The sequence below is a fragment of the Pseudoliparis swirei genome, chromosome 7, assembly GCF_029220125.1.
Source record: "Pseudoliparis swirei isolate HS2019 ecotype Mariana Trench chromosome 7, NWPU_hadal_v1, whole genome shotgun sequence".
In the NCBI taxonomy this organism is placed as follows: Eukaryota; Metazoa; Chordata; class Actinopteri; order Perciformes; family Liparidae; genus Pseudoliparis; species Pseudoliparis swirei.
In genome coordinates, this window is record NC_079394.1 from 4,629,470 (window position 1) to 4,772,542 (window position 143,073).

At 43.4% G+C, this 143,073-nt stretch overlaps 8 protein-coding genes and 3 long non-coding RNA genes across 15 annotated transcripts; 7 read left to right on the forward strand and 4 right to left on the reverse strand.

The window, feature by feature from the left end:
* Positions 1-1,131: 1,131 nt before the first annotated feature.
* LOC130196162 (guanine deaminase-like) lies at positions 1,132-15,551 on the forward strand. The gene is made up of 14 exons (XM_056418048.1): positions 1,132-1,254; positions 2,260-2,348; positions 2,480-2,651; positions 2,922-3,009; positions 9,017-9,122; positions 12,271-12,298; positions 12,429-12,536; positions 12,810-12,917; positions 13,011-13,108; positions 13,282-13,349; positions 13,674-13,820; positions 14,569-14,687; positions 14,793-14,820; positions 14,921-15,551. The coding sequence occupies exons 1-14, from the start codon at positions 1,132-1,134 to the stop codon at positions 14,995-14,997; spliced, it is 1,359 nt and encodes a 452-aa protein (XP_056274023.1). The 3' UTR covers positions 14,998-15,551.
* A 6,753-nt stretch (positions 15,552-22,304) lies between these two features.
* On the forward strand, positions 22,305-24,529 carry LOC130196179 (uncharacterized). Its single transcript, XR_008832200.1, has 2 exons — positions 22,305-22,447; positions 23,150-24,529. It is a non-coding gene; the product is annotated as an uncharacterized LOC130196179 (long non-coding RNA).
* Positions 24,530-27,440: 2,911 nt separating this feature from the next.
* Positions 27,441-31,491, forward strand: LOC130196177 (uncharacterized). Its single transcript, XR_008832198.1, has 3 exons — positions 27,441-27,527; positions 27,922-28,050; positions 31,323-31,491. It is a non-coding gene; the product is annotated as an uncharacterized LOC130196177 (long non-coding RNA).
* A 10,074-nt stretch (positions 31,492-41,565) lies between these two features.
* Positions 41,566-44,725, forward strand: LOC130196167 (ectonucleoside triphosphate diphosphohydrolase 4-like). 2 transcript variants are annotated; one of them, XM_056418056.1, is made up of 9 exons: positions 41,568-41,653; positions 42,050-42,178; positions 42,298-42,495; positions 42,579-42,784; positions 42,980-43,130; positions 43,303-43,406; positions 43,696-43,755; positions 43,866-43,996; positions 44,153-44,725. In XM_056418056.1, exons 2-9 carry the CDS (start codon positions 42,171-42,173, stop codon positions 44,192-44,194), a joined length of 900 nt encoding a protein of 299 aa, XP_056274031.1. In that variant the 5' UTR covers positions 41,568-41,653; positions 42,050-42,170; the 3' UTR covers positions 44,195-44,725. The 2 variants fall into 2 exon arrangements, with proteins under 2 accessions (XP_056274029.1, XP_056274031.1); XM_056418054.1 differs by having other exon boundaries at positions 41,566-41,653; positions 43,866-44,725.
* Positions 44,726-44,957: 232 nt separating this feature from the next.
* On the forward strand, positions 44,958-52,034 carry LOC130196163 (dnaJ homolog subfamily C member 13-like). 3 transcript variants are annotated; one of them, XM_056418050.1, is made up of 11 exons: positions 44,958-45,988; positions 46,021-46,177; positions 47,278-47,373; positions 47,611-47,671; positions 48,585-48,664; positions 48,766-48,935; positions 49,038-49,070; positions 49,807-49,903; positions 50,003-50,110; positions 50,224-50,379; positions 51,049-52,001. In XM_056418050.1, coding segments are annotated over exons 1-11 (1,275 nt in total). In that variant the 5' UTR covers positions 44,958-45,986; the 3' UTR covers positions 51,364-52,001. The 3 variants fall into 3 exon arrangements, with proteins under 3 accessions (XP_056274025.1, XP_056274024.1, XP_056274026.1); XM_056418051.1 differs by lacking the exons at positions 44,958-45,988; positions 46,021-46,177 and adding an exon at positions 46,641-46,862 and having other exon boundaries at positions 51,049-51,066; positions 51,945-52,034; XM_056418049.1 differs by lacking the exons at positions 44,958-45,988; positions 46,021-46,177 and adding an exon at positions 46,433-46,862 and having other exon boundaries at positions 51,049-52,027.
* A 15,905-nt stretch (positions 52,035-67,939) lies between these two features.
* On the reverse strand, positions 67,940-69,281 carry LOC130196178 (uncharacterized). The gene is made up of 2 exons (XR_008832199.1): positions 69,200-69,281; positions 67,940-68,280 (listed from the first exon to the last, which is right to left on the reverse strand). It is a non-coding gene; the product is annotated as an uncharacterized LOC130196178 (long non-coding RNA).
* Positions 69,282-77,309: 8,028 nt separating this feature from the next.
* entpd4 (ectonucleoside triphosphate diphosphohydrolase 4) lies at positions 77,310-84,607 on the forward strand. 2 transcript variants are annotated; one of them, XM_056418046.1, is made up of 13 exons: positions 77,310-77,426; positions 77,823-77,952; positions 78,072-78,269; positions 78,353-78,558; positions 78,754-78,904; positions 79,077-79,180; positions 79,468-79,527; positions 79,638-79,792; positions 80,983-81,149; positions 81,245-81,569; positions 82,122-82,207; positions 82,301-82,462; positions 83,446-84,607. In XM_056418046.1, exons 2-13 carry the CDS (start codon positions 77,945-77,947, stop codon positions 83,666-83,668), a joined length of 1,845 nt encoding a protein of 614 aa, XP_056274021.1. In that variant the 5' UTR covers positions 77,310-77,426; positions 77,823-77,944; the 3' UTR covers positions 83,669-84,607. The 2 variants fall into 2 exon arrangements, with proteins under 2 accessions (XP_056274021.1, XP_056274022.1); XM_056418047.1 differs by having other exon boundaries at positions 79,638-79,768.
* A 2,665-nt stretch (positions 84,608-87,272) lies between these two features.
* slc25a37 (solute carrier family 25 member 37) lies at positions 87,273-94,951 on the forward strand. Its single transcript, XM_056418057.1, has 4 exons — positions 87,273-88,124; positions 90,578-90,806; positions 91,074-91,130; positions 92,216-94,951. Exons 1-4 carry the CDS (start codon positions 87,942-87,944, stop codon positions 92,743-92,745), a joined length of 999 nt encoding a protein of 332 aa, XP_056274032.1. The 5' UTR covers positions 87,273-87,941; the 3' UTR covers positions 92,746-94,951.
* A 6,191-nt stretch (positions 94,952-101,142) lies between these two features.
* nkx3-1 (NK3 homeobox 1) lies at positions 101,143-102,617 on the reverse strand. The gene is made up of 2 exons (XM_056418067.1): positions 102,425-102,617; positions 101,143-101,626 (listed from the first exon to the last, which is right to left on the reverse strand). Exons 1-2 carry the CDS (start codon positions 102,615-102,617, stop codon positions 101,223-101,225), a joined length of 597 nt encoding a protein of 198 aa, XP_056274042.1. The 3' UTR covers positions 101,143-101,222.
* Positions 102,618-108,442: 5,825 nt separating this feature from the next.
* Positions 108,443-110,025, reverse strand: nkx2.7 (NK2 transcription factor related 7). The gene is made up of 2 exons (XM_056418063.1): positions 109,818-110,025; positions 108,443-108,993 (listed from the first exon to the last, which is right to left on the reverse strand). Exons 1-2 carry the CDS (start codon positions 110,023-110,025, stop codon positions 108,443-108,445), a joined length of 759 nt encoding a protein of 252 aa, XP_056274038.1.
* Positions 110,026-124,190: 14,165 nt separating this feature from the next.
* stc1 (stanniocalcin 1) lies at positions 124,191-132,396 on the reverse strand. The gene is made up of 4 exons (XM_056418061.1): positions 132,162-132,396; positions 130,310-130,452; positions 129,956-130,167; positions 124,191-128,420 (listed from the first exon to the last, which is right to left on the reverse strand). Exons 1-4 carry the CDS (start codon positions 132,340-132,342, stop codon positions 128,120-128,122), a joined length of 837 nt encoding a protein of 278 aa, XP_056274036.1. The 5' UTR covers positions 132,343-132,396; the 3' UTR covers positions 124,191-128,119.
* Between the last annotated feature and the right edge of the window lie 10,677 nt (positions 132,397-143,073).

Here is a 143,073-nt window from a genome sequence, read left to right on the forward strand (position 1 = left end):
GATTTAAAGTAATCAGCTACTTCATTTTCAACAGAGACATAGGCATCCTCCTCACTCTCATCAAAGCTAAAGAATTCAATCACAGTGTGGCACGGTGCATGCTGGTCAAGGGGGCGTGCCTGTGATTGGCGGAGTAGAGGGGAGGCGGGGTTAACCTGTCGGAAAACGGGAGTTAAGGTTGGTTGACGGGAACCGTTGTTGTTGACGTTCGAGCTGCTGAGCTGAGAGGAGCACGCTGTCTGTGTTGGTGGATGCCCAATAAAGTGAGGATTAATAACGTCGTCCCGTCTCCGTGTCATCAGTGCCATAACGTCCGAGACGTTACAATATCATTGCGCCACCTAGTGAGAGTGTGTTCACCTGTGTGCGCGGATGTGTCGGCGCGCATCACGGCAGAGCGATGCGACCGAGAAGTGTTAACGGGGGTGCTGAGCGATTAAATATATCTCTTGTTCTGCCTGTTTTGTGATATACATGCCTAAAAGGCGCCTAATATTTCTAGACTGAAATAATATCGGCATTATAATTCTTATAACTATGAGGATTTTTTTAGTTGCCTATTTTGTGGTGCCCCCTCAGGACTCGGTGCCCTACGCGCAGCGGGTAGTGCGCGTTATGGGAACGGCGGCGCTGATCACAACTCTGATCAAAACATAAACTAGGGATGATTAAATGACCTTCAGAATTTAACCGATTAAAAATGTATTAACCGACAATGTATGTTTTGTATACCATTTTCTCCGGAGCTCATATATATTTACTTTAATACTACAAGAGGGCGCCCCATTTGACATTGTTTTGTTTGGCGGTCAGAAAAATAGGTCAGATAAAAGAATAACACGTAATTTAAATCATAAATATTTTTATATTCATTTCAAACTTTTCAAAATTGAAAATTAAAAACATTTTATTCATTTATTGTAAATGACCTCTCGCGGCCCACCTGCAGTACCTTCACGCGGCCCACACTTTGGGAATCGCTGCCGTAGGGAACACGCGTAGACACGCCCCCCTCTCTTCTCATTGGTTGCAGGATGTCTTCGCAGTCAAACGAAGTGGGGCTGTCAGTCTCGTGGTGGAGGTCTGAGCTGCTGCAGGTGTCCGAGCTGGAGCGTCCGGCTGAGAGGAAGGATGGACAACTCGAAGAGACCCACAATTGCAAACGTCTACAGGGGGACGTTTATCCACTCGACCCAGCAGACAGCGCTGCAGATCCTAGAAGACGAGCTCCTGGGAGTGGATACAGACGGAAAGGTTTGTCAGACTCACCTGTTGGCCTGATTTAGAATGATTGTATTATTGTTTATTTTTTTATTTCTTTTACTTTACTATTTATGTTTTTCAAAACATGAACTAGGCTGATTTTGTATCTATTTATAGCTATATATAATACAAACCGTCCGTTTTTTGACAAAATGCACAGTACAATTGTGTCAATTTAACACTTAAAGAGTATATTTTAACACTCAGCGAGTGAATTTTTGAGTGTTAAAGTAACACTGAACATAGTGTTAACATTTCAGAATAAAAGTAAATCTGGTAAAAGTTATTATTTTACTCTACACTACACTGAGAAGTGTTCATTTTGATTAACACTAGTCCGAGTGTTATTTACATTTGACACTTCTCAGTGTAGAATAATAACTCTTACCAGAGTTGCGATTACTCTGATATGTGTACACTATGTTCAGTGTTACTTTATATTACGTTTCATTTAGCTGACACTTTTATGTTACATTCATAAACTGTAGACACAGCTACAGGGAGCAAGTCAGGGTTAAGTGTCGAGCTCAAGGACATATCGACTAGGGTGGGGAAGCTCCTGATTATAAAAAAGTCTTGAATTATAACACGCATAATGAAACTCAATTTTAAAGGAGGGGTGGAGTTTTTCAGAATAACTGAACTCGTCATGAACACTTGGGGGTTTACTCTTGCTCTAGTTTTATTGACTGACAGAGTCAATTCACTTTACCACTGTATATTTAACACAACCTAAATATTTACACCAACACTATAGGGTACTCCTGGAATTTACTTTGTGAAACCTCATTTTCTCTTACAGTGAGCTTTTGCTGAGCAACACAAAAACATACCTTGCCTCTTATAATATAACAGGTTAAACTTATGGTGTCCATTTACTTGTTCTGGAAAAACAAAATATTTATGATGTTTTCAGCTCTCCTAACTTACTTTATTGCTAAATTGTACTACGTTGGCTAATCATCAACTTTTCGCTGATTTCCATACTGCCATCAGATCGCTTTTACTGGGAGAGGCGTGGAGCTTGACAGACTTTCTCAGACCTTTGGTTTCAGTCCCAATGAAGTCATTCAGCTGGCACAACAGTAAGTCGTATACCTATAAAGAAATGACTGAATACATACAAATTGCACACGATAGTAAATCAGTTCTTTGATACAACAAACAGAAACTATACTGTATGTTTTGACGATGTCCATGTCTTGCTGCATTGCAGTGAGTTCTTCATGCCAGGACTGGTGGACACCCACATCCACGCCTGCCAGTACAGCTACGCAGGCACAGCTCTGGACATGCCCTTACTGCAGTGGCTCGAGACCTACACCTTTCCGGTGGAGTCCCACTTCAAGGACTTGCAGTTTGCCCACAAGGTCTACTCTCAAGTCGTGGTGAGTTATCTGGCATTGGCTATGAAAATGGGTACAATTGCTGAGCATCAATCACAGGGAGCCACGACTGAGCTTTGTGGCACTCTGCAAGTTTGACAGGTGTGATGTGTTGTTGTTCATGGCATTGCAATTTGACGATTGAGAGTGGGACATTCTTGAAGGTTTGCTCTTTTGTTCCGCAGCTTACGGTTTGAGAAAGGTGTGGACAGAAATGACGCAGAACGTTTAAATGTGATCTTAATCCTGTAATATGACCCCTGTGCCTCACAGAAAAGGACCCTGAGAAACGGAACAACCACGGCATGTTACTTTGCCTCCCTACATACAGACGCCTCTCTTTTGTTGGGGCAGATTGCAAGTAAGATGTCCTACACGCAAACACACACACACACACACACACACACACACACACACACACACACACACACACACACACACACACACACACACACACACACACACACACACACACACACACACTTGCATATTAGGAGTCTAGGCCAGAATACTAGACTTATTATAAAGAATGATTATCAAGACCTTAGTTTAGAATAATTAAGTCATAGCAGGTGACCTGTGGCTGGTCGGGAGGTTGCCCGTTCATATGGCTCTGTCCTGTTGAGAAACAATGGAGGCCACTGCTGATAAGATGAAAAAGGAAAACGGAAAATAGTTGTAGTGTAAGTCTGTTAACACAGCCAGGTTATATTCAAGGGGGCAGAGTGCATACATATGGGAGCTGGTTAGCATGTCGGACATCCACAAGCTATCTAGTCCTTATAAGCAGAGCAGCAGCTCACAATGTGATAATGGATCCACATGCTTTGTTCAACTGTAGTGAAGAATACATCTGCTTTAGCCCAGTAATTCTAATTTATAACATTCATTATAGTCAAACAGACAGTGCAGCAATCAGCTGATATGTTTCCTAAACTGCTTAAAGTCAGAATGTCCCTGTTTTCCTTGGTAGTTTCAACTGGATTAAAACACTTATTTTGTTTTGCAATAGTGAACACACACAGCCACACGCACACACTTATTGTGCTTATTGACTGCTTTGGTAGCCCTGGTCATTGTGTGTTATCAGGGTCTTTGAACCCTCACCTTTGTCCGGTCCATTTAGTAGGAAACGTGTTGTTGTTCAGCATAAGCATATGTGGGCATATCTGTGTTTGAGAATTTCCAACACATATGTGACATTCATACAGAATGCCTCCTTTTGCTTTTTGAATTTATTAGTTTAATAGTTATTTATATTACAAAACATACACTGCCGTTCAAAAGTTTGGGGTCATCCAGACAATTTTGTGTCTTCCATGAAAACTCACTTTTATTTATCAAATGAATTGAAAATTGAATAGAAAATATAGTCAAGACATTGACAAGGTTAGAAATAATGATTAATATTTGAAGTATTAATTTTGTTCTTCAAACTTCAAGCTCAAAGGAAGGCCAGTTGTATAGCTTATATCACCAGCATAACTGTTTTCAGCTGTGCTAACATAATTGCACAAGCGTTTTCTAATCAGACATTAGTCTTCTAAGGCGATTATCAAACACAATGTACCATTAGAACACTGGAGTGATCGTTGATGGAAATGGGCCTCTATACACCTCTGGAGATATTTCATTAGAAACCAGACACTTCCACCTAGAATAGTCATTTACCACATTAACAATGTATAGTGGGTATTTTTGATTAATGTTATCTTTATTGAAAAAACAGTGCTTTTCTTTGAAAAATAAAGACATTTCTAAGTGACCCCAAACTTTTGAACGGTAGTGTACATATGGTGTGTGTGTGTGTGTGTGTGTGTGTGTGTCTGTGTGCATTCATATAGAAGACTAGGATTAGGGGTTGTGCGTGACAGAGGGATTTGACTGTGGTGGAATTATTTGTAACTCCTATTCACAAGCTTCGGATGAGATGTTTAAAATAATGATGCTGGATGATGAACGTTCAGCAGAGTGCACCTTAGTCAAGGTCCAGGTAGCACACGGACATGCACAGTTAGTGAGTATATAAGGGGGAGGGAGAGGTGACTTCCTCGTATTATAACAAGAAGGGAGATAGAGTGCTGTCTTAGCGAGGGTACGAGTTTAAAGGTCTTCAAAGGCCGATTCACGAGTTGAAGGTTATAACAGACATATAAGAGAAAGTTGTAAATTATTGGCTAGCATATGGGGGGGGGAAAAGAATGTGTAAATAGGGGGATACCCATAACTCATGCGATTTCTCAGGAAGTTTTGCTGAGGAGTTTCACAAAATAAGGGCCCTTAAAGGTTCTTGCCAGCCCCAGACATAACATGATTATATTGAATATAGCATGATATGATATTCAAACCTGCAACAATTATAAGTGCAGTATTTTTTCCATTACATGGCAAAAGATCGGGAATGCTGTGATATGCTGCAGGTGGAATTACATTAATAATCAGATGTAACAATTGGACAAATAATGCAAATTCAATATGGATTAATAATTATGTTTTTACCCCATACAGAGAAAACTTTATGAAATACTCAATTATCACCTGTATATCAATGGGAGCTGTAGAAATGTGCCTAGACACCTTTCATTCAAGATTCAAGATTCAAGATTCAAGATGTTTTATTTGTCACATACACACACAGGGTGTGCAGTGAAATGAAAGTGGCAATGCTCAGCAGGAATGTGCAAGGGCAACAAGTACACACTATTTACAAATAAAAAACAACACAATATTTACAGTAAGTGTGTGTGTGTGTGTGTGTGTGTGTGTGTGTGTGTGTGTGTGCCTAAGAGGGGCAGTTGTGTGGGTCTATGTGGGGGTCCTGGTGAGGTCGGAGTTCACAATCCTGATGGCCTGAGGAAAGAAACTCCGTCTCAGTCTCTCTGTTCTTGCAGCGTGACTACGGAGGCGCCTGCCTGACCGCAGCAGCTGAAACAGTCTGTTGTTGGGGTGGTGAGGATCCTTCATGATCCTGCCGGCTCTGGTTCTGCACCTCCTGGTGTACAAGTCCTGCAGGGTGGGAAGTGTAGTTCCAATAGTGCGCTCAGCCGAACGCACTACTCTCTGCAGAGCCTTCCTGTCCTGAGCGGAGCAGTTGCCAAACCAGGCTGTGATGCTTCCTGTCAGGACGCTCTCTACAGCTCCAGAGTAGAAGGACTGAAGGATCCTCTGGGAAACTTTAAATTTCCTCAGCTGCCTGAGGTGGTAGAGGCGCTGCCTTGCCTTTCTCACCAGAGTGTCTGTGTTTGTTGACCATGTCAGATCCTCGGTGATGTGGACTCCCAGGTATTTATACCCGCTCACCCTCTCCACAGTAGTCCCGTTAATCCCCAGTGGTGAGTACGTCCTCTGTTGTTGTACCCTCCTAAAGTCCACAATCAGCTCCTTAGTTTTGGTGACATTCATGATGAGGCTGTTGTCCTGGCACCAGAGTGACAGATCAGCAACTTCCTCCAGGTAGGCCTTCTCGCCGTTGTCGGAGATCAGGCCCACCACCACTGTGTCATCCGCAAACTTGATGATGGTGTTGAGTTGAACCTGGCCACACAGTCATGTGTGTACAGGAGTACAGTAGGGGCTGAGGACGCAACCCTGGGGGATCCTGTGTTCAGGGTGAGGGATTTGGAGGTGTGTCTGCCCACCCTGACCACCTGTGGCCTGGCGGTCAGGAAGTCCAGGATCCAAGCACACAGTGGGGTGTTCAGTCCCAGCTCAATCAGCTTGCCGGCCAGTCTGGAGGGACTATAGTGTTGAAACCTGAACTAGAATCAAAGAACAGTAGTCTCACATAGCCCCTCTGGCTGTCCAGATGAGAGAGTGTGGTGTGCAGTACCTGGGAGACAGCATCATCCGTGGATCTGTTTGGGCGATAAGCAAACTGCAGCGGGTCCATGGAGGAAGGGAGGAAGGCGCAGATGTAGTCCTTTATCAGCCTCTCAGCATTTCATGACCACCGAGGTGAGGGCCACCGGTCGGTAGTCATTCATACATGCTGGAGAAGCATTCTTGGGCACAGGGACAATAGTGGATCTCTTGAAGCAGGCGGGGACCACGGACTCAGCCAGGAGAGGTTGAATATTGTGGTGAACACTGGAGCTAGCTGGTTAGCACAGGTCTTCAGTACTCGCCCAGATATGCCATCTGGACCTGCAGCTTTCCTGGTGTTCACCTCAACAGAGCCCTCCTCACACTGTGCTCGGTCACAGAGAGTGTGTGTTCATCCCCAGCGGTAGAACTCACCTCGCTACGCTTAACGGTGTTGTTGTTAGCGGCGAGCTAGCGCTGTTGTTGCTAGCCTCAAACCGTGCATAAAATGAGTTCAGGTCGTCCGCTAGGGATGCGTCGGCACTCACCATTGCGCGGCGTCTGCTCTGGTAGTTTGTGATAGTCCGTAGCCCCTGCCATAGGCGCCTGGTGTCGCGCTGCTCCATCTGTGATTCCACTCTGTCTCGGTACCTCCTCTTGGCCTCCTTCACCGCTCTCCTCAGTCCATAGACCGCTGCCTTGTACTCGTCCATGTTGCCGGATACAAGACCGGAGTTATAGGCAGCAGTACGGGCGTTCACAGCTTCACGGATGGATCTATCAACCCACGGCTTTTGATTAGGAAAGACCCTAACTTTTACCGTGGGGACGATGGTGTCCGTTAAGCGTTGCTATGAGGCTCATTGCTACTCAAGAACTCCCCGACGTCACTGGAACTGGATTGAATCATGACCCAGGCTACGATACTCAGAGCGATCTGTAGCTCAGCCTCTGATTGATCAGACCACCACATTACGTTCCTCGTCACTACCGCTTCCGCGATCCTTTGTTTATACTCCGGAAGCAGAAAAATGGCGGCATGGTCTGATTTCCCTAACGGAGGGAGAGAGACAGCCTTGTAGCCTCTCTTGAATGGCGTATAGCAGTGGTCCAACGTTCTTTCCTCTGGTAGCACACGTAATGTGCTGGTGAAAGTTCGGCATGACTTTTTTTAGGTTTGCCTTGTTAAAGTCCCCAGCCACCACCACAGCCGCGTCGGGATACTTGTTCTGATGCCGACATAACACATCGTGTAGGTCCGATAGTGCTACGTCGGTGTCCGCTTGTGGTGGAATGTGAGCGGCTGTGGTGATGACCGAGCTGAACTCCCGGGAAGGTAGAATGGACGGCATGAGATCGTCAGATGTTCCAGGTTCGGCGAGCAGGAACGAAAGAGTCTTAATGTTCTTGGGGTCGCACCACATGTTGTTAGTTATGAAGCAGACCCCTCCACCCTTAGATTTACCAGACTCTTCCGTTCTGTCTGCACGGAATACAGAGGAGTACTCGGTTGGACATATGACTCGATCCGCACCAGCGGGTCAGCCAAGTTTCCGTCAGACAAAAGATGTTACAATCCCGCATGTCCCGTTGGAATCTGATCCTTGCCCTAAAATCATCCATCTTATTTTCCAGAGACTGGACGTTAGCAAGAAGGATGCTGGGCAAAGGTGGACGGTGGGCTTGAACTCTCAGTCTGTTCAATTCCGCTCCGTTTCCCTCGATGTTTTCGCTGTCTCCCGTAGTAGCGGCTCCACTGCTGTTGTTGTGGTTCGCTCGACGATCTCTGCCGGCCACGCTGGATCGATGGAAAAAGTGGACAAAAACCCTTGTTTTGCGCAAAAGTTTATGTCCAAAAGTGTGCTGCGGTCGTATGTTGTTAGTGCCGATGTGTTTGTGGCAAAGAAAATATTAAAAATAAACACAAAAACTAAAAGAGCGCACAATCTCCGCGGAGCTGCCGCGACGGCGACTGGACATAGCCGCGCCATCTAGAGAGATGGCGTTCATATATTATCATGTTATCATGGTCATGGTGCATGTGCCATATTAAAAAAGTAACAATGCCCACACATATGATGTGAGCTCAAATCCTAGTTTACTGACGAGGCTACAACAAAATGTCACTAATAAGTAAAGCTTCTTTTTGAAAAAAAAAGGGAGCACTCTGATTCAACCCTCCTGTTACCTTAGGGTCAATTTGACCCCATTCAATGTTTAAAGTCGGTGTTCTTTCGGGTCAATTTGACCCCAGGCTGCTTTTCACTGTGTCAAACATATAAGAAATATCAACTTTTTTATATATTTAAAGGGCTATTTAGGTAGTCAACAAACAAACATAAAGTACCTCACACTTAAACTTGGAAAACACTATTAATTCTAATAATTTTCTGGAGGTTTTAATTGCTGGGGTCAAATTGACCCCAAGGGTAAAATATGTCAGTAAATATAAAGGTAACAGGAGGGTTAAACATTGAATGGGGTCAAATTGACCCTAAGGTAACAGGAGGGTTAAGAGAATTATGTTGTTTCACGTTCTTGTTACAGCATCCATCTCTTTCTTGCAGATAACTTTGGACAGCGTGCCTTGGTGGGCAAGGTCTGCATGGACAGGAACGATTCTGTGAAACATTACAAAGAGACCAATCAGGAGTCTCAAGAAGAAACCTGCCGGTGGGTAATGACAGTTTTTAGGAAGCTTAACAGTGTACTAATTATTTAGTCAAGAAAACATATATTTTGTGTCAAACAGCATGTGATCTTAAGTTTGTGAGCTCTTTCCAAGCATTATGTAACATTATTAATAACTCAGTCAATAGTTTTTACTCTTTTCATCTACCCCGACAGGTTGATGAGTGAACAATGCACAGCAAACTTTTAACTCAACTTGAGTTATTTTTTTAACCCTCCCGATATGTTGCGGGTCAAATTTTCCCATTTCAAAGTTTGAAAATCTATAATAAATATTTGTACAATATTTCTGTATAAAACTTCTTCTGCTTACCTTATTTAGTGTAATCAATGTAAAAAAAATACAACAAAAATATCATGTATTTGCAACCCCCCCCCCCCCTGCAGGTTTATAACAATTCAGTTTTCAATTCAGTTTATTTGAATAGCCCAATTTCACAAATAACAAATTTGTCTCGGAGTGCTTTACAATCTGTACACATAGACATCCCTGCCCCAAAACCTCGCATCGGATCAGGAAAAACTCCCAAATAACCCTTCAGGGGGAAAAAAAGGGAAGAAACCTTCAGGAGAGCAACAGAGGAGGATCCCTCTCCAGGATGGACAGATGCAATAGATGTAATGTGGACAGAAGGACAGATTTAGAGTTAAAATACATTCAATGAATATGACAGAGTGTATGAATAGTTCATAGTAGGCATATTCCACGATGGAGACCTCCACGATCCATCAGGCAGATGGCGGTAGAGAGGCGGAGTGGGCGGAGTCTCAACAGTGGGCGGAGTCTCAACAGGACAGTGGCGTAGTCAGGAGCAGGAATTCCACGACCCAGACCTCGATGATCCATCAGGCAGATAGGATCTATGCCGTCTCATAGGGTCCGATGACCCTATGAGACGTGAAGTCAAAAAGGACTCCGGGGAGAAAGCAGAGTTAGTAACGTGTGATTGAGAGATGAAAATTCATCCCTAAGGAGAGAAAAAAGAGGAGATAGGTACTCAGTGCATCCTAAAACGTCCCCCGGCAGCTATAAGCCTATAGCAGCATATCAAGGGGCTGGACCAGGGCAAACCTGATTCAGCCCGAACTATAAGCTCTGTCAAAGAGGAAAGTCTTAAGTCTACTCTTAAACGAGGTGACTGTGTCTGCCTCCCGGACTGAAGGTGGAAGCTGGTTCCATAAAAGAGGAGCTTGATAACTAAAGGCTCTGGCTCCCATTCTACTTTTTAAAACTCTAGGAACTACAAGTAGTCCCGCATTTAGTGAGCGTAGCTCTCTAGTGGGGCAATATGGTACTACAAGCTCCTTAAGATATGATGGTGCATCACCAATCAAGGCTTTGTACGTTAAGAGAAGAATTTAAAAAGTGATTCTTGATTTTACTGGGAGCCAGTGCAGAGCAGCTAGTGCAGGAGTGATGTGATCTCTTTTCTTAGTTTTAGTGAGAATACGAGCTGCAGCATTCTGGATCAACTGGAGGGACCTAAGAGACTTATTAGAGCAGCCTGATAATAAGGAGTTGCAGTAATCCAGTCTCGAAGTAACGAACGCGTGAACCAATTTGTCTGCATCTTTTTGAGACAAGATGTGCCTGATTTTTGAAATATTACGGAGATGAAAGAATGCAGTCCTTGAGATTTGCTTTACGTGGGAGTTAAAGGACAAGTCCCGATCAAAGATAAAGCCAAGATTCTTTACAGTGGTGTTGGATGCCAGGGCAATGCCGTCTACAGAAACCACATCACCAGATAATTGATCTCTGACAGAGATGATGTTCGGGTCAATTTGACCCGGCTGTGAAAGTGAAGGCTAAAAGTCATCAGAAGTGTTAAGTTTAGACTTTTTTTTTCTTTGTAAATGTGGAACAGTCTTTCTTACTCCCTCTATCTCTATCCTGCTGTGTGCCCATCACCCTACATGAGAAGCACACTTTACAAACTAAACAATGTTTCTCATCTTCTAACTTTTTCCCTTTAATACAACTTTATTGGACATGGGACACTAATGTAAGGGTGTCTTTCATGTCTCAACTAATGAATATGGTACTATAGTACTTCCCAATAGACTGTCTGTCTGTCTGACTGAGAGAGACACACCCTCTTCCATCCCAATCTCAGACCCACACACATTCTCTTTCTAACGACCCCACCTGTGAGAGACATACAGATACTATTCTGACGGGAACCTTTATTTTTCCCTGCGGGAAAACTCCACCCACACTTATCAGGGGAGGGCGAAATATACAAAATGGTTGCTTAGAAGTCCTACGACATTACACTCTGCAGATACATACGACTGCACCAAGAGGATGACTGTGTGCTGGCCTTTGGTATCTTTTATAACATAATGTATGCATCTTAACAGTAAGAATAAACATAACTAAAGTTTACTTTCAATACAAATCCTTTATGACTCATTTGGCTTGATTTTGAGTCGGTGGGTCATTATGACAGGTGTCTCATCTCTATTTATCTACATCACCCCATGAAGAGAAAATACATGTTATGGTAGACTAATTTAATTTAGAAATATGTTTTCTTTTCAATGTACCTAAAAAATAGTTTGAACATGTACTTTTTATTAAAACGAGTGAGTTCTCCTGATTGAACTCTGATCTATAAAGGGTTGAATAACTCAATTACACTAAAAACTGATTGAATTGTTCGTAATGGTGTTGGTGATGAGGTACAAACTATAGTTCTTATGATTTTGGGGTTTCTGACCACTTCTGGGTGATTCAACATCAACCGGGTAAAATTGACCGTCACGGCTGTATGTAAGAAACAAACATAACAGGAGGGTTAAAGAGCCACGGTACATTTGGGTCAACCAACAACACTCATTGCTACAGAGTCAGCTACTTGGGAATGAGTTACTAAACTAAACTAAACAAACGAAACACTCGTGGTGTTACGGATGGCTTCTTGTCACTGTGTTTTCTTTGAATGCACCTAAAACGATTGGCTGTGATTTTTTTATTATTACATATTTCCATGGAAAGATAGACTTATTATTGTATTGTAACTCCACAAATTTAAACTATCCTTAGTTTACACTTGCTCAGATTCAAAAGATTTGGGGAAATGTGGCTGCGCCCAATGAGTTACAGTCGTTGTTTTGTTTCCTGTAGGTTCATTGCAGAGCTCTTGAAGAAAAAGGTACGATTCTATGATATAACAGACAACAACGTTAGGATCTAAGAGAAAATCCAGGTGTGCCGGGATTTTGAAGAGAAGATTTCTTAAATCGTCTGTCACTCCCTTGTCTCCTCTGGTGTCTTGTGGGTAGTACCCTCTGGTGAGACCGGTGGTGACTCCCCGCTTCGCTGTATCCTGCACAGAAGCTTTGCTCGGGCAGCTGGGAGCAATCGCTAAGAATAACAACCTGCACATCCAGGTGAGCTCTATGGAGGTCTCTATGGAAACAACTGTTTCCATAGAGACCTTTTAATGACACCTGTTTGTGCAATGAAATAAACACACACATGGAGTTTTCAAAGGCATTATGCTGACAAGGAAGAATGAAAAAACTAATATTTTAAAATAACGTTTGGTGTTATTCTGTGCCCCCCCCCACCCCCCCAACACCTCAGGCTCTATCTGAATTATACGGTTTAGATCAAAGATAACACAGTGGTTTAACGTCTGACATATGTGTGTTTATTTCCAGAGTCATATCAGTGAAAACTTAGAGGAAATTAAGCTTGTAAAGGAGATGTTTCCGGACTCAGAGTCGTACACAGACGTCTATCTCAAACATAACCTGCTCACGGACAAGGTGAGTCACAGTCATCTCCGCTGACACACTCACAGGTCGACAGACCTCTGGTGGAAAAATACAAATGCTGATGATGACGATGATGATTCACAGACAGTGATGGCTCACGGCTGCTACCTCAGTGATGAAGAATTGGTTGTGTTCAGAGAGACAGGAGCCTCTTTGGCTCACTGTCCCAATTCCAATATTTCGTAAGTCACTGACCAAATGCCATGAAGTCTCATTAAGATTTACATGACATAGATTTTACAATAAGACAGCATTTTCATAATACAGTATAACATAACATTGTAAATGCCTGAATGCAAGGATGCGCAACAACTGATCCTTTACTATCTCTCTCTCGCTCCTCCTCTGTTCTCAGGATGTGCAGTGGTATGTTGAATGTCCGCAACGTCCTTAATCACAACGTGAAGTTGGGGCTGGGAACAGGTAGGAGCGCAGCAGCTGTGTGCGCATTTTCACGTTGTTTTGGTGATTTGTCTTTGTTCCAGAAGCTTTAAGGTGCTAAGACTGTTTTCTAGTGTTTTTAAGTGCAGATTTTTTGGAAGATTTGGCCATCCAGGTCGGCTGACAATCAGCAGATTACTTTTCTCTTATTTGTCTGTTTCAGGTTTTAATTTCAAGCCTCGTCAAATCACCATAAATCTGAAAATATGATGCTTTTTCATGACCTAAATGCGGGTTTGTGAATGCTTGTGTCTGCATGCATGCTTGTATGAATTTGAGTCATCCGGTCTGTGATTGTGGTGTCAGATGTGGCGGGGGGCTACTCGGCCTCGATGCTGGATGCTGTGAGGAGAGCTCTGGACACATCCAAAGTCTTGACCATCCAGAACCCAGAATATGAAACGCTCTCCTTTCAGGAGGTGTTCAGACTGGCCACACTGGGAGGCAGCCAAGGTACAACACCCAGAGAAATTGTGCCACTGTGTCGAAGCGTTTTTCTCTTTTTTGGGGGGTCATATTCTCCACCAACGGTCTTGCTGAAGTGTCTTTGCCTCACCGAAGTCACTCGGCAGCAGAAATGCCTGATTCAACACACATGTACACTACTGTTCAAAAGTTTGGGGTCACTTAGAAATGTCTTTATTTTTCAAAGAAAAGCACTGTTTTTTTAATAAAGATAACATTAATCAAAAATATACACTCTACATTGTTAATGTGGTAAATGACTATTCTAGGTGGAAACGTCTGGTTTCTAATGAAATGTCTCCAGAGGTGTATAGAGGCCCATTTCCATCAACTATCACTCCAGTGTTCTAATGGTACATTGTGTTTGCTAATCGCCTTAGAAGACTAATATCTGATTAGAAAACCCTTGTGCAATTATGTTAGCACAGCTGAAAACAGTTATGCTGGTGATATAAGCTATACAACTGGCCTTCCTTTGAGCTTGAAGTTTGAAGAACAAAATTAATACTTCAAATATTAATCATTATTTTTAACCTTGTCAATGTATTGACTCTATTTTCTATTCAATTTTCAATTCATTTGATAAATAAAAGTGAGTTTTCATGGAAGACACGAAATTGTCTGGATGACCCCAAACTTTTGAACGGTAGTGTATATATGAGAATGAGATATTGTTGCAGTTTCACAGTCGGGTAAAGAACACAAGAGTTCATTTTGTGATGCGTTTTGTTCGTAGCCTTGTCCCTGGATGACCAGACAGGGAACTTTGAAGTGGGCAAAGACTTTGACGCCCTGAGGGTAAATGTGGCCGCTCCTGGCGGACCCATCGACCTGCTCCAGGGCGAGGACCCAAAGGTCGGTAGCGGGAGCTTCATTTATTCACACAGATTTACACACAAATTAATAAAGCAGAACATTTGAGTTTATTGTAACGCTCATTTATTATCACTTCAATTTCAGACTATTCTGGAAAAGTTCTTAAATTTGGGTGAGTGTCAATTTCAGTTTGATTTGAGCAAACTTTTCAGATTCTAATGTGCCACTCACTATTTACTTCATGTTTGAATCCGTTGCTTCCTGTTTGACAGGTGACGATCGTAACATAGCAGAGGTGTTTGTGGCCGGGAGGAAGGTGGTACCATTCACTGAGCCAGCCACAGAATAAACGATTTGCACTCGTCTCAAAGCCTAAACACCCTGGAAAGTTAGCTTGAAGAGGACGTTAACTAACACAATATACAAGATATGTAGCTTAAGAAGGATCAGTGGGAAATGCACTAACGCACAATTGTCTTTTAATACTAAAACATATAAGTAGGACATTAATCAATACCGTTACCTTTTCACTCTTAGATACGGAGGACTTAAGAGGAAATATGATTTGAATGAGTTTCAGTGAGTGTCATCATTATGTCTCTTTAATCCCTTATGGATTATTACTGGGCTTTAATACCGGAAATAAGGGATTTATTAACATTGCACTTGCTGTTTGGCATTTTTGCGTATTAAAACATATTCATGCACCAGCCTTTTGCTTATTAAGATCACTCTTAATGAGAAATTCCACAATGTAGAGTTTTTGTTAAATGTACCTAAAATTCTCACTAACTAATATATAAGTACTGGTGATCATCGTGTAACAACGATAACATATTTTCTATTGCACGTTGATATCACATTATGTTGCCTCAAGACATTTAAACTACACAATTATCTGTCAAGTTCATACATATTTCCTCTTACATGTAGTGCTATTTATCGATCTAGACTGTTTTGGTGGGAGCTGCCTAGTTGTGTAAGTATCGCTCAGAGGGATATCTGCCTTCTCTCCAATGTAATGGAACTCCAAAGAATTACTTGTTGTTTTGTTCAAGCCGAGTGCCACAAAATCACCGTATATGGGATTAGCCGCAAACTATCTGACTGTTGGCGAATTAAGGGACAATTGTGGCCGGTTTGCTGAATATGTGGTTTTCTTGAGAATGTATACATGTTTAAAACTTGTATCACAGCAGATCACTCTCGACCAAAATGTATATGTTTGAGGAATTCTTTGATATGTCGCTCAATGGAAGATTGAAATAAAGAATACCACCAAGTCTGTCTTGATATATTTAATAATTAAAATTAAAATGTAATAATTAAAATCAAAATTAAAATGTAATAATTAAAATTAAAATCAGATTTTAGATTGTTGAATATTAAGTTCCTAGATTTCTGATCGTTGAATATTAAGTTCCTAGATTTCTAGATATTTAATTATGATATTTTATTTTAATTATTACATTTTAATTCATATCAAGACAGACTTGGTGGTATTCTTTATTTCAATCTTCCATTGAAATAAAGAATACCACCAAGTCTGTCTTGATATTTGTGAGCTGAAATAAAGAATACCACCAAGTCTGTTTTGATATTTGTGAGCAGCTATTGTTCAGGGATCATTACCCAGCATGTTAGTAAAAAATTTGGATTCACAAATATCCCACTGACCCTTCCAGCTTCTTTAATGGTCTTCTCGTCACCATCTGGGCCTGACAGCTGAGAGGGCTAGATATCAGAAGAGACACATGAGAATGGCTTGTGTCATGTCCTCCTGACATCAAGGTCTCTGCTCCACTTCAAATAGACCATTACAATATGTGAACTGTTCATTGAGAAAACTCCCACTCATATGCTGTTGCTAATGCAGGTTTTGCTTTACCTCCCATATAGCCTCAAAAAGCCAAGGCACTGGCACTGGTACTCCTGGTTTACTGGGACAGGGTTTGATTCCCTGCAGTGTCCTGCTACTTTTTTGGCATAAATGTGGAAGGCTATATTGTTATTGTCACTGTTTCTGAAAATAGTGTTTAATGCATGCTACATGCACTAATAATATGTACATAGATTTTGTTTTAACAATAATTCAGATGGCCAAAACACATGTATGAGATGATATTTTCTGACTGCCCACATCTTTATGGATGGACTCCATGTTTGTTTGTTTTTAAATCAGAATCAGAAACAGTTTTATTGCCAGGAATGTTTACACAAACGAGGAATTTTTTTTGGCGGAAGGTGCAACATTTGGACATGACAAACAAACAACAATCAACACGACAGAAAGACAACAAATAATGTGAAAGTGTTTGGGTGTGTGCTTCAAGTGGTGTGTTTTAGTTAAAAGTGTATGTTACACGTGGCGTGTGTTTAAGTGTTTAATTAAAATGCATGTAATTAAAGTGGCATGTGTGTGGAGGAGGCCTCAAGTTAAAGTGCATGTTAAAGTGACGTGTGGAGGAGGCCTCCAGGAGGGAAGAAGAAGGAGGAGGGAGGAGGAAGAAGGAAGAAGGAGGAGGAGGAAGAGGAAGGAGCGGGAAGAAGGAGGAGAGGAAGGTGGAAGAAGAGGTGGTAGTCCTGGGGTGACAGTCAGTCAGTCCCGGGTCCATTGATGAGCCCGACTGCCGACGGGAAAAAACTTTTGGTGTGGCGGGTGGTCTTTGTCCTGATGGACCGCAGCCTCCTCCCAGAGGGGAGGGACTCGAACAGGGAGTGTCCAGGGTGGGAGGGGTCAGCGACAATCTTTCTGGCCCGCTTCAGTGACCTGGAAGTGAACAGGACCTGGAGGGAAGGCAGATTGCAGCCGATAACCCTCTCGGCCGAGCGGATGATGCTCTGCAGCCTGCACTTGTCTTTGGCTGTGGCTGCAGGGTGCCAGACGGTGATGGAGGAGCAGATGATGGACTCAACGATGGCCGTGTAGAATTGTACCATCATTCTCCCTGGCAGGTTGAATTTCCTCAGCTGCCTCAGGAAGAACATCCTCTGCTGGGCCTTCTTGGTGATGGAGCCGATGTTCAGCTCCCACTTGAGGTCCTGGGTGATGATGGAGCCCAGGAAGCAGAAGGACTCCACAGCGTCGACGGGGGAGTCACACAGGATGAGAGGGGCGGGTGGGGCTGCATTCCTCCTGAAATCCACAACCATCTCCACTGTCTTTAGAGCGTTGAGCTCCAGGTTGTTCTGGCTGCACCAGGTCACCAGGTGGTCAGTCTCCCACCTGTAGGCGGTCTCGTCCCCACCAGAGATGAGTCCAATGAACCATAATTTTATGGTTGGACCACAAAACAGAGTGCAAGTGGGACAAGAGTAGGTTGACTTTCAATTTGTCTGTGCTCAGTTGTCCACTATATCAAATTGAGGGATTGATTGCAGTGACCCCTAATGATCAAATATTCTGAAAAAAATAAGGTACGTTTCGGGACGCCATGTAGTCACAGGCTAGCAATTTGGTGAGGACAGGTCAAGTGAGTTGGAAGTTAGGACCCTTTACATATTAGGCCACACCTCTTAGATGTTAATTGGCCCATATCCTCTGAACGCAATAAAATATCAACGATCTGTTAAAGATTTCTGATGAGATTGAAGCAATTATGAACTAAAAAAACTTGAATACAACTTTTGATATCAAAAGAATGACATTAACCTATTGTACATCTTCTCAAACAGTTGTTTTTGCTTGGAGCTTACAGTGTTCATGTTACAGGCTGTTATTTTGGTAAATGTCCAGGCGTTTTAGAGATGTGTTTAGCTCCCTGAAGCAGTTCTTGTCCAGCTGAAGACAGAACCCAACCTTGCACCCCTCACCAGGCCCGGGGTGGGTAATCGGGAGAATCGGGAGAGTTCCCGGTGGGCCGCTTCACTTCTGGGCCGGTCGAGAATTTTATTTGTTGACACTTCGATAGGTTGATCGCGGTCGCTGCAGAGCTCCGACGCCGGTCTGCGCGCATCGGGACGGAGCAAAAAAATAGTCACTTGCACCCCCCCCCCCGTCAACAACTCTTCTCGGCTCGATGCCGGCGCGCGCAAGTATTTGCATTGCATTATCCAATTTCCACTACCATAAAAAAAGTGGGCTGGTCTTGAGCCTGAAATTCCCGGGCTGAAAAGTGGCCCCACTCCAACCCTGCCCCTCACACATCCAGGGAGAGAATACACTGTTTCTGTCCCAGGCTGGCCTTCTGTCTGTTACCAGTGTCCTTTTTGACAAGTGGCCTTGAGTGGGGGGTTTATGTGGGACATTGAGAATAAAACACTACGAATAGTATTATTTACAACATCAAAGTATTATCTCCAAAGAAAACGCCACTAAAAGGCGACTCAAACACTTTCCTGCTCTCCTGCTCTGCTCGTGTCCACCCCCAGAGGCAATGCCACTGTTTGCTTGACCATTACCGTAATGTACCAAATACAACTGGAAAGCTCTGCTTCTTGGCGTTCAGGCGTTCAGAATCCGTCGAGGAGTTACGGTAATCTGAATGCGCCAGACACCGCTCGAGAAGAGTCCGGAAGTATCACATCGAGCAAAGGTTGACAAACGTACTTCTTCACGTCCTTCACGTATTAATTTCATTATTTAAAGTCCAACACCTAAGTTCTTTGTCAGGTAAGTCTTAATGCGATATGAATGATGGGATAATACTCCGTCCACACTGACTCATACAACTCATAGTCCTACTGTAAACAGATATAACGTGAACTCACTCTTAATGGATGCTGAGCATGAACTGAAACCAATATTTTAATTTCTTCTTGTTTTAACTTGCCTTAGCGTCATAATATGTTAAGTGGGGTGTTCAGAAGTATTGGGTTAATTGAAATTTTTTTTTAAACAGCAGCAGATACAGAAATACTCGTTGTAATATGTGGGTTCACCAATAAATGCCTGTAATGTCAAACGTTGAACTGCTTTGTTGTGCAGTGCACTTTTGTATTATGGGACATGTTGTTTTGGTTTAAATACAGAGAAACAGAATGAAAACCACACATTTATTATTGTTTGGCCAGTGATTTTTATTGACAGTTCCCAGTCAAAAGAGTTTAGCCACCACTGTCCTACACGATATGTACACAGCACACTGTTTGTGATAATTAACTTTAACTAACTTTTAATATTTGTTATTGTCGATTTTCTCTTTCTATCACCTCTCCATCACACAGAGCCCCGCTTCCTGTTTGGCGAATGCCTCTGTTTCGGGTTTTGGGTGAATGTGACGGTGCGAGGGCTCGGCCCAGGCGGAGGAGGAAGAGGAATTTGGAGAGGATGGGGAGCTGCGGGGAGACGGATGAAAATGTCCTTTCACTGACACGTCTTTGTCTGCTAAGCCTGGCAGACAACATGAAGGAAGTGTGGGCGAAGGACTATGCTGATAACTACCTGGATCATTATTCATTCAGATACATCATGGGGCCGTTCAACATACTGCGTGAGTGTGTCAGCGCGTATTTAACAGACAACTATACACTGTTTGTTTCACAAGTAATGTGTCCATGAAACACGTGGACTTTAGCACCATAAGATTCACTGTATCAGCTAAATTCCTGAAATACATATGTCAGGGAATAACTTAAATTATTTCTTGTATCCTGTGCCGAGTCAGAGGTTGAATGAGGGGCTGAGGATGTTTAGCTCGAGTGCCTTTTACAACTCTACTGTCTCTACGGATGAAGTGATTTACAGCGGGATCAATCACTTTTAATCCACTTCTGTTTTTCTCTTTATCGTTTACTTTCCGTAGCGGGTGACCTCGTTGAGGAGCTGACGGGGCTTCTGTGCACCAGGAAGCAGATGTCCCGTGCGGCCCTCCACCTCCTGCTGGTCCCCCAACTCCGAAGCCTGTCTCTGGAAAGGTGTCCCGGTCTGCTCACCTCCGCCCTCTGTGCACACATTGCTGCACGCTGCCAGGTCAGATAACATCAGCTGCATGAGAAAAAGGTGGAGCAGTTATTTCCACCTTTTATATTGTTCACTCGCTGGTTTGAATCGTATCCGTTTTTCTCACCGTCTGGCAGATTGTTATTACACCTGAAGAAATGCTAAATATGAGATGGATATTTAAAACATTTTCCACACCATTTAGTATATTGTTTGTGTATTTACTTAGACAATATTTCCTGGCTTTAAAATAATACTTTTCTTTTAGTTTTTCTTGGGGAAAACAGTAGGTTACACATAATATAAAAGTAGAGATGAAACTGTTTTCTAGCCTGGATGTGTCCCCCGTTGTTATTTTAATACATTTTATCCAGTCCTTTAATTACCTTTGCATTGAAAATGCGGAAGGTTATGTTTTGATCGCCGTGTATTTATTTATTTAATTATTTGTATGCGTGTTACTCGCATAACTCAAAAAGTATTAAACCGAATCGCATGAAATTTGGTGGGATGATTGGTTATTATCCGGGGACCATTTGATTAGATTTTGGGATCGATCGGGTCAAAGGTCAAGGTCATGAAAAGGTCAAAATCTACTTTCTACCATAGTGCGGTCAATTTATATCCAATTGGCATGCAACTAATGCCAAAATGTTCATTATTCAATGCCCAATCTTGTGATATGCGAAGCTATGCTCTCTACCGAGTGCCCGTTCGAGTTCCTTAATGTCTTTATACAGTATTCCCTCCTTTTTGTCTCAGGGTCTGTGGAGCTTGGACCTATCTGGAGGCCAGCAGCTGTCCTCAAAGGTCCTGTCTGAAACCCTCGGCTGTCTTCCAGCCCTGCGCTCGCTCTCTTTGGCCGGTACACCTTGTGACAGGTGTGTCATCAAGGCGATTGCCCATCGCTGCCGTTTGCTGCGCCATCTGGACGTATCCCGCTGTCATTCCCTTTCCCCCGCTGCTCTTCTTCCTCTTGGAGGTGGGGGTTCCTTCTTGTCCTCCCAGACTTGTATTTCCTCTTCTTGCCCTGCAACCCTGTCTCCTCTCCCCCTCAGCAGCCTGCTGGCTTTGGATATTGGATTTAGGGAACAAGAGGGAGACTCTCTGGCAGCCGCAGCCTACCTCCTTCTCTCCCTGCCCAGCCTGGAGAGAGTGGCCTTGGAGGACCTTGCACAGGCCTGCCGTCTCGTCCAGCACCGACAGTTCAACCAGACGGATGAGTTCACTGTCAGAGAAGGAGTTCCCAGGCTGGGGGAGGTGTGGAGGGAGTGGAGACTCAGGCAAGGCATGGACAAGAAAAAGAGAGAAGGAGCAACAGCAGGTGAAAAAGAGGAGGGGGGAAATGTATTATTGGATGGGTATGGTAGTGAGAGTGAGGAAGATGCAGTCAGAGATGAAGGGCCAAACTGCTCCCAGAACCAAACAGAGGACATCAAGAAAGGACGGAGTTTGTCATGTGATGAACGCCTGCTCCTGCGCCTGAAGGATGTCAAGGTGTTATCATGTGACTCTTTAGACAGTTTAAGCAATGCATGTCCAAACATTTACTCCATATCTGTGAACGTCGATCCTTTTGGAAATGCTGGAGGAAGCAGCCAGGGCTCTCTGTTAGCCGCAGGCCTCCAGTCGTGGGCAGGCCAGCTGCGTCGCCTCTCAGTCCACCACCCCGGTCCTCTGGTGGACCTCCTCCCTGCCTTGCGAGTTGCAGGCTCCTCATTGGTCTCGCTCACCCTGGAGGGGGTGAAACCAGCCCGCACACCCCTCTGCTGGAGGTCATCGAGGTCTGTCCCAGACTCCGAGATCTGCTCATCTCTGCCGAACCTCCCACTGCCCCACAGGGAGCAGAAGACGAGGAGGATCAGGGGGACGACCCAGATCTTCCGCAGCTGCCTAACCTCTGCTCTCTCACACTCAAGTAAGGCCACTATAAATACGCTACGTAGTACACGAGGAACTAATGACCCGTGTTTGTGAGATGGTGGATTTACAGTTTGCTCCCGATGCGGACTACACAAGCATTCATGTCTTTGACATGGCTATGCTGTGCCATGCATGGAAAATCCTGTTATTTCACATAAACCTATCTCTTAACTTATCTATGATATGTATCTAAGTAAAACTAAAAGGGAAGTGGTCTAGATCCATGCATCTACCTTACTGAACAAGTGCCACAGACTCTGACCTCTGAACTTGCTGTGTAAGTTTAAAAGGGAAGTGGAATTTCCCATAAATTATTTATGTTTGTTGTTAGAATAATATGCATGAAGAAAACTATTGCTTTTTACAAGAGTCAACCAAATTGATTGTTAGGAAGGCAGATGAGAAATGCTGTATACACTTTGGTTTTCTTTTAAGATATGTGTAGGAATTTCTGCATTATTTTATTCCAGCACATCTGTATACTAAGAGGAACACGGACATTAATCCAGTTAGTTTTAGTTAGTTATCTTCACTAAAACTCAATAGTTCCTATTGTTGAGCTTTTATCAAGACTGTCTTTGTGTCATTTACCAAATTTTTTTATTTTATTTCCTAGCAGGTATAATTACATCGAACCATGACCAATAACTACTACTTCGTAATAATCCATCTTTCTTGTCTATCTCTTTGTCTCAAGCTTCTCCTATGAGCACAGCCAAATGAAGCCCGTCATGTCCTGGATGTCCCTGAGAAGGGTGCTCAAGTGTCTCCTGGCTGGTTCTCCTTTACTGGAGAAGCTCTCACTGGTCTCCCTGCCCTGCCCTCTGAACTGCGTTTTAAAGGATGTACTACACGTAATGGACTTGGACCAGTATCTCTTTGCAAATTCCACAAACTCACCTCCCATGCCACTTGGACGGATACAGCGTATTGACCTGCCGCGCACTGATGTGAAGATGATAAGTGAGAAGTTTAATGCAACGGAGCAAGAGACTCAATCATGTAGATGTGAGTCACTGCTGGCGGATCAGTCAGCTCGAGTGGTTGAACTGCGAGACGTCCAGTAAAGTCCAAGTTGTCTGGTTGTGAAGAGATGAGCGGCTTCCCATACGGGAGCAACACTGTTAAAGGTGGACGTGAAGGAGGATAAATCAATTATTCAGATAAAAATACAATGCATACCTTTTACCATGTCAATTACATTCGTATCTCAACTCGTATGACTACAACTCTATAACTTGTCTTACTTCCTATTCAATGCTAAACATTGATTTTACAGACTGTTTTTTTTCACTGACAAACTGCAATTTGTTCTTAATACCTGTCTCAAATCCAACCATGTTATTCCGATAGGACCTTAAATACATTGTATGATATCAATATGTGTGAGGTTGTCCTTTCAGGACACCATACAAGTAAAAAAATCACGAGATGTTTCAAGTTGTTCTTTGATTTTTTTCAATGTTGAATATTTGATATAGACTTAGCAAAGGATACCCATATTACTCCCTATGTTTATGGTATTTTGAAACAACCCAGACTGATAAAGTTGTTTTCTCCTATATTCCTATAGTACCTTACATTGTATCAATATGTGTGAGGTGGTCCTTTCAGGACACCATACAAGTAAAAGAATCACAAGATGATTTTTAAAAATGTTAAATATTTGATATAGACCTAGCAAAGGGTACTGTCGTGTTGTAATGGTTTGTATATATATTTGCACATGAAAATAAGAAAGTCTATGGTTTTAAATTAATACATAAGAAAGCTAGGATAAACGATAAAGGATATTATGAAGGATATTCCAAAGAATGTATTATGAAAACATAGAAAGTCCCTGTCACTGAAAATATGATTATTGTATTATTCTTGCAACTGTACTACTGACTGTAAGATGTGTTGTGCTTATTATAATTATGGCAAGACGTGAGGATGAATGAAATGTATTGATTTTGGGAGGCGTAGTCAGAATGGGAGTTTCTACTAGATCTCGTCATAACAGCTGTTTTAACCGGAACCGGAAGTATATATGATTTGTGATCCTTATTCTTTTATTAAATACCTTATATTATAACTTTCTGAATCCGGAACTTTTTCCAGCACTATGACCTGGCAGATCTTTTTTTTTACTTAACAGTACCCAGATTACTCCCTATGTTCATGGTATTATGAAACAACCCAGACTTATAAAGTTCGGGGCGATCAGCGAGCAGGAGTCGGCACACCCCGAGGCTGCTTTCATTGTGGCGGGGGACTTCAACAAAGCGAACCTGAAGAAAGTTCTCCCGAAGTTCTACCAACACATAAAAGGCAACACGAGGGGGGAGCGGATTCTTGACCACTGCTACACTCCTTCCGGATGGATACAAAGCCCTCCTCCGCCCACCGTTCGCAAATCGGACCACCGCCCATCCAACTACTCCCGCCTACAGGCAGAGGCTTAAGCAGCAACCAATCGCTGTGAAGGAAGTGCAACGCTGGTCGGACCAATCGAGTCTATGCTACAGGACTGTTTTGAACGTGCGGACTGGGATATGTTCAGGGTCGTCGGACAACAACGCCAGTGAGTACGCGTCCTCAGTCACCGGGTTCATCAAGAAATGCATAGATGACGTTGTTCCTACCAAGTCGGTTCGGATTTATCCCAACCAGAAACCGTGGATAAATGGCGATGTTCGCGCTGCACTCGACGCGTAACACCGCCTTTGACTCGGAATATGGCGGAATACAAACGAGCCCGCTACGACCTCCGTAAGACCATCGGCTCTGCCAAGCGGGAGTTCAGGAACAAGGTGGAGGAGAAGCTCAAGAGCCATGACGTGAGAGGTGTGTGGAAGGGTCTACAGACAATCACGGACTTCAGAGGGAGAACCAGCGGTGAAGAGAACTCCTCTACCTCCCTCCCAGGCGAGCTAAATACATTCTTCGCTCGGTTCGACGTGAACGGCAGCCCGCCAAGGCAGCGCCGCCGAGGAGACCAGCCTGCTGATCATCTCAGAGGCCGACGTGCGCAGAGCCTTCAAGCGGGTGGACATCCGGAAGGCAGCAGGTCCCGACCACATCCCGGGCGCGCCTCAGAGCATGTGCAGACCAGTTGGCAGGAGTCTTCGCAGACATCTTCAACCTCTCCCTGTCCCAGGCTGTTGTTCCTGAGAGCTTCAAGATGTCCACCATTGTGCCTGTCCCCAAACACCCCAAGGTAACCTGCCTGAATGACTGGAGACCCGTAGCCCTCACCTCGATTGTCAGTAAATGCTTGAGAGGTTGGTCAAGGACTTCATTTGTTCCATGTTGCCTGCCACGCTGGACCCATGGCAATTTGCATATCGTCAAAACAGATCCACCGACGACGCATTGCCATGGCACTTCACACCGCCCTTTCCCACCTGGAGGAGGAACTGTTGTGTGCGAATGCTGGTTGTGGACTACAGCTCAGCGTTCAACACTATTGTTCCCGCCAAGCTCGACACCAAGCTCAGAGGTCTAGGCCTGCACTCTACCATGTGCAGCTGGATACTGGACTTCCTGTCGGGCCGCCGCCAGGTGGTGAGGATGGGCGGTACCACCTCAGAGCCGCTGACCCTCAACACGAGAGCCCCTCAGGGATGCGTGTTGAGCCCTCTCCTCTACTCCCTGTACACCCACGACTGCACGGCCATGCACAGCTCCAACGTCATCATCAAGTTTGCTGACGACACAACAGTGTTGGGGCTGATCACCGACGACGGCGAGACAGCCTACAGGGAGGAGGTTGGATCACTGGTACAGTGGGGCCAGGAGAACAGCCTCGCCCTCAACGCCAAGAAGACCAGGGAGCTGATCGTGGACTACAGGAAGCGGAGAGGAGAGCACACCCCATCTCCATAGACGGAGTTGCAGTAGAGAGGTCAGCAGCTTCAAGTTCCTCGGCGTGCACATCTCCGAGGACCTCACATGGACCACGCACACCACTCACGTGGTGAAAAGGGCCCAACAACGCCTGTATTTCCTTAGGCGACTGAGGAAATTCAACATGGCCCCCGCATCCTCAGAACATTCTACACCAGTACCATCGAGAGTGTTCTGACAGGTTGCATCACCGTCTGGTACGGGAACTGCACCGCCCTGGAGCGTAGGGCACTACAGAGGGTGGTGCGGTCGGCACAGTACATCGTTGGAGGTGAGCTTCCTCCATCCTGGACATATACACCAAGCGGTGCGTGGCCAGGGCCAAACGGATGCAAGACAATAACCACTCCCGCCACAAACTGTTCACCCTTCTACCGTCAGGCAGGCGATACCGCAGTATCAAGTGCCGCACAAACAGACTGAGGGACAGCTTCTTCAGTCAGGCCATCAGGCTGCTGAACAAGGACTGAGACCCTCATTAACACTACACACCAGAACATATTCTGTGAATATCTATGGCCATGGTGTATATTTTATTACATTGTTTATATATATATATATTGTATATATATATTGTATGTATATACATATATATATATATAGTCTCAAAAAAGTGTATATTTTATTACATTGTTTTATATATATATATTGTCATGATGTATATTCTATTACACTGTTTTATATATATATTGTTAATACTTTCTTCTTTTTTGTGTGTGGATATTGTATAGTTTATTCTCATTCTTATTCTTTTTTTAGTCTGCTACTGCTGTCGGGTGTTTTGCACATAAGAATTTCACGAACCGATTATACTTGTATAAAAGGGGATGTGACAATAAAAACTTGAAACTGAAAATTGAAACTGTTTTCTCCTCGTTCACATTCCAGCCAGTAGATGGCGATATTGCGCTTTAGTCCTTGTTGCAACCCGCTCTTAAAAGAAAACGAAGAAGAAGAATGTGGGCGGGGGTTGTTTAGGCTGTTTAGGTTGCATTCGGTTCCTCAACTTCTTATCCGGGCAACGTGGAGTCAAAATCAAACGCACCGTGTTCGCGACTTCCACGTCACTTACCGGAGACCTGCCACATACGAGCTCAGCGTTAGCCAGCGGTTAGCATCTGGCGGCACAGAAATGTAACTCTAATATTTTTCAAGAAAAAGGAGGGACTTCCATGTATTTGCGAGTAAGTATGAAACGATGTAAAGGCCACGGACACATGACTTCTCAGTGTTGACACGGTGCGTAACGGGACATCTCGCTCCGTTAGCTAACCGACAGCCGAACACGTCACGTTCGTTACACCAACGTAGCTAGATAGCCACAGACGTCTGTAAACGTTCGCTTACTTTATTTCTTATTTTTTAACTGGTTTTATTTCCCCTCGTCCTTTCTATTTGGGTCAGTTTTAATTCGTTTAAAATCCCGTTACAGCAGCGCAACGTAGCAATATATCCCAACAGATGAGTGTAACCCATCACTCGTCTCCCCGTTTTATCCACCGTGAGGCTGTTTTTATCATTCAAGACCTCTGAAGTTACCTAACAGATGTTAAGATGTTCGCTCTTTGGTCCTGAAAGGTCACGATGACGAGTGCGGGACCAGCGATGGAGCCGTGGATCAAGCCACAGCTCCGATCTGCAGGAGACTGATTATTGATTTACAGTTTAAGTACACTAACAAGTACAAGACATCTGCATCATGGGAAGGTTGGTTTGCTGTCATTCATGGGGATGGGGATTGTTTCGTGAACTTGTATCAAATCTCATGGCGCGGCTGTGTCCAGACGCCGTCGAGGTAGCTCCGCGGAGATTGTGCGCTCTTTTAGTTTTTGTGTTTATTTTTAATGTTTTCTTTGCCACAAACACATCGGCACTAACAGCATACGACCACAGCACACTTTTGGACATAAACTTTTGCGCAAAACAAGGGTTTTTGTCCACTTTTTCCATCGATCCAGCGTGGCCGGCAGAGATCGTCGAGCGAACCACATCAACAACAGTGGAGCCGCTACTACGGGAGACGACGAAAACATCGAGGGAAACGGAGCGGAATTGTGAACAGACTGAGAGTACAAGCCCACCGTCCACCTCTGCCCAGCATCCTTCTTGCTAACGTCAGTCTCTGGAAAATAAGATGGATGATGTTAGGGCAAGGATCAGATTCCAACGGGACATGAGGACTGTAATATCTTTTGTCTGGCGGAAACATGGCTGACCCGCTGGTGCGGATCGAGTCATATGCCCAACCGAGTCCTTCTCTGTTTTCCGTGCAGACAGAACGGAAGAGTCTGGTAAATCTAAGGGTGGAGGGTTTGCTTCATGACTAACAACATGTGGTGCGACCCCAAGAACATTAAGACTCTTTCTCGCTCCTGCTCACGAACCTGGAACATCTGGCGATCTCATGCCGTCCATTCTACCTTCCCGGAGTTCAGCTCGGTCATCACCACAGCCGTCTCCATACCACCACAAGCGGACACCGACGTAGCACTATCGGACCTACATGATGTGTTATGTCGGCATCAGAACAAGTATCCCGACCCGGCTGTGGTGGTGGCTGGGGACTTTAATAGGCTAACCTAAAAAGTCATGCCGAACTTTCACCAGCACATTACGTGTGCTACCAGAGGAAAGAACGTTGGACCACTGCTATACGCCATTCAAGAGAGGCTACAAGGCTGTCTCTCTCCTCCGTTCGGAAAATCAGACCATGCCGCCATTTTTCTGCTTCCGTACCGCAAAGATCGCGGAAGCGGTAGTGACGAGGAACGAAGCGGTGGTCTGACCAATCAGAGGCTGAGCTACAGGACGCTCTGCGTGTCGTCGACTGGGACATGATCCAATCCAGTTCCAGTGACGTCAGCGAGTTTGCGGACGTAGCAATGAGCCTCATAGCAACGCTGGCGGACACCATCGTCCCCACGGTAAAAGTTAGGGTCTTTCCTAACCAAAAGCCGTGGGTTGATAGATCCATCCGTGAAGCTGTGAACGCCTGCTGCTGCCTATAACTCCGGTCTTGTATCCGGCAACATGGACGAGTACAAGGCAGCGGTCTATGGACTGAGGAGGCGGTGAAGGAAGCCAAAGGAGGTACCGAGACAGAGTGGAATCACAGATGGAGCAGCGCGACACCAGGCGCCTATGGCAGGGACTACGGACTATCACAGACTACCAGAGCAGACCCGCGCAATGGTGAGTGCCGACGCATCCCTAGCGGACGACCTGAACTCATTTTATGCACGGTTTGAGGCTAGCAACAACAGCGCTAGCTCGCCGCTAACAACAACACCGTTAAGCGTAGCCGAGGTGAGTTCTACCGCTGGGGATGAACACAATCTCTGTGACCGAGCACAGTGTGAGGAGGGCTCTGTTGAGGGTGAACACCAGGAAAGCTGCAGGTCCAGATGGCATATCTGGGCGAGTACTGAAGACCTGTGCTAACCAGCTAGCTCCAGTGTTCACCACAATATTCAACCTCTCCTGGCTGAGTCCGTGGTCCCCGCCTGCTTCAAGAGATCCACTATTGTCCCTGTGCCCAAGAATGCTTCTCCAGCATGTATGAATGACTACCGACCGGTGGCCCTCACCTCGGTGGTCATGAAATGCTGAGAGGCTGATAAAGGACTACAGCTGCGCCTTCCTCCCTTCCTCCATGGACCCGCTGCAGTTTGCTTATCGCCCAAACAGATCCACGGATGATGCTGTCTCCCAGGTACTGCACACCACACTCTCTCATTTGGACAGCCAGAGGGGGCTATGTGAGACTGCTGTTCATTGATTATAGGTCAGCATTCAACACCATAGTCCCTCCAGACAGGCCGGCAAGCTGATTGAGCTGGGACTGAACACCCCTGTGTGCTTGGATCCTGGACTTCCTGACCGTCAGGCCACAGGTGGTCAGGGTGGGCAGACACACCTCCAAATCCCTCACCCTGAACACAGGATCCCCAGGGTTGCGTCCTCAGCCCCCTACTGTACTCCCTGTACACACATGACTGTGTGGCCAGGTTCAGCTCAACACCATCATCAAGTTTGCGGATGACACAGTGGTGGTGGGCCTGATCTCCGACAACGACGAGAAGGCCTACCTGGAGGAAGTTGCTGATCTGTCACTCTGGTGCCAGGACAACAGCCTCATCATGAATGTCACCAAAACTAAGGAGCTGATTGTGGACTTTAGGAGGGTACAACAACAGAGGACGTACTCACCACTGGGGATTAACGGGACTACTGTGGAGAGGGTGAGCGGTATAAATACCTGGGAGTCCACATCACCGAGGATCTGACATGGTCAACAAACACAGACACTCTGGTGAGAAAGGCAAGGCAGCGCCTCTACCACCTCAGGCAGCTGAGGAAATTTAAAGTTTCCCAGAGGATCCTTCAGTCCTTCTACTCTGGAGCTGTAGAGAGCGTCCTGACAGGAAGCATCACAGCCTGGTTTGGCAACTGCTCCGCTCAGGACAGGAAGGCTCTGCAGAGAGTAGTGCGTTCGGCTGAGCGCACTATTGGAACTACACTCCCACCCTGCAGGACTTGTACACCAGGAGGTGCAGAACCAGAGCCGGCAGGATCATGAAGGATCCTCACCACCCCAACAACAGACTGTTTCAGCTGCTGCGGTCAGGCAGGCGCCTCCGTAGTCACGCTGCAAGAACAGAGAGACTGAGACGGAGTTTCTTTCCTCAGGCCATCAGGATTGTGAACTCCGACCTCACCAGGACCCCCACATAGACCCACACAACTGCCCCTCTTAGGCACACACACACACACACACACACACACACACTTACTGTAAATATTGTGTTGTTTTTATTGTAAATAGTGTGTACTTGTTGCCCTTGCACATTCCTGCTGAGCATTGCCACTTTCATTTCACTGCACACCCTGTGTGTGTATGTGACAAATAAAACATCTTGAATCTCTGGGATAATGTTAGTCGTACTCTGCTCAGGCTCTTCTCTTCCATCTGTTGACAGGATCAGCTTCTCGTGCCTTTTCCCAGCACCGTGGCATTTCAGCCTCTCGTCCCAGGTTCTTCCTCGGCTCCTGGTACCTTCCCTCAGACAGCTGCTCTTCATCGGCCTGGTGCTCTGCCTCATAGGACTGCTCTACCTGCTGCTTGTCACTGGAAAGGGGCACGCCAGATGGATCGGTTGCTCTCCTCTGGTTTTATCGATAGATATAGTTGAGTATCATCTGCATAACAATGAAAGTTTATGGAATGTTTCCTGATAATATTGCCCAAAGGAAGCATGTATAAGGTAAATAAAATTGGTCCAAGCACAGAACCTTGTGGAACTCCGTGATTAACGTTGGTGGTTATCGGCGTCATCGTTTACAAATACAAACTGGATCGATCTGATAAATAGGATTTAAACCAAATTAGTGCCGTGCCTGAAATGCCAATCGACTGCTCCAGTCTCTGTAATAGGATGTCATGGTCAATGGTGTCGAATGCAGCACTAAGGTCTAACAAGACCAGGACAGAGGAGTCCTTTATCTGCTGCCATTAAGAGGTCATTTGTAATTTTCACCAGTGCCGTCTCGGTGCTGTGGTGTTTTCTAAATCCTGATTGAAATTTCTCAAATAAACTATTATGATGTAGAAAGTCGCACAACTGATTTGCGACCACTTTCTCAAGGATCTTGGAGAGGAAGGGGAGGTTAGAGATCGGTCTGTAGTTAGCCAACACCTCTGGATCCAGAGTGGGCTTCTTCAAGAGAGGTTTAATAACAGCCATCTTGAAGGAGTGTGGTACGTGGCCTGTTAGCAGAGACACATTGATAATATCTAATTGAGTGCCGTCAATTAATGGCAAAACGTCTTTAAGCAGCCTCGTCGGGATGAGGTCAAGAGACAGGTTGCGGGTTAGAAGTAGAAACCGTTGAAGATAATTGGTCACGGTTGATGGGAGAAAAGGCCTCAAATATACACCAGGGCATACAGCGGTTTCCAAGGCCATTCCACTTGAGGACAGATTGGCACTGGTTAAGGGCAAGAGATTATTAATCTTGTCCCTAATAGTTACAATGTTTTCATTAAAGAAGTTCATGAAGTCTTTACCACTGAGGTCTATAGAATACTGGCTCCACAGAGCTGTGACTCTCTGTCAGCCTGGCTACAGTGCTGAAGAGAAACCTGGGTTGTTTTATTTTCTCTATTACTGATGAGTAATAGGCTGCTCTGGCATTACGGAGGGCCTTCTTATAAGTTTTAAGACTATCTCGCCAAACTAAGCGGGATTCTTCCAGATTAGTTGAGCGCCATATGCTTTCAAGCTTTAGTGGCGTTGCTTTAGTTTGCGGGTCTGAGGGTTATACCAGGAGCAACCCTCCTCTTCCTCACTGTCTTCTCCTTCAGAGGGGCTATCAAGTCCAGTGTAATTCTCAGAGAGCCTGTGGCACTGTCAACAAGATGATCAATCTGGGACGGACTAAAGTTAGACCAGGAGTCCTCTGTTATATTGAGGCGTGGTATCGAATCAAATACAGAAGGAATCGCTTCTTTAAATTTAGCTACAGCACTATCAGTTAGACATCTAGTGTAGAAACTTTTGACTAACGGAGTACCTCGGTAGTATAAATTCAAAAGTTATGAGGTTGTGGTCTGACAGAAGAGGATTCTGTGGGAAGACGTTCAAATGCTCAATGTCAACGCCATAAGTAAGAACAAGATCAAGCGTGTGGCCAAAGCTGTGAGTGGGTTTCTGTACTCTCTGACAGAAGCCAATCGAGTCCAACAAGGAGATGAATGCAGCACCTAGGCAATCATTATCAGCTTTGCTGTTTTTACACTCTATGATACTCTCACATGTGAGTTACTGCTTAACCAGTTGGTCTATGACAAGCTCAATAGTTATTAAACCGGTCGAACTACTCTATAAAAAAGCATTGAAAATACTGGATAAAAAACCATTTAAGTATCATCATTGCTATATTTTAACCAAATACAAAATGTTAAGTTTTAATAATTTTAGAAAATTTACTTTGGCCTGTTTGATTTTCAAAATACTAAATGGCTCTAAGCATACCCCTTAAAACCTTTATCAAACATCGATCTATTAACTCCACTCTGTCCACCAGAGCTGTCACAAACAGGGACTGTGAGGTCCCATTTAGAAAAACCCTGTTTGAGCAAAATGTGCTGTCCTTCAAAGGATGCATGATGTGGAACAGCCTACCTCCTTCTATAAGGAAAGCCCCAGCCTGGTCACCTTCAAAGGCCACCTGAAGGCATGGCTCAGACTTCATCAGCCCTGTGACCATTAGAGTTAATCCACGGTATCCAAATGTCTTGCATGCACCTTTTATTAATCTTTTTCTTCTTTTGTATTACTGTACTGTCATGTGTGAAGTGATGTGTGCTTTCCATTTCACTCTGCTTGCATTCTTAAATTACATCAACCTGCCAAGGGACTACAGATGGAAACTAGCCTCCCGGCTATAATCTGGCATATTTACATGTACATTGTATTGTCAATCAATATGCACTGTCCCTTATTCTCTAAATAAATAAATTAAATTAAAATTAAATTAAGTTGATTTTAATGCTCATCAATATGATATAAATGTGTTAAACGTACAGACCGGCCCAAAATCACAAACAAAATCAATTCACAATCAAAATGATTTATTATAAACCACATTATTGAGCTATGACTATTATTGGGGGGGGGGGGGGGGAGTAAATCATCCCTGTAGTATTTTGAATTGTGTTAATTGTGTACTTACCATTTTGAGGCTGGAGTCTAACACATGAGTGCCATTGCCGTTTTTCTTAACTCTTTCCTTCCACTCCTTTTCCTCAGCTGCAAATTTATTTCTCTCCTTGACCAGTCTGTCCTTGTGTGGCTGTTGTGCCTTACATCTTGAACATGTTTTGCATGCAACATAAATGCTGGCTTTGCATGACACACATATTTTGATATTGCGTGTCCCCTTCTTGTCTGCAAAAGGATGAAGTAAACACTTATTTTCTCAAACATGAGTCTGTCAGAATATATTGTGAAACAAAGAGATTGTCAATTGTTAGCAGAGGTATTGTGTAGTCTATACCAGAGGTCCCCAACCTTTTTTGAGCCACGGACCGGTTCCGTGTCAGAAATAATTTTCACGGACCGGCAATATAAATGACGTAATACATATGACGTCATACAATTATACGAAGGGCATATAGTGCCAAAACTACAACTCATCATTACGCCGAATTAGTGTGAGCCGTGCGCTTGTTTACCTGCAACGAGCCGCTAATGGAGACGGCGACACAGACGTGTGTTTGGTCCGGTGCTCCTAACCGAGTTCTGGTCGCTGTCATTAGAACACCGGCAGAGTTATTGTGTGAAATGTCCCTTAAGGCCACCGTCATTTGCATCTCCAGCACATTTTTTTCTAGCTCGGACGGGCTCGATTCACCGGGTGGGTTTGTTTACAAATGGGTTGCAGGTCTATTCTGTTGCAGTCGGGTCTTTTGTGGTTGGAGTACCGCTCAAACTCTTTTAAAAGCCTCTTCCACCCGGTCAACGTCTGAAACATGTAGAATGTTCCGCTGTTCACTCGCCCACACAGCAGAGACTTTATCGGCCAACTTGAAAACAGTTGTCATTTCCCTGAAGTGACAGAATTCATTGAGCAGGTTGAATCTGTTGAATTTGTCACTGAAATGTGCCGCAAGCAGAGGGTTCGGCGCGTGAGACTCGCCTGCTAAACCCGAACTTTAAGACTCCTGAACGCGGCTCAGACGTACACACGGGTGGATCCGGTCCTTTTTCAAAATAAAATATTTTTCCGACTGATTAAAAAAAAAAAATTTTAACTTTATTTATTCACTTTTTTTCCGCGGGTTTCTTCATGTTTTTGAATAAAAGACTACATTACCCACATTTGAGACGGAGCCCGACCACTCTGCGGTATTTTTTTCAAACCGGTTGAACTCCAACTATGATGTTGATTGTATCGAGGCGGAAGGTGCAACTCTAGGGAATTGTAGTTTTTTTACTAAATAGTCTATTTCCTTAAAATTGGAAGTTGTAAGTTTCCAAATGAGAAACACAGATCAGTTTAAAGTAGTAATAAACACATTTGTGCTATTATATTTTAAATATATAATTGTTAAATGAGTGAATATTTACTTCAACCATAGTTTAACCATAATAGTCTGCACCCCCAGCTGTTGTCAATACTTACATTGCAGCTGAGGTCAATAGTTCTCTAACAGTTGGATCCTTGTCTGTAGTCCATTTTGTTGCTGATTTATAAGCCTTCGGCTATGCACAATTAAGGGTCACGGTTCAAATGTCAATATGTCAACGCAACAGCCATGTACAATGTTCAAACTAGCATATGTCCCTTTGCAGGTTGAGACTTTTCCAATGAACTATTTAGTGTAGGTCTACGGCAACATTTTAATTTCTCCATTTCTTGGGCACACATACTGTAGTTTCAGAGAGCACTATATTTCAATCGGTAGAGACCAGTCGAATACAGTAAAGATAATTGTTTATTGTTAACAGATGATAGCCTATGTGATGATAAAGTCTCAGAGTCTTTGGCACTTGGACTCTAAAGGGAGATTTGTAATTGAGGGCCGTCTGCCCCAATCAGCAACGTTAGAACTCCCTGTGGAGTCCAGACCTGGTTGTGGTGGTCAGTGGGGGACTCGGGCTGTGTTCAAGAGGGTCAGTGGGGAACCCAGGCTCTGTTCATGAGGGTCAGTGGGGAACCCGGGCTGTGTTCAAGAGGGTCAGTGGGGAACCCGGGCTGTGTTCAAGAGGGTCAGTGGGGAACCCAGGCTCTGTTCATGAGGGTCAGTGGGGAACCCGGGCTGTGTTCAAGAGGGTCAGTGGGGAACCATGCTGTGTTCATGAGGGTCAGTGGGGAACCATGCTGTGTTCATGAGGGTCAGTGGAGAACCATGCTGTGTTCATGAGGGTCAGTGGGGAACCCAGGCTCTGTTCATGAGGGTCAGTGGGGAACCCGGGCTGTGTTCAAGAGGGTCAGTGGGGAACCATGCTGTGTTCATGAGGGTCAGTGGGGAACCATGCTGTGTTCATGAGGGTCAGTGGAGAACCATGCTGTGTTCATGAGGGTCAGTGGAGAACCATGCTGTGTTCATGAGGGTCAGTGGGGAACCCGGGCTGTGTTCAAGAGGGTCAGTGGGGAACCCGGGCTGTGTTCATGAGGGTCAGTGGGGAACCATGCTGTGTTCATGAGGGTCAGTGGGGAACCATGCTGTGTTCATGAGGGTCAGTGGAGAACCATGCTGTGTTCATGAGGGTCAGTGGAGAACCATGCTGTGTTCATGAGGGTCAGTGGGGGATTCGGGCTCTGTTCGTGACCCTGACTGCAGACGGGAAGAAGCTGTCAGCTGTCTGTGTGGCCAACCGTGTGGCATGAGGTCTTGGTCCTGGATGCGAGGGGTCAGCTTCAATCCTCCTTGCTCGCTTCAGGGTCCTTGAAGCGAGCAAGTCCTGAAGGGACGGCAGATTGCAGCCAATCGTTAGTTTGTGTCTCGTTGTACCCGTTTGAAGTTTATTTTTTGTTTTGAGTCTCCTACTGGTTAGTTCGATGCTTTGATTTACATTTTGTATTTGGAGGAAGAGGCCCCTGTCATCTTAGATCCCTCGCCTGTGCCCGTTGACTTATCGATCCATGCCTGAGCCAGAGGGGCAAGGTTTTGTACATAACTCTATACAGATTGACAGTTTGCTGTGTGATACATATTTATAATATAATTTGGTTTCAAGTTGTTGTTTTTAACACTGGAATGTTGAATTCCATAGCCTACTTTGCAGTAACATTTGTGTTTTTTTAAATGACATTGGCTTATTACTCTTTATCCCCTAGTTTTTACTGGCCCAAGGTTTCATGAAAGAAATTTGCACAGATTTCAGTGTGTGTGTGTGTTTTTTCATTCTAAAAGTGATAGGGGTGGCTTTCATACTTCGGGATTTTGGAGGTAGGCCTATCCGTTCAATGTTGTGCATTGCAGCCTGTATAACTGCAAATCACATTCGGCTTTTTCATTTAAAAAAGGATAAAACATATTCAGGTAAACAATAGCAGCACATACAGAACACACTAACACACACGCACACATACATAACTTTTACATTAGTTATCGGGTTGTCAGAAGTGTATTTGACTACGTGTCACGTCACGAATTTTGTCCTCGTCATGTTTCCCGCTGGCGCCGAATAGATCTCTCCGCTCGATATTTGACTGCAGAGGAAATCCAGCGGTAAGTATGTTTGGTAAAAATAAGTATGGCTTGAGTAGCAAGTATTGTTGGAGTCAAAAAGCTCTAAACTAGCTTAAAGAAAAGCCAATTACATCTGTTGTCAAAGCCCTTTTACATTTAAGCTAGCCTACACGTTAGTTGTTATAATGTCATAGGCCTATGTAGGCCTACTGAGCGCTAAATATAAGACAAACAATGCTGTTATCCTTAGATTTGTTTTAATTGCTATTTAGAATCTGTATAAGCTCATGTCTTCAGCCAGTCCAATAACTTTGTCAAATATGCTACAGTTTCTATTCGTGATAGGCCCTACCGACAGATGCTAGAGAACCATGGCTGGAAGGATTGATATAGATAGATAGATAGATAGATGTATACTTTATTGATCCCGCAAGCGGGAAATTACAGGCAGATCCAGGAAGATTACAGCATACGGGGAAGGGAAAGGAAAAAAAAACAAAAAACCCCTAGATGGGTACAGTGTGGGAGCAGAAAAAAAAAAAAAAAACAAAGCACAAAGCACGCTCTAAACAACAAGACATACAGCGTGAGAGGGGAGGGGAAACCAGAGAAGAGACTGGGGCTCCTCAGGCAGGGGGGCAGGGGGTAACCAGCGTAGACAGACAGGCAGCCAGCCGCAGCCGTTAGCGTAGTAGACCACACTGGGGGGGGCTAGCAGGCGCGCGTGGGATGGGGGGAGTGGGGGTGGTGAATGCATGGGTGTGTGTGGTGTGGAGTTGTGTAGTAGTTGGCGGTATTGTCCAAGGAAATGATGAGGACTCTGATGAAGATATGTTTCGAATATTAGAAATGAGTGATGAACTGAGCAGCAGGATTGGTACCCAGTCAAATGAAGAACATATGATTCGAATATCGGAAATGAGTGCTGAACTGAGCAGCAGGATTGACACCCCGTCAGATGATGAAGCTGAACTCAGTTCCAAACAAAAAATGGAAAAGGTAAGTGCAACCAAAAGTTACATTTAAATATAATGTAGCAGTCTTCATACTGTGATGTATTTGGTGTTAACAATTGTAATGTGGTGGTGAAGTGACAACGTTTTCGTCGACATGCTGAATAGGGCCGTAAAATGCCTGCAGTAAAATGGAGAAAACGAGACCAATTTGGCCGGCTGATTATACAGAGTTGCAGTTCCTCCAAAAGTATGTATTCCAAAACATACTGTGTCACTGTTATTTCTTTGCTTTTTTATAATTACATTTTTAATGACTATCCTTGTCTTCCTAGCGTACTCCAAACGTAAAGCAAAATCTTGCCAGATGCAGCAACCAAGTACTTCTGCAGAACATGTTGCAGACAGTCCAGAAGGTAAGTTTCTATCAGTGTCAACCTCTTTTGTGGGGGCGCGCAGCAGAGTGTGCAGCTGAGCACTTTTTCAGTTTTTAGTTGGAGCATGCATCTTCAATATTTTAAATTTTTTCTAGCTTTTCCTGCACGTAACTGCTCTATTTATTTTGTCTAATGCTTTCTCACCTACTCTCTTCCATTTTATGGCCTTGGTTGGTTAATGAAGTATGTGTGTGTACATTAATCTTTATTTTATATACCTAACTTTGGCAACACGATGGTGTCCATATGACCTGTGTTTGTGAGATGGTGGATTTACAGTTTGCTCCTAATACAGACTACACAAGCATTCATGTCTTTGACATGGCTATGCTGTGCCATGCATGGAAAATCCTGTTATTTCACATGAACCTAACTCTTATCTTATCTATGATATGTATCTCAGTAAAACTAAAAGGGAAGTGGTCTAGATCCATGCATATACCTTACTGAACAAGTGCCACAGACCCTGACCTCTGAACTTGCTGTGTAAGTTTAAAAGGGAAGTGGAATTTTCCATAAATTATTTATGTTTATTGTTAGAATAATATGCATGAAGAAAACTATTGCTATTTACAAGAGTCAACCAAATTGATTGTTAGGAAGGCAGATGAGAAATGCTGTATACACTTTGGTTTTCTTCTAAGATATGTGTAGGAATTTCTGCATTATTTTATTCCAGCACATCTGTATACTAAGGAACACAGACATTAATCCAGTTAATTTTAGTTAGTTATCTTCACTAAAACTCAATAGTTCCTATTGTTGAGCTTTTATCAAGACTGTCTTTGTGTCATTTACCAAATTTAAATTTTTTATTTCCTAGCAGGTATAATTACATCGAACCATGACCAATATCTACTACTTCGTAATAATCCATCTTCCTTGTCTATCTCTTTGTCTCAAGCTTCTCCTATGAGCACAGCCAAATGAAGCCCGTCATGTCCTGGATGTCCCTGAGAAGGGTGCTCAAGTGTCTCCTGGCTGGTTCTCCTTTACTGGAGAAGCTCTCACTGGTCTCCCTGCCCTGCCCTCTGAACTGCGTTTTAAAGGATGTACTACACGTAATGGACTTGGACCAGTATCTCTTTGCAAATTCCACAAACTCACCTCCCATGCCACTTGGACGGATACAGCGTATTGACCTGCCGCGCACTGATGTGAAGATGATAACAGTGAGAAGTTTAATGCAACGGAGCAAGAGACTCAATCATGTAGATGTGAGTCACTGCTGGCGGATCAGTCAGCTCGAGTGGTTGAACTGCGAGACGTCCAGTAAAGTCCAAGTTGTCTGGTTGTGAAGAGATGAGCGGCTTCCCATACGGGAGCAACACTGTTAAAGGTGGACGTGAAGGAGGATAAATCAATTATTCAGATAAAAATACAATGCATACCTTTTACCATGTCAATTACATTCGTATCTCAACTCGTATGACTACAACTCTATAACTTGTCTTACTTCCTATTCAATGCTAAACATTGATTTTACAGACTGTTTTTTTTCACTGACAAACTGCAATTTGTTCTTAATACCTGTCTCAAATCCAACCATGTTATTCCTATAGGACCTTAAATACATTGTATGATATCAATATGTGTGAGGTTGTCCTTTCAGGACACCATACAAGTAAAAAAATCACGAGATGTTTCAAGTTGTTCTTTGATTTTTTTCAATGTTGAATATTTGATATAGACTTAGCAAAGGATACCCATATTACTCCCTATGTTTATGGTATTTTGAAACAACCCAGACTGATAAAGTTGTTTTCTCCTATATTCCTATGGGACCTTACATTGTATCAATATGTGTGAGGTGGTCCTTTCAGGACACCATACAAGTAAAAGAATCACAAGATGATTTAAAAAAATGTTAAATATTTGATATAGACCTAGCAAAGGGTACTGTCGTGTTGTAATGGTTTGTATATATATTTGCACATGAAAATAAGAAAGTCTATGGTTTTAAATTAATACATAAGAAAGCTAGGATAAACGATAAAGGATATTATGAAGGATATTCCAAAGAATGTATTATGAAAACATAGTAGAAAGTCCCTGTCACTGAAAATATGATTATTGTATTATTCTTGCAACTGTACTACTGACTGTAAGATGTGTTGTGCTTATTATAACTATGGCAAGACGTGAGTATGAATGAAATGTATTGATTTTGGGAGGCGTAGTCAGAATGGGAGTTTCTACTAGAGCTCGTCACAACAGCTGTTTTAACCGGAAGTATATATGCTTTGTGATCCTTATTCTTTTATTAAATACCTTATATTATAACTTTCTGAATCCGGAACTTTTTCCAGCACTATGACCTGGCAGATCTTTTTTTTACTTAACAGTACCCAGATTACTCCCTATGTTCATGGTATTATGAAACAACCCAGACTTATAAAGTTGTTTTCTCCTCGTTCACATTCCAGCCAGAAGATGGCGATATTGCGCTTTAGTCCTTGTTGCAACCCGCTCTTAAAAGAAAACGAAGAAGAAGAATGTGGGCGGGGGTTGTTTAGGCTGTTTAGGTTGCATTCGGTTCCTCAACTTCTTATCCGGGCAACGTGGAGTCAAAATCAAACGCACCGTGTTCGCGACTTCCACGTCACTTACCGGAGACCTGCCACATACGAGCTCAGCGTTAGCCAGCGGTTAGCATCTGGCGGCACTGAAATGTAACTAATATTTTTCAAGAAAAAGGAGGGACTTTCATGTATTTGCGAGTAAGTATGAAACGATGTAAAGGCCACGGACACATGACTTCTCAGTGTTGACACGGTGCGTAACGGGACTTCTCGCTCCGTGAGCTAACCGACAGCCGAACACGTCACGTTCGTTACACCAACGTAGCTAGATATCCACAGACGTCTGTAAACGTTCGCTTACTTTATTTCTTATTTTTTAACTGGTTTTATTTCCCCTCTCGTCCTTTCTATTTGGGTCAGTTTTAATTCGTTTAAAATCCCGTTACAGCAGCGCAACGTAGCAATATATCCCAACAGATGAGTGTAACCCATCACTCGTCTTCCCGTTTTAACCACCGTGAGGCTGTTTTTCTCATTCAAGACCTCTGAAGTTACCTTACAGATGTTAAGATGTTCGCTCTTTGGTCCCGAAAGGTCACGATGACGAGTGCGGGACCAGCGATGGAGCCGTGGATCAAGCCACAGCTCCGATCTGCAGGAGACTGATTCTTGATTTACAGTTTAAGTACACTAACAAGTACAAGACGTCGGCATCATGGGAAGGTTGGTTTGCTGTCATTTATGGGGATGGGGATTGTTTCGTGAACTTGTATCAAATCTCATCAATGGGATAATGTTAGTCGTACTCTGCTCAGGCTCTCTTCTCTTCCATCTGTTGACAGGATCAGCTTCTCGTGCCTTTTCCCAGCACCGTGGCATTTCAGCCTCTCGTCCCAGGTTCTTCCTCGGCTCCTGGTACCTTCCCTCAGACAGCTGCTCTTCATCGGCCTGGTGCTCTGCCTCATAGGACTGCTCTACCTGCTGCTTGTCACTGGAAAGGGGCACGCCAGATGGATCAGAGAGGAAAATCACTTCCACAGGTAAACTGCTAAACATCTGCTCGGTGTTTATGTTGCAATGACCACAGGCAATGGTGTCTTAACACATCTCTGTTGTTCAAAAGGCACTTGGCAAAGGTGAATGATGTGGATGCAGCAGATACAAGCAACCCCAACCTGAACTACGGCCTGGTGGTGGACTGTGGCAGCAGTGGCTCCAGGGTATTTGTGTACTGCTGGCCCCGGCATAACGGTAATCCCCGTGAACTGCTGGACATTCGGCAAATGAGAGATCAACACCGCAAGCCGGTGGTCATGAAGATCAAACCAGGTAAGACACGTCTGGCTCGGGTTCTCGCTAATAAAGACGGTATTTAAAGGAGAGGACATGTGCATTCATTAACGATTAGCACTGTTTCTTAGACTTCTTACATGATGAAATATAAAGTAAAGCAAAACCATACATGCTAGCTTGTTGTTTACCCTCTAAAAGATATATTTTTGGTCGTTGTGTTTTTCCTTTTAGGTATCTCTGAATTGGCTAAAACACCTGAGAAAGCCAGTGATTATATCTATCCACTTCTGAGCTTTGCGTCCGAACACATTCCCAAAAATAAGCACCAAGAAACTCCCTTGTACATCCTGTGCACCGCCGGAATGAGAATCCTTCCTGAAAGGTACCGCCTGGTTTAATGAGCATAATCTCATCATGTTGCCCCAGATATAAATAGAGTTTCAAGAAATGTTCATTCCCCAGGTCTAAACAATGTTGCACTGAAACGAGAGAAGCATTGATGTCGTACATGCCATATATCTTATGAGGCCGTTTCTGTGATTATTTAATCTCAGTCAACAAGAAGCACTTCTTGAGGATCTGAGAACTGACATCCCCGTCCACTTCAACTTCCTCTTCTCCGATTCCCATGTGGAAGTGATTTCTGGAAAACAGGAAGGTAAATAAAAGGGATAATACAAATATATGAATACAAAGCAGAATGCTGAGTGTAAAATGTATTGCAATGCAAGCGCTTTATTTAGATTCATGACTTCATCAAACATTTGGATCGTACCATATTCGATACAATGCCATGGTTTTGATTCACCACGTCTTTGACGTTGAAAGACTTTAAAGGCAAACTAACATGGGCATCAAATGATCATTGATAGGCCCTGATTTATGGGATTGAAGATGCTTGTAAAAGTGAATATATTAACAGAACAGTTTGTAATCATTTGTTTTAGGTGTCTATGCATGGATTGGAATAAACTTTGTCCTCGGAAGGTTCAACCATGTGCACAATGGTAAGGAGTACCAAGTAGTAATTGAATTGTAGTAACGCTGTATATCATTCATTCACGTGATATCCCTGCTCTGCCTGACTCCATCACCTCTCTCCTGTTAATCCTTCAAGATGACAAAGCTGTCGTGGAGGTTCATGTCCCAGGCAGCGATCAGCAGGAGGCGCTGATGAGGAAAAGGACTGCCGGTGTCCTGGACATGGGCGGCGTCTCCACACAGATCGCATACGAAGTGCCCAAAACTGTAAGCTTTGCTTCTCCACAGCAGGTTATTATCCACAACCAATTCTGTTTTTGTGCCGTCTTTGGTTTTTGTCACTCACCCTTTGTTCTTCTCCCTCCTGTCAACCGTTGTCATTCCCTGGTTAAACCCTCTGTGCACCATGTTTGTCCCGTGGAGATGGTCTGCTCTCCATTCATCACTATTGAAGGCATACTGTAAGCCTGCTGCATGACTCCATAGCAGGATTTTTGGACTGAAACCATTGAGTCATAGACGTAGTGACCATCAAATGCAATGGAGGTTGCCCGTGTTAAGATCTTTGGTTTGTGTTGTTCGTGATTTACGTACTTAAGCAGGTTTGCTATACACTCGTTGTCCTTTTTCTCTCTCATTGGGCCTCATTCACCAATATACTCCGACGATTTTTTCCTTAAATTTGTTCTTTAGAAGGTTTTTTAGGAAAAGTCAGTTCCATGATGTGATCTTTAACCACAGAAATATTTGTATCTTATAAAAATGGAGCAAGAGACTCAATCATGTAGATGTGAGTCACTGCTGGCGGATCAGTCAGCTCGAGTGGTTGAACTGCGAGACGTCCAGTAAAGTCCAAGTTGTCTGGTTGTGAAGAGATGAGCGGCTTCCCATACGGGAGCAACACTGTTAAAGGTGGACGTGAAGGAGGATAAATCAATTATTCAGATAAAAATACAATGCATACCTTTTACCATGTCAATTACATTAGTATCTCAACTCGTATGACTACAACTCTTACTTCCTATTCAATGCTAAACATTGATTTTACAGACTGTTTTTTTTCACTGACAAACTGCAATTTGTTCTCAAATCCAACCATGTTATTCCTATAGGACCTTAAATACAAGTCTGAAAGGAGTTCATTCAGTTGGCCACAAGGGTTTTATTTATTTTTATTTAATGTGATGTGTAAAAACAATTTATTTGCATTTTATATGCTGGAAGAAATGCTGGTCGTGAAGCAGATACTTCTATACAACCAGAGGAGTCGCCCCCTGGTGGTCAGGAGAGAGAATGCAGCTTCAACACATGAAGCATAGACTTCTATACAACCAGAGGAGTCGCCCCCTGGTGGTCAGGAGAGAGAATGCAGCTTTAACACATGAAGCATAGACTTCTATACAACCAGAGGAGTCGCCCCCTGGTGGTCAGGAGAGAGAATGCAGCTTTAACACATGAAGCATAGACTTCTATACAACCAGAGGAGTCGCCCCCTGGTGGTCAGGAGAGAGAATGCAGCTTTACCACATGAAGCAGAGACTTCTCTACAGTCGCCCCCTGGTGGCAGCATTTCTTTATCTTCCTCGTAACCGTGGTGACGGCGGACATGGCCCTCGGTCCCCGGTCTGTATTAGCGGCTCCCTGGCCTTGATGGCCGTGGGTCCGATGCCGCCTGTCGCCGTGAGAACTCTCTGGCGCCCCCTTCGTCCTCCTCCCTCGTCTGCAGGTCTGATTGAAGTCAACGGAGCGTCTCATTAAAGGTTCTCTTCAGAGGGAACCGTGTGCTGCTCTGTTCACATTCTCCAGGCCCTCGAACGCACCGCGCCGAAGGCGGCGTCGTCACGGACACGAGGACGGCGATCCAGAAACGTGTCTGAGCGCCGAAAAGACGGTCCTTTAGTTTTCAAAGCTCTTCACAAGTCTACATTTGAGACTTGATGCAGAACGGAAACCAAAAGCACCAGGAAGAGGACGCGGTGCGCCTCTCCACCTGAACCTGCACCATGCCGGCAAGTGGAGGAGGAAGAAACTCATCTGACCCTTTTTTTAATGTTGTAATTGAATGCAATGCCGGTTTTGTCCACTAGGAGCAACGGCGAGGCTCGTTTACGTGTTTCAACGAGACGCCAGGACGCTCGTTGAAACGGGGTTTGAACCCGTGACCTCAATGCGTTGACTTCCACCAATAATGATCCCATGAAACGCTCTGAACAACACCTGAAGGGGGCGCCGCTCGGCCTCCAGGAGAGAGAGGGAGATGTGTGTGTGTGTGTTCATACCTGTGTAGGGAGGGAGAGAGGGAGGGAGATGTGTGTTGTGTGTTGCAGAGCGATGGAGGACGGGAAGCCGGTGTGGGCGCCACACCCGGCCGACGCCTTCCAGCTGGGAACCATCGTGGACATCGGAGCCGACAGCCTGAGCATCGAGCCCCTCAAACAGAAGGGCAAGGTGAGCGACCTCTGACCTCTGAGGTCACACGACTCGTGTGAGGTCACTCGAGTCTGGAGATTACAAGTGTATATATGTGTGTGTGTATATATATATATATTTATGTATATCAGAATCAGAAACCGTTTTATTGCCAGGAATGTTGACACAAACGAGGAATTTATGTATCTACACATATATATATATGTGTATATATATACATATATGTGTATATATACATATATATATATGTGTATATATAAATATGTATATATACATATATATACACATATATATATATGTGTATATATTAGGGCTGTCAGCGTTAACGCGTTAATCTATGCGATTAATTTGGCCGCGTTAACACACTAAAATATTTTAACGCAATTAACGCAACTTTGTTTACTTCCGGTGTTCGTTGAAGTTTTTACACTGTTTCCGTTTTTAAAACAATTATTTCTCCGCTAAAATAAGGAGCAGAAATCAGTTTAACTCGTGGATGAATCAGTCGGGTTTCCTCCTGCTCTCCTTCCTCCCGTCTCCCCCTCCGATACACAGAGGAACGACGTGTCGGGTGACGCGGCGCGGAAAGAACGCGACACACGAAACCTTCACCGTGATTGGTCAATCCGTTTGTCTGTCAACATTTTGGGGAAAAATAACCAATGAACACTCAGTAAATCACAAAGGACCTCCCACCTCACAGGTAAGGCTCATTAGCAGCCTGTCAGTCAGAGAACCAGAGAACACGGCGCGAGGACAATGAGCCTCATTACAGAGCTGAGATTGTTCTGGAATGTTTGATGTAGAACACGTGGGGGTGTGTCACATGCAAACACCTTTAACCCTTGTGTTGCCTTCGGGTCAAATGATGAACTTGATGGCAATTATCATTTTTTCATTCGCAAGCTAATCTCAAAGTATTGACCTACTTTTGCTCTCAGTTGTCTTTATTAACACTTTCTTTAAGTACAATATATAAAATAAGATACGAATAAACTTTATTTAGCCAGAGGGAAATAGTTGTGCAGCAGTTGCAATGCAAATTGTTAAGCGTGTAAATAAAGGAGTGCAAATATATCATCTATTTAGTGCTCTGAATGACCCGTCTCTCTCCTTAGGAGCCCGTGAAGCGTATTCTGGCCCTGACGGAGACTTGTCTGGTGGAGCGAGACCCGGCTTCGTACAACATCGTCACCATCAAACCCTTTGGAGAGGTGAGCACCGAGAAACTACAGCGGCACCGAGTCATCGTCACCTCAAAGCTGAAATGTTTACACCCACAACCACGTAGTTCTGTCTCGTGGTGCTCCTGTGAAGATAGCTGTCAATTGTCTTGTTTCATCGAGTATGAACTTCATCACTGCAAGTTAGCAGCTGGACGGAAACACCCGAGTCTGTGTGCTTTTCCCTTTTTTTCCTCACTCTCATCCTCTCGCATCGTCTCCCCTCAGGTTTTTGCTCTCATCTGTGACGTGGACAACCCTCAGGTGTTTACGGTTGAATTCATTCCAGGTCAGATCAGAAAGTTTTCCTCCACAGAAAGGTACACATCCACCCATCTTTGTGTTTACACTACAGGCCCTGTGGCTTTATTAAACGAGCTCATTTGCCTTTTTTCCCCTCGTAATAACCACATTTTTACGACATGAGTAATTTGCTTGTGTGCACGAGTCTGCCGCACTCTCCGGTGACTGCGCTTCTGTATTGCTTTGAGCTGAGTCTGTCGCTCTGTGCGTCTGTAGGGACTCTTTGTTAGCCAGCCTACTCGATGGAGTCCGCGCATCAGGCAACAAAATGGCGCCCACGCAGCGAGGGCAAAGGTGGGGCCTGCTGAGCATGCCCGTGGACGAGGAGGTGGAGAGTTTGCATCTCAAGTTCCTGACACCTTGTCTCATGAGATTAATAATAATAATCATTTATTTTATATAGCGCTTCTCAAGGCACCCGAAGTCGCTTTACAGAGTCCAGTAGTCATACACACAGTCATACCGGTGGTGGTGAGCTACATCAGTAGCCACAGCTGCCCTGGGGCAGACTGACGGAAGCGTGGCTGCCAATCAGCGCCTACGGCCCCTCCCCCAATCAGCGCCTACGGCCCCTCCCCCACCACCAACATTCATTCACATCCATACGAACCGGGGTGAGGCTGCGGTGCATGTCTTTATGATGGTGGGGGAAACCGGAGTACCCGGAGTAAACCCACGCAGACACGAGGAGAACATGCAAACTGCACACAGAAAGGACCTGGAACGACCGGGACGACCGGGATTCGAACCCAGAGCCTTCTTGCTGTGAGGCGACAGTGCTAACCACTGAGCCACCGTGCTGCCCACAACTTGAATGGCCACCATAAGGTCAAAGCTTCAAATGTCTTTGGTTAGTGTTCTCTCGTTTAATGGTTCCCTTCCTCGTCCCTTTGCTTAAGATGGAAACTTTGCAGATGCAGTGTTCAGATTCAACGCCAACATCTCCTACAGTGGAGTGCTGCATGCAGTCACCCAAGATGTGAGTGTGCTCAATCCATGTGTTTTTATGTCAGTCGGCCAGAGCAGAAGTCATGCGAATTTCCCCGTCTTTACCTCTCTCTCTCTCTCTCTTCTCTTCAGGGTCTTTTCTCCGAGAACAAAGAGAAGCTCATCAACAACGCCATCCTGGCTCTCTTATCCCAGGAGGCCGAGCTGCCGACTCTTAACACGGAGCTGGAGAGACATTTCCAGGCCATTCGACGCCTGGTGGCCTCCAAGGCCGGCTTCCAGGCCTTTACCCAGCTGCCCAAGTAAGAATTCAACCGTCATGCCCCTGTGTCCTCCTGCTTTTATTTCTTTGAAGTGTACTTTCTGTTGAGCTGCTGGTAACAGGTATGCTCTGTCATTCCAAGGTCTGGTCAAGGGTCTGGAGTCACAGATGCAACGTAAATATGAATCCATACATCTCAGTCTGCCCTTTTGCCTGTCTCTGTTTCTTATCCCGCTTTACTCTTTTCCAAAGTCTCTCTTTGCCGTCTATCGACCAGCCTTCTCCTCTTTTATCTCGGTTCTGCTTTCATCTCAGGCGTTTTAGACAGGCACTTCAGAAGGGAGGTTATGTCACTTCACCGTGTTCAGTCAAGCCGTCTGCCTCGATTCCTCTCGACCTTTCCTCCATCTTTTCCCCCCTCTCTGCTTTGCCCATTTGTATCCTTTTATATTCCTCCACATCACAAGATTTGAGAACCCCATCGTCTTTGCAGGTCACTGAGATGTATGAGAGGAACTGTATTAACTGTTTATTATTTGTTCCTGCGAAGCTAATGAGAATTGGTTTTCCTGGATGATTCATTGCCAGAGTAGCTTGGTGTTCCCCTCAGACCACTATACAAGACACGGACCACTATAAAGACATAAATGGTTTATTTTTGCTTTCAGGGAAACTTATTTGATATGGTAACTTAGTAGTTCAGTGCAGGAGAGGATGTGACACCCTTTTGAGCAAAAGAAGCAACAAGCCGCTTTTGAAGCAATTTCATTCTTTGTGTGGCCAACCGCAGACCTATTTTAAATAACACATTATTTGTATTGTTTACATTATGTTGCTTATAACCCTCTACGTTTTTACGGCATGGTCATTTCAGTGGCGTTGATAATTCTGTGAATGTTTGTGTGTTCTAGGTTCAGGGAAAAGTTGGGAGTAAAGACCGTGAAAGCTTTAAAACGGAACAACAGTGTGACGCATGCTGCTGTAGACATGCTCTGTGCACTTATGTGTGTAAGTATGTCCCCCAAACATCTGGGCGTCAGCCAACTGCAAACAAATGCATCAATCAGATGAAACTCCGGTGTCTTTTATCTTGCCGTTTCTTTGCAGCCGATGCACGATGACTACGACCTGAGGCAGGAGCAGCTGAACAAGGCCTCGCTGCTGTCTTCAAAGAAGTTCCTGGAAAACCTGCTCGACAAATTCATCACCAACGTGGTACGTTTGTTTTTTATTGTCAGCAAACTGGGCGTAGAAGTTTATGTTTGGAAAGAGACGTGGGTTTCCTAAATCTAGGCGCTCATTCCCTCTTTTCTTCTTTTTCTTTACAGGACCATGGAACAGGAGCTCTGGTCATCAGCGCCTTACTGGACTTCTTAACCTTTGCCCTCTGCGCCCCCTACAGTGGAACCACAGAGGGCCAGCAGTTTGACATGCTGCTGGAGATGGTCGCCTCTGATGGACGCACCTTGTTTAAACTCTTCCAGGTAGTTGAGCCATGTGAATAGAACGCGCCTCCCTAATTATGATGGGAATATGATGTGGATTCAGGAGATGCTCGTGTGTTGGCTTATGCTGTCCTTGTGCACATTCTCACTCATGTTTAAATTGCGAAGACAGATGTTTTCCACTCCAGGCATGTCTGAACATGGCCGTGTTAAAAAGATCTCCTTCTTTTACACGGGGGGGGGTGGGTTGTTGAGGTTGGTGGCACCATCTAAATGATTAATAAGACCGTGCTGCCTGCTCTTCCACAAACTGAATCAATGCCTCTTAACCCACTTGTCCTGGAAACCTCCCGGCTTCTTTTTCTTTTTCTACACTTGTCAAAATGGCTGATCAACGACATATTTTGATTGGCTTGCTTACACTGAACGTTTCCGAATGATCTTTTATTTTTACAGCACATGCTTCATTTATATTTGTTGTTGGCGGCGAGTGATCTTGGAGAATATAAATATCAAGCAGATTTGTCGGATAATAAATGAAGGATTTTGTTGATGGTTTTGTGTGTTTTATGATGTACTTTAGTGACCGTTGACCCTTTTTGTTTCGATTTATGTTTGATCCGAGTAACAATAATCTATCTGTGTTGTACCCCCACCCACCCACCCTCACCCTGTCCTGTGTGGTTTCTCTGCTGTCAAACAATGCAGCAGGACAGAAATAACCTGGTAAGTAGGACTGACCAATGGGATCCATGCTGTTTTCTTTCCATCTTCTTTCTCTTGACAAAAAAACCAAACATTCTTTCGTCTTCATGTGACACATTGGGTGTGTTTTTTATAATTCAGCCAGGCGATGAACTATTATTATCTACGAGCGATTGCCACATGCGTCTCCAACTCGATGCAGGAAGAGAAGAAGTCAATAATGCATTATACGGTAATAGATTTGATCTCGTCTCTTCTCGTCCTGCTGTCAACAGAGGAGGAACGTTCAGAGTTCCCGTTATGTTGTGTAATCCGTAAATAATAAGCACTTTCTGTTTGAAACTTGAGTATAATTAACATAAATTAAGGATTATTTGCCAAGGCTCCTGTTTCGCCTCTGGAGCTCTTTTCCATCATTTTCAAATTTAATTTAGAAAAGTATTTGTTTACCTTGGAAATCACTTCATATGCTAAGGCTCCAGTGTCAACATCCTCTAGAGAGGCCACAGATTCATGAGCACTATGATCATAACTCTGTCTCGCCCAGCAAGAATTACAGAACACATCCAACTCTCGGATCCCACTTTGGTTTTGTGTTTCATGACCTTGTTTTCTACGTTGGTTTAATAATAATAATGATGACAATGTTTTTTGTCCCTAATATCTGTCCGATGTCTTTCTCCATCCTCAAAAAACATTTGTTATCGTTTTTTCTCCTTACTGGTGCCATTCATTTCTGGTGTCCTTGTCCGTGAAGTAATGCTCACGTTGTTGCCATTTTCAACTTCACTACTCTCTTCATGCCATAAGCTGTGAATGAACAACAATATAATGCTGTTGATAATAATGACTGACCTGAAGCGACTCCTCAAAGTCTTTCATTTTTCTTTTGATTTCAGAACCCAAACCAAAAGCCCGTGATCTTAAGGAAGAGACGCCAGAGAATAAAGATTGAAGTCAACTGGGAGGGTTAGGGTCCGTGTCCCTTCAGCGGCTCCAGGCCCCGTGTCCCTTCTCCGGCTCCAGGCCCCGAGTCCCTTCTCCGGCTCCAGGCCCCGAGTCCCTTCTCCGGCTCCAGGCCCCGAGTCCCTTCAGCGGCTCCAGGCCCCGAGTCCCTTCAGCGGCTCCTGGCACCGTGTCCCTTCTCCGGCTCCAGGCCCCGAGTCCCTTCGCCGGCTCCAGGCGCCGGCTCCCCGTGTCCCTTCGCCGGCTCCAGGCGCCGGCTCCAGGCCCCGTGTCCCTTCGCCGGCTCCAGGCCCCGTGTCCCTTCTCCGGCTCCAGGCCCCGTGTCCCTTCTCCGGCTCCAGGGCCCGTGTCCCTTCTCCGGCTCCAGGCCCCGTGTCCCTTCGCCGGCTCCCCGTGTCCCTTCGCCGGCTCCCCGTGTCCCTTCGCCGGCTCCAGGCCCCGTGTCCCTTCGCCGGCTCCAGGCCCCGTGTCCCTTCGCCGGCTCCAGGCCCCGTGTCCCTTCTCCGGCTCCAGGCCCCGTGTCCCTTCGCCGGCTCCAGGCACCGTGTCCCTTCTCCGGCTCCAGGGCCCGTGTCCCTTCGCCGGCTCCCCGTGTCCCTTCGCCGGCTCCCCGTGTCCCTTCGCCGGCTCCCCGTGTCCCTTCGCCGGCTCCAGGCACCGTGTCCCTTCGCCGGCTCCAGGCACCGTGTCCCTTCGCCGGCTCCAGGCCCCGTGTCCCTTCGCCGGCTCCAGGCACCGTGTCCCTTCTCCGGCTCCTGGCACCGTGTCCCTTCGCCGGCTCCAGGCACCGTGTCCCTTCTCCGGCTCCAGGCACCGTGTCCCTTCGCCGGCTCCAGGCACCGTGTCCCTTCGCCGGCTCCAGGCACCGTGTCCCTTCGCCGGCTCCAGGCCCCGTGTCCCTTCAGCGGCTCCAGGCACCGTGTCCCTTCGCCGGCTCCAGGCCCCGAGTCCCTTTGCCGGCTCCAGGCCCCGAGTCCCTTTGCCGGCTCCAGGCCCCGAGTCCCTTTGCCGGCTCCAGGCCCCGAGTCCCTTCGCCGGCTCCAGGCACCGTGTCCCTTCTCCGGCTCCAGGCACCGTGTCCCTTCTCCGGCTCCAGGCACCGTGTCCCTTTGCCGGCTCCAGGCCCCGAGTCCCTTCGCCGGCTCCAGGCCCCGAGTCCCTTTGCCGGCTCCAGGCCCCGTGTCCCTTCTCCGGCTCCAGGCCCCGAGTCCCTTCGCCGGCTCCAGGCACCGTGTCCCTTCTCCGGCTCCAGGCCCGTGTCCCTTCTCGGGCTCCAGGCCCCGTGTCCCTTCTCGGGCTTCAGCTCCTCCTTACCCATCGCCACCCTAGTCCCCCAGAGCCTGCATTTTGGACTTCATCTTTGCTAACTCTATTTCTCTTCCCTCCATCCTCCTGCCAAAGATAATGCTATTCTTTTTTTTTTGTCTTAGAGAGATGTCCTCAAGGAGCTTATTCTCGTCCTTCATCTGTTGGAGCTCCGTCTTCAACAGTCGAACTTCAATCTGGTTTTCGTCCTGAACCCCTCTGAGCTTAACCACCTGGATCTGTTTGTTGTTGTTCAGGGCCTTGATTTCCTCCCTCGCCACTGTGAGCTCCATCTCCTGGATCATTTCTGTCTCATTCAGGACCAGGTTGTCCAACTCCGCCACTGTGAGCTCAATCTCTAGGGTCAGGTTTTTCTCCATAAAGACCTGCTTTTCCTCCTCTGCCACTGTGAGCGCCATCTCTAGGGTCTGGATGCTCCCCGTAAGGACCTTGTTTTTCTCCTTTAGCAGTTCAAGCTCCAGCTCCTCTTTCCCCAGTTTGAGTCCCATCCACAGTTTTGGGTTCCGGTTGTTTTTTATCAGGGTCTGGTTTTCCTCCTTCAACTGTCGGAGTTCCTCCAGCAACACGTCCTGCGTGTTCAGTTCATAGATTGTCACATAGCTCGGCTCCAGGTCCATCGGGTCAGAGTTTCCCATCTCTGATCCTGTAGTAAATAGAGGGTCATTGTTATCCAACTCACTATTAAATATCAAGTTTCGGACAAACCTCAACACACTTCGTCCAGACAGATTAAAAATGTTCGGCACAAATTGATCTCCAAGAAATATTGCTGGTTCTGGTCTTGTGTTTGGTTCCATAGGGAGCGTTGACATTATCCGACTGTAGAGATGAATCTGTAGAGATGAATCTGTAGAGATGAAACTGTAGAGATGAAACTATGAGATGAATCTGAATGCTGGACTGAATGGTGGACTCTCTCCCAGCAGGGGTTTATATACTGTACATGTTTTCTGTGGCTTTGAAGCTGTGTTCAAAGCCACGGATCAATGATGACATCATAATGCCATCCATCATTGAGCACACTCTACTTTGGGCCCCGTTGATTTCGCCATACTTTAGCGGAAAAAATGATTTAAAGTGTGCGTTAACAAAACTCTGGACTGTATTTTGCCCGCTGGACGTTCGGATAGCTCACGCCGTTTTCACGCCATCGCCGTTAAAAGTTTCAGAAAGCTTCTTTTCAGCATTTACAATGGAATTGTGTGTGTGTAGCACGGAATGTTCAAGCTAGAGTGGAGAGCTGGACAAATATTCTGTCATTCTCCAAACAAACTTCCTTTCAGTCCCAATTCTGCTCTGGCGCATCCGTCTAGAATAGCGTGGGGAATCTTGTGCGGTCGAGCGTGTGTCTGAATCCAACAGACTTACACATTTGCTCCTGTGAGCCTGAGGCGGCGTGAACGCAGCCAACTGCTCCATTGGACTCCATGTTAAATCAGACCACGTTTTCTTAAAAGCGTGGTACCACTTTCCAAACTGCGTAAAGCTCATGGCCTAAACCCCACGGGGGCGGTCACATCCCAACGTTCGGAAGAGTCTCACCTCTCTACCGATGTCAACGTCTTGTCTGTGGGACACACGCTTCTGTATCAAGGGGCTGCTGACTGACTGGCCTCGTGCTGCGTGCATAGACAGTGAGAGGAAACAGTGATTTTTCAACAAAAGCAGCAGTCAGTCAGCAGCCCCTTGATACAGAAGTGTGTGTCCCAAAGACAAGACGTTGACATCGGTAGAAATTGAGACTCTTCCGAGCGTTGGGATGCTTGACCGTCGTCTCGTGGGTTTAAGTCTGAGCTTTCTGACGTTTGGAAAAGTGGTACCCGTCGCGACTTTCTTTGCAAGAAAGCGGTGGTCTGATTTACAACATGGAGTCAATGGGCAGTTGTGGATCACGTCGCTCTCAGGCTCACAGGAGCAAATGTGTAGAGATGTTGGATTCCACGGGCCTGCACGTCTCGACCCGGCACAAGATTCCCCACGTTTACGTCCTAGGCGGGATGGCTCAGGCGGTGGACTGAAGGGAAGTTTGTTTGGGAGAATGACAGAATGTTGTCCAGCTCTCCCTCTAAGCAGTGCGTGCCACACATACCCATTGTCGTGCTGAAAAGAAACTCTGAAACTTTAGCGGCGATGGCGTGAAAAGCAGCGTGTGAGCTTCCGAGCGTCCAGCGGGCAGAAATACAGTCAGGTTTGTTCATTACACACTTCCGTCATTTTTCCGTTAAAGTATGGTAGTCATGAGGCCCCAAAGTAAGTGTGCTCAATGATGGATGGCATTATGATGTCATCATTGATCCGTGGCGAACACAGCTTCAAAGCCACAGAAAACATGTACGATATAAGCCTGCTGGGAGGTCCACCATTCGGTCAGCATTCAGATTCATCTCTGGTTCATCTCTACAGATTCATCTCTACAGTCCGGATAATGTCAACGCTCCCTATGGAACCAAACACAAGGCCAGAACAACAATATTTGCCAGAGATCAATTTGTGCGAACATTTTTAATGTCTGGGCGAAGTGTGTTGAGGTTTGTCCGAAACTTGATATTTAATAGTGAGTTGAATAACAATGACCTCTGTTACTGGGATCCAGAGATGAAACTCGACCCGGTGGACCTGGAGCGAGCATGTGACAATCTGAACTGAACACGCAGGACGTGTTGCTGGAGAACTCGACAGTTGAGGAGAAAACCAGACCTGATAAAAACAACCCGGAACCCAAAACTGTGGATGGGACTCAAACTGAGAAAAGAGGGCTGGGCTTGAACTGCTAAAGGAAAACAAAAGGTCCTTACGGGGAGCATCCAGACCCTAGAGATGGCGCTCACAGTGGCAGAGGAGGAAAAGCAGGTCCTTACGGGGAGAAACCAGATACGCCAGAGGTTGAGAGAGACAATAAGGACCCAGGAGATGGAGCTCACAGTGGCGAAGGAGGAAAAGCAGGTCTTTACGGAGAAAAACCAGACCTAGAATGGAGCTCACAGTGGTGAGGAGGAAAAGCAGGTCTTTATATGGAGAAAAACAGACCTAGAATGGAGCTCCTGGCAGTGACGAAGGAGGAAAAGCAGGTCTTTATGGAGAAAAAACAGACCCTAGAGATGGAGCTCACAGTGACGAAGGAGGAAAAGCAGGTCTTCTGGAGAAAAAGCCAGACCTAGAGATGGAGCTCACATGGTGGCCGAGAAGGAGGAAAAGCAGGTCTTCTGGGAGAAAAACCCAGACTGAGAGATGGAGCTCACAGTGGCGAAGGAGGAAGCAGGTCTTCTGAGAGAAAACCAGACCCTTGAGATGGAGCTTCTAAAAGGCGAATATGAGGAGCCACCAGGCCCTGAATGAGACTAAATATATCATCAAGCCGGTAAGACAAGTGTTTAAGCATCAGAACCTGGTCCTGAAAGAGACACTAAGGACCCAGGAGATGGAGCTCTGATGGCGAAGGAGGAAAACCTGGTCCTAGAAAAGAGACAAACCCGGAACCCGAACTGGAGATGAAATCCAACTGGTGAAAGGGCCAAAAGAGGACCCAGGAGCTGGAGCTCAACACTAAGGGAAACAACCAGGTCTTTCTGGAGAAACTGGACCCTAGAGATAGAGCTCAAAAGGCGAATGAGACACCAGGTCCTGAAAGAGACTAAAATGGATCCACAATCCAGGCGCCAAGTGTTTAAGCAAGAGAGCCTGGTCCTGAAAGAGACAGAGGACCCAGGAGATGGAGCTCACGTTGGTGAAGGAGAGCCTGGTCTAGAAAGATGAAAGGACCCAGGAGATGGAGCTCACGGTGGTGAGGAGAAAGCCTGGTCCTGAAAGAGACAGAAAGGACCAGGAGATGGAGCTCACAGTGGCGGGGGAGAAATCAAGGCCTGAACCAACAACAAACAGATCCAGGTGGTTAATCAGAGGTTCAGGGCGAAAACCAGATTGAAGTTGGACTGTTGAGAGCGGAGCTCAACAGATGAAGGGCGAGAATAAGCTCCTTGAGGACATCTCTCTAAGACAAAAAAAAGAATGAAGAATCTTTGGCAGGAGGATGGAGGAAGAGAAATGAGGTTAGCAAAGATGAAGTCCAAAATGCAGGCTGGGGACTGGGGGTGGCGATGGTGAGGAGGGCTGAAGCCAGGACACGGTGCCTGGAGGCAGCCAGCTGGGCTGCCGGGCGGGCTGCGAACCTGGGCTGTGAGACACTCGACCTGGGCAGCGAAGGGACCACGGGAGGGCCTGGGCGGCGAAGGGACACGGGGCCTAAGGGCAGCGAAGGACTCGGAGCCTGGGCAGCGAGAGGACACGGGGCCTGGGCAGCGAAGGACCACGGGCCTGGAACCGCCTGAAAAGTTCGGGCCTGGAGCAGCGAAGGACTCGGGGCCTGGAGCCGCTGAAAGGACTCGGGGCCTGGAGCCGCTGGGGCCTGGGGCTGGAGCCCGTGAAGAACCACGAGGCCTGGAGCCGGCGGACACTTGGCCTGGAGGCAGCGAAGGGACTCGGGGCCTGGGCCGCTGAAGGACTTCGGGGCCTGGAGCAGCCCGAAGGGACTCGGGGCCTGGGCAGCGAAGGACAGGGCCTGGAGCCGCTGAAAGGACTCGGGGCCTGGAGCCGCTGAAGAGACACGAGGCCTGGAGCCGGCGAAGGGACACGGGGCCTGGAGCCGGCGAAGGGACTCGAGACTAGGCCAGCGAAGGGACTCGGGAGCCTGGAGCCCGTGAGAAGGTTCTGATGCCTGGAGCCGGCGAAGGACTCGAGCCTGGAGCAGCCGAGGACACAGGGCCTGGAGGCAGCGAAGGACTCGGTGCCTGGAGCCGGCGAAGGGACACGGTGCCTGGAGCCGGCGAAGGGACTGCAGACCTGGAGCAGCCCGAAGGGACTGGGGCCTGGAGCCGTAGACCGGGCCCGGGCCGCCCAAAGGGGCACGGTGCGGACCGCGAAAAGGGCACGGGGCCCGGAGCCGTGAAGGACACGGTGCCTGGACGCGAAAGGGTTTTGGGGCCTGAGAAAAGTGGACGAAGGGACACAGCAGGCCCTGGAGCCGCTAAAGGATCGGGCCTGGAGCCGCTGAAGAAACACCAAAGGCCTGGAGCCGGCGAAGGTGGGGCCACGAAGACTCAGCCCCGGAGCCACCAAGGGAACCCGGGGCCAAAAGGGCACGGTCCTAAAGCCCTAAACACGGGCCCGAACCGCAAAAAACGTTCCTGAAGCGAAAACTGGTGTTTAAGCCGCGAAGGGACACGGGCCAAGCACTGAAGGGGGCAGGCCTGGAGCCCGAAGGGCAGGGCTGAGCAAACGAAAAGGGACACGGGCCTGGGCCAAGGGAAAAAGACACGGGAGGCGAGGGACAAGGGGAGGGCGAAGGGAACGGCGGCAGCCCGGCGAAACACGGGACCCTAACCTCCCAAATGTGACGTGAGATAAACACGGCCAGTAGAAGGCGGTGGCAAAATTTGTTGGAAATTTAAACAAAGAAGTGAAAGACTTAGGATCAACAGGCATCTTGATAACTACACCTTAAATTAGGTGTCTATTCACAGCTCAATATTAAGAAATTTTAAACGAGGCCACATAAGGTGAATTCTCCGCAGCATGGAAAAGGCTGAGCCCTTATCCACGACAAGGCAAATGGTTCCCTCCGTAAAGGCAGGGCGATGAACCCGGATCCTTGTTATGGTCCTGTGTTGAGAAAAGACTAGGACAGATTTAGGGAAAAAAAGACCGTCAACATTAAATTCACGGCACGTCTGACAATAAAACACAAAACCAAAACTTGGGATGAATTTGATTTTCCAGAAATTCTTAAGGCAGACGAGGTTAGATCTAACTGCTCATGAATCAAATGTTTCCATCTGCAAAGAAAGGAAGATAAAAGACACCGGAGTTAGCATTTGAAGCTTGATTTCATGGTGAAGCAAAGTTTTTAAATTAAATTTGCACAATGTCCCACACAAAAGCTAAGGGCGAAAGCTGTTCAGGTCCTTGGCAAATTTCCTCTAATTTGAAACTATACTTCACAGTTTCAACACCACGAAAACTACCATCTACGGATTTAACACATAGTAACTCTGAAGTTTAACCAAAGGTTGCGAGGCACAAGAGAGTAAATTGCTTAACCCGTGTTGCATCTATTGACTCAAAGGTTACTCTTCCTGCCCGATAAAACCATGAAAAAGTTCCTGAAAGAAAATAAAATTTATTTTCTATGGCTGCTGAATTATAAAACAACACCCTGTGCAATGAAGCCCGGAAACTTTGGCTCTTTTGTTCAGGGACCCAGATAGATGGAAAAAGTAAAACACAGGGTCTCCATTCCTCAGTGACTTTCAGAAATTTCTGTCTTGTGATGTTTGGGAAAAAAGCAAAGGCACAAGCGACAGGGAGGTAAGGGTGGGTGGGGTACCTTCTGAACCTAGGAAAACTTCTGAATTGTACCTGAATGAACAACCGTAAAAGGAAAGGGGTTTTAACGGCAAAAAGAAAAATAAAAAGTAATGGATAAAAAGGAAAAAGCAAAAAGACTGAATTTCGACAAATCTTCTTGCATTTTGACTCAAGTCACTCTCCAACCTGAAATGAAGCATCTGTTACAATCAAAGAGTCATTCGAAAGATTAAAAAAACCATTTAGTTTATGCGGGTTTATCTTTATTTGCAGTGGGAAAGGCCGAAGCCCCGGACAGTCTCAAGGCCAAAGTTCGGGTTAAGAGGCAGTCGGTCTTGGATAAAAAGAGGAGCATCTTTATTAATTCAATTTGATTGCCAAACCCCAAACCCTGAAAGAAGGAGAAAAGAGAGGTAATAGCACCTGGAAAGTGGAAAACTTTCTTCTTTCTAAACTGAGTGCAGAATGCAAAAAGGACATGGCATTGAGCAACACACATCTTTGAACCATCAGGCCCCTCACAATGTAGGAAGGCGCGTGAATTCTAAATTACTGCATCTGGAAGAGTTTAAACCAAAGGACAGAGGCCATTTAACCAGAGAAAATAACCAAAACGCTTCCTAAAGGTAAATTAGAGGCAGCAGGGGCTATGGTTTTAATGGCCAGTAAGGCCTGGAACCGGCTGGTGTTTCCCGGTCCGAAGTGGAGTTGCATGCTCCTGTTTAGTGGGCCTCGGCCTTTCCAACTAAGACCAGGACTTTACCCGTTCTTGGATTGATGAATTGTGGGGGGAGGGTCCAGGTCTGATTGGGCGAGCGGGCGAGGCCTGTTGGCTGCCACTCCCGGTGAGCTGCACCTCAGGGAAAGGGCAGATTAGACCCCACCGGTTTACTGATGGAGCAGACCTGTAAGCATGGGAGCCCGAGAAACGTATTGGTAATTTACTAAGTCCATGAGCTGTCTACAGCAGCAACGGTCCACCTGTGCCAGGGTTCAGTTTCAGGCTTCTCCCAGGCCTGGTTCCTGCGCGACCCTTCAAAACATCTCAAAATTCAGACGCACCTACAGGACCAGCGTGAATAAGTGGGTAGGGGAGTGCACTGTAAAGCAAATATTGTGTTTAAAATAGGTCTCCCGTGGGCCAAAGGATGATGCAGTTAAAGCCGGTTGTGTGTAACCTTTCCAAAATGGGTGTTATTGTATCTTCTCTGGCAATTCTGACTACTTAATGTTCCCTCACTGAGGGTTTCCCCGTCGAAAGCAAAATAGGGGACCTTATGCCCGAAGTGGAGTGAGAAGGGTCAAGAGGTGCCCAAACTCCCAACCCGAGAAATTTATCTCGAAAAAGAACAATTCCAGACTTCCAGGGAAACAGAAAACTACAGTTAAACAGGGAGGAATCCGGTGCTGAGGGCTGGGGTATCCAAAGTGAGGGGGAGGTTAAAGGTTTTTAAAATTTTGGAAAAAGGTCAGGGGTTAGCCAGGGGCCTGAAGGAACGAGCAGAGGCTGACTGAAAAGGAATTTTACATCCTTTTTCATGCAACTTGCAAAATTTCTCTGAGATGAAATTGCAGAACGTAAAAGAAAGGAGAAAGTGGTAAGTACTTTCAGTTAGTTTGCTGAAAAATGCGGCGTAGCAGGGCCATTAAGGGGGCCTGAGTGTTTTGGGGTTCAAACCATTCTACCGTCGCCACGGGCCCACGGGACCCAATGACCCAGCACCCTTGAAATTACATTAGCATGGCCTTTTTCCAAAAACACTTAAAAAATATTAAAGAAATAAAACAAGGAACAAAAGTAGGTAAATTTTAAAAGGGCAATAAAAAAACCGAAGGAGGGGCCAGGGTCGAAAAGGGCCGGAAATGGTTTTACTGGGAAAGGGACTCGGCCTCCTGGGAAAGAACCAGGGGCGTTGGTTTATATTCTCGCTCGGAAAAAAGGACCCCGGGGAAAAAAAAAAAAAGGCGGGTTCCTCCCTTCCCCATTAAAAACCAAAAGGTTGGCACAACTTTTTTGGGGATGCAGCAGCCCTCCAGGGGAAAGGGGGATTTTGGGGGTTTGGGACTGAACACTGACGGCAAAGTTTATTTGAGGGCCGAGGAGGGACTTGGGGGGGGAAAACCCCTACCCAAAACCCTTTGGGGGCCTTTGAAAAGGGGCCATTTTAAGGTGGGCAGCCACGGGTGGGGGCCAGTGGTTGGGTGTTTTCGAAGAAGGGCCTGTTTGATGGTGTCGGGCCCATCCCCGGGCCCAAAATTTGCATGTTTCCCCTGGTTTTGTGGGTTCTGGGAAAGGTTTTAATTTTAAGAACAGCCCCGCGCCTAGGGTTTAGGTTTTTGAAGAATGTTGGTTGGGGGGGCCCTTCCTAGGGGAGGGCCTGGGCCCTTTTTTAAAATTTTTTCCCCAATTTTTGGCCTTAAACCACCCAACCGGTTACCCGTTTGGTTTCCCTGGGAAATCGGGAAAGCGCCCCGGGGGCCTTGGAAAGCGCCCCCCCCCAAAAATTATTAATATACCCTGAGGCCGGGGCAGCTTTTTGGGGGGAAAGGGGGTTCCCCCAAACCGTTTATATATTGTACTTAAAGAAAGTGTTAATAAAGACAACTGAGAGCAAAAGTAGGTCAATACTTTCAGATTTGCTTGCGAATGAAAAAATGGGACGATAAGCAGAGGGCCAGGTGTGACAGAACAAGGGTCCTGAGTGGTCATCTTTGGCGTTTACAACCGGTGACCCTCTGTCTGAACTCACTCAGGGGCCCCACGTCGACACCAGATGTAAACATTGCACCTCTTGTGATATTACATTACATTACATGTCATTTAGCAGACGCTTTTATCCAAAGCGACTTACAATAAGTGCATTTCAACCTAGAGTACAAACTAAGAACAACAAGAATACAGGAAGTAACATTTCCTCAACATAGTCGAACTACAAAAGTACCATAAGTAAGTGCTATTTAAGTGCCACTGAAGTGCTAATCTGTGTTTTAATCCAGATATAGTCGGAAAAGGTGTGTTTTCAGTCTCCGACGGAAGATGTAGAGACTTTCTGCTGTCCTGATGTCAGTGGGGAGCTCGTTCCACCACTGAGGAGCCAGGACAGCAAACAGTCTGGATTTCGAGTGATTAGCTCGACGTGCAGGAGTCACAAGTCGGTTGGCTGTTGCCGAGCGGAGCGAACGTGCCGGGGTGTGAGGTGTGACCACATCCAGGATGTAGACGGGGTCCGATCCGTTCAGAGCACGGTACGCCAGGACCAGTGTTTTGAAGCGGATGCGAGCAGCCACCGGTAACCAGTGGAGAGAGCGGAGGAGCGGAGTGGTGCGGGTGAATTTCGGGAGGCTGAAGACCAGTCGAGCTGCTGCATTCTGGACGAGCTGCAGAGGTCGGATGGCCTTAGCAGGTAGACCAGCCAGGAGGGAGTTGCAGTAGTCAAGGCGTGAAATGACCAGAGCCTGGATCAGAACCTGCGCCGCCTTCTGAGTAAGAAGAGGACGTATTCTCCTGATGTTGTGCAGCATGTACCTACAGGAACGCGCTGTCGCAGTGATGTTGGCCGTCAGGGAGAGTTGACTGTCAAATGAAGACCTGTTTGATTGTGTGTTCGGAGCCCATATCCTCACCATATGGGCCCAAGAGGATGTTACTGCGGAGTGAATAAACACAAGCCTGGATTCATGTGTGTTAACCTGCCTGTAGATCAATAGTCTTTGATACTTTGGACTTGCTGTATGCTAATACTAAGGACGCATACAGCGCCACTGCCCTTCCCCCCCTCGGCAGGTCTGATCATGACCTGGTCCGGCTGACACCCAGGTATGTTCCTCTGGTGAAGAGGCTGCCGGTGACCACCAGGACTGTGAGGAGGTGGTCTCTGGAGGCTAACGACGCTCTACAGGACTGCTTCGAGTCAACGGACTGGGATGTGCTGTGTGGACCGCACGGGGAGGACATCAACAGTATGACCGACTGCATCACGGAATACATCAAGTTCTGTGAACACACCACCATCCCATCACGGACTGTGCGCTGCTTCCCAACAACAAGCCCTGGATCACCAGGCACCTGAAGTCGCTTCTTGACATGGGAAAACCTGCTTTCAGGTCTGGAGACAGGGATGAGCTGAGGAAAGCCCAGCGCAACCTGAAGGTGAAGCTCAGGAGGGCAAGGACTCCTACAGGAGGAAGCTGGAGGCCAAACTCCAGCTGAACAACACAAGGGAGGTGTGGTCTGGCATGAAGCAGATAATTGGCTTCAAGGTGGGAGGGAGACAGCCAGGGGCTCCTGGAGAGGCCAACGAGCTGAACTGTTTTTCAATAGGTTCAGTTCACAGCCCTCCCGTCTCCTCCACATCACACCTCCCAAACACCTCCTCCCCTCTGTCCCTGCTGAGCTGCACATCCACCGAGCCCTCAATAACAATGGGCTCCTCCACCTCCCCTCTCTGTGACGACTGACCAGGTGAGAAGACAGCTGGAGAAACTACACCAGCGCAGAGCTGAAGGTCCTGATGGCATCAGCCCCAGGGTCCTAAAGACCTGCGCCACCCAGCTGTCTGGTGTCCTGCAGCGCCTCTTCAACCTCAGCCTGAGGCTGGGGAAGTCCCAGTGCTGTGGAAGGCGTCGTGCCTGGACCCTGACCCAAAGAAGTCAGCACCATCTGGCCTCAGCGACTGCCGACCGGTCGCACTCACCTCCCATGTGATGAAGGTGCTGGAGAGGCTGGTCTTGGCCCACCTCCGCCGCAGGTGAAATCATCGTTGGACCCTCTGCAATTTGCTTACCAGCCTCATGTGGGAGTGGACGACGCCATCATCTACCTGCTGCAACGAGCTCAGTCGCACCTGGATGGAACCGATGTCTCTGTGAGAGTCACTTTCTTTGACTTCTCCAGTGCATTTAACACCATCCAGCCACTGCTGCTGAGTGAGAAGCTGCGGGTGGCCGGTGTGGACGCGTCCACCATCTCCTGGATCACTGACTACCTCACAGGCAGACCACAGTTTGTCAGAATGGGCCGTGTGCTGTCTGGAGCGGTGGTCAGTGATGTTGAGCCCACAGGAACTGTTCTGTCTCCCTTCCTCTTCACCCTGTACACCAGTGACTTCCAGTACAACACGGAGTCATGCCATCTGCAGAAGTACTCTGATGATTCTGCAGTGGTCGGGTGTATTAGGGATGGACGGGAGGAGGAGTACAGGGCAGTGGTGAGTGACTTTGTAAAGTGGGCCGATGAGAACCACCTGCGGCTGAACGTGGCCAAGACCAGAGAGATGGTGGTGGACTTCAGGAGGAAGGCGACAGCTCCTACACCTCTGAGTGTCCTGGGAGTGGACGTGGACATGGTGGAGGAGTACAAGTACCTGGGCGTCTCCATCGACAGCCGACTGAACTGGAAGGCCAACATCAACGCTGTGTACAAGAAGGGGATGAGTCGACTCTTTTCCTGAGAAAGCTTCGATCCTTCAACGTGTGCAGCAAGATGCTGGAGTTATTCTACCAGTCGGTTGTTGCCAGTGTGCTGCACTTTGCCATTGTCTGCTGGGGGAGCAGCATCGGAGCCGTGACACCAGCCGTCTTAACAAACTGGTTAGGAAGGCTGGCTCCATCATCGGCTGCCAGCTGGAGCACCTGGAACAGGTGGTGGAGAGGAGGTCGTTGAAGAAACTGGTGTCCATATTGGACAACCCGGACCACCCTCTCCACCACCTCCTACAGGGACAGAGGAGTACTTTCTCCAGACGTCTCCTCACGCTCCGCTGCCACAAGGAGAGATACAGGAGATCATTCCTGCCGTCGGCTATGAGGCTCTACAACAGTTCACCTCTTGCCAGATCACCCTAACCCTTCTTATATTTTGTGTTTTGTTTTTTTATTCTTGTGTGTTGCTGCTACTGACTCGACAAATTTCCCCTTGGGGATTAATAAAGTATATATCTATCTATATCTATCTATCTATCTATCTATATGATAATGTAACCTATGTCCCCCATATGTTCTGTATCCTGACCCCCGGTTATAATGTGTTCTGCGTCACTGCCCACGGGAAGTCTCACCAAGTCTGAAAGAATCATAAAGAGGGTACCCTAAGTGCCTGAGAGATAAGAGGAGACACCCGGAGACAGGTCACCGAGGTGACCGAGCTCATCTAAACCAGCTGAGACAACGGTCCCCCTCTTTGATGTGGGACAGAGAGTCTCTCCAGAACCTCTCAGGAAGAGAGGGGGGGGGATGAACCCCCCATCAGCACCCCAAAGAGGTACGGATATCCGGTAAAAGTGGGAGGAGCCGAGGGTATAAAGGTGACGAACAGAGGAAACAAAAGGCTTTTTGGAAAAGGGCTTTTTGAAAATGAGTTTTTGAAAAGAAAAGAGGTTTTTTCATAGGTTGTGGTTTGCGTCAGGCGTCCGTGAAGAACTCACGGACGCCTGACGTACTTTGTCTATTTTTCTTCTTTTTTTCTGAAAATCTTAAGAAAAAGAGAGTTTGTGAGTTGTTGTGATTTTTGCGTCAGGCTCCCGTGAGGGAACTCACTTGTGATTGTACTTTGTTTATTTCTTTCTTCTTTTTTGAATAAAATACTTGGCTGCCTTGCAGTCTTAAACTTTACATTCGGTTTGTGGACCTACTTTTTTGTGAGACCTAGTTCTTCACCTGTCGACCCACCCGAGGAGGCCGAAGGCGGAGACCCGAGAGCGGACCCCCGCCGCCCCCGAGGTGAGTCTGAGCGACATCTGCACGGCTACACACACTGACCTCAGGTACCCAGGGCACATACTGATTCCTCACACACCTGTAACTGACATTTTGTACTGAAGAGAGATATCGCTGCAGCTGGTAGACCTCCGTCTCTCGGCCGAGCCGTGGTTGGTTCTGGGACCCAGAGAGGGACTCGTAACACTCGAGTCCTCGTCGCGGAGGTTGTCCTAAAAATAGAATATTACTAAGTGTCCCGCCAGCCGCTCTACGAGCCTTGTACCCTCGAGCGTGTTGGGGTGCGACCAGATAATTGAATACACAGCGTTTCTCTCCGCGGAGATCGATCTGCCATCATCTAGGGGTGTCGCGCGCCGAGCCGAACAGCGACCACTGTCGAGGTGCACGCGCGTCATTCATCAGGCCCGAACGGTCGCAGAATCATATAGAGGGAGTTACTGATCTCCGCCTCCCTCCCCCGTAACTCGGTCTTCGCCCTCGCTCGAGTTTCCCTCTCCCCCTCGAAGCGCAAGGCGAGGATACCGTGACCGGGGTGATCGTCAGAAGAGAGGCCGGGCATCGTGACCCGTGGACCCGCGTCCTCTCCAGTGCGACAGGTTAGCAGCGCGCGGTGAAGCGCTGCGCCTGGGCGTCGCCGACGTGCTTTTACGACAGTTTGCTACACGTCTGTCCTTAGAGCACGATTATTTCCCTCAATAAAGTACCCGGTGTGAGCCGACTCGCACCTCAAACCTTTCCCCCTCCTCTCCATCTCTCCTCTCCCGTCTCGTTTAACCCCCCCCCTCCCCGCTCCTCTCCTCCCCCGTTTCCCCTACACGAGAATAGGCGGCGTGACTTTTCTTTCCGTCTCCCACCCGAGGCGACCGAATCGGTTTACGTACGCGTCTCTCTTAATAATGCAAATTAGCTGTGTAGCTACAATCTGGTACACAGATCATCAAATGGGGACATTCATGTTTTAACTGTATATGGTTCACTTTAAATAAAGATAATAGTCTTTATTTTGAAGTCGATGCCGTTGATGTACCACTAGAGGGACGTAGAGCGACAGCATTCTATAAGAGATCTGGAACCGTACATTTCATTCAGCTGATGCTTTTATCTCTTATTTAAGTGACGTGCATTCACACCCCTAAAACAGCTACGTGAGCCACCCAGCGTTAAGTGTCTTGCTCAAGGGCACATCGACTAGGACGAGTACATCCGGGGGTTGAACCAACGTTCCTGATTGAAAGACGGACCTGCTAACCACTGACCCACAGTCAACCCCATTAGGGGGCTTAATGCCTTGCTCGAGGGCATACGAGTGGTGGTTATGAGGCAATCGCACTCAAATCTTTCTTTTCCACCTCGATTCAGAGAGAATCAAACCGCCAACAAAAAGACTTCTCCAACGCCCCTCACCTTTCTGCTTTGAACCAATAGTGTGTGCTGGAAAAGCTTTCAAATAATTTAGCCAAGTGAGATTTTACCATTTCATGTAAAATACGTGCAAGCTCAATTAATAGTGTTTTAAAGACTCCTACCAATTCAACTCAGTTTATTTAATACAGCCCAATATCACAAGGTACAACCTCCCCTCAGAGGGCTTTACGATCTGCACACACACACATCCCTGTCCTTTGACCTCACATCTCCAGCTGCTTTAACATGGTTCCAACTCTCACAGTTCACACGTGCTCCTGTCTTCATGGTAACGCTCTGGAGCTGCATAGCTGGTGTTCTGGCGCCACCTAGTGGTCAGTCTCTGTTGGTGCTCTGTGTGGACGTGGTGGCTTCAGGTCAGTGTTTCCCTGAAGGTCCGGACTGACGGTATTGAGACTTCTCACTCAAACTATCTGCAGTCCATCCTTTGTGTGCTCAGATCTAGAACAAGAGACCGTTTGGGTTGGGTTGCACTCAATCACCACAAGAGTTTTAAATCGATTTAAATTCAACTCCTACATTCCCTCCAGGGGCCCAAAGCAGCAGCTGCACCCAACAGTATGGACCCCAAGAAAAGGCTGTATTAAATGATCATATACTTTCTTTAAAAACCTGTGCGGAGGTATGGTCGATTATTAAATCCTAATTCATATAGAGCTTTAGTAAATGATCTCACTCTACAGTGGCCAGAAGCTAACAGCCTTCATGAGCACAGGGACACAATGAGTATCAAAGTCTGGCACACACACATGTGTATATATATATATATATGTGTGTGTATGTATACATACACACACACACACACATATATACATACACTACCGTTCAAAAGTTTGGGGTCACTTAGAAATGTCTTTATTTTTCAAAGAAAAGCACTGTTTTTTCAATAAAGATAACATTAATCACAAATACACACTATACATTGTTAATGTGGTAAATGACTATTCTAGGTGGAAACGTCTGGTTTCTAATGAAATATCTCCAGAGGTGTATAGAGGCCCATTTCCATCAACTATCACTCCAGTGTTCTAATGGTACATTGTGTTTGCTAATCGCCTGAGAAGACTAATGTCTGATTAGAAAACCCTTGTGCAATTATGTTAGCACAGCTGAAAACAGTTATGCTGGTGATATAAGCTATACAACTGGCCTTCCTTTGAGCTTGAAGAACAAAATTAATACTTCAAATATTAATCATTATTTCTAACCTTGTCAATGTCTTGACTACGTTTTCTATTCAATTTATTTGATAAATAAAAGTGAGTTTTCATGGAAGACACAAAATTGTCTGGATGACCCCAAATTTTTGAACGTTAGTGTATATATACACACACATATATATACTACCAGGCAGTCTTACGCTTTTTCCACAAGCCCAGAGCATCGAGTGTCACGACACTGGAGAGAAGGAAGAGCTTCTCCAGGGGAGAGACCTCCAACACCTGTAGACCGACACAAGACACAATACAAGACAACACAACACAATGAAACACACCACAATGAAACACAACACAATGAAACACATCACAATGAAACACAACACAATGAAACACAACGCAATGAAACACAACGCAATGAAACTGTTTGAGTTGGATAGCGACACACCACCTGGACGGTACTCACTGGGAAAAACAGCAGTAGACTTTTACGTTACATCTATAAAGCGTTTATTCAAAATCAGGATACAAATAGACAATCATGCGCATGGACCCTAATCCAGAGCTGTGACCCATGGCCCCAGCGCTGCAGAAAGGACTGCCGGTTCAGAGTGTGCGGCCATTTTAAATAGCCAAAAGGTACAGTTCTGATTGGCCAGGAAGAAAAGAGGGTGGTGTCTTCTCATTGGTTCTTGTTCCTCTGCTTCCGCCGAGGTCGCTCCTTCATTGGTTCTTGTGGTCTGCCAATGAGTGCACATGTTTGTGAAAGGACGTGTGAGAAGGGGAGAGAGTTGATTTAATAGTTCCTTTCTTGAAGGAAGACTCCCTTCGGGCCCTTATCTGTGCAGGGATGGGGTCTGGACCTTCTCAGAAAGCTTTTATGTATTCTGAAATTTCAATTTTACAGACATCCAGAGGTGGCATATGACCTCCATCTCTGGGTGGCTCTGGCATACTTCTTCCTGTTAACAACTCACTTGGTGACGTATTCCCCCCTGGTAATGACCTCATGGTCATCAGTACCTAGTGGAAGCGCCTTCGCACATTATCCTCTTAATTATTTGATTGGCTCTCTCGACCAATCCTTGAGACTGAGGGTGATATATGGACCCAAACTTGTGGGTTATGCCCAGTGCATATCAACTTTCCCCAGCAGTTTGTTGTTAAGATGTGTTCCGTTGTCCGACCTGATGCGTCTTGTAACTCTATACCTTGAGTGTGTGCATGTGTGCACTATATGGGATGTGGTCAAACACTCGCAAGTTATGTGTACAGGAGTGGCGGCTCTTCTTCGAATCCGTCGACGTTGAACCCCATCTACTATCACCACAACTATGGAAGGAACACAAATAAGATTACATCTTTTCATTTATCAAGCATATTATGATTTCAAAAAATTATTTTTATGGTTCTCTGGGGTCACTGATTCTAAACCTGCTGCTATCTGATCTATTAGTCTGTACTTGTCTGGCCCTCTTCTTCCTACTCTGTCCTCAACATAGATTGTTGTGTGCTTCTATCCCTCTTTTGAAATAGGATGGAATTCCTAAATCCGTCCTTTTCAATAATAATAATCTTAATAAACAGTCAACCTCTAGAAGAAAAGAGAGAAATAAAATTAAAAATGCATGCGTCTGTCAAATCAATGCAGGAGAACCATGTCTTGTCTGAACTCGCAGCGTCATCATTGTGCTTGGGTTAGGAATGTCATAATAAGTCGGCCTAATTAGTAAAGAGCGGGTTACAAATTTATTTATTGGCCCCAAATCAAGGCCCATTTTCAAGGGTTAGGAAATTAATTAATTAATGTATTCCAGGGAGCCCTCGTCCTCTCCAGTACACCTGCCTATAACAGCCATTCTATGGTTTAACAAAATATATATCTACAGTCTGTTCCATCCTTAAGGGATGCTGATGATGATTAAATTGGAATCGTACGCGGTTTTAACTCTATCTCTACGGGAGCTATCGGAATCAGTCACACATCAGTTCACCCTTTAGTCCACAAAGTGTCTGGAAATAAGTTAAGCATGTTGTCAGTGTCCCCATGATCAGTGTTCTCTCTACTATGTGTGTGTCTAAGCATGTGTCTCTAATACTAACTGGACCTCCGATGTGTGTGCAGTTCTGTCCATGTTCTCAAATGTGGAGTAATGCAAGTGTTCATTGTGTGTGTGCACCCAGTCCGTAGCCTCAACCTCTGCTTCCACCATTGTTCTTCTCTTTGCCTCCACTCTGGACCAACACTGTGATGTGGAGCTGCGGTGTCAACGACTGCATACAATCTGCAACTCTGGTGTTCATTCACAGCCGCTGCTACTCCTTGCTTCTCTGCATAGCTCTCCAAGCCTCCACAGTTGGGTTTTCACGACCCTCAATCTCGTGTTGCAGGCAGTCCCTCAGGATCTCAGATCTCATCTTGTATCAAGGTGTAGTTAAGGGCACAATGTCTTTGGTCCCCTGGTGGCGAGTAGGGATGCAGGACTTTGAACCAAAGTCTCCACTGCTGGCTGTTGTCATGCAGAGGTGTGATGTCATCATCATCGACTCTGTCCCACCGGACCCTTTGCTTCCTGTTCAGTGTCTCTTTAGTCTCCAGTTGAATCATTGGGTGACTAGTGGGTGTGGCACATTTCTGTTCAGTGGATACAGTTCGCTGTCAGCTGTTGGATCTGGGCACGCCTAATGTTGTGTGTCTCTGGTCCGGGCCTGGTGCCGTGGATCACTGTTGCCTTGTGGCTGTGGCTGTGTGTTGAGTGCTTGTTATGGCGGGGTTAGACATTATGGGAGCACTGAAGCGGTCCTGACTGAGACTGCTAACCCTGTGGTGGATAAGGACACAACTTAGCCCAATGTCCAGCCTGGCCACAGTTGAAACAGTAATTATGTCTAGTTCCTCTGAAGCCCCAGTTGTTACCCCTCTTAGTCCTCATTCCTCTTCTTTTAGTGCTGTTCTCCCAATGATGTGAGGCCCCATTTATGGGCTGTTGACCCGCCTGTTGCGGATAATAAGTTCGCGGGAACTGGGCTTGAGGTGGTGCTAACGCGGCTTGCTGTGGCTGTTGATAGACCAGTGCATATGGATTTGGAGGAGGGGCTGGATACGGATTATACGGGACGTAAGGTCCAGGTGGTTGTGCTAGTGTCTGCTGCACCGAGGTTTGTGACATTTGCTTTGCTTCTGCTTTGGTCATGTTCATCTTTTCCCTGCTCTGTTTATTTGTATCTATATGGCGTCTGACCTGAGCTTCCCAGTCATAGAAGTTCATGTACTTTAGTCCTATACTATCCCTTTCAGCTCAGTCTTTATGGTCACAGTCACAGATGATTCTATTGACATCCTGAATAACTGTTCAGTCATGCTATCCTCAAGAAAATCTTCCCCTAGTTTGTTGTTCCACAACTCTCTGATTCTACCTAAATAGGCTGCTCCTCCCTCACCATCCAGTGGTGGCATCGTCATTAGCTTAGAAACATCAACCATTATCTTTGTTGTCTCCATATCTTAACTGCTTAGGGAGGTGCCTTGTGGCTGAACAAAAACTGCAGTTATGATTGAAAAGGGTCAAATCATTAAGAGAGTCAGGAAAAAATGATAATAAAAATATCTTTTAACTAACAATTCATATCCCTAAGAATTTTTTTATTTTAAAATAAACTAATGGTCGTGCACTCTCCCAATTAATAATTATCGTCAAACGATGTCTTCAGTCACTGTTCTGGCTCTCCTGTCCTGTAACGGTGGTGCGCACAGCGACAGCGCGCACGGCGGAGAGCTCAAGTTTGGGTGGAGGCGGGGCTGCTCTCTGACTTGTGAGTGCGGCGCGCGCAGCGAAGTGGGTAGGGGAGGGGCCGCTCTCCGTCCGGTGAACGCAGCGCTTTTGTGGGGGCGCGCAGCAGAGTGCAGCTGAGCACTTTTTCAGTTTTTAGTTGGAGCATGCATCTTCATTATTTTAAATTTTTTCTAGCTTTTCCTGCACGTAACTGCTCTATTTATTTTGTCTAATGCTTTCTCACCTACTCTCTTCCATTTTATGGCCTTGGTTGGTTAATGAAGTATGTGTGTGTACATTAATCTTTATTTTATATACCTAACTTTGGCAACACGATGGTGTCCATATGACCTGTGTTTGTGAGATGGTGGATTTACAGTTTGCTCCCGATACGGACGACACAAGCATTCATGTCTTTGACATGGCATGCTGTGCCATGCATGGAAAATCCTGTTATTTCACATGAACCTAACTCTTAACTTATCTATGATATGTATCTCAGTAAAACTAAAAGGGAAGTGGTCTAGATCCATGCATCTACCTTACTGAACAAGTGCCACAGACCCTGACCTCTGAACTTGCTGTGTAAGTTTAAAAGGGAAGTGGAATTTTCCATAAATTATTTATGTTTATTGTTAGAATAATATGCATGAAGAAAACTATTGCTATTTACAAGACCAAATTGATTGGTAGGAAGGCAGATGAGAAATGCTGTATACACTTTGGTTTTCTTCTAAGATATGTGTAGGAATTTCTGCATTATTTTATTCCAGCACATCTGTATACTAAGGAACACGGACATTAATCCAGTTAGTTTTAGTTAGTTATCTTCACTGTGGCAGCTGTGTCTGATTTGGCCTCGGCTGCTGGTGATTGTCAATCACTCAGCAGCCGAGGCCACTCTTATAAAAGCTCCCACTCGAGAGTGGAGGGAGAGAGGTGAGCAGAGGCACGTGTTTTGCGGTCTGCTCGGTGTCGTGTGTGTGCCAATAAATATGTCGTGGAACCAACCCTCTTGCGGTCTGGCGGATCCTTGGTGCTGGGGGGGGAAACCCACGGGTGGCGGCCTCAGGCCTGCTACATTGGAGCCCAACGTGGGGCCCCTGAGGACCCAGTGCCTGCAAGGGAGGGAGCCAGACCAGGAGGGAGAGCTGATGAGCAGCTTGGGCCAGATACTGGCCCGGATAGAGGAGATGGGGCGGGAACAGGCGGAGGAGAGCCGCCTGTTCCTCGGAACCCTCCGAAACCCGCCGGCGCTGTGGCAGACTCCCGTTCCCCGTGACCCGCCGCCGACCCCCGAGCCGTCGGAGCTGCCGACCCCCGAGGTCCGGGACCAGTCGGAGCTGCCGACTCCAGAGCCCCAGGACCCGTCGGAGCTGCCGAACCCCGAGGTCCAGGACCCATCGGAGCTGCCGACCCCAGAGGTCCAGGACCCATCGGAGCTGCCGACCCCAGAGCCCCAGGACCCGTCGGAGCGGCCGAACCCCGAGGTCCAGGACCCATCGGAGCTGCCGACCCCAGAGCCCCAGGACCCGTCGGAGCTGCCGACCCCAGAACCCCAGGACCCGTCGGAGCTGCCGACCCCAGGACCCGTCGGAGCTGCCGACCCCCGAGGTCCAGGAGCCGTCGGAGCTGCCGACCTCCGAGGTCCAGGAGCCGTCTGAGCTGCCGACGACCCATGTTCCCCGGGACCCGACGCCGCTAGATAGATAGATAGATAGATACCAACCCCTGATCCCCGGGGCCCGTCGGCGGCGCCTGTTACCCCTGCCCCGTCCCCATCTCGGCTGGCTTCAGCTCCCCGTCCCCCCGTCCCAGTCGACCCCAGAGCCCCCACGTCCCGAGCCCGGTCCCCCAGAGCCCCTCCTCCGCCCAAGCTCTCATGGGGGGGGGAGTAGGCTAGGCCGGATGGAGCCCCGGCCTAAATCGAGTGGTGTGGCAGCTGTGTCTGATTTGGCCTCGGCTGCTGGTGATTGTCAATCACTCAGCAGCCGAGGCCACTCTTATAAAAGCTCCCACTCGAGAGTGGAGGGAGAGAGGTGAGCAGAGGCGCGTGTTTTGCGATCTGCTCGGTGTCGTGTGGGTGCCAATAAATATGTCGTGGAACCAACCCTCTTGCTGTCTGGCGGATCCTTGGTGCTGGGGGGGGAAACCCACGGGTGGCGGCCTCAGGCGTGCTACATTCACTAAAACTCAATAGTTCCTATTGTTGAGCTTTTATCAAGACTGTCTTTGTGTCATTTACCATATTTACATTTTTTATTTCCAAGCAGGTATAATTGCATCGAACCATGACCAATAACTACTACTTCGCAATAATCCATCTTCCTTGTCTATCTTCTATCTCTTTGTCTAAAGCTTCTCCTATGAGCACAGCCAGATGAAGCCCGTCATGTCCTGGATGTCCCTGAGAAGGGTGCTCAAGTGTCTCCTGGCTGGTTCTCCTTTACTGGAGAAGCTCTCACTGGTCTCCCTGCCCTGCCCTCTGAACTGCGTTTTAAAGGATGTACTACATGTAATGGACTTGGACCAGTATCTCTTTGCAAATTCCACAAACTCACCTCCCATGCCACTTGGACGGATACAGCGTATTGACCTGCCGCGCACTGATGTGAAGATGATAAGTGAGAAGTTTAATGCAACGGAGCAAGAGACTCAATCATGTAGATGTGAGTCACTGCTGGCGGATCAGTCAGCTCGAGTGGTTGAACTGCGAGACGTCCAGTAAAGTCCAAGTTGTCTAGTTGTGAAGAGATGAGCGGCTTCCCATACGGGAGCAACACTGTTAAAGGTGGACGTGAAGGAGGATAAATCAATTATTCAGATAAAAATACAATGCATACCTTTTACCATGTCAATTACATTAGTATCTCAACTCGTATGACTACAACTCTATAACTTGTCTTACTTCCTATTCAATGCTAAACATTGATTTTACAGACTGTTTTTTTTCACTGACAAACTGCAATTTGTTCTTAATACACGTCTCAAATTCAACCATGTTATTCCTATAGGACCTTAAATACATTGTATGATATCAATATGTGTGAGGTTGTCCTTTCAGGACACCATACAAGTAAAAAAATCACGATGTTTCAAGTTGTTCTTTGATATAGACTTAGCAAAGGATACCCATATTACTCCCTATGTTTATGGTGTTTTGAAACAACCCAGACTGATAAAGTTGTTTTCTCCTATATTCCTATGGGACCTTACATTGTATCAATATGTGTGAGGTGGTCCTTTCAGGACACCATACAAGTAAAAGAATCACAAGATGATTTTTAAAAATGTTAAATATTTGATATAGACCTAGCAAAGGGTACTGTCGTGTTGTAATGGTTTCTATATATATTTGCACATGAAAATAAGAAAGTCTATGGTTTTAAATTAATACATAAGAAAGCTAGGATAAACGATGAAGGATATTCCAAAGAATGTATGATGAAAACATAGAAAGTCCCTGTCACTGAAAATATGATTATTGTATTATTCTTGCAACTGTACTACTGACTGTAAGATGTGTTGTGCTTATTATAACTATGGCAAGACGTGAGGATGAATGAAATGTATTGATTTTGGGAGGCGTAGTCAGAATGGGAGTTTCTACTAGAGCTCGTCATAACAGCTGTTTTAACCGGAACCGGAAGTATACAGGACTGTCTCAGAAAATTAGAATATTGTGATGAAGTTCTTTATTTTCTGTAATGCAATTAAAAAAACAAATGTCATGCATTCTGGATTCATTACAAATCAACTGAAATATTGCAAGCCTTTTATTCTTTTAATATTGCTGATTATGGCTTACAGCTTAAGAAAACTCAAATATCCTATCTCTAAATATGAGAATATCATGAAAAAGTATACTAGTAGGGTATTAAACAAATCACTTGAATTGTCTAATTAACTCGAAACACCTGCAAGGGTTTCCTGAACCTTGACAAACACTCAGCTGTTATAAATCTTTTTTTTTACTTGGTCTGAGGAAATATTAAAATTTTATGAGATAGGATTTTAGAGTTTTCTTAAGCTGTAAGCCATAATCAGCAATATTAAAAGAATAAAAGGCTTGCAATATTTCAGTTGATTTGTAATGAATCCAGAATGCATGACATTTTTGTTTTTTTAATTGCATTACAGAAAATAAAGAACTTTATCACAATATTCTAATTTTCTGAGACAGTCCTGTATATGCTTTGTGATCCTTATTCTTTTATTAAATACCTTATATTATAACTTTCTGAATCCGGAACTTTTTCCAGCACTATGACCTGGCAGATCTTTTTTTTTTACTTAACAGTACCCAGATTACTCCCTATGTTCATGGTATTATGAAACAACCCAGACTTATAAAGTTGTTTTCTCCTCGTTCACATTCCAGCCAGTAGATGGCGATATTGCGCTTTAGTCCTTGTTGCAACCCGCTCTTAAAAGAAAACGAAGAAGAATAATGTGGGCGGGGGTTGCATTCGGTTCCTCAACTTCTTATCCGGGCAACGTGGAGTCAAAATCAAACGCACCGTGATCGAGACTTCCACGTCACTTACCGGAGACCTGCCACATACGAGCTCAGCGTTAGCCAGCGGTTAGCATCTGGCGGCACTGAAATGTAACTAATATTTTTCAAGAAAACGGAGGGACTTTAATGTATTTGCGAGTAAGTATGAAACGATGTAAAGGCCACGGACACATTACTTCTCAGTGTTGACACGGTGCGTAACGGGACTTCTCGCTCCGTTAGCTAACCGACAGCCGAACACGTCACGTTCGTTACACCAACGTAGCTAGATATCCACAGACGTCTGTAAACGTTCGCTTACTTTATTTCTTATTTTTCAACTGGTTTTCCTTCCCCTCTCGTCCTTTCTATTTGGGTCAGTTTTAATTCGTTTAAAATCCCGTTACAGCAGCGCAACGTAGCAATATATCCCAACAGATGAGTGTAACCCATCACTCGTCTTCCCGTTTTATCCACCGTGAGGCTGTTTTTCTCATTCAAGACCTCTGAAGTTACCTTACAGATGTTAAGATGTTCGCTCTTTGGTCCTGAAAGGTCACGATGACGAGTGCGGGACCAGCGATGGAGCCGTGGATCAAGCCACAGCTCCGATCTGCAGGAGACTGATCATTGATTTACAGTTTTAAGTACACTAACAAGTACAAGACGTCGGCATCATGGGAAGGTTGGTTTGCTGTCATTCATGGGGATGGGGATTGTTTCGTGAACTTGTATCAAATCTCATCTCTGGGATAATGTTAGTCGTACTCTGCTCAGGCTCTCTTCTCTTCCATCTGTTGACAGGATCAGCTTCTCGTGCCTTTTCCCAGCACCGTGGCATTTCAGCCTCTCGTCCCAGGTTCTTCCTCGGCTCCTGGTACCTTCCCTCAGACAGCTGCTCTTCATCGGCCTGGTGCTCTGCCTCATAGGACTGCTCTACCTGCTGCTTGTCACTGGAAAGGGGCACGCCAGATGGATCAGAGAGGAAAATCACTTCCACAGGTAAACTGCTAAACATCTGCTCCGTGTTTATGTTGCAATGACCACAGGCAATGGTGTCTTAACACATCTCTGTTGTTCAAAAGGCACTTGGCAAAGGTGAATGATGTGGATGCAGCAGATACAAGCAACCCCAACCTGAACTACGGCCTGGTGGTGGACTGTGGCAGCAGTGGCTCCAGGGTATTTGTGTACTGCTGGCCCCGGCATAACGGTAATCCCCGTGAACTGCTGGACATTCGGCAAATGAGAGATCAACACCGCAAGCCGGTGGTCATGAAGATCAAACCAGGTAAGACACGCCTGGCTCGGGTTCTCGTTAATAAAGACGGTATTTAAAGGAGAGGACATGTGCATTCATTAACGATTAGCACTGTTTCTTAGACTTCTTACATGATGAAATATAATGTAAAGCAAAACCATACATGCTAGCTTGTTGTTTACCCTCTAAAAGATATATTTTTGGTCGTTGTGTTTTTCCTTTTAGGTATCTCTGAATTGGCTAAAACACCTGAGAAAGCGAGTGATTATATCTATCCACTTCTGAGCTTTGCGTCCGAACACATTCCCAAAAATAAGCACCAAGAAACTCCCTTGTACATCCTGTGCACCGCCGGAATGAGAATCCTTCCTGAAAGGTACCGCCTGGTTTAATGAGCATAATCTCATCATGTTGCCCCAGATATAAAAAGAGTTTCAAGAAATGTTCATTCCCCAGGTCTAAACAATGTTGCACTGAAACGAGAGAAGCATTGATGTCATACATGCCGTATATCTTATGAGGCCGTTTCTGTGATTATTTAATCTCAGTCAACAAGAAGCACTTCTTGAGGATCTGAGAACTGACATCCCCGTCCACTTCAACTTCCTCTTCTCCGATTCCCATGTGGAAGTGATTTCTGGAAAACAGGAAGGTAAATAAAAGGGAAAATACAAATATATGAATACAAAGCAGAATGCTGAGTGTAAAATGTATTGCAATGCAAGCGCTTTATTTAGATTCATGACTTCATCAAACATTTGGATCGTACCATATTCAATACAATGCCATGGTTTTGATTCACCACGTCTGACGTTGAAAGACTTTAAAGGCAAACTAACATGGGCATCAAATGATCATTGATAGGCCCTGATTTATGGGATTGAAGATGCTTGTAAAAGTGAATATATTAACAGAACAGTTTGTAATCATTTGTTTTAGGTGTCTATGCATGGATTGGAATAAACTTTGTCCTCGGAAGGTTCAACCATGTGCACGATGGTAAGGAGTACCAAGTAGTAATTGAATTGTAGTAACGCTGTATATCATTCATTCACGTGATATCCCTGCTCTGCCTGACTCCATCACCTCTCTCCTGTTAATCCTTCAAGATGACAAAGCTGTCGTGGAGGTTCATGTCCCAGGCAGCGATCAGCAGGAGGCGCTGATGAGGAAAAGGACTGCCGGTGTCCTGGACATGGGCGGCGTCTCCACACAGATCGCATACGAAGTGCCCAAAACTGTAAGCTTTGCTTCTCCACAGCAGGTTATTATCCACAACCAATTCTGTTTTTGTGCCGTTTTTGTCACTCACCCTTTGTTCTTCTCCCTCCTGTCAACCGTTGTCATTCCCTGGTTAAACCCTCTGTGCACCATGTTTGTCCCGTGGAGATGGTCTGCTCTCCATTCATCACTATTGAAGGCATACTGTAAGCCTGCTGCATGACTCCATAGCAGGATTTTTGGACTGAAACCATTGAGTCATAGACGTAGTGACCATCAAATGCAATGGAGGTTGCCCGTGTCAAGATCTTTGGTTTGTGTTGTTGGTGATTTACGTACTTAAGCAGGTTTGCTATGCACTCGTTGTCCTTTTTCTCTCTCATTGGGCCTCATTCACCAATATATTCCTACGATTTTTTCCTTAAATTTGTCCGTTAGGTTTTTTAGGAAAAGTCAGTTCCATGATGTGATCTTTAACCACAGAAATGTTTGTATCTTATAAAAATGTTTTCATAAATTTAATGAGTGTTCCATTTAAGTCTAATTAGCAAAGGTAAACGCCCTGCCAATCCCCAGAAAGGGGCCTTGTGCATTCACATAGATTCAGACGCCCAAACCAAAGTCGACACAGGAAACCTTCAGACTACCTTCCCATTTACATTATTATTTCCGGCCTGAAAATAAGCTCTAGGTTTTTATATAATAAAATAAAAAAGATATAATGTATACACTTTTTCCATAAGCTGTCATGTAAGAAAAGACCCAAAATGAACCCTCTAAACTACGGTAAGATACTTATTGAAAGTGAATCTGTATAAGAAGGATTCTGTCCCAAGCTTTCTGATCAATGTGAGCCATGGATGAGGTCGCGATGAGAGGGTTACACTTTAGTACACATTTCAGAGTAATTTCTATTCTACATAAGACTGTAGGATTGAAGAAAAGTTATTTTGAACAAATATGTCGGCACTCAAATGTACCCAAGTGCTACGATGCATCGTTCTCAAATGAGAAAACATTAGTGAATGTGCATGAATGGGTTTTAGGAGTTTAACAGTTGATGGATGAGGCCTATTGGATTTTCTTTACACCACGTGATGGTCGATTTGGATTTTCACTTCGTCTTGTTGGATGGTTTCAGCTTCTTTACTTTGTTTTAAAAGCCCACAAACAATAAATATTCATAGTATGAGGGTGTCATCATACCCAGGCTGATTTCTCCTTGTTCCCTAGGAGGAAGTTGCCAAGAACTTACTGGCAGAGTTCAACTTGGGGTGTGACGCACATCGCACAGAGCATGTTTATCGTGTTTACGTGTCCACCTTCCTGGGTTTTGGAGGAAATGCGGCGCGGCAAAGATACGAGGAGAGTGTCGTTAGAAATACCGCCACTCGAAACAAGTGAGATCCACAGCCATCTTCTCTTTTTTTGATATGTTTTCTATCCTAGTCCGTACAGAGTATTACGTGTACTGACTTGTGACTGATTTCTCCAGGCTGTTGGGTCAGCGTATGGGCGAGACCGCAGAGTCTCCCCTCCTGGACCCGTGTCTTCCCGCAGACCTGCGGGATGAAATCGGTCCATCGACGCAGAAGCTGCATCTGCGAGGCACGGGACACTTTGACCAGTGCCGACAGATTCTGCAGCCGTTCCTCAACCGCACCAACGAGACCCTGAGCTCCCTCAGCGGCATCTACCAGCCCGCCATCGACTACGCCAACAGTCAGTTCTACGGCTTCTCTGAGTTCTACTACTGCACGGAGGATGTGCTGCGCATGGGAGGGGACTACAACGCTTCCAAGTATGCCCACGCTGCCAAGGTATATCCAACAGAGTCGAGTCCAGCTCCTGTTCACCGTTTCCAAAGGACGCGAAGACGACTCAAATTACTGGCTCAATCTTTTTTCTTTTTTTCGTTGATTGGTCTGCCAGTGAATTAGGTTGTAACCTTTAAGACGGAACATGAATTACATTTTTAATTCAACATTTTATACTTTTAATTTTTACCAAACTCAAAATGAAATATTCTTTTAACACAAAATCAGCATTTTTAAACACCATGAAATTAAACCAATCATTTCACCATTGCCGTCTTTGGGTTGAACCGTGGAGTGACCTGAAGCGTCCTCTCTCGGCTGCTTGTTTTTTTACAAATGCATCAGAGCATCCCCACAGGTGCTCCAAATAAGCGACACTGATTGCTGCTGCACTCTGGGAAATGTAGTCTCACACAACGAGGCCCTCAGATTCAGCTCAACAAACATAGAAAGATCATAACTGCTCACGGAGCATGCCAGATAAACCCTCAGTGCGTTCCTCCTCTTGATGTCTTGCCACTCGAAACTCTCCTGATGTCATTTTTACATCTACAGAGTTACTGTTCCACCCAGTGGAAGACTCTGAGGGAGCAGTTTGACTCTGGCTGGTACGCCTCGCATGCTGACCATCACAGACTAAAGTGAGTCACACACTGCTTCCAACTTCCAGGATTGTTCACATTACAGGAAAAAAAATAAGATTGTTTATCACGGTTTTATTTTCATGTCTTCAGGTACCAGTGTTTTAAATCCGCCTGGATGTATGAAGTCTTGCACTCGGGCTTCTCTTTCCCAGACAACTATACAAACCTGAGGACGGCCCTCTTGGTCCACGATAAGGAGGTCCAATGGACTCTTGGAGCTATTCTTTACAGAACACGCTTTCTGCCTTTGAGGTAGGATGGATTTTCCACATTCTTTGTCACTTTACCGATAAAACCGTACGTAATGATTGTTAATAACCTGTTCTTTAATGTTCGTGTTGGACTGATTGGCTAATCTTCAGAGCTATTATTGACAACAACGCATTCTAATTTTAAACACGAGTGGAGAGAATTTAAATAATTCTAAGTACCCTGGGTTGGCTGGTGATGGGCAGAGCGCCACGATTACAGAGACGGTGGCTTTGTGATGCATTTAGCAGCCGGAGCTAAAGCTGAGGGAGGTTACTGGTCTCAAGCTTCATCCCAACTGGGAAACAATACTCCCTCAAAGCCTATACTTAATGACAAATTATATATTAAACCGAACTACAAAAACTATTAAAACTAGAACGGGCACTCGGTAGAGCGCATACCTTCGCATATCACAAGATTGGGCATTGAATTATGAACATTTCGGCATTAGTTGCAGGCCAATTGGATAAAAATTGACCGTGCTATAGTAAAAAGAAGATTTTGACCTTTTCTTGACCTTTGACCCGATCGATCCCAAAATCTAATCAAATGGTCCCCCGGATAATAACCAATCATCCCACCAAATTTCATGCGATTCGGTTTAAAACTTTTTTTGTTATGCGAATAACACGCAAACAAATAAATAAATAAATACACGGCGATCAAAACATAACCTTACGCTTTTTCAATGCGAAGGTAACAAACCAGTATCTGTTAATCTCATGATATCGGTGATTTATTAATGGACTATTGGGTCCTAATCCATTTTACTTTGTATATGATCTGGTTTGATAGGTTTGATTCTTATCACATGTTCCTCTGCATCCATTTAAAGCATACTTCCATGAATCTATATATCCTGCCTAACCTACTCTGGTCTTAACATAATGAACGATAACTGAACTGAATGTTTTTATACACAGTATTTCTTCTTTCACAGCAGGTCTAAAATGTATGTTTGTCTGTTTCTGTGCCTCTTCCAGGGACATACCTCAGGAAAGTCTGAAAGGAGTTCATTCTCACTGGCGGCACAGCTTTTCCTTTGTCAACAACCACTATTTATTCCTGGCTTGTTTCTTCATTGTGTTGTTGTCTATTGTGCTGTACTTACTGCGACTCCGCCGCATCCATCGGCGCGCCACCCCTTCCTCTGTGACGTGGTTGGAGGAGGGCCTCGGCTCACCCAAACTCCCGATCAACCTCTAAGCCTTTCGTAGAGTAAAGTCTGGAAAGCATGTCTGAAATTCCAACGCCCATCTAATTTTTTTCTCTGAGGCCATCTGCTTGTTCGGTGAGCTTTAGAAGTCTGCTCCCCTGAAAACTCTTTTACGAGTTAAAACAGAGATGCTATTGAGAATTTGACATATAGGAAGATTATACGCGAGTCTACAGGCTTACCTGAGCCATGAACAGCTTTGTATTAAAGTTGTTTAATAATGACATGTCTTTTTTTTAGACATTCTTACATTCTTGGCTGCAGGTGTCCTCTTTGATTTTTAATAAAGAAAAAGATAACGGTACTTTGTTCACTATCAAATGATCCAAATGAATAAATAGTCTATAGCTTGAATTTCACAAAGTTGGAAACCTTGGACATTTGCCTTTCTTTCTGCCTTTTATGTCTATCATCAACATTTTTTTGTTTTTGTTTGTTTTTATAGTTGGAAAATGGTACAAGCACTCGCTGTTTCTTACAGGAACCTCAAATGCAATGCGAATAATTGTTGGAAGCAGCAAGAGATGCACTTCCCAGCTGGAACGTTTGTTTTTTGTGCGTCTCCCTCAAATGTTGATGCCTCAACAAGACAAGTAGCCTTTCAGAGCTATACTAGTGCAATACATGTCTTGTCACTGTTGGGGAACTCTCCAAAACACGTCTTTTCTTTTGTCAAGAGTATCGGTCTCTTAAAGCCCTGCTGCAATTATATTGTTGGCTCATCGGACTTTAAAGTTGGAAACCGTTGCATATATTTACGTTGGACTTCATTTTTGGAAGCCGTCATACCACTGCTGTGAGGGGATTGTAAATGAGGGCACATGCCCCAGTATTTATAATTTTTTTAAAACGGTCTATCTTGAAATGTCTGCACAGATGGATGCAAAATAAATGTCCAATTACAATTCAGTAATAAAGTGTTTATGGTATATTTGTCTGGCTGTTTATTCCATGAGGAAAAGATCAGACTACTCAAACTGTCTTTCATTGCAGTGAATCTGAAACCAGTGGTCCTTAAAGGAGAACGTTGCACAAACTGTCACTGAAACACTGAAAAGTTCATGATTCAACCCAGTCTTGTCAACAGATGTTTGGTCTCTGGAATTTGAGTTTAAATGTTACTTGGGAGAATCAATCAAATGTATTGATCCGTATGAGTCACTGCTGTGGCGATGTCGTAATCCCACCCTGACGATGGGGAGTGAGACACACATCTCTTACAGTATTGTCACACTTTTAATGCCCAGAGCATGGTGCACACAGGAGAAGTATCAGGTTGAAATGTGCGCTGATGGGAAGTTGGTCTCAATTTATACTTTGGCTTGCTCATCCCCTTTGGTTACTTCGTTTAGTTATTACATTTCATGATCAGAGGAATTTGCTTACAGTCAATAGCCATATAACCTCAGAGCAAATACCGAAGACAAGTTTAAGAGGTGTTGTTTGACCTGACCCTATCGGTAAGGCTGCTGGTAATGGAAATTGGACTGTAACAATAATGTGTGAGGGTCCTCAGGTGTGGAATATAATTAGAATTGCTGAGCAAACGTCTTTATTAAGGTTACTTACAGTGTTTAGTTTCTCCATAACTGGTGAAAAAGGTGTAAGAAACAGCCTCAATGGAGCCTGCAGGTTCCCATCATCCAGCACTTAATGCACTCTGTGAGAGAAGAGTTAGTACTTAATGAACTGCATGTGGGACACACTACCAGGGGTGCTCACACTTTTTCAGCATGCGAGCTACTTATTATGTGACCAAGTCAAGGCGATCGACCGACGGGGGGGGGGGGGGTGCTAGTGACTTTTTCTTTGCTCTGTCCGTCCCAATGCGCGCAAACCGGTGTCGGGAGCTCCGCGGCACACGAGACGGCGGGCAGAGGACTGTCAACGCAACACGTAGAAACAGAAATGACATGCTGCTGCTGTAATGTGGCGCTATAGAGAAAGTGACAGGGGGGCGGGCCAAATTTTTTTTATGTCATGCGATCTACCAATACTACGCCGCGATCGACTGGCAGGTCGCCGCGATCGACCGGTCGATCGCGATCGACGTATTGAGCACCCCTAGACCATCCTGTGTGCTTTTAACAGAATTATATTAATAGCCTGCATTTATTACAACATCAACAGTAAAACAGCTTTGGTCATACATATCAATATATTATCGCATTTACAGATTGAAACCTGGGATGAGAAGATTTTTTTTTTGTAAACATGTTCACAGTTCTTATAATACAACTAACCATTTACTCGTTCTGTTATACATCTGAATCAGAATTTAGACTAGTTCAAATAAAAGTCAAACTGAGCCTTGTTGTAAACAGTATAGAAACTAGAACGGGCACTCGGCAGAGCGCATACCTTCGCCGCAGCCACTTTTTTGGTACTTGGCATGAGAGTGTGGGGAGCTTGATGTCATGTGAACATTTTGGCATCAGTTGCATGCCAATTGGATAAAAATTTACCGTGCTATAGTAAAATGAAGATTTTGACCTTTTCATGACCATGACCATGACCTTTGATCCGATCGATCGCAAAATCTAAGCAAATGGTCCCCGGATAATATGCAATCATCCCACCAAATTTCATGCGATTCGGTTTAATACTTTTTGAGTTATGCGAATAACACGCATACAAATAAATAAATAAATAAATACACAGCGATTCCGCATTCTCGAATGCGAAGGTAACAAGTTGAAATGATTAACTCTTTAAGTGTCAAATAGTGTCTACAGATGAAGTGGTGCCGACTATGCTTCTCCACCTTTAAAAGATGGAGGTTGCAGTCTTCCAGCTCTGAATGTAGTTTCCCTACTTAACATGCGTGTATACGAGCTGTAACAACACTGCTCCAACAAGTAGCTCTTTGAGATCCGAGGCTCCTTTAACGCTCAGTCATTGCAGAGTCACTCTGCTGGGCCAACACGCCCACAGTGACACTGCAGTCGGCTTCGTGTTTCAGCCAATGTGCATCGTTTTATATCTCATTTACAAATAAAATATTTAGACCAACCGGTTGAAGAAAAGAAGTGTCAGATATATTTCTTGTGTGTCACAAGAAAAGTGTATTGACAGAACCAATGAATCTTTAGTATATTCTTTTGTATTAACTATATTATCGACGTTTGAAAGTGTGATAGCAATGTCCCACTTTTTATTCAAGAACTGAAACTAAAGGAGGATGTGGTTTGACGGGAAGTAGGGATGATGTGTCTGGATCAGAATGTACGACTGTAAAAGGGTAACAGGTGAGATGAGTGACGTTGTTGTGCAAATTGTCTTTATCCATTGTACTTCTTGAATTGAAAACATTGAATATTTTTTTCTTCCAATCTAAACAGTTAAATATCCAGGGAAAAAAACAGTAAAATAATTTGTAAAAAATAAGAAATATGTCCTGTAGGTTTATGCTCCCTTTTGCCACTTCTTCTAGTCGATCATTTAAATCTATTTTTGTTTTGCTTTTTCTATTTCTTTTCATGCTGTCTATGTTAAGCCCATTAAAAAAATAATATATATATACAATTATTATTATGAATGTACTGCATTTCAGATAGTGTACGAAAATGTATATTTCATTAATCAGTAACAATGTTCTTGATTTAATAGTCAGACAATATACAAAGTAGTAAGAGTGGGATTCACTTCGATCAACAACAGCATTAAATAAACGCTAATATGATAATGAATCAGTAAAAATAATCCAAAATACTATTAATTTGACTCTCTCGAACGGGGGCTTTCTACATAACGATGCCTATAGTACATATTTGTTATGCATACTGCTACCACTCAGTAGCCTGTGGGTCTGATTGGGAGGGACATATTCAGTGCAAGGAGATACGTTCTGATTAAAAAAGGAGAGATGCACGATTTATCTTTAGTAACAACACAAACAGTTATCGCCTGATAAGGAGACCGAACCCACTAATCTATTCAAGAAGGAACACTGCGATTACACATTTGCCAAACCCATTCAAACCCAGAGGCGAGCAGGGATGCACAGCAGCGCAGCGAAGTGTCAGAGGAATCCACCACGGAAACTTTTCATTGGCCGCCTCAACCCAAGAGCCCGTCCGAGTGTCGAGTATACGAACAACGATTGGTCCGTGTTCACCGTAGCCACGCCCCCAGCGGGTGACGTCACACGGGCGCTGGGACTCCCGTAAGTAGAGATGGTGTTGTGGTCGTCCACGCCGCCGACACCTCTCTGAGTGCGCGCTGCCTTTCTTTGCACGGGAGACCGAGGGACCGAGGGAGCGCATGGAGCTGAGCTCGGATCCTGCGGCGGCCGCCATGTCGCCGGTCCCGAGCAAAGACGACGACGACGGCGACGGCGACTACGAGAGCTTGCCGCCTCATGTCTCCGTGGCGACCCACATGACAGCCGGAGCCGTGGCGGGCATCCTGGAGCACACGGTGATGTACCCGGTGGATTCTGTCAAGGTAACGCGCACGCATGCACGCACGCTCGCGCTCGTACTGCCGCTGCGGCTCGTTCACTTAACTCGCCTCAAAGCTTCGCTAACCCCGAAGACGGCTGGCTGTCGCTCTGCGAACCACCATTAGCTGTGGAACCTTCCCCGTGCCCATCCTTCGTTAGCCTCGGCGGTGGCTAATTCAAAGCACGGCAGCCGACTTGCTTTCAACTGCACGAACTAGTCGAGCAGGGTGGCGTTACTCCAACCCGAGCGGAGCACCACGTGTTACTGGAGCGAAGCCGAGTCCCGCTCTCACTGCGCTTCGCCTGCGTGTCGGTGTAACTTTGCTAACGTAGCAAGCTGAAGGTCCAGTGTCACCTTAATTTACACCAAGTCACGTTTAAGTTGGGATCATTTGAGTCTCGAGCTCGCTTGGCTGCGTGTTGAAACGTGTCCATGCTATCGTGATTCCTTCCCAGGGTGTTTTTTAATTGTTTAATACACGTCACAAAATGAGTTATCCAGGCTTGCCCTTCGTAGAAGTCGGGTAAGTGAAGGTCAAGTACCTGGTTTTGCTGTAAAGTATGTCAAACTGCCTTGAGATTTACAACCAGAAGTATGACGTCACCTCCATTCATTTTTTTGAAAATGTTGCATAACGATGTAGTGTAGTTGCAAAGTATACGTTTGTGGGCAATCCAAGCAGATGTTACACAAAGTAAAGTGCGTATATATAGCATATGCATGTGCATAATATGAACATATTTATTTACTCATAATAATAATTTAAATAAATTTGGAGCTCATTCAAACCAACAACTGGTTTAACGTCATACATTCATACCTCAGGCTCAAATGACTGAAGTGTTGAAGTTCATGTTCAGAAACTAAATTAGATGAGTGTCTAGTTTCAATCCTGTTAAAAATTGGTTTGTGTCTGCAGAGCAAATCGCAAACTGTTGGTTTGAATGTAAACTTTGCCCCTACAATCCCCCTCTTCGCCTCAGCTGTTACAATCCGTTTTACAAATTTGTCATTCTGCTCTTATGATAATCTTTATGTGGTACAAACTTTTTTAACATACTGGATGAAAAACCACATTATATCCTCTTTGTTACCATGACATCGTCTTTCCTAATTAACGCCTCTGTTGCACAAACCACTGCTGCTATTTCCTCTTGAAGTTTACACAAGCAACTTTGCTTGTATGTGCTTCTTCAGTTTAATCCGTGTGTGTGTGGAGTTGACAGAAAACATGTTTCTAAATTGTATTTATTCATTTATTTTCTATTTGAGTTTTGTTAGAAAATGAATTTGTATCTCATAAAAAGCTTGAGGTTAATTTATCAGAACGTCAACAACGTGTAATAATTTCCACTGAACCGTTCAACCTCTCAGAAGTAAAAAAAATAAAAATAAAGTGCTTGGGGAGTATTTGTGCTATTGCCTAGAGGCGGATCTTATCGCTGTTGTGCACATTTGGAATCGGCCTTGCGCATTGGAGGGTGTGTGTATACCGTTGCTCTTCTGTTGTGTTGATTAGGAAACTGCCACTGAGCCAGCACCGCCGAAGTTGGGCAATATAGTTGGGAGTTTCTTTTGTTAGAATGACGCTTCAATGATTTTATTCGGTGGATAATGATAGAGATGAAATATTTATATGCAGACAGTGCTCATGTTTAATTAAGTCGTATTATTTGTTGTTTCACATGAGTACTGTAGAAAAAGGTAAATCATAAATAAAGAAAATATATTCTGTTGAGGATTTAATGATGATCTAATCTGCATGCTTGCTCTAACGTTAGACCTGAAACTGTTGGACTACCGTTTCATCTTCTGTCTCTACAGTTCCTCAACGTTTCATGTGAGACCACAGCTTTCTTCACATCCAAATTTGAACACACTTAATGTTGTTAACTCAACATTTTGTTTAACTTTTTTTCTGCCACTCCCTCCTGTTAGGGCAGTCCGTATGATGGTAAATTGTTTTGCAAAAGTACAATTTCTTTTCATTGGACACACACACACCCACATGCTCTTGTTGCATAGGACAGACGTCATCACAATGTTTCCACTTAGTCACACATTGTTGATTATGGCGCAACACTTTTTGAGGCAATCTTAAAATCTAAACTCTGCTACTAAATTCCGTCAAACGGAAATGAAATTGATATTTAATTGTTAATCCAAAGGGAAGGAAAGAAGATGGATGTAGCCTATCTCTTGAGCCGGCCCCAGACCTCTTTCCAAGTTAAAAAACGTGCTTTGTGGTGTCCGGATAACTCGGTGTGGTCGAGTCACACGAAGAGCTGCCTCAGCCTCCCACACCAGTCAGGACCTCGCTGCTGCCAAGCCCACTTCATGTCAGAACAATGTGACACCTTCCAGCCACTCAGAGTCACATGTATGCCCAGCTCCGGCTTTAGTTCTTCAGCTAATGTTGAACAATGCCTTAAGAATCTCTTCATTCTTTCTCAGACAAGGATGCAGTGCCTGCAGCCAGACCCAAATGCACAGTACAGGAGTGTGTATCAGGCTCTGAAAAGGATCATCAAGACAGAGGGGGTCTTCAGACCGCTGAGGGGCCTCAACATCACCATGATGGGAGCGGGACCCGCGCACGCGCTCTACTTTGCCTGCTACGAACGCGTCAAACGTTCACTCAGCGACGTCATGCAGAGTGGAGGCAACAGCCACTTAGCCAATGGTACACGTCCCCACGTCTCAACGCCACATCACTTGACTGTCATTTTTTAAACAAGTTATCGCATTAAAATAATAGGAGTAAAGTTCGGATGTATTATTTTAATGCGATAACTTGTTTACATATAGAGTTATAAAGCCATATTTGAAGTATGACCCAAACATGCAGTGCATTTTAGCATTTAAACGGCATGAATAATTTGTAAGTCACCTGATCGCTGCTATGAATTTAAAACATGATTATAATTCTTGTATGTACATGTACTCACAGGTTTGGCAGGTAGCGTGTCCACCGTTCTCCATGATGCAATCATGAACCCGGCTGAAGGTAAAAAAACAACACATGTTCTATTGGAAAAGGTTGCTCAACTTCTATGATTGTACCTTTTTTTTCCAACAACTCCATTGACAAGAACATGACTTGATGAGTGTCATCTGTGTTTCCAACACCCCGTGGACTTCATTCCTGCCTCACAGCTCCATAGTTTAAACAAAACTATGAGCCGCCTCATTTTTTTGCATAACAATCTACATACACAAGTTTATTTTGAGTCAATCCCACGTGCAGCACACCGCCCTGCGAAAGAAAATACTCTAGAACAACGACGAGAGCGACACGAGGTGGATTGATCCTCAACAGAAAATAGTGCACAACAAATGCGTAACTTTCCTCCAGTTTGAGTTGAGTAAAACATAAAAGGAAATCATCCATTTATTAATGAAACTATATACGTGTGGCCCACAGTCTCGGGAGGTCACACAAACAAACTGATGCATTGTTACCTTCGCATTGAAAATGCGGAAGGTTATGTTTTAATCGCCGTGTATTTATTTATTTATTTGTATGCGTGTTCCTCGCATAACTCAAAAAGTATTAAACCGAATCGCATTAAATTTGGTGGGATGATTGGTTATTATCCGGGGCACATTCGATTATATTTTGGGATAGATCGGGTCAAAGGTCAAGGTCATGAAAAGGTCAAAATCTTCTTGAATCGCATGAAATTTGGTGGGATGATTGGTTATTATCCGGGGACCATTTGATTCGATTTTGGTATCTATCGGGTCAAGGTCAAAATCTTCTTTTTTCCGGTCAATTTCTATCCAATTGGCATGCAACTAATGCCAAAATGTTCATAATTCAATGCCCAATCTTGTGATATGCGAAGGTATGCGCTCTACCGAGTGCCCGTTCTAGTTTGGTTTGTTTTCATGAGACACATTGAAGATCTCAAATAATCCCCAGCCATATCCTTTAAAACAACACAGCGGGCCATCGGCTCACTCGCCTTTTGTGTCACCCCATTCTTCAAAATCATTACTTAAAGTGCAAAGCATAAAGTTGTTTTTATAGCATGTGAAATGTATGCGATCCTCCCTGCTCACACGGTTACTTGTCTTCCCCCGGCTCAGTGGTAAAACAGAGGCTGCAGATGTACAACTCGCCCTATCGAGGACTTTGGGACTGCCTCCAAACGATAACGCGCACCGAGGGTTTGGGAGCCTTCTACCGCAGCTACAGCACCCAGCTGACGATGAACATCCCCTTCCAGGCCATCCACTTCATCATCTACGAGCTGATGCAGGAGCAGCTGAACCCTCAAAGGCTCTACCACCCCGGCAGCCACATCGTGTCGGGGGCAGCGGCGGGCGCCATCTCCGCAGCCATAACCACTCCGCTCGACGTCTGTAAAACTCTGCTGAACACGCAAGAGAACGTGGCGCTGAACTCCGTGAACATCAGCGGCCATTTATCGGGGATGGCCAATACCTTCAGGACGGTGTACCGGCTCGGTGGTCCCGCTGCCTTTTTTAAAGGGGTCCAAGCTCGGATTATATACCAGATGCCCTCCACGGCCATCGCCTGGTCAGTGTACGAGTTCTTCAAGTACTTCCTGACGAAGCAGCAGTTTGAACAGGAGGCGGGGCCTCGGGCGATGTAGCGGGAAGTGCTTGTCTGTGTGTGTCTGTGTGTGTGTGTGTTACTATTGTTAACAGGGCAGATGCAGGAGGAAGAGTTGAACGCTCCTCTTCTTCCTGCTCCACCCCACAACGCTCCGAACTCTCTCTTCTGCATGTGGAGGCCGTAGAATTGAGGTTTTTCTCCAATGCTGTTTACAGATGTTAATGTTGGAACTTTTTATTTATTTTGTTAGCTTTCAGAGGCTTATATTTTATGGATGTGGAGGAAACGCAATGCTGATTGTTTATTTCACTGTGTATTTAAAAACAAGACATCGCAACTCATTCCTCATTTCTCACTCTTGTTGGCAATAGTCGCACATGTCAAGTGCCTCATGAATATTAAACACCGCTTCACCATTTATTTTTATTTTTGCCCTCTGGTTTCTGACACAAGCTTAATTTTCTCAATTCTTTTGTAGCAGAGTTTTGTAAAGAGGGATTTTATTCTGAAACACGATTAACTTGGTGGCTCTTTGACATATCTGAAGTCAAAGTTGAACTTGCATAATTGAGTGTATTATCATTTTGCTTTAAATGCAAAATACCATATCTTCCCACTGAGAGACCCTCCTCTCTCAGCATACGTGTGTGTCGGCGGTGCTCGTCCAGTTATTTGCCTTTTTAAACCCAACGTTGCTCCTAAATCATGCTCAATAATAGTCCCATTTAAAGAATCGCACCTTTTGTAGAAAGACGGCAGTTTGTACGTATCCGGCTGAGGGTGAGATCATTTCTGAAAAACTGCATTCCACGAGTCCAAAGGTGGATCGAATAAATATATCACTTGGGACATTGTCCACGTCTCCACCTCCACGTTCATTTGCACCGGTGTGCTGTTTTGACCTTGAGAGACCTGATTTGTTTGTGTATCATATTGACCTTGAACCTAAGGATTGTCGATGATAAATAAACAACTTTTTTTTATAGTGCGACTGAAACTTAAGTGCATACTTTCTGTCATCCAAAATGTAACTTTAACTTCATTTTGAAACTGGGTGATCTCTTTGTGATGAGACCAGCAACAGTCTGATTGGCTGGTGAGCAGGCGATGCTATTTCCTTTACCGTCACCCAACTTGTTGGAGTTTCCTGTGTGCTCACTGCTCTCTCTCTCTCTCTGACATTCCTCCAGATATCGATGTTATCCATCAAGCCGTTAGATCTATTTATTTAAAATGTTGGAGTTTTCTTTCTTTTCTCTTCAGAGTTCACCTGGTCACCAACCCTCAGCAGCTTCTGTGTGCTTGAACAGTGGGATAATTGTTACTATACCAAAGACATGCTTTGTATTCTATGCATTTACGACTTGAAACCTGTCATTACACGACTGTTTGCCCGCTTGGAATACCACGCCACATGTTTCGCCCCATAGTTTCCGATCAGAGTCGTGTGCAATTAATCACATCCATTTAAAATCCCCTCGAGGCTTATAGTCAGAAAAGCATTTTCATTTTCCTTTAAAAGAATATTTCAATGAATGTACTTGAAAAAAAAACACTTAAAGTGAAATGCGTATGTTATTCTGGAAGGCTTTCAATATGTTTGGAACATTTCATGGTGACCTATTTATTTGTGGTTTTTTCAACTTCTTTTTAGAGTAACTGTTTCGAAGTCAGTTGGACAAGTGATTTCAATATCACATAAATGAGCTGTGTTCTGATTTTGAATATGAATGTGTCGCCATTAGCATAGATTCATGATGTTATATTCTAAGCCAAGTGTAATTACAGTGTGCTGAGTTTGTTGCCCATATTGTGATCAGTTTGATTTCTCTGGGGCTACCGACAAATCTCCACTTCTAATATCAAGTTAATCATTTGATAAACAAAAGTAAAATAAAATCAGATTAGTTGTTTTATTCTTTGCATTATAATTACAACCAGCACTAGTTTCCCTCCCCCATCATTCCTTTGTGATGTTGATTCATAAACCCAAACTTTGTCCGAGTACTTTTAACATGTTTCTATAGATGCTTACATTTTAAAGGGGACAGGAGAGATACTATTCTAGATAAGGATTTAGTACACTCAAATAATTGAAATGAGTGCTGGGATGTTTTTTTGAGAGAGACCCATCTCCAGAACAGGAATGCTGGGAAGTATCACCATGCAAATATTAAATGATTGTCATAATGCTGCTACAGTATGTAACACTGGAGCTGAAATAAACATGCAAGTGAAGAATTCTTTGTTTTTATGCGTTTGGTTGTTGCTTTGATATGCTGCGTCCTCTTTGAGTCCTTTACCTGCTGGGGAAGATGGTGCTTTACTTTATTCTTTCTGCATCATAATAAAATCACCAAGAGCATTACAGGTTAATGGGGCTTTAGTTTCAATGACCACCTTTCCAAAGCAACTATATTTCCTTCTGAATAAGAAACGTGAGAAAACAGTCAGTCAAACTGCTTTTGAGATGAATGTTTCCGTATAACAAGTAAAATACAGTTTGAATTAGTACTCACTTAAAAGAGTGAAAAGACATGGACAGGAATGTAGTTATGACCTCTCCCTTCTTTCTTTCTGCCTGCACTGATTGACTTGGGGCACCTGTTTTGGCCTTCAACCAGTTTAAAGTCACTCATTCATATATTCCACCCACTGATGATGCAATAGTATCCACTCACCATTCTCATCTTTTGCAAATATGTTCGTTTATCTCTAATATAAATATTTAATTGGCAATTTTATGTGTATTTGGCCCCTCCATGTCACACAATAAGAGGTTCAAAATGAAGACATTGAAAAGTAATAAAAAGTAATGAAAGTACAAAAGTAATCAAAAAGTAAACAAATAATAAAAGTACAAAAGTAATGAAAAGTACATAAGTAATGAAAAAGTACAAAAGTAATTAAAGTTCAACAATAATAAAAAAGTAAAAATGTAATGAAAAGTACAAAAGTAATGAAAAAGGACAAAAGTAATCAAAAAGTACAAAAGTCCACAAATAACATTTAAAAAAGTAATAAAGTAATCAACAGTAAAAAAGTCATACAAAAATAATTTGAAAGTTTTAAAAAGTTAAAAAGTAATACAAATTAATACAAATTAATAAAGCAATAAAAGGTTAAAAAGTAATAAATAGTAATAAAAAGAAGGGAAAAAGGTAATACAGTAGGGAGGTTCATTCTAAACTACGATGAAAAACAAGTACAGTTACTAACCAAGTAATTTAGTTGGTATGAGTCTGCGCTAATCTTGCTGCATCTGGTCAGGTCAGTTAGGAGAAGAAAAGGCTGAAAGACGACTGAGAGCGTGAGATCTGGCACATGTGCAAAGGGTAGTCCCCAATTAAACACATTTATTTTGCATTGACACACCATCTAACCTAAATAAATCTAATAAATGAAAGTATTTCTACATTTTGTGTTACACCCATTAAATATAAATATCTTCATTTGTGTAATTGATTAAATTAAATGTATCGAACCATATTTAAAGTACAGTATGTATCCTGCAGGAGCTCCACAGCTCCAGCAGAGGGCGGTGTAGTATAATCTTTTACAGCGTGTCGTCACAGACACATGGGGAACAGTCCTCAACGGCATGACGTTGACTTGAGACTTCACTGTGTTTGGATATGCTGACGTCATAATCAGTCCAGCACTGTTGCACTCTAATACATTAGTACTGGCGGTCACACAATATCACATTGCATTAAAAGTACACGACTAGATGCATACACTTCAATCTTTGCATGCGCTCATTGACCTCATGTTGTTTAGAGTAGTAATTCTAAAGTTGTGTTTCTTAGTTTTATTTATTTAGCTGTTTACATAAAGGCAAATTCTCTATGTCACATGCGTGTCCGACATGTAATGACAATGTAATGACATAAACACAAGGCCAGTCTGATTTCGTAGTGAGATGGAGACAGTGCAGAGCTTTATTCCAAACCAGCATGCCCCAGGACACGTACACTTGTTGTGAGGTTGTTGTCCCTGATGTATTTAGTTTGTGCCCTTGTCCATGAGCAGGTTGTTTATCTGAAGTGCACAATGAACGCCCCCCTCAGCCCATGTCTTCTCTCCTTGTCATACCGTTCTCTAATCATTTTAATCTGAAGTAAACTGTCCCACTACTTTATATCTTTATCCCGCAGATAACAACACTGGAAAATTACTCTTCTCCTGTTTCTCTCTCTGTCTCCCACACACACACACACACACACACACACACACACACACACACACACACACACACACACACACACACACACACACACACACACACACACACACACACACACACACACACACACACAGACACACACACACACACACACACACACACACACACACACACACACACACACACACACACACACACACACACAGACAGAGTCACACTTACACAGATTCACACACACACACACACACACAGACACACACACACACACACACACACAGACACACACACACACACAAACAGACACACACACATACAAACACACACACACACATACACATGCACAAACACACACACACATACACACACACAGACACACACACACACACAGACACACTCACACTTACACAGATTCACACACAAACACACACATACACACACAGACACACACACACACACACACACACACACACACACACACACACACACACACACACAGACACACACACACACACACACACACACACACACAGACAGATTCACACTTACACACACACACACACACACACACACACACACACACACACACACACACACACACACACAGACAGATTCACACTTACACAGATTCACACACACACATACACACACACAGACACACACACACACACACACACACACACACACACACACACACACACACACACACACACACACACACACACACACACACACACACACACACACACACACACACACACACACACACACACACACACACACACAGACACACACTCACACCCACACACACAGACACACACTCACACACACACAGACACACACACACTCACACACACACACACACACACACAGACACACACTCACAGCCAGACAATCAATGTGACCCATCAGCAGCCGTGGATCTGCTCCTGGAGGAGGAGAGCAGCTGCTCTCCTGGTGCCGTAACATGAGGGATCCAGTTACACTCACCGAGGAAGTTTACGAGTGTTCCCATGTGAAAAGATCAGGGCTGTTTTAAACCTCCTTATCAACTCCGACAAATTTGTCAGACAGTCACGGCATATTGGAGCAGTGACAAAGGCTGTCTTTGTGGTCGCGTTTGGTTTTTCTCCTCATCTGTTGTGAAGATCGGCTTGTTTTTCAAAGCACCATTGGCCACCTTGAAGAGCACGACGCAGGCTCCACGACCACACTGCACCTCTCAATCAGATCCCTCAAAACTAAAGAGATCCACTGGAGGACCCAGACTTAGCGCTTTGGTTCTGTGCATTTACCTGCTTTATTTTCATATCCCAGAACATCTTAATGTGGCCATACTGGCAACAACTATAATCCAATTATAGAGAAGGAAGTAATGTCAAACTACGTCCTTTGGATTTTTGCAATTTTCCTCTTGAGAGGAAATAGATCCGTCTACACAGATTTAAAAACTGGAATTCCACTCGGACCACACAAACTTGCTCTTTTTTTCCTCCTTTATATTTAGGTAGGTTCACTCCAAGTCATGTGACAATCCATATAACAAAGCAAAAGCTTCAATTTAACTGTAAAAAGCAAAAACACTCATCTCAATCTGTGCTAAAGCACCAGTGCATTCTGACAAAACTATATTATATTTCCCCACATATCATCCCAGCTGTGCCTCCACCAACATGAGATCATCAAATAGTATACAAAGTCACCGCACACTCAACATTATACACTCCTCCTCACTGCTTTTCCTCATTTACTTGCCAAATCCAGTTAATCCAGGTGGTGCACAGACAGATTCAGAGACACTCCCTGAACCAGAGAGAGAAACAGACAAGAGGATGTTGTTTTTAAGTCTTCTGTGTTAGCGAATCAATGTACCGTGACTCGTTGACCCTGTGGAAGTGCAGGTTTTTACAATGGCAAGCGCAACAAATAATAGTTCTCCTAACCTTCAGCTTCACCTTCCAACAAGCTCCTTTATCTGATGAGCGTGTTCGTGAACGGCCTGAGACACCGAGAGACGCTGAGAGATACTGTCAGATGTTCAATGCCGTCAAAACAGATGCTATCTGCCCTCTTCATGTCTAATTACCTGTTTACTCCAAGGACCGAGAATGAGCGATGCCGTCGATAAGAACTCACTTGAAGGAAATCATTTCGATTGGTTTTTACATTCAAAGATATGCCGTGTCGAGTAGAGTAGAGTTAAATTTAGGCTCATATCAATTTCGACATTGGAAATCTGAGTTGATGAACACTCTCCACAGAGAGATGTAAGAGGATAGAGGAGCAGTAAGGAATGAGAAAAACAAGGTCATGACACCCGTTGCCGTAAGACGAATCCCCATGAGGGCAGCAACTTCACAAAGTCAGACTTGTTACTGGCGTGAGATCTCTTGAGTCTCCCTCTATCAACTCAAAACTTACCCACCTTAAAAATGTCAATGAAAATGCCAATTAATCAACACAGCATGCTCACCTGCGTGGAACTATTTTCACTTTTTGGGCCACAGTTGCGATTCAGCTTTCACAAAGACAGTTCTAGACAACTCCTACATTACAACAGAGTATAACTCTTCTTTGAAGCAATGATAGAAATCTTTTGTGGAAATATTTGACATTCTCTAGTAAGTTCAAAGGGACACACTTGACAAATATAAAGTTAGTATTTCAGCAATACTCACCATGAATACTGGAGATACTGTGAAGGAGGGACATGTCTTGCATGTGTGCTGCAATGCATCCATGTAAATTATGGGTCAAAATGGAGATCATTTATTAATTTAACCAGAGATGTAATGGGAATGGATGGTAAGCGGCCAGATGGCAGCATAATGTGTGACGCATGACTTACAGGAAGAGCATTCTGAAAGTCAGAAATGCACCTTTATTTGCTTTTTTTGTATGTTTACATTATAAACTAGAACGGGCACTCGGTAGAGCGCATACCTTCGCATATCACAAGATTGGGCATTGAATTATGAACATTTTGGCATTAGTTGCATGCCAATTGGATAGAAATTGACTATGGTAAAAAGAAGATTTTGACCTTTTCATGACCTTGACCTTGACCTTTGACCCGATCAATCGCAAAATCGAATCAAATGGTCCCCGGATAAGAACCAATCATCCCACCAAATTTCATGCGATTCGGTTTAATACTGTTTGAGTTATGCGAGTAACACGCATACAAATAAATAAATACACGGCGATCAAAACATAGCCTTCCGCATTTTCAATGCGAAGGTAATAACTTAACTGCCATACACACAATGACGACCACTCAAAATCCAGTGAGCCTGAAAGTTCAACCTCGTGATGAAGGAGGCAGCGAACTCGCCTGTGGAGGGCAACAAGAGACCGTGCGATAACAAAGGAACACTTTATATGCAATGCATGGATAATATCACAACGCTGTCAGATAAAAAGCGTCTACCTGAGTCTCTATCCGGCCGGCTGACAGTTTACTTACTGTATTCATACGGGATGGTCTTTTTGAATCACATGTTGTTGTTTTTTATCAATCTGTTCTTTTGGTTGTTGACATAAACTCCTATCATCGCTCTATGAACCAATCTGTTCATGAATTTTATTTTAAACTAAATATCTCAGACCAGAAATTGCAGTTTAGTTGCACAGCGTTTCTCATGATGTCAGTTTATCTCCACGTAATCAGGTCAGGAGCTCTTTAAAGGAATCAGATCTCATTCTTCGGCCCTCATTTACAATATCGCCCTCATGCCTGTCTGGCCTTATCTTCTTATGTAGAAGTTCTGTATTATCACAGTTTAACTCCACACAGATGGTTTAAATGTCTCCCGTATGAATCACTCACATTGTCAGTATTTAAAAAATTGTCATCTATATAGGTTGTTCTAAATAAATAAAAACATTTGATACGCCACAATTACCATTTACAAATATAAGAACTACATGACTACAGAATGATTACAGTTTGCTGAAAGTGTGAATATTTAAGCTAAAGGTCAACTTTTTCTTGTCTATCAGGTATTGTACTGTTGTACTGTTTAACACAGAGCTTTAAAGAACAGTTAAATGTCACTATAATGATTTGATAATCAATTAAATCAACAATGCTGCAACTGACATCAGTGATCAAATGTTTAATACTACAAACCCATATTGTTTCCATTACCACATTTTTCTTAAAGCATACAAAATTACTGAATGTTTTGAAAAAAATCCCTTAATCTGTAACTCATGGATTCAAAATAAATGCCAAAAAAACAAATAATTAACTTTAATAGTGAACATAGAGCCTTAATACAAAAGTAGGTTCATGATTATGAATCATAGCTTCAGACATCATTTCACTGTCACCATAATGTGGGCCCCCAGGGGCCCCTGTAGTCCCACATGTAGGGTCTGCATTGGTACGCTTTGCAGAAGGAGGTGATCAGTGATGATCGGACGAGCTCGTCTCTCAGACCCAGACCCTCTGCCGTGAACACGTCCTTACAGAACTCCAACGTCTGCTGCTTTCGTTTCGTCTTGTATCTGCGGTTCTGAAACCAAATCTTCACTTGGGTCTCCGTTAGTGTTAAGGTGCCGGCCAGGTGAGCCCTCTCTGGGGCGGACAGGTATTTCTGGTGGTTGAATTTCTTCTCCAGTTCAAGCACTTGGAGGTGTGTGAACGCGGCTCTGGAGCGCTTCTGTTTCTCCGAGGAGGAGAAGCTGCTGGACTCTGAGGTGCTGGGGCGGGGGGATGTGTCCAGGGACCCTGTGAAGCACATGTGATCAAGTCATCAAGGGGGTGGGGGGGGGGGGGGGGGCAGTCAGCTCGATGTAGGACACATGACCGGCTGTGGTTTATTATCACCATAAAGGTAAACAGCCACCACTATGAACAAAACACACTCTCAGAATGTAAAATATATATAATATAATTATTACATTGCCACTTCTTGATAATACTATTATTAATAATAATACTTGATAATAATAATAATATAATATAATATAATTATTATAATTATAATAATACATATTATTATATATATATATAATTATAATATATATATTATAATATAATTATAATTATAATACTTGATAATAATAATAATAATATAATAACAATAATATAATATAATATAATTATAATAATACTAATACATATTATATATATATATATTATTATATATTTTATTATATATTTATATATATATATTTATTATAATATAATTGTAATAATAATAATAATACTTGATAATACTATTTACTTGATAATAATTATAATATAATAATAATAATATCATATAATATAATTATAATAATACTAATACATATTATTATATCTATATATATTATTGTATATATTATATATATATTTATATATATATTTATTATTATATAATTGTAATAATAATAATAATACTTGATAATACTATTATTTCTCTCACACAGATTCATGCCATCTTCTGAAACTTTTTTCTGCATATCAAATTTTTAATACACACACATCCATTGGGCCGTCTAGCTATTACATTCCTGCCATTGAAAGGCGGCTGCAGGATCTCACCTGTCTGCACTCTGACGGCTGTCCCCCGGGGGCAGAGTGGCTCTGAGAACCTTTCAGATCCTTCGCTCCACTGTGAACATCTTTCCATCTTCTGTGAACAGCGTTTGCCATTAAAGACCGCGCCGTGCTGAAGGGAGAGGATGTCCTCTATGAGGAACGAGGTCACAGGTTTGACTGTGTCAGACATCTCCATCCGGTAATCCACCAACCAGAGGCCTCTCAGGGGCAGAGGGCGACAGGGAGGGACGTGGTTGAAGCAGTGTGTGTCCTCACACACTCACACGCTCTGAATTTATACAAGAACAGAGGCGGGTTTACTCCGACTGCACCGGCAAGAGAAGGAGGCGGGCCGACTACTGCTGCCAACTATTGCAGTAACTTACATTTGTTCGCCTGTTCAGATCAACTTGATGGGAGATCAAACATTGATAATTCTAATGCTCATGAAAACAAAAAGCACAATTGATGTACTTTAATCTATACAATATGCACATTTTTTAATATATGATTTTGCTCCGTTCTATGAAGATTGTATCAATAAACTACATAAACTAATACAGTCAACAGATTAACATGTACGGTCATATTGGAGTATTTCATGTTGGAGTACTAAGACTATCCTTTATATTCGTAAGACAAAATAATTAGAAACTTCTCTTTATATAATGGAATATCATAAGTGTATTTATACTATATGTTCTGAATACTGTAGTTTAATCCCATATGTTGTATTATCTACTTACACAGTATTTTGGCTAAATGAACTGGACAACATAATACAAAGAAACAAGAATAAACTTGTATCATATAGGTAAACATTGTGTTCATGGAGAAAAATTTCACTTTTAACAACAATTGATGTACTTTAATCTATACAATATGCACATTTTGTCATATATGATTATGCTCCTTTCTATGAAGATTGTATCAATAAACTACAAAAACTAATACAGTCAACAGATTAACATGTACGGTCATATTGGAGTATTTCATGTTGGAGTACTAAGACTATCCTTTATATTAGTAAGACAAAATAATTAGAAACTTCTCTTTATATAATGGAATATCATAAGTGTATTTATACTATATGTTCTGAATACTGTAGTTTAATCCCATATGTTGTATTATCGATTTACACAGTATCTTGGCTAAATGAACTGGACAACATAATACAAAGAAACAAGAATAAACTTGAATCATATAGGTAAACATTGTGTTCATGGAGAAAAATTGCACTTTTAACAACATTTGTGTTTCCAGGCAGTAATATTATTGGCATATAAAGTGGATAATCCCTCTCACTGCGATTATCATAGTAATCCAGAGGATATGTGTCAGTTCAGCATATAGGAACCCTGTTATCTGCGCTGCAGGGGGAGAGCTGGTCTGGGTGGGTGGTCGCGCCGACCGGAGCCCTAATGACTTGGACACATTGAGGCCGGCTCCTGGAGCAGACTCAGTCGCTGCCCGCTGGCTGTTTATTTGTTGTTCTCCGTGGTTCAGCCTGACTTTCTCTGAGATAATGAGACGTTTACTAGCGGTGTCTGTGCTCCTCTGGGAGTTCATGCTTCATTTGGAAACGCATGAGTGTAGGTATGATAAACATGATCCTCTCCGTGGCCCCTGGCCCCGCTGACTCCTCCGGCTTCCTGGGCACCGAGCGGTCACAATGTCACCTACGTAAAGCGCTGCTTTAGTTTAATGAAAGTGAAACCATTCAAAGTTTCTGTTGTCATATTTTTCGAAGTGTTGAGTGTAAACTTCTTCATGTGCAATAGAAATATAACGCCGCACTGAGTGATGAGAGTGTGGCCTGCCTTGTGTTGTGTATTCTCATTTATAAAAGCCATCTGTTTTAAGTCTACTGAGGTTCCTCTTAACGTGGCGGCTGTCTTGTCAACACAGTATTAAGATAATCAGTACGATACGTTTCACCTTGAATTCTTTGTCCGTGAGCGTCTGTCTGAAAATCTACGTTGAGCTTTTCCGATTGGCACAGTTTTTCTTTTGATATTTTCTAAACCCCTTTGTCTATTGTTTTGATCACAGACTGCTGAATATGGAATACAATGTAAAATAAATAAATATATATATACACTTCCGTTCAAAAGTTTGGGGTCATCCAGACAATTTCGTGTCTTCCATGAAAACTCACTTTTATTTATCAAATGAATTGAAAATTGAATAGAAAATATAGTCAAGACATTGACAAGGTTAGAAATAATGATTAATATTTGAAGTATTAATTTTGTTCTTCAAACTTCAAGCTCAAAGGAAGGCCAGTTGTATAGCTTATATCACCAGCATAACTGTTTTCAGCTGTGCTAACATAATTGCACGGGTTTTCTAATCAGATATTAGTCTTCTAAGGCGATTAGCAAACACAATGTACCATTAGAACACTGGAGTGATAGTTGATGGAAATGGGCCTCTATACACCTCTGGAGATATTTCATTAGAAACCAGACGTTTCCACCTAGAATAGTCATTTACCACATTAACAATGTATAGTGTGTATTTTTGATTAATGTTATCTTTATTGAAAAAACAGTGCTTTTCTTTGAAAAATAAAGACATTTCTAAGTGACCCCAAACTTTTGAACGGTAGTGTATATATACTTCATGCTTTTAAAATGTTAGCATTTCTCTGATTCCACTGAAAATTCATAGTTTTATTTTAACTTCACTTCAATATCTCTTCAAAATGACATTCAACACATGTTTGGTCATCAGAGACTTATCCATTTGGCCAAATTGGAGAAAAAAAAACATGAGCAGTCAGCTCAATGTCAAGAGCATAAACAAAGCCAGCAGTGAGAGTGACTCCACCAACGATGCGGTCATCCTCCGCCCTTATTCTGAGACAAGCCACATGATTGCTGCCGTTGAAAACATTGACATTTCCTTCCTATTTATTGTCTTGTGAGCATTCGTCGCACAGATATTTGGCTGCATAGTTGTGCATCGGATGTGACACGGTAGAACCTCTGACCTTTCAGCCCGGGGAGGCATTTGTCTTCCGCAGTACAAACTATGTGGTGACAGTGTTTTCTTTGAGCCACCGAAAGTTGTTGCACCATCAATCTTCTGTTGTGTTCCTGCTGTTTCTTTGTCTGAGATGACGAGTAGCGAGACTTTATTGGAACTGTTAGATTTCGTCTAGTCGCAGTTTTATCTGCGGTATCAGGGTTGTATTACCCTGTAACGCACACCTGGGTTATTGCGCAAGTTTTTCATTGTGCCTATTGTATGGTGTCACACATACGTCATCTGATTGGGTCAATCGGAGGTTTACAACAGATCCATGTGAGATGTTTTAACTTTAAAGATATCAAAGAACAACTGTATACTTTGTGACCACAAGTCCTTCCTTCCCACTCAGCACTTTATTTTCTTGGACACTTGGTGGAAATTCACTTTGGTCACTGCCTTGTGTATGTATTTTGTTTCCTTATGTATATTTAGTATTTTAGTATTAGTTTTTAGTATTTTGAATTTAGTATTGTTATTGTGTTTTGTGTTTTATTTGTATCTTTTATTTTATATTAAAGCTCTTATGTGCATCCGCCGCTGTGATCCTGACATGTCCCCACTGTGGGACTAATAAAGGATTATTTTATACCAAATAACCATATATACTCTCCATCTACCACCTCCCATTGTACATTTCTTTCTGAACTCCTTTTCAATCTATAAAACCCTTAGTCTTGAAAGATATATTTACTCAGCCTATTTGTGTGACGTTGTGTGAGAATAAATACATGTTGTGTGGTGGAAGTGGTGTGAGTCTTCCAGTAGAGGGAGCTTTAAAGTCAAACATCAAGAGGACGAAAGCCAGCAGCCACTTCAAACTGCAGGGACACAATGAGCTATTTGACCAAAGGATTAGTTTGAAGTGAGTCTGATGATGCTCCGTCAATAGTAATCTGTCATCCTGGCGTAGCTCATATGTATTTGGTGGTTACAGGGTGGATGTTTGGACAGAGGAGCTCTGATCCTGAGTCTGTGAATCATCTCGGCACCAATCATAAACATCAGATTATCAGACTGGGATTTGGAGGCTATTTCACAGCCAGAGACATATCTGCTTTTCTAAAGCTGATGTAGTTACAGGAAGAGTTCAAACCTTTCTGATTCAACCACAATATGTCTTTCACTGGTGGGCAGAATCACGTCACCCTTTATTTAAACTGGCCCTCATCATCACAGTGTTTATCTTTAGTTGGTATTCTGCTTTCATTCATGTCACATCCACACGTGCACACACACACACACACACACACACACACACACACACACACACACACACACACACACACACACACACACACACACACACACACACACACGCACACACACACACACACACACACACACACATACAGCACAACAAAAAACTTTTTTCCCACTAAAATCTACAGATGTTTTAGCTTTAGTGAAAGTGTGAACTATTATCAGAACTTGACCGGGAATGTATTTAATTTAAGGTATATCTTAATTTTGCGAAAAATATAGAAATATGGGATAAGATGAATTACATGTTAAAACCATGGATTTTTCAAAACACACCCACCATTAGCATGCTGCAAAGCCTTTCTTTTTCTCTGACACAAACACACACACACACACACACACACACACACACACACACACACACACACACACACACACACACACACACACACACACACACACACACACACACACACACACACACACACACACACACACACACAGAGCCATTATCTGATCTCTTGAAGTGTCTCTGGTCTCCTCTCTGTCTACAGCTTCCTTATCTTCGTAGAGATGCTCCTTGAGCTGCTCTCTCCTCCCAGAAGTGTTTCTCCTTCTCAGGCCCTTTGGCTCCGAGTCCCTTAAACACAACACGCTGATGTCCACTCAATTCAACCATTCATTATTTAATAGGCTACATTTATAACAATATCATTGGAGCATAAGCCAAGGATGGATTTATACATTTTAAATACCCATGACTTAAAAACGATGAACCGCTTTTGATGCGATATTCTTAATCTCTCTTATATTGGGCATTCATTATCTTAAAAAAATAATAATTCAGATTTGTATCTTATTGTTTACCAGGTGCTGGACGATAACAGCCAATCAAACGCATGCATTAAAGGGAACTTTTTCCAATGCAAGTGGTTTCACTACTGCTGCAGCTGATCTGTGAGTGACAGGTCGGACTGGTACTGTTTCCCGTTTGATTGAAAGTTTGAAAAGTTAAAGAGCCACTCTGTCTGCGGGTTTGTTTACCAAGCAAAGCTCCGGGAAAGGACAAGCTCTCCAGCCTTATCAGCGGATTTGTGAATGGGACAATAACGAGCTCAGTTTGATAGAGCAGAGCAGCCGTCAGGTCAAATGTCACTTCGTCCATTAGCTTTTCGATGGCTCCCTTTGATAACAGGCCACAGGCCACAGCTCCATGAGCGGCCACTAAAGAGTCTGTAATCAGGAATGTTGTTTTTAATTGGATCCAACACTTTTTAAAACTGGCAAATGTAATGTGTCAGGGTTGAAACTTTGGAAGCTTTTAAAGTATTTTCATAGCGTTATTTGTAAAAATTAGACAGCTTGTCAAGCTTTAAACGTGTAATGTTCGCTGACGCGACAGTAAGATAATCGTTTTGAAAATGAAAAAAAAGGCTAATAACTGTCACATAAATATATGTATTTAAATTTAGCACATGGAAGCTAATTAGTGTTTTGTGGATTTTTTGTCGTATACAATAATACGAACTTTATTATTAGTAGTAATATTATTATTTCATATTTCCAATTCAGAATGTGCAGCATAAACTTTGAAATGTATAATCGAAGACAAATAGAAAAGCATGCACATAATAAATATTGCTACTCTTAAAGATAATGAGCATTAACGAATCAGCGGATTTTTTATTTGCCTCTATATGCAGAAAAAAATAATACAATACAGACAAAACATACGATAGAAATTTGTTGACATATTTGTTATCCCATACAGACCATGTTATTTAATCACCAGCCTCGTACACTCTGTAATGAAGCCTGGAAGTGTCCGTGGCTGAAGGGCCCCTCGCTGTTCCCGGGTAGATCGACCAGCTGGTTATTGGTCACCTGCGCTGCTGAAGGTGACGCGCCGTGATACGCGCAGCCGTACACGCTGCCGGCTCCGTATCCAAACACCGGATTATAATGGCCGAGAGTCACATTATAAAGTGCCGTTGAATAGGAACCGGCGCTGCAGAGCTTCCCGTCGCGCACCAGCACCGGCACCGCCACCCTCCTCGCGGCGGGATACCCCGCCAGCTCCAGAGACTTGTCCTGGAGTTGGCGTTTGCATTTGTACCTCCTGTTCTGAAACCATATTTTGACCTGCGTAGAGGAGAGTTTGAGCATGTGGGCCAGGTGCTCTCTCTCCGGGGCGGACAGGTAGCGCTGCTGCCTGAAGCGCAGCTCCAGCTCAGACACTTGGGAATGGGAGAAGAGGACTCGGGGTTTCCTCCGCAGCCGGGCTCTGCTTTTGGGGTTCATGTCACAGTCGGGTGAACTGTCAAGTCCGCATGTCTCTGCACATTAGAAAAGAAAACAGTCACATAAAGTCAAACTTCATGCAATTTAATGTTGCTCAATGTTAAGTCAAGGATTCAAAAACATTTTATTCACCTAAACTATGTAGGTCTACATTTTAAATTATTTTTAGAAAATCTAATAAAATGTATGATATAGCTATACGTATTCTTTTTCGAAGTCAAATCTGAGAAAATGTACGTTATATATATATATATAACGTACATTTTCTCAGATTTCACTTCACTTATATATTATATATATATATATATATATATATATATACAAATCATTTTTTTTGTGGTAACATTGCAATGAAAAACTTTATACGTGTTAAATAAAATAAAGTAAAATAAAAACCACAAAGATGCATTAAATTAAACTGTCTGAGTTGGAAGAAATACATTTGATTGTTTTGACATTTTAAAGACGACACATCTAAATTCAAAACACATTATAGATATTTAATATTTGATCATTTGGTTCATAAAATGACAATTATAATTTTAATGAGAATTAGCACTCCGTTGCCCCTTTTACAATTAAACTGTGTGAGTAGTTTCAACTAATCAAAGGGACGAAATAATAAACAATAATAAAGTATTGCATGTCACTGCCTCCTCATGACCAATTTGTGGCAACAATATCTCAAATATATGGACCTCCCCACGTATTTCTGCGTATTTAAGATACATCGAATACCAATCATTTTAGTTTTTCAAATTGTAAGATTTCCAGAAACATTTTTAAACAGTGAGTTCTGCGTGGTTCGGCCTAAACCTGACCGACCGACAGCAGGGAAGTGAGTAACGCATCGTCTCACCCTGCTCATTGATCTCCTCTTCTGCGGCTGAGTTGTGAATGTGGAGCTTCTCCTGCATCCCGGAGACGCACGCAGCGTGCACGTGCTCATAATTCATCGGAACAACTTGATCAGTCATCAGGAATTCATTTTCAAAGTCATGGTGGTGTTCCAGCTTCAAAATATCCTTCACGGAAAAAGGCGTCGTGGTCATGGAAGTGGGATGCATCACAACCTTCTCAGCCGGCCGTGGAGCTCGTGAGACCCTGCTGCTGCTGCTCCTGCTGCGGCCGGACGTGTCTCTTAACTGGCTGCTGAGTGAGGGGCATGCGGGGAGATGTAAATCATGCAAGGGTCCGGCTCAAGAGCAAGGTAGAGATAGATCTGTCACCCCTCTCCAAAGCACAGGCCAACACCCAGCCTGGCCTGAGCACACTCCTTTTCTTCTCACCTTACAGGAACCCCTCACATCACTGATCCACCCTCCTCCCTGAGACAGGAAGTGTATTTAATTACATTATTGGCTTGCAATCGGAGTTAAATACTTACAAAACATCTGTATTGTTAAGTTATAGGCCTGCAGTGGCAGGGTGACACGAAAAGGGTTGCTAACTGAAAACAAAAAGTGACACCTAATTGGTAAAATATGAAAGAAATGTTCATCTGATTAATATATTTACGGATGGATGTCGGAGATTTGAATAAAACTGTTTTAATTCGTGGCCAATCATGTGTTGAAACAAACGCGTTTGCAGCTTTAGAGACCAACAAGTGAAACTGTCCCACATTGATTAACTCGTTTAGGAAAGGGGAGGGGTGGTATTCACCCAAACCACGCTTCTGGTCAGCCAAGTAAAGTCACTTAATCTGACCACAGGTCTTCGGGGTTGAGTGATTTTAGGTGATGTCGAGCAGCTTTACCATCAACATTGTTTTCCTGCCACGTTATTAGTGTCTCAGGCCACAACAAACAGTAACATTACACCCGATGTTGTGGAAGCGGAGAGGCGGCGGCGCCAGCCTGCGATGCTTGAGTGAGGCCGAGAGGCGCGTCCTTACAAACAGGAACAAGGACAGACACGGCCTGTCCCGCTGGGGGACCCGGGGAGATGTATGGAGGGCCCTGACAGGCCCGAGCAGGAGGAGCTTTCTGAAGCAGGGCTGGACATGTGCACGAGGCTTATTTAAGGACAATCGGAGTCATAACAGGGGCCATTATAAAAGGCTTACGAAACACAGGCTTATTTAATGCTTCACTTATTGAATGCATGACATGCAGTCTGACTCCTGTGTGTCATTATTTAGAAATGATCAAGTCCCTTAGTGATTAGGTGACACTTTAATGACAATAAATTAATAAAAGCTCAGTTATTTAAGTAGATTGTGCATTAAGTGAATAATAGTTACTTTTATTACATTACATGTCATTTACCACTTAACAACAACAACAATGATACTAATAACTAGGAAATGTCAGGCTCCTTTCCTTCCTTCTTTCCTTTGTTCCATCCCTCCCTCCTTTCCTTCCATTCTGTGCCTCCTTTCCTTCCCTACCATCCTTGCCTCCTTTCCTTCCTTCCCTTCTTCCTTCCTTACCTCCTTTCATAGCTTCCATCTTACCTTTCCTTCCTCCATTCCTTCAGTGCGTCCTTTGCTTGCTTCCTTCCTTTCCTACCTTCCTTGCCTCATTTCCTTCCTACCTTTCCTTCTTGCCTCTATTCCTTTCCTACCTTTCTTCCTACCTTTCCTTCCTCCATCCATCCCTCCCTTGCTTCCTTCCTTCCTTGCTCTGTGTGTATCAGTGGACACAGAGAAACACTGAATAATAATAAATAACCCTAGAGAATGCTTTTTCCCAATCAATAACAGGATAGAAAGCGAGTTGGTTGTATTTGACCTGAGTTGGTACAGAGTTCTTGTTTGATGAATCACATTTTCATCATTAGCTGCTTTCCTTTTCCGTCTTGACTGAGGCTGACTCGCTCTGGATGTTGCGTGACGTACAGTAATGTTAAAAAATAAGCAGTGTGGCCGGTCCATCAATCATGGCGGCTTCTCCAAGCTGTTGTAACTGCATCTGGCAAATCACACGTTGGCTGGTATACTACAGCTGTCCCGGGTTTGTCACGGGGTGAGGCTCAGGTGCAGAGAAACAGGACCGGACTCAATGTGAATAACAAAAATCTCTTTATAGAGGCAAAAAGGTTCCAAAAAGCAAACAAGTCCAAAAGGGGGCAGGCAGAGAATCAGAGGTCAGGGCAGGCAGGCAGGGTCAGAACAGGATGGTCAGGAATACACACAGTAACACTTGAGAAAGCTTGGCACACAAACCACAAGGAGAACAGAACTACAGACAACAATCCAGCAGGAGAAAAGAGAAAGACTGGCACAATATGTAGGGGGGAAACACAGGTGTACGGCATGAGACACTAACGAGACGAGAGTGAGGGCAGGTGAAGGGAATGAAACAATCAAGGAGACAGAGGAGACACAGAGAAGAAACAGAGGAGACACAGAACAGGGCGTTACAACAGCTTTATCAACTAAAACTAAACAAATAGTTTGTATGTGAATTAATTGCAATAAATGGATGATAAAAAAGCTAAAATGACGACAGTCTACAATTATTTTTTTGGACTGCCTGATTTGAATCTAGGTTCTTGCCTATCCAGACGAGAGGTAATTGTCAAATAATCTCTATTCGCATTTTTTGTTCAAAGAGCTTTAATAAGCAAAATGAAAAGAAACGGTTGATAAATAAAACTCTGATCCAGTGGGTGGAGCTGCAGAGTTTTTTCGAAGCCCCTTTATCTTATGATTGGTCAACTGTTGGTTGTCAGAGTCGCCACAGTCAGCCATCTTTCTTTTGACGCTTGGTCAGAAGCAACTGCTGCTGCTTGAGGTGGACGGAGCTGCAGAGTTTTTTCTAACTTTGCTCGTCTCATTTTTTGTCATTTTCGTCATCAACTTTTCTTTTCACCCCTGTATTGACTGAACCCGAGGTCTGGGTAGTAGAGCAGGGATGAGGGTTGATGCCTCGTCGCTGGCTAAGGGCGCCTCTCTCAGCAGAAGCAGAAGGAAGGATGGATGGACGGATGAGGATGACCGCTGCAGAGACCCACCCACAGCTTTCCCACTGTCAGTAGTCCGGTTCTGGTACACTGTCTCAAAACAGGACCGTACACTGCAAACAAATGACAAATTACATGAATAAACGTCCACATTCAGATAAAGTAAGAGAAGTAAAGTAACTGAAATCTCAACTTACAGCTGACATGGTATCTGCTGGACACGTGGTGCATGCTGGTGAATGGATGCTGCAGCACCTGACGGGGTGTAAGTCTCTTAGCAGCATCAAGCTCAACATCCCACTGAGGATGTCCCCAAAGTAAAGCCTCTCATTCCATTCGGAAACTATGTCAACAGACTTTTCACTCCTGATGCGCTGGATCTGTAAAATGAAGAGCCAATAACAGAGGTCAGGAATATCTTAAGTCACCTCCAGAAGTGATTTTTTAAAAGCGAATAAGACAAAAACAACAACAACACCTACAGGCAAGAGATGATACAGCGAGCTGAATTTGTTGCACTTGGTCTCCGACGGCCGAATCTCAGTCTCACGATACAACTGTTCTGGTGTCTGAAGAGATTGTGTTATTGTTAGCAATGACATTGCGAGTGCAGTAAACATAGACAAACAGACCCACATATTCTACAGTATGTTAGAAATGCAACATAAAGCGAATTAACTAGACAAATTCTCCCACAAGTCGAGGGCCATCTAGTTGCATTATATTCGAGGGAAGACACACACCTCTACGGGCAATATCTACGACACACAACTCACACCAAAACAATCTAGATAAATAATGCCTACAAGTGAAATGGAAAAATGTATATTTTCTATTTTGGGCTAAAGTATTCCTTCAACATCTATCATGTAATTAATTGCATGTCAGTATTTGATTAAGAGCTCTATGCTGGAAAACAAAACAGTTTTCACACAAACACGCAGCTGCACACGCACACGTGATCCAAGCAGGTGAACACGCTTCAGTCAGGAATAGTCTTTTACAATGTTGTGCATTTCTCAGTTTACACGTGGTTTTGACATGTTTAACTAAGAATAGTTTCCTGTTAGACGTTGCAACTACACAGATTGCATATTTGTTTACATTGATCAAATCTACAGGCACCAGCACACAACTCAACATGTGCCGATTTACATCATCTGGACAAACCTTAATCCCACTGCAGTACACATTGAGCAGCTATAACTACAATTTAAGGATAAAAGAACATGTGTAATAGTTTTGTATAAAAGTGTGAAGGAAGGAATTACATTAAAATGCTTATCAAGGGAGATCTTTCTTAACTTTATGATGCCTAAAGGAGCCTTTTGTTTGACCAGCTCATCTCATTTGTTGTGTTTCAATTGAGTTTCATCACAGGCGTTTTAATTCTGGAAAGACTGCAGTACGTTTCTCTAAATCACTTTTTTTTATATCAAATGTTGATATTTCAGCAATATAATATGTAATATTTTAGAATAACTCTATACTGAGTTCATACTTAGACTCGAGATGTTTTTTTGTCTTGAAATATCGAATTGCTGACGGGCCAACGTGACCGAGTCAAAAGCTACACAGTAGAATTAAAGAGAACATTAACACTAAGCCAGTAAACATGTGGTCCCTACAGAGGGTTAAAGAGCCACCATGAGTCAGCAGGTCCGTCTGTCAATCAGGGGGTTGGCAGTTCAATCCCCGCCCTAGTCGATGTTTCCTTGAGCAAGACACTTAACCCTTGTGTTGCCTTCGGGTCAATTTGACCCGATTCAATGTTTCACCCTCCTGTCGCCTTCGGGTCAATATGACCCGATTCAATGTTTAACCCTCCTGTTACCTTTATATTTACTAACATATTTTACCCTTGAGGTCAATATGACCCGAGCTATTAAAATCTCCAGAAAATTATTAGAATTAATATTGTTTTCCAAGTTTAAGTGTGAGGTACTTTATGTTTGTTTGTTGACTCCCGAAAGAACACCGACATTAAACATTGAATCGGGTCAAATTGACCCGAAGGCGACAGGAGGGTTAAATATTGAATCGGGTCAAAATGACCCGAAGGCAACATAAGGGTTAACCCTGAATTCCTCCCTGTAGCTGTGTTTCCAGTGTATAAACGCAACATGATCGTAAGTCGCTTTGGATAAAAGCATCAGCTAAACTAGAACGGGCACTCGGTAGAACGCATACCTTCGCATATCACAAGATTGGGCATTGAATTATGAACATTTTGGCATTAGTTGCATGCCAATTGGATACAAATTGATCGCGCTATGGTAAAAAGAAGATTTTGACCTTTTCATGACCTTGACCTTGACCTTTGACCCGATCGATCCCAAAATCTAATTACATGGTCCCCGGATAATAACCAATCATCCCACCTAATTTCATGCGATTCGGTTTAATACTATTTTAGTTATGCGAGTAACACGCATACAAATAAATAAATAAATAAATAAATGGCGATCAAAACATAACCTTCCGCATTTTCAATGCGAAGGTAATGAAATGTAAAGTAACACTGAGAAGTGTTAATCAAAATAAACACTTCTCAATAATAACTCTTTCCGAAGTTGCGTTAACTCTTAAATCTTAACACTATGTTCAGTGTTACTTTAACATTCTCAAGATAAGGGTTCATATGTTCACCGGCTGAGTGTTAAAATATACTCTATAAGTGATAAATTGACACTGCCAATTGTACTGTGTAGCAGAAGCCACGGTAGCCACCATCTTCCCATCATGCATCATGGATCGTGGAGGTCTCCATCGTGGAATATGCCTACTATGAACTATTCATACACTGTCATATTCATTGAATGTATTTTAACTCTAAATCTGTCCTTCTGGTCACATGACATCTATTGTTCTGTCCATCCTGGAGAGGGATCCTCCTCTGTTGCTCTCCTGAAGGGTTCTTCCCTTTTTTCCCCCTGAAGGGTTATTTGGGAGTTGTTTCTGATCCGATGTGAGGTCAAAGGTCAGGGATGTCTATATGTACAGATTGTAAAGCACTCCGAGACAAATTTGTAATTTGTGAAATTGGGCTATACAAATAAACTGAATTGAATTGAATTGAATCACGTTATGATGGTATTGCGGTTGCCATCATGTCAAGTACAATCTGCTGATTTATTTCCTCACTGCTCTCTGTTGAATCACCAACTAGTTACGCTTGACTGGAAAACCCTGTTGCTGTCCTGTAGAAATCACCTGAGTGCCACTAGAGAGCACTGTTTCAAGCTTAAACTCAAACCTGCTGCAGACATGGACTCAGAGGTGTACGGCCTCTGTGTGGAACCTGTTGTTCCTCTCGCTCTTGGCTCAGCATGTAACGACACGTTTTTTTAATTCAGAGAACATAAGCATTTCTCCTCTGAATGACATCGAGTGAAAGCTCATGACAGCAGTCAGTGAGGTCAGCCGTAGCAGCGTTACTGACGTTGGCTGTTTTTCGAAAATAACTACCTGAGTGTAATCAATGAGTAATTGAAGTATCATGTCAGCAAGTAGAGCAGAAGAACAAGTAGCTGGGGCAACACATGTGACACTGAGCTGCTGACCAGTCTGAGTGCGGCAGGTATCTGGTCACTGCTGCTGCTCTGAGCATGGGGAATTATGCTTAGTCCACATTCCTGCGCGAGCGATGGGACAACATACCTTCTGTAAGGTTCAATTATATTTTATTTCCCCTCACCCCAATAAGGATGGAGCATGTACAGTATCTGTGATTTTGAACTATATACAATTGACTTGAGATCTTTTATGTATGGCCTATAGTCCCATCATAATCAGAATAATTTACCCCAACTCCAGGTTTTATCGGTGATCAAAAGATGTCTGTGTCCCATACAAGTGCCGGAAAGTAAATCCAGGCATTCATTGACACATTAATACATTGTTTTATTTAAATTACACAATTAAATACATGTTTCATTAACAAGTAATACATTCTTAACTGTTGAATATTAAAGGGAAAATGGATACGTGACATGAAATGAAGACATAAATATTCAAAGGTTTTCGCCATGGGTAGATTTGTATGGTACGTTAATTATAGGCTGTACATGGCCAATCATTCTTGAAATTCACACATTTTTAGTTAAAAAAAGAGGAGAAAAGTTTCGACTAGAGTCACGCTCTTTGACTCTAAAACAGAAGATGTCTTTTTTCAGAAAGAATTAGAAACATGTGGTAGCTGTATGATTATGGCACATGCCACATAACTGCAGCCCCCCTCATTTGATTCAAATAATTGCAAGTAATACATATAAAAAAACAACTGCTCTTACGCTTTCCGTAAGACGTGAAAAGAAATGCTAAAACAGAACCTGAAAATGTAACGTTTGCACACCTTCGACTGACGAACCAAGAAACCTGAACTTCAAAAGCAGAGGGAGGGAAAAAAACCTCAGAACTGTGAGTTGTTTGACACGTTGGGGATTTCAGGGTGTCCAGTTTGATGGCTAAATGACTTAATCGCTACGGCAGTGTTCTCTGATGGCTGGAAGCAACGCTGCCTCTGAGTTTCTGCGACTCCCATTCCTTAAAATCAAAGCCTTTCCGACTGATTCCACCATGTGTCCCCTCACCGTAACATAAGAAGCTATAGCTATGTACGCTTCACCACAAAATACCCCTAATTCATCACCGGGCAAAATAGGAGGCTGATAGCAGCTGTAAGAGGAGACGGAGTTGAGTGAAACTGATCCCGGCCTTCCTTTGGCCAAAATGCAACTAAAGATACTCATCAAAATGTTATGTGACATTGACGTTCTTCTGAAAGAGAACACTTTACACCAGGGGTCCCCAAACTTTCTCCTGTGAGGGCCACATAACTTTTCCCTTCTCTGATCAGCATCGTCACCCACAGGACACGATTCTTTAACAGCTTCTTCAGACTGATGGTACAACAGAACTACTGAGAAATGCCCACTCTGAAAGTGTGAACAATTGTGCAATACCACAATCAGTGCAATACCCCCACACAACCTTCCCCCAACATCTGAACATGTGCAATATCCCCTTATAACTGTCCCCTTCCCCCTCTTTCTTTCTTTTTACAAGCTAGGTACAGCACTAGCCTACTTACCTAGTTATTATCTCTGCACTCTCCTTTCTTATATTTATTTTTGATAACCTGTTCCTGTACTTAATACTGTTAATACTGTTAATACTGCATACACTTTACCACACTATGTACAGTGTGTTTTTTGTACAGTGTTTTTTTAATTAATTTTTTGAAATATATTTTTTAAAATATATTTTGTATATTTTTCATATTTCTATTATTACCTTTGCATTGAAAATGCGGAAGGTAATGTTTTGACCGCCGTGTATTTATTTGTATGCGTGTTACTCGCATAAGTCAAAAAGTATTAAACCGAATCGCATGAAATTTGGTGGGATGATTGGTTATTATCCGGGGACTATTTGATTAGATTTTGGGATCGATCGGGTCAAAGGTCAAGGTCATGAAAAGGTCAAAATCTTATTTTTACCATAGCGCGGTCAATTTTTATCCAATTGGCATGCAACTAATGCCAAAATGTTCATAATTCAATGCCCGATCTTGTGATATGCGAAGGTATGCGCTCTACCGAGTGCCCATTCTAGTTATTACTGTTACTATTATTATTATTATAGTGTGTTTGTTTTGTATCTCTGCTGACTCGGAGAGCCCTGCAAAAATAATTCCGATGTGTCTGGACTGCTGGTCTAGGCACAGATGGCAAATAAAAAACCTTGAACCTTGAACCTGATGGGGGCCGGGGTCAGTTTGTAACAGAACAAGTGTGACGATCGCAGGGGGGCCTAAATGTAAACATGTATTGTTTTCCAGAAAGCCACACATAACCAAATATTAATAACCCTTTCCGGGATCTTCACAGAAAAAAAAGTCAGGAAATAAATAACACTATTTATGAAATAAATAATAACCAAATAACTAAGACTCCACTTTTTAGCTTTGAGAGTTTGTCTGCTCACATTTGGCCTTGCAGGTTATCACACTTGTCTTTGTGACGGGATTCATAGTGTCGGCGCGGATTGTATTCTTTGAATTCCGCCACCGCCTCTTGACAGATGAGACAAACAGCCTTTTCTTTGCAATGAACAACAAAATAATCGTTTGACCACTGCAGGTTAAAAACCCTGCATTCTGAATCAGTTCTTCTCTTACCTAACCGTTTCACCATTATTCCGTTCTATTTGAAAGGGGCTAGTGGAGGATTTGCGTGGCCAGACAAAAAAAAAAATCATAATGCGCCTCTGGTATTGTTCAGGGGGCCGGGCCCAATGTGGAGGCGGGCCGTATTCGGCCCGCGGGCCTTAGTTTGGGGACCACTGCTTTACACCTACACTGCCTGATAAGTGACCCATATTAGAATTAATGTCTGTGTTTTGATAATAACATCCTTAGCATGCTTAGTGTCACCTGCATTCGCTTTCAGGCTCTGCATCTAAAAAGTCAAACCTGTTCACGTATCGTCTCCCGCTATTCCACGTCAGATTTAAACCTTTCCTTTTGTCATATTGCTGCTTGTTGAAAGGTTAATAGCGAGAGATTATATAAGTATTTGAACATATTTTGCCAATAATTATTCATAAGATTCATAAACCCTGGAAGATGGTTTCATTTAGTTTCCTCTGAGACAAGTCACAACTCATCCTTTGTCTTTGTCACGTTTCAGTGAAACTGGAGCCAGTGTTCCAGATTACAGCGACACGTCACCTGACCCATTTAAAAAAATCACTATTCAACATTACTTTGAGTTTCCTGGTTGGGATACGGACAGAAGAGTAATAGAAATGTTAAGATTACTTCAACATTGTGTTTCAACATGGTGAACCATTATTTTAGAGTCTGGATTCTCTTTACACTTTCTGGACGTATAACCTTCTGATCAAAAGAGCTTTTAAGTGGTTGTTGTTCAAAATAATACAGATGAGGAATTGAAACACCTTTTTGTATACTACTGTCTTGCCGTCATTTCGGGTGTTGATTGTGAAATCACAATGATTAAAATGTGATATGGCCAAATGCAGCCTGATTATGGGAGCTCAGGCTCGGAGGTCGTGCTTATAGATCCGTCACTTTGTATGGAATTACAAAGATGTTTGTCATATTTTAAGAAAGAAAATGTTGTAACCCATTTTCAACCACTAGATGTCTCTGTTACCCTGTAATTAAATCCAAGGGCCTCAAGAAAAGGAGGAATTCATCCACACTTGATGATCAATAAGTGAGAGAATATACACTACCGTTCAAAAGTTTGGGGTCATCCAGACAATTTCGTGTCTTCCATGAAAACTCACTTTTATTTATCAAATGAATTGAAAATTGAATATAAAATATAGTCAAGACATTGACAAGGTTAGAAATAATGATTAATATTTGAAGTATTCATTTTGTTCTTCAAACTTCAAGCTCAAAGGAAGGCCAGTTGTATAGCTTATATCACCAGCATAACTGTTTTCAGCTGTGCTAACATAATTGCACAATGGTTTTCTAATCAGATATTAGTCTTCTAAGGCGATGATCAAACACAATGTACCATTAGAACACTGGAGTGATAGGTGATGGAAATGGGCCTCTATACACCTCTGGAGATATTTCATTAGAAACCAGACGTTTCCACCTAGAATAGTCATTTACCACATTAACAATGTATAGTGTGTATTTTTGATTAATGTTATCTTTATTGAAAAAACAGTGCTTTTCTTTGAAAAATAAAGACATTTCTAAGTGACCCCAAACTTTTGAACGGTGGTGTACATCAGAAAATGCTGTTGAATTTACAGTTAGTGTTGGACTGCAAAGCTGCAACTTCTTTGTCTCTGTAGCCCTGGGAGAAAACTACAACCAATCAGGATCAACCGGAAGTCACAACCTTTCTCCAGAAGATCCCACATGTGAGAGTGTCATCTTTGGCCTTGTGTAGTCTCAACATTTCCTCTATGTATTACCGAAAGGCTTAACATCTACACCAATATGGTGTGGAACATGACTTCTTCCATGAGGAATAGTCACCTCCGCATTGAAAATGCGGAAGGTTATGTTTTGATCGCCCTGTATTTATTTATTTGTATGTGTGTTCCTCGCATAACTCAAAAAGTATTATACCGAATCGCATGAAATTTGGTGGGATGATTGGTTATTATCCGGGAACCGTTTGATTAGATGTTGGGATCGATCGGGTCAAAGGTCAAGGTCAAGGTCATGAAAAGGTCAAAATCTTCTTTTTACCATAGCACGGTCAATTTTTATCCAATTGGCATGCAACTAATGCCAAAATGTTCATAATTCAATGCCCAATCTTGTGATATGCGAAGGTATGCGCTCTACCGAGTGCCCATTCTAGTTCCAATATGTATCATTCAGTTGGAGAGCTGTTAGAATAGCAAGAGCAAGAAACACATGAGAACTGCACTGGTGGAGTGGCTGAATATCATGCTCAATAATCTTCAGGGATTTGATTGGCTAAGGCAGATGTTTGGGGCGCAAATAGCATAGCATTGTGCTATAGTGAACCTATTACTAACTATGCACATATATGAGTAAATGTTTAGTATAATATATTGTGCATATCCAGAACTGAAAACTGCATTGCTTGTGATACAGAGAGAGAAATGAAACATGCTCTGTTTCATCTCTTTCCCCGGCCACTCCAGTCAAATTTGATCTAATTTTCCTTCCCTTCTTTGGGTATTTCCCCACAGAAATGAAGGGATGGTGATTGCTGGGTAAGATTGGAGTGGATCTAATCTTCCACTGCTCTCAGTCAAACTCCATTTCACTGCACATCTAATTTGTCACACTGCTGATGAATATGCCACAAGTTTCATGGGAAAGAGAAGGACATAATGAATGTAAAACACACTGGGAGAGGCAATTGCCGTACCCGCACTAACCACAGTGCGTTGTTCATTTGTCCCGTTAAATCGCTGACATATGCATTCACGATGGACACATTGCTTTCCCCCCTCTTATTTTTTGGTTTCTGCAATATTGCTGTGAAGCAGTAGGTACCATAACGTTGAATCCGATGCCTCAAATGGACCACTGTTTTATTATCATTGAATTAAAAACACAAGCAGATGGTATGAATGGCATCTGCATAATTACATTCTAATTTGGTCATTATTCATCTTTACTCTGTTTGCGATTGTCGGCGTGCTGATACACTCGGCAACAGGCAATAAAGTAAATAGACGGGGTCAAAAATATGTTCAAATGTCTCCTGGCAACAAGATGTTTCTGTGTGTCGAAGCTTTTGAAAGTTGCCACCGACAGAACCGCAGCTACGTAACCAGGAACATAGATTCATGGAGAGACGGATGTTCAAACGGACCGTATGGAGACATTCTGTCATTGATGAGCTGAGAGTTTGTTTGTTTGTGTATTTTATTCAGTCAATCAAATCAAATACAATACAATATTATCCTATATAATATACAAAAGATAAAGACTGAAAAGGTATTGGTAGAAGCAAAAAATGCTTATAAATTCCTATCCTAAATTGAAATAAAAATGAATCAGAAAATTAATATGAAATAAAGAAGAAAAATAAAACAACAACAAAAAAACAACAATAAACAAAATAAAAAACAAAATATATTTATATATACTACCACATACATCTTCCATGTTAATACGTTTTTAATTACATTTATAACTCAAGAATTGTTTTATAAATAATTCCCTTGAAAACCAAAAAGGAGTTCACCAGTCTTACATCCATTTCAAAATTATTCCATAATAAGAGTGAATGTCTCTTTAAAGAAGAGACGATAGAATCTGTGTGCAGAGCTGCTGCATCACCTATCCATGAGACCGGAGAGCGGATGATGAGAAAGCCCTTCAGGACTCTTCTCTAAATAGGCATGAAATTATATCTCCCTCTGACTGAGATTAGCGTCCACGGAGCCTCTTGCGTTCTGCCCCCTCTTTTCCTGAGGCTATCCAACCAAACAGCGCTTTGCAGTTTCAGCTCGATTGTGTTCAGGTTTAAGAAATTCATTTCCGTCAGGAGGTGCTCTCTGCGTCCCTCATCTGACTTCATTGGTCCTGCAGGATGTGTCACATGTACTGAAGAGATGTGGTTAACCGTAGCAGTGTGTAAACACGTTGAAAACGTGTGTTACATATCATTTCATCTGGAAATCATTTGCGTCACTGTTAGTTCCAGGGTACATATTGCATTGTGCAGAACTTATTAACAAAATGCTGATCTTTGGTTGTTCATTTTTCGACCGAAGGAAGCTTAAAAAGATTCAAGCGAAAGGAAAAGCTGACTGATAGATTTGAATCCAGAAAAAAATTATTATTCCAGTTATGCATGCAGCTATAAAATGCATCTTTCTCTTAATATTCTAGTGCAATACCAAGGCCTAATGTGTCTCCATATTTGTTGGATGTATAATAGCCACACGTTTGCTAGCAAGTTAAACGATTGTATTAGTTTTGCATCCACAGCTCGTTTCTGCTTCTCCCAAGTGGTCAAATCGCAAGTGGTCAATCTGTATTTTTTAGGTTTAATATGCCCTCTAGTAACTTTATTGCTCGCCTGGTGCATCCTAGTGAGGAGTTACGGGGTTAGAGCCTCGACACCAGATGTCACTGCTGTGATTTCTACAGTTACATTGTGGTCCATTCCACATGACCTGGCTGTCATATACCGGTTATCGGATTATCTTGAATTAGAAGTCAACGATTTCAACGATTTCAACAAGTTTTACAGTTAAAACAAAAATCAAACGCAGCTTTTTGAAAGCTGGTGCCGAGTGTTTGGGATGAGGTCCTCTTGAGGACTGAGCCTGTTTCCATTTATTATGTTGCTGAGGAAATTAGAGATGCTAAAACACTGGATGTTATCATAGTGTCATGGGTGACACATCTACCGTACAGATTCTGTGATCTGGTGGAAGTGGAAGTGATGAAAGGAATAAGCAATTCAGAAAATCCACTAGAAGTGTTTTAAAAAACAAACAAATGTCTTTATCACACAATATTTGACCCTTAAATCAGAAATAATTGGGAGGTTGTAGCAGTGTGGTACTTCTGTCTTTGTGCATTTAGTTTTTTGAGGAGACCTGTGAATGTGTTCCCTGTAGCTTGTGTTGTATCCTGTGAACCTTTCAGTTGAATCTTTACTCAGGTTTCATGTTCTCTCCATTAAACAACACATTTGGGGTTTGCTGATCGGTAAATCAAGAGGGACTTTCCGTCTGAGGGCAGCTGATGGAGAATGAAAAGGCCTAAAGGAATTTTAGATGAACATCTGCAAGTGATGATGGAGCCAAACGAGTAAAACAAGAGCAATGCAACACATTTCATACCATATGCCAGATATGATACATATTTTATTTCTGATCCGCAAAAGACACACAATTGATGCATTTGTATCTTTCATGACTTTTCAGTACAGAGGAAAAACCCAAAGATATACACAGTATGGGTATATATGTATATGGGTATATTTTAAAGTGCAAGTGATTCACAAGGGTCAATCATGCGTTACATAGCATCTGTATCAGGAACTTCAGTAACCTCCTTAAATCCTCGATATCTTTCTGAATCTGATAGTAAAATAACTGTCACTTATATATGAATACAAAATAAACTTTACTAGTCACTGAAGCTTTTTGATTTAGTTTTAAGCACAACATCTATCTAGTTCAAGTCTTGAGAGGAAAGAGTACCATGAAGTGCCAGAAGTGAGAAGTCTTTAGTCTCTCGCATTGACAGGAGAAACCTGTTCACTAAACGCCCCATGGGTCCATTTAATAATGCTCCAATACCACCTTAAGCACCCTATACTTGTATTACAATCTAAAACAGAAAGCAACTGAATTCCTCATATACTTTTCTCCCTTTAGTTTTTTCCTAACAGCCTCCACGGGTCACCTAACTCGGGCATGTTCTCATCGAAACAGACATTCAGTTTACAGGTACATTCTCTGAAATTACCATTACATTTGACTTGGTGAGGAAACAGTCAATTTTGCCAAATATATTTGATACGAGGAATGTTAATCGAAAATAAATATGAAGACAAGGAAAGACAAATATTTGAATGTAAATGTGGACTGATCACTGTGTGTGCAGAGGGGCATCTGGACGGCATCACACAGGGAAGTAACAGTTTAGCAGCAGCTGTTGGGTTTTGGATTTACCCATGGACAACAAAGATACTGACACATGTCTCAATCGTACATGAAGAAGCCCTGACCCTTCAGGATGCAACATATTCTAACTGATTGGTCTCTGGGTAAATAAAGCATGTCTGAATTGCACATGTGCTGAACGTTTCAATGCCCTTTATAGTGGTTAAGATGCAAAGTGCATATTTAACATAACATCGTCATCTCGGCTATACTACAGTGTGACTATAGCTCTTAACTTCCCAAATGATTCCTTCAGAACTGTCCTTTCGCACCAAATGACACAAAAGAAATGCACATATTTACAGAACAAAGAGAACCGGTTTACAAAAAACCCAGAAACAGAAAGCAATCGAGAGGAGCGATGCCTTCACGCTGTGAGCGCAGTGTGAGAGCAAAACGAGCTGCTGTTTTATTCACACAGCATCAGCTGGCACTGAATGAAATGAAGGTCAATTTCTGTGTTGCTGTGAATCCTTTAATGTGAGATTATTGCATAGTTTGGAATTCTTAACATAGCTGTTAAATTGACACTGACATCTCTTACTCTTTTTCTGGTCTGTGCTTCACTCTCTTCATCAATCGAAGAAAATATATAAATTCACTTTTTTTTCCAAACGGGGCTGGGTTCAATTCCCTTCATGAAGCCAAAACTATATTTTATAATTTTCTGATCAAACTATTTTCAAGACGACCGATTTGCAAGTTTTGAATATTGAAGTGAGGGTGTTTTCTGGAGCGAACTGCTTAATAGTGAACCGAACCCAGCCCGGGTTCCAAGTTACTCTCGATATTGCATTTTAAATGTGCACAAATATTCTCAATTTACTGGTATTAGATAAACTAACTTACGCCATTGATTATCACCACCATCTATGTACCAGGGATCGATAAAACAAACACCAGCATGAAGTGGCTCTGCGTGATGGTCTCGACCTCTGAAGGCCGTGAAACACGCACTCTTAGATTTAAAATGTTGATGGAGAAACTCTTCTGGGACTTTTTGTTACTTTGATGTACAGTTACAAGCAAACTAACATGTGCTTCTTACCTACTGAGACAAAGTCTGAATGTCCTTTTAACTTTTAACAGCGGCCTGTAAATATCTTCACACACATTGGTTACTTTCTCACTCTGTCTGCAGCTAAAGTCCTCGGCAATCTTTGTAAAACGCGCTCTAGCTGAAGGTAAACCGTGTGTATTAAACTTCTTACATAAACCTACTTTAAGTACGTTAGTTAAGAATTAATGTTACCTTCATTTCATGTCTTGATTAAAAAGCAGATTTTCAAGAGCTTTAAAAGAGATTTTTGCGATAGAGTGTGGACACGGATACCGCGGTACGGACTCCCATGAGATCTTTCTCTTGCATTTTTCCTGTTTCTTGCTCTACTGTGTAATATCAGAACTGACACATTGACAAAATAACATACAGAATAAATAATAACAGGAACAAAAAATGCAAGAGATTAAGATAATCAATGTAAATTGTTACTTATAAGATTCAGCCCATGCAAAGATAAGCACTGCAAACTACAACAATAAAAGAACTTGATGCTGGTGTTTGTTTTTCTTTGACCGAATGGTCGGTCATCGACAATGTGCACTATACCTTAGCACTGGACAAGCACACCTAGCAGCTGCAATGACGTCCTTTTTTTTCCCAACCAGAAAGTGTGTCAAAATGAAGCTATCGTTTTGTTGTGGTCCCTCGTAACACCCATAAAGTAGATCACCTGACTTGAATGACCGACCTTGTTCCCCTATGGCCAGCACAGTCATGACATGGGTCCCATTCAGTCACCAGAGTGTCAGCTCACTTCTTTCTTCTTTTTGGCATAGAGCTCATGTTCAAATAGGAGCCACGACTGAACTGCTTTTTAAAATCTGTAAACTAATTAAAAACTACAATAATGCAATTAAATAATATAGTAGGAAAATAAATATCATTCCGACAAAGGCTTTTTGTTTTAAATAGTCATTATCGATCTTGATCCCATACGTTATTCGCTTCGGAGAGGGATGATCTTCAGTCCGAGGAGATGGCTGCTCTGATTCTCATCGGTAAACGTGCTAATCAACTACTGCGCATACACTGCTGCCTCCAGCTCCGATAAGAGCATCGATACAGATTCCACTAAACATGGTCCCGCATATTCTGTAGAGCTCAAGAGTCGTATGCATTACAAGTGTCTGTATACAAGATATGCAAAATGGACTTTTTCTGATATATAGACTTGGCCACGACCGGGACAATCCTTATGTGCAGGATGATGAAACACAGTGGCTACATCTGCCATCAGAGAAAAACAACAACTATAAGTGCTATTAGCTATACACTATTTTGGTATTTCATGAATAGCATTCAGGGCAGTTTGAAGTTTTTTGGTCAGTTTATGGTTACTTAAAGGTTATTGTGAAACCTCTACAGACCTCACGAGCACTCTCTCTTTTCGATGGTCTCAGATAACTTAGTATACAGTACACTTGACTCCTATGTTATTCAGAAAATAGATATCAAACTCATTTTCACATCTCATGCTCACAATTTGACTGGTCTCATCACTGCAATATTAGATACATCTACCAATAATATCCCATTCCTATCAATGAACTAATAATAATAATCCAACTACTGATTTCTACTCATGATTAAATGCCGGGATTATGAGATTGCGTTATCTTTCAAAGCGACTTGTGCTCTAGAGGCGTGAACCACTGTGGCTGTTTTTTTCTTTTCTCTTTTTGCTTGGCATCAAAAGACTTCTTAAGGATTCATCTCTGTTGTAGGAGGTGAAGAGGAGCGCACAGGACCATGTCGCACAGATGCAGCAGCCACACGGTCAACACTAACGGTGAGCGCACTCGATGGAAGAGCGGTTCTCTCAAGCCAACAATCTACAATATACAATAAAACAACTACCAAACTCTGATATTAATTCTACGTGTGTTCCGGCATTCCCTAGAGGTGCGTATGTCTGTAACTTCCAGTCTAGCGGAGGAATGGATTGCATCACCTCGAGGGAATAGAGGAGCTTTCATGATATTTTTTGAGGAGTGTGTGGAGTTTCTGAATCTGAGTGGAAGTTAGGAGCTGTCGCCGGCAGAGCGCTTTTTGCCAAAATGACTGGCGGAGTCTGTGTTTCGCAGATTCGGCTGGATCTTGTACATGTGAGGACCCATGGACCAGCGCCAGCTCCCACGACCCTCCACTTCAGTTGGGATGGCGGCAGCTGCGGCCACAGCAGCGGATGGGCAGGGCTTGTTCTGCAGCAGCTGAATAAGCATGGTCATCTCTGGGCCCAGCCGCGACACCATGCTGGTCCGAACGCGGTCCACCGTGTCCTCATCGCAGTCCATCAGGCTCTGGAGCAGCTTACCATAAAACCTAGGACAACAAAACAGAGCATCACAGAGTGCTTGTTAAAGAGCCCCAAGCAAAAAGGGACACACTGTACCGCACGGCAACAAGACCTTCCTGTGGTACCTGCTTCTTGTTCGTATTAAAGGCATTTCTCTGTATTGGAACACGCGCTCTATAGCCTTGAGCTTCACCCTCCTACACTACCGTTCAAAAGTTTGGGGTCATCCAGACAATTTCGTGTCTTCCATGAAAACTCACTTTTATTTATCAAATGAATTGAAAATTGAATAGAAAATATAGTCAAGACATTGACAAGGTAGAAATAATGATTAATATTTGAAGTATTAATTTTTGTGTTTCAAATCAAGGTCAAGGAGGGGCCAGTGTAATATATATAATATATAACATAACTGTTTTCAGCTGTAACAACATAATTAATAATTTCTAATCTAATCAGATATTAGTCTTCTTAGCAACGATTAAATACAACATTAGAACAGAGGAGTTGAGTGGAGTTGATGATGGAAATGGGCCTCTATACACCTCAAACGAGATTTCATTAGAAACCATACGTTTTACAATACCATTAAATTTTTATTGTATTTTTATTTTTATTGATTTTTTGATTTGAAAAAACAAAAAAAAAAATTGAAAATTTCTTTAAACAAAAGTGACAAAGTGTTAAGTGACCCTTGGTATATATTCCTTTTATATCCACTCCCAATCTGCAATCATACATGTATGACAGCAACAATAGGAGCAGATATCCACACTTGATATTCCTGTTTTCTTTCCTTGTAGAGAGAATATATGAATCAGATGCCAACCAAAACATTGAAATCAGTACACATTTTAGCCATATGTTACGCTGCATAAGTCAGAGGGAAATGTGGAACTAGCAACATGCCAGCCATGTATATTTGTGGTTCTTAGGAAGATTCAAATGTATGTCACATTCACTTAAAACTAGCAGCTTTATTTAGTGATTACTGGTAAATAAGCCTTTGTTTTTATATCTACTCTGCGGTCAAAAAGCCTGTTGAACATCATAAGCTTCGAACCCTAACACGTGTAACACCCTGTTCTGTTTCTCCTGTGTTCCGTGTCTCCTCTGTGTCTTCTCTGTCTTAATTGTTTAATTCCCTGCACCTGCCCTCAGCCACTCTTGTCTCGTTAGTGTCTGATGTCGTACACCTGTGTTTCCCCCCCTATATATTGTGTCAGTCTTTCCCTTGTCTGCTGTCGGATTGTCGTCTCTAGTTCCGTGTCCTTTTCCCGTCGTCCTGTCCGTGTTCCTGGTTCCGCCTGTTGACCCTGCCTGCCCTGAACCTGGATTCTCTGCCTGCCCCGTTTGGACCTTGTTTTTTTTGTAAACTGTTTTGCCTCATTAAAGAGTGCTTTTTTGTTATTCATATTGCGTCCAGTTCGTCTCTCTGCGCCTGAGCCTCACCCCGTCACAAGAACCTGACAACATGCCCTTAACAAGCCCGGAACAATGTGTCATCGGTCACCAGATCGGAACTTTAATCAACTTGTTGTTTAGTAGAAGAAGAGCTCACCTATTGGGGAAGTGACTTGGTAGCTGTGCCACTTCGCCAATAGCATCTGGATTTGATCGGGCAACAGTGCAGATATCCAGCTTGCTGTAACACTCCTCTTGGACTTCAGATATCATTCTTTGGAAGGTGGAGCAGCGGCGGATGGTGGGGAATGCCTTCGATGTGATGCCATTGGCAATGCACTTAAGGCTCTCCTTCACAAATGCTTTACCCTGTAAAAACACAGCAGCGCTTCACACATTCTTGCCCTAACAGTTACACCCACAACATTCCTACACAGGCTCATGTGCACGGTAGAAATGAAGAGGATGGCATACGGTTTGGAGTCTTTGTGAAATGAATTAAAGTGTATACCTGAGTGTCAAATTTAGCAGCACTGTAAAGGAAGGACTTGCAGATGTCATGCATGCCATCTGTGTCACAAGTTGAATTCTCCAGGCAAGCGAAGGCCCCGCAGCCAACTTGGAGGGCACTGTTGAGACAGCGTGCCACATCTGCTGTGGGCACAGAGAATGAACCATCAGCAGGGTGGCCAACAGTGGGTTCACTGGGAATCACTGCACAGTCACTGAGCTCATTACATAAGGGTTGCCAGGGTTTCAGCTCAAATATGTGGCGAACAAAAGCACATTTTCATACTTTGGTGATTCACAAAAGACATAGTCACTTGGGGCCAATAGTGACTTGACTGGAGATTGGACACCTTACAATTTAGACACTATTTGGCATGACTGCGCTTTTTTCTTGGCAGACACTTTATATTCCACTGTTTGGTTGATTTTCAGCAGGGCTTGGATGAAATGCACCAGAAATACCAAAGGGTTTAATGAAAATTGTTGGCGTGCCTGTAGACACCCACAAACATACACTTGTACCACTGGCACACACAGATATACATACAGTTACTCTGTCTTCAAATGCCATAATTGTCAAGCTGAATTTGAGGACTCTTACTCCAAACAACTGTAATATAACTCTGCACATCTAACACTCCAGTTACATCCCATAAAGGCTCCTGTGAACATCGTCATCATGAAATACATGTTTATAAAATGCTGCTATATTCATTTTAGGAGTCACATGACAGGATTAATTATTGGGCTGATAAACCCACCAGTAACCCCGATGCCCATCTTTGTAAAACCTATAAAACAGCTACCCTGCAACATTATTTAATCCATTTTCCAAGAACTGACCTTGGCCATAAGGAACACGGCTCAAAGTCAATGCAACTGACATGAAATTGTACACCAAGAATGAGCTATAAAATATAATCTGGAAATCCGTGTACCCAGATAGTTGACTTTCCTTTTTCGTCATCCAAGAATCCGCTAAGGTAGCCAGCGGCTTGAGTCCAATTCTTTGTAATAACCATTAACAAATGTCACCTCAGTCAAAGCCGACTTGGCATTCTTGGATTCTGGAGCCTCATGTTGACCTGCACGGTCAGATACAGTTTGCCTGCCATCGGGGACCAGAGATTGCTCTCAAAATACACAGTGAGCTGCACATCTTACAATGATAAAGCAATTCCCGCAGAAGGGAATCAGCATCCCTGTCACCCACTGCCAATTATCACTGGGCTCCTCCACCTTTGTGTTAAAAAGGAAAAGTCAACATTTGAATGCCGCCTGCAGATTCAACCTTTGCTGTGTCATTTCTTGACGGTTGTTGCAGAGAATTATGAATCAGTCATTACATTTTTTTGCATTGATTCATCCAAAAGACACAGCCCCCAGTGACAAGCAGTGGAACACAAAAAATGCAATCTGTTTCTGACTTGAAGGCTACACAGGAAGGCTACGTGGGAAGCCTTCTGTTTTACGCACTGAAAGCACCCTCAAGTCCACTATAATGCTGAATAGTGGGACGCATGCAGCAGCCCACGCCACGAGAAAGAGACGACCAGCATGACACAGCCTGCACTCTCAGGTGTCAGCACCAAGCTCCATGCTCATCTGTTGCCGGCAGGACACCGGCAGAAACCACAGCGTTAATCCCGTAGCCGTTATCATGACTCAACGCGCTCGTTAACGCATAAAAGGCTGCATAGGCCAAATGCAAATGAGGGGAAAAGATCTCCACATAGTAAAACGAGCAAAGGTATAAGCTCGTGCATTGTGGAAATGGTGTGTCAAAAAAAAGAGAGAAGAAGAAGCAAGCAGTGCACTCTGAGATATGCAGATGGAGGCAGCGTGTTACTTACAAGGGCTATTGGCAGAAAAGCGTGTTCTCCTGGGCGAATAAGACTCGTTTTGATCCAGTTCATATGCAGATGCGGTCAGCACCATCAGGAGAAAAAGTCCCGTCCTCAAAGGCATCGTCCTCTCAACACAGATAATACAACTAAATGGAGAGAGACGCCTCCTGCTATGTGTGTGATTCATAAGAATAACGTTCGAAAAAGCTTCGAAAACACACAATCAATGTAGGTTATTACAAGTAAGCTGCCAGCAATGTCTTCACACTGGACTCCTCACTATCCCTTTGACTTGCATGACAGATAGCACCGATGTCAAGTCTGCATGGGTTTATATGGGAGCGCTGAACATTACGAGTTCTGCGTTTGGACCAATCAGAACGCTGGATTCAAGACCGTGGTCCTGGTCCCTCCACTCCTAATTGATAAAATATTTAAACAGCGGCCAACACTGTACCTCACACAGCTCAACACGGAGCATGTGTCCGTTATGTCCTATAGCTAATAACCCGAAGGACAACATGTCATTTTTTTATTTTATTTTAGAAGTTAGCTTATAGATATTAATAAATTATCTCTATAATTACTGGATGTAATAGACAAGTGGCTCTTTTATACCCAATCAATAATGTCTTTGATCACTGATTATGAAGCGAGTATTAACTGGCATGGAGTATTACAACATCTAGCCTCAGATGAATGGGATACAGTGGTTTGGGGATGAGTTGTCTGACTCAAAAAAAATATTCTTATTTAATTTTGTTGCTGATTGTCTATATTGAAACGTGATATAATCCTTCTGTGTTGCCGGTATACATAAGGCAACGTTTCCATAAATAATGGGCAAGGGACTGAACTGATAATGTTTTCCTTATCCAAGATGCATATTGTAGTTCTGTCTACCCTTATGATATTTATTAGAACATTTCTTGAAATAAATGATAAAATAGTTATAAATGTGAGCTTTGTTGTGTAATCCTTCCTTCTAACTACCTTAATTACCCCTCATCGTAATCACAATCACGTTGTAGCTTGTAGGTTTTGCAGAACCACCTCTGTGGATCTGTATATTTACAAAAGACAGAAACAGTACAACATAATATCTTTTCAAAATTAAAAGTGCTGTAGAAATTTAGTCTTTAATCAAATGTATTGTATAATGTTCAGCATGAAACTATGCTCACCCGGTGTATTAGTTTGGTGACATTTGGAATGACAAAATGTGTGACAGGTTTGAATATTACTTATTTAATCAAATCATTATTGTAATGCTCACTCTTCAATCTGAATTTGTTTTTTTACACATATCTTATTTCATGTGTTTCACTTGCAACTTCATTTATACATATTACCTTGTGTCTGTATACATGTCATACATTTGACATTTGCTAATTTCCCTTTTTCTAATGTGCATATTGGTATCGGTTGTGAAAATCATTATTCCATATAGCATATTAATGTTTAAGCGAAACACATCACTTCTTTTTACATTTCACTTCTTTAGTTATTGGTTATTAGGAGATATTAGCAGAAGGGCGCTGCATTTTGTTCTTGGTTGAGGGCAGAGTCCAAAGAAAATATGAATAATACACTTCTCCCCACCCCAAATATGTTGTCTACAGTCCCTAAAATAAATAAAAAAGTCCACCTCCACACCAACAGACCAAAATGTGTCTAACCAACCTGCATTTTGCTCAAATGCGGCACCTACTTTCCCAGACTTAAATGCCTTTCTCCAAATATCAACCCCTAATATTCAAACGAGTCGTCTATTTATTTGTATCGCTCTGTCGTTCTCCTGACCCGTGCTGAATGATGAAACCGTCGCTTTAATTTAAGGGCTTCTACTTGAAAGGGAGATACTGCATTACCTGTGTTGACCTGATTCTCCACTCTCCTCTTCCCAAGCCTGTGAAATGTTGGCTCAGAGTCCACTAACTTGCAGCTGCACGTGCCGGCATACAGAGGACGATGTGTGGGACTCTAAGCTATCATTAATCATGGAGGCCTCACGCCTCTTCACCCAGTGTAGCGTTCAACTAAAACAGACTCGGACGCTATGGGAAACTGATCCGTCCTCGTCATAAGAATGTGGAGTGAAGAGAAAAAAGAAACGGCGAACAGACTAACATCTCCAAAGTGATTCACGTCATGCTTGTCCTCTCGCCATCAGATACACGGTTCGTTACAGGTGTCAATGCGTGCCAAGAATAAACCCCCCCATTCGTAGAGGATTGGTGGTATTTTCCTATCATCCAAATCGCAGAAAAGCCCTCTTTGTGTATCTCTTCATTGTTCTGGTTGTCTTTGGAAATCTATGCGCTATACCCCTCATTTTTCCCACAGCGTTGTCATTTGGGCATGATGTCAAGCTGTTGGCACCATATCTCTTCTGGGGGAACCAAATATGGACCCTTGCCAGCTGTTGGCACCATATCTCTTCTGGGGGAACCAAATATGGGCCCTTGCCAGCTGTTGGCACCATATCTCTTCTGGGGGAACCAAATATGGGCCCTTGCCAGCTGCAACAATATTCTTGGTAATGGAAAGATAATGTGGATGTAACTGCTTAATGAATGGGCTATTATGTAATGTCACAGTCAACCATCATCAACACCCAAGTCCCCGTAGTGTATAAACTCCACATTAGACATGTGGATGGTCAATTCTTTACCTTTATCATCTCTCTCTTCAAGAGTGATGACTGGTTCTGCTCCCTGCAGATTAGGTGTAGAGGACAGTATGTCAAAGACCAGCCTGCTTGCTTATTGGCTATGTCAGCACAACAACAACAAGAAAGAATAGAAAATATGAAGAAAACACCGATCTGAACAATGTAAGATTTTAATCGGATGTTGAGCTGATATTCACGCTGGCCATGAATATGTCGCCGCTCTCGCATTTATTGCTTCCCTACGCTTTTTAGCTCAAGCCGGGAGGAGGGGTTCGGTGAGTCTCCGCTGAAACTTAAGACAGGAGTTGAGAGTTTATTCATGAGTTTGGAAGTCGGTCTCGTCCTTGTTAACACATCGCTGCAGACTCTTCCTGTTTGGAGTGCAGCCACACCACAAGCACATTTGAGAAGACCACTTCTCTGTCCTCTGGGGGAAAGGATAATGAATTCCTTAGTCAGGTAGATGAAGGTGATTCACCTTATTTTCAGAAATATAACAGACAACACAGGCATGGCGATAGAGGGCAGAGTTCACTGAAAGGACAAATGCAGCGTGAGAGTTTTGCATTTATTTGGATTGAGCCGGATGAACGGGTTCTCTGATTGGAGATCACTTTGCATTGCAGTGGAATTATACCCTACGCTTATTGCTGTTGGCCTGACAGTTACTTCCTCTGTGATTATAAGATCAAAAGATTGCTCATTATGATCAAGATATTTCAAAATGAATCTAATAAATGGGAAGTGTATATTTTATCAAGCACAAGCAAATGAATCACAATGATTGCAATACAACTTTTATATAAGAGGGTGATATAAAAGCACTCTCAAGATGTCCTCAAAGGACAGTGCTAGTCTACCTGTGTCCACAAGAGGGACTTTTGTCAGATGTTACTGACTTGCATGAATTATCCCTGTAAGCAGCACCTTGAACCACTCAGTTGTTAAGTGTACTGGAAGGAAAACAATCACATTTGTGTCATTTTTTAGAAGTGGAAAAGATGCAGAATTTTCTGTGTGTGTTTTTGATAATGCGTTTTTTCTTCCAGGCTGCAGATGCTCGTCGTCCTCATATGGGAATAGCAGTAAATTTTCAGGGAAATATTTTGTATAAGGATGTTAGCCATTGGCAGTAATGACAGAAAGAACCGGGATCAGTCCAACAGCCAGCCGTGCTGTCAGAAAATTGAGAGACACCAAATGGTAAAAGAGAGACAACGTCACTTTTTGCTTAATATTTAAAAAATTGAAATAAATACACAAAGGCTCCCAGGAGAAATTGTTTGAAAAAGCTTTCATAAATCAAATGCTCCTTTCTAATTGGATTGAAATCACAGTTCTAATCTGTTTTGTTAGAGGAAAGTCTATCCACAACCCGAAGTGGAGCAACCAAATTGCGATTTGTTTTCAGTGGGCAAACTAAACGCGTCTACTATTGTACGTGGTTTTCACTCAGAAAGGCTAGAATTAGCAGATGAGGCTCTTATTTTTTGGTGGCCATGTGGAATTCAGAATTCTTCCCAAAAAGCATGATGCAGACCGACAACATACTCATAATATACACTACCGTTCAAAAGTTTGGGGTCACTTAGAAATGTCTTTATTTTTCAAAGAAAAGCACTGTTTTTTCAATAAAGATAACATGAATCAAAAATACACACTATACATTGTTAATGTGGTAAATGACTATTCTAGGTGGAAACGTCTGGTTTCTAATGAAATATCTCCAGAGGTGTATAGAGGCCCATTTCCATCAACTATCACTCCAGTGTTCTAATGGTACATTGTGTTTGCTAATCGCCTTAGAAGACTAATGTCTGATTAGAAAACCCTTGTGCAATTATGTTAGCACAGCTGAAAACAGTTATGCTGGTGATATAAGCTATACAACTGGCCTTCCTTTGAGCTTGAAGTTTGAAGAACAAAATTAATACTTCAAATATTAATCATTATTTCTAACCTTGTCAATGTCTTGACTATATTTTCTATTCAACTTTCAATTCATTTGATAAATAAAAGTGAGTTTTCATGGAAGACACAAAATTGTCTGGATGACCCCAAACTTCTGAACGGTAGTGTATATATATTTTTTAAGAGTGTGACATTCATTCCTTCTTTGGTATTATCTGAATGCATGTTCTTTTTCCTCAAACAGATGTTTGCATGACATAAACTTAATGCAAAAACTCAGGGGATCTGCATTCCTGAATATGCATCCAACACGAGTAGCATACTGAGGATATACATCTGGAGGCCGGAATGAAAACACTGGTGCTCTGCTTCTTGAAACATGAGGACCAAACATTTCACTAGAAACTACCCCATGGTTGAAGGACTGTAGAGGAGTAATTTAAGATTTTATTTTATTATATACAGTATAATTTTGTCTGGAACCAACCTGACAACAATTACTCTCTTCATTTGTGCTGAAGTTTGACGACCTCAGTTTAAATTAGATTTCACGTGTTTACAGTAATCTCAGATCTTAAATAATAAATAAATAAATATGATGTCCATGTTAAAATATGTTATTCATATAGCAACCAGTAGTTGTGTTGAAGTTTTAAAAGGAAGCATTCACTTTATTAACATGATGTTAAATGTGTAAAACACATTGTATTTGGGTTAAAATTACCACGTTTCTAGTTACAATACTACTAGTTCAATCAGGAGAGACCAGTCAAATCAAGAAAGGATGCTTGTTTATGAACAGATGATGTGAGATGATGAAGTCTGAGATTCGTTGGTGCTCGGTCTTTACAGGGAGATTTGTAATTTTGGGCCGTCCGCCCCGTCAGCAGCAAGATAAATCCCTCCATGGAGTCCAGACCTGGTGGTGGTGCTGATGATGATGCTGATGATGATGATGCTGCTGCTGATGATGGTGCTGATCAGGCTGGGCGGAGACATGGAGGTGGAGGGGTGCGTAGCAGCAACTTGAACGACCTACCGGAGGGGATGAGGCTCGCAGAATCAGTAACTTCTTTTAAATCACTTCTTAGAACCCATTTTTATTGGACAGCTTTTAAGTGATCTAGTCTTTGTATGCAGAATGTTGGTCCCCCTCATTTAGTTTGTCTGTTTTTAATTTATTTTTAATTTATTTTACATTTTTATTGTAATTTGAATATATACTTTTAAATGTAATATTGGTTTCTTGCTATTCCACTTGTTTTGCTTTGACTCTCTGTGGAGCACTTTGTAAACATTGTTTTTAAAGTTGCTATATAAATAAAGTTATTATTATTGAATGAATTGACTTGTAAGTGTGTTGTTGTGCTCATTGGATAGAGGACACCGGCTGATCCACACAGCTGGTGTCATGATTGACGCCCGAACAATGACAGCGAGTGAATTCTGAGTGAGCGTGCGTGAGAAGTGATTGGCGGATCTATGATGAATAAATGACCGTCTTGCAAGACGATGGTTTTCTGACTGAGTTTATGCCATAGCTTCATCTCAAATGTGACTAAAATTGAAAAATAAAACAAAAACACATTTGGGACACAAACAGACATTTGTGAAGCGAACAAAGTCGTTCATCGTCAAATCGAAGCGTCCATGCTGCTGAAGTGTCCTTGAGCAAGATGCTTAAATCTCAACTCCTAGTTCCATCTGGGTCGTTCTGAAGCCGGTCCTGCTGCCTCTCATTCCCGCAAAACAACTAACATTACGAGCGAGGATTACTTGCAAGGACGTTGCTCACCCAGATGAGCAGGCCAACGATGACTTACTTATTTATTAAGGCCGACCGCGATGCTTTTCCTAATCCTCGCTAAATTCGTTTGAATGTCGTGATGAGTAACTTGAAAATGAATCAGAAAATTGGTCCGCATGTACACAAATTAATAGACTGTGATTTGTTCAGCCGTGAGAATGGGTTGTGGTTTCACAACCTCTCGGTTGAAAGTCCGATGTTTGTTACGGCTCAGACGGAAACTCTCTGAAGAAGGACTCTGTCACCTCTGTCGAGCCCAAAGACAAAATAGTGCGGCTTGTGTGCTCGTTTTGTGTGTTCTGCTCCAGATTGTTGTTGCAAGCGGCAACATTTGGATTGGAAACATGTTTAACGGGAATGCTTTTGAAGTGAGATCGTGGAAAGTATTGTCGACCTTGCGTGAGCCATGTTGTTGAAGATACATTTGAAATGCATTATTTTATCAGACCCACACTATTTCCCAAAGGGCAGAGCCATTCACACAGCTGTGTGAGACACAATATCATTCCATTCCCAGAGCTTCATTGCTCCTTATCGTGCAGCGGCACTTTTCATTTGCTGTTGGAAACACCTGCCATCTGGTAGTGTCTGTTATATCCTCTGTGCACAGGTGTGTTTGCAGCAACAGTAGTTTAAATATTATAAACTGAAAATGAACGTTGTCATTTGCTATAGCGAGATCCAACTGAAGCTGATTGACGCCGTCAGATACTTTGACTCCATCCCAAGAACATCTGAGGAAACTTATAGCATCCCAGTCCGAGACAGGAGTGTCTGGTAAGCGACCGCTGGAATGTGTTTCCAGTGAAATATATGAAAAGCACATTTTGAGATATGCAACTTTTTCAATGATTTATTCTCCGTGTCAGACTTTTTATATCCAATGTCGTGCCTCCTCGGTTTGAGCATCGAATGTTTGTGGATCAGTCTATTGATTAAATACCAACGTGTCTGTCGAAACCAAGAGGATGTGACTAAGAGTATTTTTATTTGTTGCAGTGTAGCGTCGTCATGCATTTTTACCACACTAAGACAAGCTGATTTTTCAATACGACAATACATTACTCAAATAAAAATGTTCCTCCCTTGGATTTGGATTAGTGTTATTCCCTTTTACATTCCACAGCCCGAGCAGACACACTTGCATCTTTGCATTAATACTTCACACACACACACACACACACACACACACACACACACACACACACACACACACACACACACACACACACACACACACACACACACACACACACACCTACACACACACACACTAAGCAACATCCCAGTGCCTGTACCTCAGAAGGAGTTTGTCTGTATGCAGCATGCAGTCGTACCTAGGCTAAGTTCCCTTCACCCAGCCATCTGGTTTCAGTTCAGACCCATCTGGATCTGTCTCCAGCCCAGGCATCTCAGGAATACATTTTGGATGGGTGCCCACATCCGTTCACACAGACAAGTGTTTTCAATTACTCAATTGTAAATGTCTGTAAAACCCAAATGATTGAGCTTTTTTTTTTTTTTTAAGTTCCTTTAAAAGAAATGTTTCAAAGGAAGAAGGCTGACCAGTACACAAGACTTCAACTGTGTTACACCTTGGTGACCGGCAGGAGCATGTCACCGCTCAACAAACCGACTTCAGGACAAAGACTCCAGGATCGCAACATGTACTCGTTTGCTGATTTCAGAGCCGCCACAATTATCTTGGGATGGGAGCCGTGCAAAGAGCTCATCTCATACTGCGGCTGACAGGATGATTCCACAAGCTCCCACACCAAAAGGAAAGCATTAGCTTGATGCATAGTTGAGGTTTGTACCATTAAACTCAGAAGATATTTTAGGTTTATAGACATTTATAATGTTTTTATGGGCTCACGTTGATAGATATTGCTGAAGTTTTTTTAAGCATGTTGCATCAATTACCAAATCCTTAATCACCATGTATTGCCATTGCGTATTCCAGTCTGCATAACATGTAGAGCACAACCAACGGTTAGTTATTATGCGTTTTAGCCGGCTGCACTTACTATCACGGACAAAGAACTTTCTATTCTCTGTAAGAGTTGTGTGTCTTTGTGTGAGTGTGCGTCATATCCTCTCACATGAATCCATCCAGATGATTTCTGCTGTGTCAGAGTGACGCTAGTACCTGAAAAAAAATGGATCCTGGCCCAACTTTTGTGAGCAGACTGCATTGTCATCCTGTGATGCACTTTGTTGGCCAATAAAAATGTAGTAAGTTTGTTGTACGCTTGTTAAGAATTAACAAGGCACGGATGCACACACACTCTCTTGGTTTGATTATCAATTGATGCAATTAGCAACTGTTTTATAATGAATTCGAAAATAATGTCAAGTCTACAGCCATGCTTGTGGCTTTGTGAAAAATGCTTAGCTTAGCATGTTAGCATGCATAACATTAGTTGATTAGCAAAAACAAAGTACACATGAGGCTGAGTTTTGCAGGTACTTGGTTATAAACCAAAGTACTGAACAAATTAAATGTTTTTTCCTCAATGGTGATGGTAAAGTAATAGTTGAGACAAATGTTAATCTCATGGTGAAGTTAAGGGATCACGAAAGTCATGAGGATTCCTCGTCTGGGGACCTTGAATGTCTCTATCAAATTTCAGAGGAATCCATTCCATAGTTGATGCTATTTTTCAGTAAGAAACAAAGTGAGACTGCTATTCTGAATAATTTGTACCATCTTAATTCAATTCAATTCAAATTTTTTATTTTTATATAGCCCAAATTACAAATTTGACTCAGAGGGCTTTACAATCTGCACACATACAACCTCCCTCACATCGGGTCAGGAAAAACTCCCCAAGATATGAAAATATATTCTGCTCTCTGCCCTCCAAATGTAATTGTTCCAAGTTGTTCCTAATCCGAGCAAAGATGGTGGCCTTAATTGGCATTTGCTGAACATGTTTTATTCTAATTCTTATCTATATTGCTGTTATTTTCTCTTTAATATTTCATCTGAAATGTTTATTGTGTTGTACATTAAAAAAAAATTAGAACTTTGGAAACAGGTTGAAAATATCCTTTATCAGCAAGCACACTATGTTTTCAGATGGTTAGTGTGTAACGATTATGCAAATACCTTCAGAGGCATAAGTGTTGTCAGAAAACCATCTGGGTATGTCATCTTTAAGAAAATCAATTGCTTAGCTCTGAACCGCAAAGGTAAGACTAAGACATGAAAAGGTCTGAATGCACCCTATGAATTTAAAATTAAATATGAGCACTATCTGATTCCGAAATAAGCTATTTATTAACGAAATTAAGCTGTAATATTGCTGCAGCAAGCTGTAAGTCCTATAATAGATAAGTATAAATATGACATTGATCTGCATATAGATGGGGACCCCGGCAGTCAGTTCTCAGTAGTGAAATAGATTTTCATCGCAAATCAGTAATTTATTGCAAACTAGAACGGGCACTCGGTAGAGCGCATACCTTCGCATATCACAAGATTGGGCATTGGATTATGAATATGTTGGCATTAGTTGAATGCCAATTGGATAAAAATTGACCGTGCTATGGTAAAAAGAAGATTTTGACCTTTCCATGACCTTGACCTTTGACCCGATTGATCCCAAAATCTAATCAAATGGTCCCCGGATAATAACCAATCATCCCACCAAATTCCATGCGATTCGGTTTAATACTTTTTGAGTTATGCGAGGAACACGCATACAAATAAATAAATAAATACACGGCGATCAAAACATAATCTTCCGCATTTTCAATGCGAAGGTAATTATAGACTTATATATTATGATGGGATTTATGGTTTTCTACTAGAATCTGAGGGTGTGTTGCTAAAAAAGTAAGTCCAAGTTCCCACATATACCATCAAACCACAAGTCTCACCATTAAACTAATTCCCATGTTGTTAAATGTGTTTTAACCAGAACTGGATAGAGAACAAAATCTGGAGGATGGTTGAGATCTTGATTTATGGTGCTGGAGAGTTTCTCAATGGTCTTGCGGTATTCATCACATTTGCGTAATTCCTAATCAGGGTCATGCACATAGCACTCCATCAAAAGCCCTTCAACATCGCTCAGAGAATGTTGACTTGGTTATTGAATTTGAGCATCGCTTATGATGGGAACATAAGCCAGATGCCAGGATGTTTATGGCGTTGTTGCTTTGTGGGCAGCAGAGTACACAACCTCTGTCTCTCGCTCCAGCCAAATTTTCCATGGCCAGTGCATCCTTATGGTCAAAATATCTGCAGTAATTTAAAGTAATGAAATTGATGTTAGCAGTGATATGCATCATAAATATGAATCACAATACTGATTGTCGTTCTCGCTTTAATGCGTTTATCGTTATCATATCTACAGACAAATAAAAGTACAAATCTGAATAAATCATTGCAGATGATTCCCTACATGAGGGTCAATGACTTTGATGAGTTGGAAGTGGAAGTTGAAGCGAGGGAGCGAGTGGAAGAATGGAGAGTATCAGAGTCCCAGTGTTGTACGACATGAGGAACAGACTCCTCG

Excerpts from the sequence above, each read along its gene's own strand:
- slc25a37 (XM_056418057.1), top strand. The coding sequence starts at position 87,942 with ATGGAGCTGAGCTCGGATCCTGCGGCGGCCGCCATGTCGCCGGTCCCG. Across the intron at positions 88,125-90,577 it reads ACCCGGTGGATTCTGTCAAG|ACAAGGATGCAGTGCCTGCA; the intron begins GTAACGCGCACG and ends ATTCTTTCTCAG. Across the intron at positions 90,807-91,073 it reads CAACAGCCACTTAGCCAATG|GTTTGGCAGGTAGCGTGTCC; the intron begins GTACACGTCCCC and ends ATGTACTCACAG.
- stc1 (XM_056418061.1), bottom strand. The coding sequence starts at position 132,342 with ATGAATCACACACATAGCAGGAGGCGTCTCTCTCCATTTAGTTGTATT. Across the intron at positions 130,168-130,309 it reads CTGCTAAATTTGACACTCAG|GGTAAAGCATTTGTGAAGGA; the intron begins GTATACACTTTA and ends GTGTTTTTACAG. Across the intron at positions 128,421-129,955 it reads CCAAGTCACTTCCCCAATAG|GTTTTATGGTAAGCTGCTCC; the intron begins GTGAGCTCTTCT and ends TTGTTGTCCTAG.
- nkx2.7 (XM_056418063.1), bottom strand. The coding sequence starts at position 110,025 with ATGCATCCCACTTCCATGACCACGACGCCTTTTTCCGTGAAGGATATT. Across the intron at positions 108,994-109,817 it reads AGAGGAGATCAATGAGCAGG|AGACATGCGGACTTGACAGT; the intron begins GTGAGACGATGC and ends TCTAATGTGCAG.
- LOC130196167 (XM_056418054.1), top strand. Across the intron at positions 42,496-42,578 it reads GAGGAAAATCACTTCCACAG|GCACTTGGCAAAGGTGAATG; the intron begins GTAAACTGCTAA and ends GTTGTTCAAAAG. Across the intron at positions 43,407-43,695 it reads GATTTCTGGAAAACAGGAAG|GTGTCTATGCATGGATTGGA; the intron begins GTAAATAAAAGG and ends CATTTGTTTTAG.
- entpd4 (XM_056418046.1), top strand. Across the intron at positions 78,270-78,352 it reads GAGGAAAATCACTTCCACAG|GCACTTGGCAAAGGTGAATG; the intron begins GTAAACTGCTAA and ends GTTGTTCAAAAG. Across the intron at positions 78,905-79,076 it reads ATGAGAATCCTTCCTGAAAG|TCAACAAGAAGCACTTCTTG; the intron begins GTACCGCCTGGT and ends ATTTAATCTCAG.
- LOC130196162 (XM_056418048.1), top strand. The coding sequence starts at position 1,132 with ATGGACAACTCGAAGAGACCCACAATTGCAAACGTCTACAGGGGGACG. Across the intron at positions 9,123-12,270 it reads TCTCAAGAAGAAACCTGCCG|GTTCATTGCAGAGCTCTTGA; the intron begins GTGGGTAATGAC and ends TGTTTCCTGTAG. Across the intron at positions 13,821-14,568 it reads CACACTGGGAGGCAGCCAAG|CCTTGTCCCTGGATGACCAG; the intron begins GTACAACACCCA and ends TTTTGTTCGTAG.
- nkx3-1 (XM_056418067.1), bottom strand. The coding sequence starts at position 102,617 with ATGGAGATGTCTGACACAGTCAAACCTGTGACCTCGTTCCTCATAGAG. Across the intron at positions 101,627-102,424 it reads AGCCGTCAGAGTGCAGACAG|GGTCCCTGGACACATCCCCC; the intron begins GTGAGATCCTGC and ends TGTGCTTCACAG.
- LOC130196163 (XM_056418049.1), top strand. The coding sequence starts at position 46,656 with ATGAATCAGTCGGGTTTCCTCCTGCTCTCCTTCCTCCCGTCTCCCCCT. Across the intron at positions 47,374-47,610 it reads CCATCAAACCCTTTGGAGAG|GTTTTTGCTCTCATCTGTGA; the intron begins GTGAGCACCGAG and ends GTCTCCCCTCAG. Across the intron at positions 49,904-50,002 it reads TGCTCTGTGCACTTATGTGT|CCGATGCACGATGACTACGA; the intron begins GTAAGTATGTCC and ends GTTTCTTTGCAG.